Source organism: Perna viridis, chromosome 10 (genome assembly GCF_037379345.1).
Source record: "Perna viridis isolate PV_CMFRI_1.1 ecotype Kerala chromosome 10, ASM3737934v1, whole genome shotgun sequence".
In the NCBI taxonomy this organism is placed as follows: Eukaryota; Metazoa; Mollusca; class Bivalvia; order Mytilida; family Mytilidae; genus Perna; species Perna viridis.
Window position 1 is genome coordinate 30,407,243 of NC_142454.1, and position 137,957 is coordinate 30,545,199.

Below are 137,957 nucleotides of genomic sequence, written 5' to 3' on the forward strand. Positions count from 1 at the left end.
TTAAACTGGTCTGGAGATGGGATGCCAGTTTACTGCTAATAGTCCTTTTGTGTTCATTTGTGTAACGTATTATAAATTTTTTAATTTTTGTTTTAACAAAGGATTCAGACATTTTTGAACTGATTTTAGGTATATTTTATTGTGTAATATGCTTTTCCACAGTGGCAAGATTTTAAACGAAATGGGTTTTGATCACTCCAAAATATTTAACCCCACCACGTGTTTGCGCCTGATGTGTCAGAAATATGTATGTCTTGTTTCGTTTGCACTTTCAGTTAAATTTCATGTTTTTGTTGGAGTCTACAAGAGCAACTATTTCGCTGTACATGTATAACATTGTTTTTGGGACAGCTGTAGCCTGTCTTGTGGTATTTCCACGTCGTTCATTTAAGACCAATGGGTAGCCTTGATCTGACAATTTTTATCCTAGTGGGGGTGTTTTTTTTCACATACTCACCATATCCATTCTCTTTATATATAATATATTTTTGTTACTCAACTGCAGAAACTTTCATTCTAGACTATGCATGTTTAAACAATATTAGATTTACAGAAATTTAATAAAAACAAGAATCATTTTCAGACAATTAACTTGAAATTATCATTGGCTTTTTATATAAATATTCTCGATAAATCTAACTCTTACGCGGGCTTAAGAATTTTGATTCAATTCGAAACGAGAAAAAGTTTCCTCAATTCACATGCGCATCTAATAAAAATATTTGCAGAATCATTGTCAATAATTCAGGCAAATATGGGATTATCAAAATTTATACCTAATTACACGTACTTTGCTTTAATAATTAGTAATAAATACTGCTTGTGACTGCAATGAACTTGTTCATTTATTAGGGTTACCAATGCTTAGCTGACCTTAATCCGGAAGTTTAACACCCACCATATAAAACCCATATTCTGGTAACCTAGTGTAGTTACGGATTGTAGACGAGAGGCTGCTATACTATCGTTGGAAAGGTTTGGAGTTGAATTTTGGGTTTTAAGGTTTTTTTTTCCTCAGGCGTTTTTTTTTAATGAGATTTTAACATAAATTTAATTTATCATACATCATTTCATTTATCATTGTAATACTTCAGATAATGAGTACTTACAATTTCAATTCCTGAAATTGAAAATGAAATTATCAAAAAAGAAATTTTATTTTGAAATCTTAATATATTCATATCGTACTGTAGATGCAGTAATTATAGAAATATACATGAACGTATTATTTTTACCTTAGGACCTTTTTTATTTAACTGAAAACGAACGAGATTCAACTTTTAAAAACAATCGGGATTGCTGTACAAGATATAATTTTAATGATAAATATTTCTAACCATATCTGAACTGTTCGATTTCTTTCCCTCGTGAATCATTAATATTATTTTCTTTTAGAAGAGGTCTAGGATTTTTTTTTGCTGAGGGAGAAAAATTTTTTCAGCAATAGCATAAACATAAATAATGCTTTAGAAATTAAAATACAGTACGTGTCTGACCGAACTTTACTCGAGCCGCGATGTAATTTGTCTACACCTGTAAAGAAGTCTTATTAATGCGTTCAATGCGTATAAACATATTTATTTCGGTTCGATATTTTTTATATGGATACATTAGACTCGCCATATAATGATCATTTTCACATTTTTTGATCTTTTGTGAAATATGTATAATTCCTGTTTTTTTACAGGATACATAAGGCTTCGGCTGAACTTTGTAACCATTACCATGAAGTACGCCTTTGTCTTTGTGCTTCTTACAGGGGTTTGCCAAGGTAAATATAATAAGTTAGCTTCAACATTATTTTGAACAAATTAGTTTTCGCGGATTCTGTCAAGTGAGCATATTCGCGGTTATCTATCTTTGTGGTTTTGAAGAATAATGTTACAATTCAATTTCTTGAATACTTTTTTTCTGCAGTTATCTATCCATCTATGAAATTAGTACACCGCGAAAATTAGTACGTTTACAGATTAATTTATTTTTGAATCGTATTCATATTACTGTGTTTTACTGCATTTTCTGATGAATCATAAGAATATATTTAATCTATTTTAACTACTCATAAATATTTCATTTAATAGTTGTCCTTTCCTCTTTCGTTTACCCCGGACTTGACTTTTTATGAGCAACTCGGCGGGTGTTTCTAGAAAAGCAGAAGACGCTTACCCTACCGGTGCACCTGGCTCATGCTTCAAGTTTTTTTAGTGGAGTCCGACTTGCTCATTTGTTTTGTTACTTTGTATGTATGAATTTAGTTGCTTTATGTTCTTTGTTATGTATGTCTGTTTTCCATGTCTGGTCTTTGTTCCTGGATTACATTCTTTTGATTACCGCTAGAATATTGGTGCCCTTGATTACTCTTTCATATCAATTATTTTCGTATTTTTTTTCTGAAGATTTTCATTAATAAGGTCCTTGTGTTGTTAATAATAAATACAAATTGAAATTATTCGGTAACTTGTATTATTTTCCTAACCGTAAAAACTAAATTTACTTTGCAAAATATTTTATCCATACAGGGGCACCTGATAATCGCGGTACAGAGTTTATTATAGCTTTTATGGACAATTATCTGACCAATTTCAAGCTCGAATTATTCGTCACCACCTCACGAACAACATCAGTCGACGTATCGGTAACATCTCCCGGTTGGACGAATCCATCGGTAAATGAACAGTTTTCGGTTATTGCTGGATCGGTAAAGCAACTGTTTATTAACCTTAATCTCAGGCTTAACGGTTCTGTAAAAGAGAAAAAAGGTATTTTGGTCACTTCAACCGATGAAATTGTTATATACGGTGTAAACAAGCAGGACTATTCAAACGATGCTTTCCTTGGACTTCCAACCGACGTATTGGGTATGGAGTATTACACAGTTACTTACTACCCGCCATACAGAAGAGCGCAAATAATGGTCGTAGGCGTTGAGGACTCGACATCAGTTTCCATCAAGCTAGGAGGTTGCTCTACATGCGGATCAGTTTCATATAATGGCGTTACATACTCTAGAGGTCAAACAATGAATGTTGCCCTAAATCGTTATGACGCAATACAACTTCAAAGTACAGGTGACCTTACTGGAACATACATCACTAGCAACAAGAAAGTATCAGTTTTCAGCGGTAACAGGAAGACAAAAACCGGTTCCGGCGGAAGTCAGGACCATTTGGTTGAACACCTCACTCCTGTTGATACTTGGGGTAAAAAGTTTGCAACTGTCCCGACACCAATGAGAACTGTCGGTGACTATTTCAAAATAATTGCGAGTGAAGACAGCACTACGGTAACATATAAATGTAACAAAAATGGGGCTATCAACACCGGATCTCTTTCATTCAGCAAAGCGGGTGACTTCACACAGATTCTCATTGCCTCTGGAAAATATTGTTATATGATTGCGGACAAAGCCATTCTCTTGATACAAATCGTACTCAGCCAGCAATCATCTTCGGAGCCATCAGATCCTGCAATGCTAATCATACCTCCAATCGAACAGTACGCCGCTGACTACACATTTACCACACCAAAATACTCGAAGGGGTCCTATGACAATTATTTTATGTTTATCGTCAAAAAAGCCGACAAAAATGGTCTGCGGATAGACGGATCAGCGTTTGCAGGTAACACTGTTTACCATGACATCCCAGACACAGATCTCGTTGGTGGGTACATTTCCATTTCCGAAGGCTCTCACACTGTTCGGCATACTTCGGTAATTTCCGTATTTGGAGGATTTTTGTACGGAAGAGCCAATGCTGAAACATATGGTTTTACCACAGGAATGAGAATGGCTGGCGTAAACACCGTAAGTTCATAGCATTAACACCACTTTTTCATAATTATAAAACTATGTATATAGTCTATTTTTTCAACGCCTTTTTTAGCACAAACTTGTTAACTTTTGTAATAGTAAATGAAGGAAATTCTGACACTGAATCTTAGAAGAGTTTTTAACGACAAAGCAAATGTTTCACGTAAAAATTAATTATTTTTATTTTTTTCAAATAAAATATAGTAATTGTAACCAGAAAGCTTCTGCAAATATTACATATTTATATTCTTAATTTTTCATTGATTTTGTTGGAATCTCCCTCCTAATACTGTATAGTTGCGTACACGTTCGTCGATTTTCTTTAATGTCCAGCACTTTCATGTTTTAAAAGCAATATTTTTTCTTGACACGACTTCTAATGAAGAGAAACAAAACAACGGAACATGGTTGAAGGTTGGAGGTTGGAGGTGCCCAATGCCATTTTCAAAATATAAATCTTAAGAATCTATAACTTATTTAAAATTATAGAAAATAAACGTAAGCAATCTTCAGAGAAGTCGTTTACTTGTACTTTGAAGGGTTAACTCAGGTTTGTGGATTCATCAGATAACTCCATTTATTTTACTGCAGGTGTGTGTTCCTAGTACAACCGTTGTAGGTGATGGTATCGACAATGATTGTGACGGTCTCATTGACGAGGAAATTTGCACAACAGAGAATCAGAACAAAGGTTAATTAATAAACCCGTTTGAGTTAAGTCTATGTACGGGCTCAATATACACATCCGCGGCTTGGTTAGAACAAAAGATTTCTTCCGGTGGAAGTGTGTATTGACCTTGTTCTACGCATTCTTATCGACTATCTCACGAAAGGGTCATTTAGATAAAATCAACATATTTAACATAAATGGGCTTCCTTTTAGAGATAAATAAACATATTACATGTACAGTACATATACGAAACGGGTATATGGTTTGAGTTTAATGTTACATATCAGTGGCTCGAAAATCAGTTTACAAGAAAAATAATTTTATCTTAGAACGGTGTTCATTTGCCCTTTTAATACAATGATCGCTACTTTGAATATCAGCAGAATAAATGCCCCATTAGGTTATAGCCAAGGCGTTTTACTCGTTATTTGTAGTACATGTACATGTATTACGAGCAAAAAATATAAAATATAAACTAACATTTACAATATTTTGTTTGAAAACACAATAACCCTTTATTTACATGTACTTCTGGTATGTAAACTAGAAAAAAAATATTACTATTTTACAGATGATGACAACGATGGAACCTCTGACGAAGATTGTGCCACACCCCCTCCAAGTAAGTCAAATATTTCGGGTGGTTATATTTTGATATTACAATACAATGAACCATTACAAATTATATCATCAGGAAGGAATGTTGGATACTGATCAATTTAACATTACGTATATCATTTGTAGGCTAAGTGTTTTTGAAAGATATGAATATTTATATTTTTTGTCGAAAGGTAATATTTTTTTTTCAAAGGTTTGGATTGTTTATATAACATCCGAACATTGGATTTCACTAAATGTTACATACCTTTAGAGTTGCGGAATATTAAATATTATGTGCACTTTTCTGTAATATGAAAAATTAAAAGAAGGTGTAAACGGTATACTTTTGATAATTATGAATAATTTTCGCACCTTTCGGAATTATAGTTGATGGGGAATGGGCCAGCTGGGGATCATATTCTAGCTGTACCTTAACATGCAAGGATTATGGAACCAGCCAAACTGGAACCAAGACCCGAACGAGAACTTGCACTAATCCGGCACCAAAATACGACGGCAAACAGTGTGCAGGAAGTGGAACCGAAACCCAGTCATGCACAACATCAACGTACTGTCCAAGTAAGTAGTTGACATTTTTTTGCCATTGGTTTGATTGTTAATAAATTATTTCAAATATTTCATATTTTATACATGTAAGTTTCAATCGCACAAATGAAGCAAAATATCTTCAGTAAGATTTAAAGTCTTACTAGATTAGCAACCCAACGACCTTGACGCTTTCAAGGTTGTATTCACCTGCAATATGAGAGGTGCCGTTGATGGAGCAGTACATGCTTGCTCTCATGAGGCATCTCATGACATTGCCAAGTTGCTGTGGTACTTCGTGTTGCAAGTGTTCTATTTTGTTTGTGTGTATTTTGTCTTAATTTTTTATATATTATTGTTTTTTTTATTCCGTTGTGTGATTCGTCTTTACTGTTTCATTTTTTTACGCCACGTCTTTAGGGTCCGAAGTCTCTGAATTATTTCATCCTTGAAGAAAAAGACGTATATTTGAACGGATTTCAAATTTAACAACCAACTCGTAGCTATATTTCTCCCGCCGGAAAAAAAATGATGTGCAATTGTAAAATTTGCCGAATCAAAATGACGGCGCACTATGAAATACTAATAGTGACTAACAATTTTACATGCACAAAATTTGAACAAAATTCGCCAAAAGGTAATGCGTACACAACTGTGACCGGACAGACCGACGGATGCATGGGCGGACACTGGTATTTATATGTCTCCTTTCACGTAATGGCGGGGACAAAAATGATAGGTAAAACAGAAAGGACAATATCATATACAAGAGTAATCAAGGGAACCAAGGTTATAGCGGTAATCAAAAGAATGTAATCCAGGGACAAAAACCAGACATGGAAAACAGACATACACAACAAAGTTAAAATTCATCTGATAATTTAATAATATTTCAAGAAATTAAAAAAAATCTAATTAATCAAACTAAATGTCAGGAATTTATTATTCTTTTAGACAGACAGATAACACCTGGAGTTGCCAAAATAATTGCAACTCAATTAGATGTAATGCAATTTGCACGTAAATGCAGCAACATTAATTTTAATGATGTTAATAGTTTATTTACGTACGTTAGCAAATGAAGTATTGAATTGTACTTATAATGCTTGGGCATTGTCTTATTTCTCAATAAAATTGAACTACTCAATAGATTGGCTACTGCTGATAATTCTGTTCAAATAAGCTGTTAAATACTCAGACAAGCAAATCCAATACACTCTTTTGTAATAATAATAATAATAATAATAATAATAATATAGCAATGATAAAATGAAATAAAAATATAATAAAATACATGATTTTGATTTTACAGAGGAGAGTCAAATCGGATGAGGATCTGAATCTTTCCGAATAGCTTAAATCAATTTTAGACCTGTTTATCTTCCCAAGTACATTGTATTTTCTATATATATATGTTCGAAAGCTGTATCATATGCCTATTACAAAGGTAAAACTTTACTTTATAAGGCTTGGACAACCTTGACAGAGAAAAACTCATCTCAATCGCATCTATTATGTTTTATCAAAAAAATTAAATTTCTGTTTTTCAGTTAATGGAGGTTATGGTTCGTGGGGAGCATGGTCGACATGTTCAGTGACATGCGCAAGCGGATCACAGTCACGAACACGACAATGTAACAACCCGACACCTCAATATGGCGGAGCATCCTGCAGCGGTGGATCGTCACAGGTACAGACATGTACTCTGAGTCCATGTCCAAGTAAGTGTTAAGTAAATATAAAATTAACATAATTTTTTTTTCAAACACAACACAAATCCTAAATAAACAAACAAAATAAAGAAACAAACAACAATTGAAACGTACGTTGTGTGCCTTGGCTGCTTTGTCAACATTTTAAAGTTAAGAGAACCTCACAGACACAGAAATGTACTCTGAGTCAATGCCCTAGACAGTATTTAGTCAAAGTGAAATTTTAAAAAAAATTATCAATTTAACAACCGAACTCAAATCCTGAATAAAACAAACTAAACAAAACAAACAAAGCGAAACAAAATATAACAAATCATTTATTAATTTATATAACATACATGTACATTGTCTCTCGACATGTAAACATGTGATTACAGATCATACATAATATTTACCTGAAATCATTATAGGGAATATTTTATTTCTTAAAGACTGTTTTCAAATATTAGTTTTCCTAGGTTATTTGATTTAAACGACTTTGGTGATTTTGTTTTTGTTTTTAACGCGGATCAATTTGTCAACGTCATCAATCGATAGCGCAATTTGTAATTTACATGAATGGTTTTTGTATATTGGGATGCCATTGAAGTAGTTCCATAGACGTGCCAAAAATACCTAGCTAGGTTATAAGAACAGGAAAATGTTGCTCGATAACGCTAAACTATTCAGAATATTTCAAATAAATTAAAATATAACAAAATATAAGGCTTTTTTGTTAATCGCAACACAATCCTCATTTAAAGCCCCCTCACATTCAGTATAGATTATTAGGGTCAAATTGGTAAACAAACCTAATTGTATGTATATAGTTGATGGCGCATGGTCTGCATGGAGTAATTGGGACACATGTACCTACACTTGTGGAGGGGGTTCCCAACAGAGAACCAGATCATGTACAAATCCTGCGCCTGCACATGGTGGAGCAAACTGTGTCGGTTCCGGTTCAGAATCTCAGGCTTGCAATACCCAAGTCTGCATAAGTAAGTAGCTACATGTGTATTCACGTAAACGTACATTTTATAATACTTCTTTGAATTGAGTATTTTAAGTATTAACTTTGGTACACAAGCAATATGATAAAGGTTGTTCCTACGCTTGTTACTTTACACGAGACAAAAGACTAAATGTCATTCCAAATTTCATCATAAATTAAGAGAAAAACGTAAGATTAAAGTACCAAAATAAAAGAAGTAAAGTAAACCACACATGTTTTCGTCACCTCGATTATATATTGAATCTTCACCGTATCGTTGCGTTTTTTTTCAGTTGATGGTGAGTGGGGTAATTGGGGAGCATGGGGAACGTGTTCTGTAACGTGTGGTGGAGGTCAGTCAGCAAGAAGTAGGACATGTGACAACCCTAGACCCCAGAACGGTGGATTAGACTGTTCTGGTGACCAAAGCGAGTACGGAAATTGTAATACACAAAATTGTCCAACTGCAGCACCCGGATCTTATGTACAGGTAACAATTAACACAGTTAAATAAAGGGGGATTCTGTAATCGTGACCAATGTTTTCTTTTCACAAAGCAGGAATGCAATAGAGAGTATTTATTGTCTACATTTGTTAGAAAACAGACGCAATTGCTCAAAAAATTGTCTCTTACCTATTAGATTTATTTAAAGAACCAGCAGTAAGCAATATTCACAATCTTCTGCGCAAAGGGTACATTCGCTACTTCAAAGCATCTGCATCATAGGTACTAAAACAATGCCTCTTTTTTAAATTAAGTAAAACAGTAAAACTGCAGCAGTTACGTTATACTCATGCCTCGTGATTTTGTTACATTATGTGTAGCATGACCTATAAGCTAGTGGAGTGAATGTATTTAATCAAGAAGCAGTTATAGGCCTATGGAAGAGATTGCAATATTACATGTATGTACATACATATTACATGTATGTACATACATGTATGCATTATATGTTATTTTTTCCCTAAAACATATAAAAAGAGTAATCAAGGGAACCAAGGTTATAGCGGTAATCAAAAGAATGCAATCCAGGGACAAAGACCAGACATGGAAAACAGACATACACAGCAAAGAACATAAAGTAACTAAAATCATACATACAAAGTAACAAAAGCAAATGAGCAACTCGGACTCCAATAAAAACTGAGAGCATGGACTAGGTGCACCGGTAGGGTAAGCGTCCTCTGCTTTTCTAGAAACACCCGCCGAGTTGCTCATAAAAGTCAAGTCCGGGGTACTAGACAAACACAGAATTTCGATAATCCTGTATACAAATACACACTCCTTTATACGCTGGCGAAGGGAGCGTTTATGGTTGTATTATCAACTTGGTTCTGTATACTTATGGCAAGAAAAAACATCAATATTCGGTTTGTACCTGCATTTTTAGGAGCTGAAAAACAGCATAATGGCAGCTTCATTTGCATATACTTGTATATGTACGATTGAGAGCCAAACCAGTAAAAAAATAATTTGCTAGTTTCGATAATTAAATACAAATCAAATCATAGATTTTTCAAGATAGGGTTGGCCTTATAGTCTGCAGTATGGCGTCCAGATGTTTACAAAATTTATGTAATCAATATTACCCATACTTCTCGGGTCATAAAAATTGCGAAACGAAAACGAACCAAAACGAAACGAAAATAATCGATAAAAGAAAGAATTGAAACGAATCTATTCGATAAAAAGTATCAAATCGTTATAAAAACATAATTTAACTATACAATATGAACAGAATGAAGCGAAACTAAATGCAACAAAAGAAATCTTTGAAGACGTTTTGCAAATATAAGAACCATAATGTTAACCAGTGCCGGACAATTCGACCCAAAGACATTTCGGACCATGACAACCAATAATTCCTTATGAATGCCGGACATATCGCCCAATAGACATATCAGACCACGACAATCAGTAAAATGCTTTAGGACAAATATATATCATTACAAAATTTGCCATACTTGAAGGTTATAAGTATAAAATATCAAATCAGAGCTGACAAAAATTATCAAAGTTGTTTTTAATTAATGTTTCTTCGGGAGCGTTAAAAGGTTTCACCTTCATCATATTACAGAAAACGCATACATTTATATGCATAAATGTTACTTGGTAAAAAAATATTTGCAGGTGTTTGATGTTTGAAAGTTATCACCTAATAAAAAATCTTTCGTATGTTTATCATAGAAATGTCCCACGGGTTGGTTCACATGCCAAAGCGGAAGTGTTCAGTGTATTGATGGCTCTTTCGTGTGTGACTGCGCATCTGATTGTGACGACGGAAGTGATGAAACAACATCATATGCAACTTGCGACGCTCAGTTGATGACCCAGTGCCCAAATGCTGCTGACAGTAAGTTTATATTTCAAATTTTTGTCCGACGCACTCGGTATAGTTTCGTTTTTTACCCTTTGACCTTAAAGACGCTCTTCCATGGAAACGCAAGTCACCTGATCGCAATTCTGTTTCTCGATTGGCCAAGATAGTACTTGTTTTCTTTTTGAATATGTTTTATTTTACATTTTCATCGAAAAGTCGTATAAAAAGTTGATTCTATCATTTTGGCAATTAAGGTATTTAAATATCATTGGCCATTTACGTGATCCGGAAATCCACAAATTTAAGAATATATAGAAAAAAGGTATAATGCTGCTGTGTTTCGAAGATTTTGATATTCAATAATAATGTAACTGAGGTTAGGTATTTGCAATAAAAGTATATTTTGTTAAGCAATGTATTTATCCTACAAAAGTGTAGAAAAATCATTAAGTTTTGGAAGGTAAGAGACTTATATTTATTTCTTTTATTAATTGATTATAAATAATTTCAAGCTGTTTGGTTCTCCTTTTAGAAATTTCTCACATTTCCATGGTGACAGTGATATGCCTGATTGGAACTCTTCACATGGTTTTAACGACAATATGGTATTAAGGATTACGGATGCAGATCCCCTCGGACTTTGGGCTCAACCTTATTATTGTCTGGCAGAAATTAATTGTTTATTGTTATTTTTTTGTATGTGTTAATGTCTCATTGTTAAAATTTGTATGTTGTTTTTTTGTAAATGATGTCTCCATTTCCAAATATCATGTTGTTAGTAAACTTAGCAAATGCATTGTTTTATCGTTTTCTAAAATATTCATTGATGCTGTATAAAAATTTACACAGGACAAGTGGGTGTAATGTGTTACTCCTTATTTAAGATCGTTGCTAATTGTCGGTGACGAACGCCACGGAACAAATTCTGTGGATGTCCACAGAGTACCATCCAGTACTTAATCTATATTGCAAGCTACAAGAGAAGAAGCTAAAAACAGCTAATTGGAAGGAGAGGCAAAACAGATCAGGATAGGCCAGGCACAAATTGAAAAAAAATGTTGTGGAGGCCATCTGTCACTCTTTGGGGGTGAACATGATACAGGAAAAAATGTGCAAATCTTTGGCCTACTGAGCAAGAGGTTACCTAGTATTGACCGTATTAATCAGATTTATACAATATCAGGATTATTGTATAATTATCATAAAAGCGGACGCTGGTTTGCAATTATTAAGTCATAGGCTGATTATCAATATGTCATATATTGCAATAAAGACATAATAATAGGATCATTTATTGGAAAGAGTGAATAACCAGGATATTATCACAACTGCCGAAGAACGCCTTGATTTAACGAGTGTGCGGAAATTGTTCCGCGTATGAGATAAATCCTTAAGCGTTCTTGGCACAAGTGATCATATTTTGGTTATTCTGGATAACTAATTGATTATCCTGTTTATTATATAGATTTTCTTCATAATCCATCGATATTTCTACATGAATTCTAAATTCTGTGATTGACGGATTGATATTTAAGATGTGACGTTTTGGTGGGAGAAAGTCCGAGAGTGTAATTACCGAATTTATTTCTTCTTTGATTGAAAAAAAACCCCGTTGATTTCACAATATTCTGTAGGTATTATCGACATTTATTGTTTCAATTACATTACTTCAACTTTTTCCAATGAATCAGCAAAATTCAGTAGAATCAAAACTGACCAAATTTGGCAGCTAATGCAGCTTTAAGGTGTATTCAATATATTAAGAAAATAAATGTCAAGGTCACTGGAAAAAATATGTAAGCAATGAAATCGATAATACCATAGGAGTCCGAAAATCTTACAAAAATACTGATGATGAGCAGCGAACATTCTTGTTTCAAACAAGCACGCTATCCAACCAACAAATAAAACATGATAAACTATCGCTATCAGAGCATATATGAACTTCAGATGTACAATAAATTAAAAATACAAAACGCAAGCATGACCATGGCGTTCAATTGCGGAACTGAACGTGTTTAGGAAGGTACATTTGCGATCACTTCTAACTTCTCTTCGATTCTGTCAGGATTTGCTATCATAGAACAGTTCTTAACTGTCAGAAACTGTTCTGACTCGCGACACACCTTGTCAGGGTCTGTCAGGGCTTTGGATAAGCTCTTTCATGCTCTATAATGGGTTCTGACACCCTCCTTTCTGGAACTGTTCTAGGAAGAACAGATACGTGGATTAGAAAAGTTCCGGACAGATTCTAACGGTCATTAGCTCGAGAATACTCGACTGAATTACATACAGTACATGTACGTGATTCCAAAAAAGGCGTAGCACACAAATCTCGATTGGTTGGACGGGAAGGAAGCCTTGCTATGTTTAAACTTGATTTTTTTTTCAAATTTTTACCCGACTTTTATGTATGGCATGCAGTACCAACAAAGAAATGAGATATTTTTAAAGAATTTTAACTCAAATTAATGTGTCACAGCCACCCAGATGATAGTTGTATTGAAAACTTTAGCATTTCAGTCATAAATTTTAGACCCTCATGGAAATTGAAAGTGTGCGCACTCATACATTTTGCAAGAATATGACATTTTTAAAGAATTTTGACTCAAATTAATATGTTACAGTCCCTATATGATAGTTATATTGAAAAATTTAGCACTTTAGTTAATAATTTTATACCCTCAAGCAAATTAAAGGTGTGCGCACTCATACATTTTGAAAGAATAGACCCTCATAAAAATTAAGAATATGGGCAATCATACATATGCTGGAATATGACATTTTTGAAGAATTTTGAGGAATTAGAAAATTACAAAAGAAATCACAAAAGCCAAAGTTTTTCTATACCTTTTTGCTTAAAAACCGCCAAATGTTACATCCGCCAAAATAACCCAACACATATGTACAGTTTATATATTACGTAATATGAGTTCGGGTGTTACTAGAAAAGCAGAGGACGCTTACACTACCGGTGCGCCTGGTCCATGCATTTAGAAGATGATTTGCAATTATTTTCACAAGTTTGAAGAATCTTTTATATATTTGTATCCAGGTACACCATCCTTTCCGGAGAAACAATGACGCACAACGATTCCGAATCGGGACTTCAACTGAGTATTGGGAATTGTATTTGAAAAATCATAGGTTTTAATGCCACGATATTCTGATAACAATCCTGAACCGAGGGACTCCAAAAGATCTTTCGAATTTTTCAGGAACCACACTGAACCAACACCACTACCGTAACGGGAGTAACAAGTGTCGTGGTAAGACTGGAGACCCACTTTGACAGTAGGAGTATAGAAGTTAAAAGTTTTGAAATCCATTCTGAATGTGTAATTTTGAAAATGCGATGTTGAATAGAGTCCATATGTATCGACCTCATAGGTATTGATACCGTTTTTTTTTTCGCGTGTGGTAAATTTTGCGTTATTTTTTTTCTCAAAAACTGGGTGTTTTTTTTTAAGCATAATCTAATTTTCGTGGCAGACAAACAGTTCAAAAAATACCATGTTTTCCCGTGTATTCCGCACATTCGTGTAAACTCTGCACCCCTACGACAAAAAAATAGTTCCCATTGAAGTACTGGTTATCGGGTAAAAGATAAAGTTCAATTAATATAACGCTGATTTCGGAGTAGCGTCCGGTTTCGACAAGCCGTTATAATGTTTACGTCATTAACCTGTTACATGTACGTCATAGCGTTCATGAATGACAAACGGTTCTCAAATATGAATTGCATGCAATTCGACATTTTCAACCTGAATAACATGGAATGCTCAAAAGGAGAAGAAGTGAGGAGAACGCGCCATATCGACTGATCTCTCAACTTTAATCAGTATACGTCGATTCAAGCTCGAGCTGAAATAAGGGCCATTTTGTGGACTCTGTCAGTTCTGTTTATAAATCTCGGTAAGTTAACTGCTTCACTCTTCAAATTGAGAGTTTTAGTTTGTTTATGTTTTGAAGTTCACGGAAAAAATCATTTTTACTTGCAGCCCATTTGGATTAAATTATATTCATAGGTTAAATCACCTTAAACATTTGCAATAATATTACTGTGCACGTAAACTATGAAACGCTAGTTTTGTCTCCGTCCAGGGCAGTGCACAGGTTTATTTTTCTATATAAATTGGGTATGTAAACTACGCAAAACGAATTATCTACATGTATGACAAGCTGGGGTTACTTTTAAAAGCAACAGTTTTGTTAAATGTCGGGCACTTGGTAGTTGGTCGCAATAGGCGGTATGCCAAAGTAACAAGTAAAAGCAAGAAAGCAATGATTAGATCAAGGAGCTAGGTATTGACCTAGAAAAAGGAACACAGTGACTGCAAAATCAGAAATTGAATTAACCCTGACACTTCAGGGAAATAACTGATACCCGTTACAAGGGTTTCCGATACATGGTAAGTTCCTTAACTAAGTTAACCAATTTATATTTAGGAGAGAGAACATTGCAAAGGAGGGGGCAGAAATATTTCGAATACCACGAATTACAATTATTTAAAATCAGATGCATCACGTCAGGCTTAGTGTTAAATCGACTACTTTAAAAATTACGCCCACAAGTTTTCAAAGGGTCAGTTATGCATACCGTTTGGAACAGTACAAAGCCATGTTGTACTTAGGTTGGAGCGTGAGTATGTAGCTCGAAATTATCACTTGAAACCTTAAGTACTGTTGTATTTCATTTGCACGTGCCTAGAGTCAGTGAGTTACTCCTTTTATCCATAGTCAAACAGTTATAAGGTATTGATTATTCTGTTGAGTTCTTTCAAGGCTTGATAGTGTATTGTTCTTGTATGGTCGAATCCTCTTTGTGTAGATGTAATTTTTGACACAAGATGTAAGAAGTTGAGTTGTTGAGTTCTTACAAGGCTTGATAGTGTATTGTTCTTGTATGGTCGAATCCTCTTTCTGTGGATGCAATTTTTGACACAAGATGTAAGAAGTTGAGTTGTTGAGTTCTTACGAGGCTTGATAGTGTATTGTTCTTGTATGGTCGAATCCTCTTTCTGTGGATGTAATTTTTGGCACAAGATGTAAGAAGTTGAGAAACATTATTGCTGTATGATGCGTGAAGAATATTATTAATAGTTTCGCATCTTTAATTGTACACACATTTTACGAGACTGTTTATGGAGGTTATCTAATTAAGAAGAGTTGCGTAATAGAATTTATTAAAATCGATATTACTGTAGGGTTTAGCATCTGCAGATTCAAACAGACTTGTGGTATTCTTAGTTAAGGCATCATTTAAATTACCATTATAAAGTTTATTTTATTTATCTAGATCTTTTATTTTTTTTTAATTTTGGAGCACGACGGTAACTTTGAGCGAGATACTGTCTCAAAGAAATAGTAATACTGCTGCAGCACAAAACATATAGTAGAGAAAACTCGAAAAAAACGAGTAAACTCAGTTGTTAATGAATATCAAACATTAAAGTAGTATAAAAAGTATGAAATATGAAAACAAGCTAAGCTGTATGCTTCGAACAATTAGCCTAGATTTTAATTCTGCACACAAAAAAAAAATATATTTTGTAGCAGTAGAAAAAACTCGAAAAGTGATTAAACTCGTTTGCTAATATATATAAAAACAATCGTATATATCAGCAGTTTACATACATGTTATATAAAAAACATCAAAAAATAAGTTCACTTCGCAAGTGGTGTATCTCGCTCTCTTTCGCCGCGCTTTTGTGGATGGACGTGGTCCTTTTGGCGAATCTGGCAAGATGAGAGGGGATCAGGATCCTATGTTCTGCGTTGGACCATATTGTGTTCGACCTTTCTGTGATACCACGGGAAGATGGCTTTCAATAAGGCTTAATCAGGATGTGCCACCAAAACGATGATGTTTACAGAATCACAAGATGGAATATTATCTTAATGATGCAGGGTTTGTTATTGCATATTTACAGACTAGCAAGATGCCGTATTATCGTTTCTATCTTTTAAAACCCTGATACATAGAATAGCAAGGTGCAACTTTCCCGTTTGAGGTCGGATTTGTCATTCAAAACCTTATAAAGTTAATCGTTATTGCTGTTACTCAGCGAAACGCCTACCTTGGCCAATTTACTTCTTGGCGGTTTGTATCGTCTTGCCAGATCTCGTCTTCCCGCTCTCTGCAGCCGCTTTCCAACACAACATTTTTTTAAAGCGAGGAAAAATAACCAGCAGAACAAATTGAGATGTTGAAAATGCGTTTCCTTTCTTTAATAATCTTTTTAATAAAATATTTTTTCTTTAAGTTTTTCTGCGTCTGATACTGTGGTGTATTTGATCCATTCGTATTATATCTCTATGATTCAACGAGTCAGCGAAAATGTTTACAATTCTTATTCGTATGCAAACCAGGGTCTTCACTAAAAGACGGCCTCAATCCCGACAGTTTATAAAAAATATGTTTAAATTTGCCAAGCTTGTGTATTGATTTTTGAAATCTAGAAACAATTCATCAAGGGGATTAAAGGACTATATGACATTTTTTTTAATTGTAATTTGTAATTATTAATCTTTAAATTTGTTATTTGGGCCCGATGACAGGTTGACAATCCAGTTATTGTGTATTTGACGCTCAACCACACAGTAATTACGACGACGTGTTTTGAGAGAAAAACAAGAGGCTACTCATGCATTTTTTGTTTTTTTTGTTTTGGTACAAACCATGAAATGCAAGCAAGTGGTGTTGATGGACAAAGGAACTATAGAATATCAGTAAAATTTTATTTGTGCAAAAAATACAACTATTCTCAAAAATAGAAAATATTTCGCGTGATTTAATTTTCGCGTTTCAATTTTGACCGCAAATGTAGCGAAAATTAAATCATCGCGAGATAACCACTTATACAGCGGACCATAGAAATACCCAAGAATACCCCAGAATACACAAGATTACCTCAAAAAATACATTTGAAACTCCAAATTGTTTAAAATATGATTTATATGATGAATTTCAAAGATAATGTTTTTATTCAGGTTTTAATTTCGACAAACACCCGGAATTTATCAATGTGACCAGTTACGCAATGCAAATTGTGCAAGCAACTCGATTGTTTTCTATAATGTATGTTGACTTAGATCACAGATCTGTATCAATTAATCGAAGCATTCAAGATAATGTTTGCAATTTAAATCAAAAGTTTAGCGCTTACCACGCGCTGCATTATTCTTGGATGGCATGGTCAGATCTACAGTGTTCGGTCAAGCGAATCTGGACGTGTGACTGAACATTATTGGTTCTTGCATATTAAAGAGAATGCATAATATAAGTACAACGATTAAAAGAAGTTATATTATGCAAATCCATATATTAAAACCTGTAAAATAGAATACAGTTGTGGATCCGTTAATATGGAGGAACAAATGATGGATGCATTTAATCTGTCTGCCGTAATGACAATCTGTCTGTCGTAACTCATCAGTTTTTAATATATAACAAAAATCCATTAAGACTTTCAAGTCTCAAAAGAAAATAATTATATGTTTTCTATAATTAACATAATTATTCTATAATGTTTTGGGGTATTCTGTGGTATTCTTTGGGTATTTCTATCCAGAAATCCTTTGCAAAGGCAGTTTCAATGATTTAGCATTTTGAATTGTTACAACTGGTTAATAAAGCTGCGGATTTTAATAAGCGAAATAACCACTGAATTGCCATGATTACCAAATTTTTGTTCATTTTGTCAAAAATATATTGTATTTCATAAAATTACTGACTTTATTCAAAATAGCTAGTTATTTAGATGGGTAGATAACTTTCATTTCAAATGATTTCCATTTATTTATGAAAAATTTAGAATATTTATCATTCGCTTAATTTACGGCGGGCCAAACTTCTTTTATATAAATAAAAGACTTAAAAATTTTAAAACAATTGTTTGGCATATTTACATTTGCGGTGGCATTCAACATGTCAGATGCTAGAGGTTAATGAAGGCACCAAGTCAGGAAATACCTTGCCAGACAATTTCAATCTCCGACATCGCTGGAGTACCTTCACACTGACGTATTGAGATAAGAATAATAGGTTTATTAATTGGAAAGAGCGAATAACAAATATATAATCTCGGGTGCCGAAGAACGCCTAGATTTAACGAGTGCGCGGAACTTGCTCCGCGCTCGAGTTAAATCCTCAAGCGTTCTTGGCACGAGCGACCATATTTTGGTTATTCACGATGACCAGTTGATTATAATATCCTGTTTATTATATAGATTTTCTTCATAATTTGTTGTAATTTTCAACATTAATTTTGAATTCTGTGACTGGCGAATTGATATCAAAATTATGACTTTTGGCGGAAGAAAGCGCGAGAATGGAATTATCGAATATATTTCACAGTGTGAATTATCAAAATTTATTACACTGAAAACATCCGATAAAATACTGCTATCTATATAATAAATAGAATTAATTCTATTATCCTTTTCAACTGAAAACAGATGTACCTCCTTCGTTCGTAAAATAGATAAAGGAAGACATTGTTTGAATGCGTATGGACTTGCCTTTGAAATAACAAATGATAATTCATAATAGTTTATTTAAAGACTGTTTTTCCGACGCAGTGAGTATAGTTTCGCTTTTTACCCTTTGACCTTAAGGACGCTCTTCTATTGAAACGCAAGTCATTTGATTTTTAATTCTGTTTCCCGATTGGTCAAATACTGATAACTTAGTGGCGTTAAAAAAAAATGATATCGAAAATTTGAAATTGCGTTCGAAAAAACAACCGGAAATTTGAAATTTCGTGCCATGTGTTATTTCCTTGAAGAAATGTAGAAACTTGGAAATAAAATTTTACTGTGTCGGCTATCTTTTTTTTAAAAGATAGTACTTGTAAGTTTTTGTCCAGGTTATGTGAAATAACCAACTTTGGGGTACTTTACGCTTCTCGAACCGATAAGCGGTAAATGAACAAGCGTCAACTATCCCAAAGTTGGTTATACGAGCATGACTCGGTCAAAACTAGAAAAAAAAATATTTGTGATTTAATTTCTAATCAAGTAGAGTCAATTTAAGATTTGCCCCTACATCAAAGCCTTAATCTGTTTAGGATTACTTGAATTGCGGACTGTGGACTGATCGACGTTAATCACGTCGCAATACCAAGTTTATGGAAATTAACCAAGACAAGATAGGATACTTTAGTACCCTCAGATACATACGTGTTCAAGAGACCTCAATCCATGATGCACTGGTAAGAAATAAATGTAATATCATTCGGTCATATTTAAATCGAATATGTACTTGTTCTGATAACCATGCAATGGGAGATTCACCATTAACAGCTGATTTTTTTCGATGTATTTAAATTTTTATTTGTCGCAACTAATTCCATAATTTTAACAGGATAATTGCAATAAATTAAGCAACAATTGATAAAAGTGTACATCATTTCGGACTCTTGTATCTTCTATTTACAGTAACAAGCAATATCTTAGAGAGAATACATTAACTCAAGTACAAATGTATGCCATCCAATGTATGTACATTGTAGTATAATGCTAAATTGGTAATCTTCCACATAATACATACTGAATTAATATTACATTGCAAAATTGTGCATGTTATGTTCATTATATCATTTTGTTAACAATACCTCAAGTGTTTTGGGAGTAAGTATGCGATATAGGTCTAGGTATGTGGTATTGGGTATGCGACATAGGGTAAACTAAATTAGGGTTTAACTATCACATAAAATGCATATACAAAACAATCTAGATATAATTATTTGATATAACATTTATATCATATCTTTAGATTAAAATATTAGTATTACCTTTACAAGTGGTTGTTTAAATATCCAATATCGTGTACCCTATATCGCATACCCTATACCACACCCCAGACCAATATCGCATACCCTTTATCGCATCCCTACACAGCGAACAATTGAAGAATAGTTAAAATATATGATAAATAATGAACATGACATGCCAAAATCTGTACCTTATGCGATATCAACTCTCGACCTATACCACACCACGTACCTGTGGCCCTTGGGTTGAAATAAGACTCTCGTGTTGTGATACAGATTTTGGCAAATGGTATTCAGTAAATAATATCTTTCAAAAGTTCGGATTTTTTAACCAATTAGCGACGATCTTCAGGTTTGCACCAATTTTATTTTTGTATCTGCTTACAACATATTATTAATAGATGCATTACTAGCTTCTAAAAATGAGACTATGAAAAATCCCGAGATTTAAAGTCCTCTGATCATATGCATCATTAAGTTATTTTTAACAATCTATCGATCGCACATTCTAAAAATAATAGGGACTGTAAGTCTCGTTTTAGTTTCATTTTCCTGACCGGAATTTCTGATGTAGAAATCCAAGGACCGCTCTGTATTTTATTGTTTACGTCCAGGATCTTGAAACGCTGTATTACACTTTTATCATGCAGAAATGAATATTTGTCATTTCTGTTAGCATTTCTGCACGAAAATATTTTTTTAGCTTTTAATACGCTATACTGAACTCGACGCTCCGATAATGACAAATCTGCATACATTTGAATTGTAGACTAGGACCCATTCTCGTGAAAGCAAGGGGTCACATGATGAGACTTACTAACCCTATGTCCATGATGTCACTTCCGTATATTTCACTACTATTTCTCGTAGTAATAAAGCGACTGTGAGAAATTAACTAAAACAAGTACTTAAATATAAACCCACATGTAATTGTAGATTCCATTTGATTTTTTAAAATCCGTCATATTGCCGAGATGGGAACGGAATGATGGATTTTTAATAGATGATATATACTTGATTAAAATACTTGAGTAAAATATAATATATCAAAGCAATAATTCAAAATTATATGTATGCACAAGGAGAAGAGTGAATTATATGCACATTTATAAGAATGCATAAACAACAGCTCTCAATTTATCAGTACTTTATATTTCGATATTTAAATAGTTCCAAATATACAACTAGTTTTTTTATTTTGAACTTTTCTTACTAGTATTAACTTCCTAAGCTGCTGATCTGAGGTCACTACTTTAAACACGTCTGCATCACACAGAACATTGAAGTGTCTATATAATTTGCAGATGCAAACTCTTCGATTGCTACGTCTTCGCTTTTATTGACTTCTTCCGTTAGCGTTTTATGTAATAAACCATCAACTGCAGAGTTAGAGTAAGATGTGCAGGTCATTCATAGCAAGCGCAATTATTTTGCTGTACGGTTTTCACTGTAAACAAAACCAATTATGATAATGTTATCTACAAATGCAGCTATCCTCCAAATCCATGTTGATTTTGATTAAAATAGTCTCCTGTCCATCTGTTTTCATATTAAACCATATATTCTGGTCTAATAGGCGAACGGCAAATTGGGCACTTTGCTTGTTCATGGAGTGCTTTTTCAATGCATTTTTCATGAAAACCTGAAATACAAGAAATCCTGATTAATAATTCGTGTACAAAATGATCGACGTTGTTTATTTCAAAATCTGTATTTACCTGAAAACATTGTCCATTACCCCTATGGAACCCCATATAATCGCCGCTCCTCTTGAGTCATCTCCCGTAATAGGATTTCCAAAGGAAGAGGTCACTTTTACCTTTAGCGTGGAAAATGCCTATTTGGATTTTTCTTTAGAATTTCATGACATCGATGGATTTTATTAATATGAAGGATATGTTAAAGTATTGCGTTAAATGTGGAAACAGAGTGAATGTGACTGATTCTCATAATGAATGCTATAGAAATCGAGTTTGCAACGCGTCGTTCCTTGTGATGTGTACAAAAACTTGGATCATGAAAAACGTGCGATCGTTGATCGTAGGCATGATAAAAATAAAAAAAAAGACCGTTAGGTTTTCTGTAAAGGAAGCAGGTCATAAACATTAAGTACATAGACGACACTTTCTTGTCCGACGGACGATCTAGTGTCAGTGACATCTCCAGATGATTTCCAATCTGAAGAATTACATTCATCTATGCAGGTAGGGCAGTTACATACTGTTGATTTAAATCAGTTCATAACTGATCAGGTGCAGATTCTGCTGAAACAGCTAATGTCTTGGGTTCAAAATAATGCTACACCTATTGTAGCTCCTAACATGGCAAACACTTTTTGGCTTGATACTCCACCAAAGGTGGTTCATGACAGGGAAGCATCATCTAGGTCTCATTCAGCAAGTGTTTACCTTCAGATGAACATATTTCTCTTATGTCGCGGGATCAGGAGTAAATTGCAGCATCTGTTTCATCTTATGTTAACAACAATCAGAAGATTCAGTCAGTGTATAATGGGCTTGACAATTCTGTAGTTAGTGAAGGTGCTCCTGGTTCTTCTGATCCTGTTCAGTGACTTAATTGGCTGATAAATTAAATATGGATTGTGCAGCTTCAAGAGGTTGAGATGCCACTGGAAGGTACTACAATTGATATATTCAGAACTATTGAAAGAGAGGCAGTTTCTAGCAAGCTTAAGAACAGATCTGTTCGTTTGCGTGATGATAAAGCCTTTATGGTTTCCAAGTAACACTTTGTTAATTTGTGCTCTCCTTCTAGGCTTGATGACAATATGAAAGAAGGCTTGTCATCAGGGAATGGGAAAAACAGGAATTTTGGTAATAGTAAAAGTATCCTTTACCGCTACCTCCTTTTCATAAAGAAATAGAGAATTAGCTGCGTAAGATAGATAAATCAACTAGGGCGTTGTTTAGAAGCATTTCTTATGATACATTGATAGCTAGTTGTATAGATTCAGTTGATGCTGACGCTGATAAAGTTGAGGCTTGCTCTGATTATATTGTCCGTTTTAAAGGTATGGTAGACTTGACTTCACACATTATTGCCAATTGTCTTAGCAGATGCTCTTTCAAGAGAAAGAAGATGCCTGTAATGAAAATGACTGAATGGTCTTTGGACCAGACAGTTGTCAACACACTTTTTCATCAACTAGGGAAACCTGTGATTTATTTGTTTGCAACGATAAAAAGTAGAAACTGACAGTGTTTTGCTCTCCTTTTTCACAAACAAGTACAGTAGCAATAAATGCATTAACGATGAACTGGACAGAAATTTATGCTTATGCGTTTCCTCTGCCAATTTTGATGAGGCGAGATGCTTTGACAGCAGGTATTAAGATAGGAATGTTAATCCCAGTACATTAACTGGGTCTTCTGGTGCATTTGCATTCAGTCAAGAATTGCAAACCAAAAACTTCACCTGCCTATAGATTTGCTATATCGTTAATACAAAGCTCTAAAAACAAAATTTCAGGGAATAAGGATTTCAGTAATCTTATTACGGGACTGTATAATTTGCACCCGCAAGTGAGACAATTAGCTCCTAATTGGGATATGCCATTAGTGTTGTTAGTATTTACAAAGTCGCCTTTTGAGCCACTGCAAGAAGCAGTGTTAAGATATTCTTAACGATGAAATCCGTTTTTCAATTGCCCGTTGGATAGTTGAAATGGTGAAGTTTGCTTACCAACATGCAGATTCAGAGACCTTACAGTTAGCTCATGCACATTATACTCGTAAATTATCTACCTCTTGGGCTTTAGCAGAAGTAGAAAAATAGGTATTTGTTAATTTTAATGCCTTGTATTCTTCTCCCTCAGCCCCCATCGTTATAGATGCGCTTTAAATTATGGGGCAAATGTTTTCAGGCAGGTAAATACAGATTGTGAATAAACTAAGTTTTTTTTTTTTTGTTTTTATTTGGGGGGGGGGGGGGTAAAAACTTTTTTGTGATAAATCTGTACTTACCTGTCTGATCCAGCCCTCTTCTTTAATTGAGCAAGTTCTTATGATTAATAAATAGGCTTCCACTTCAGGTAAAACTTCTTTCTTTGGATATCGTATAAGGGAAGATTAGTCAAAAGTAGCGGTCCTTAGTGGTAATGGACAAATGTTTTCAGACAGATAGGTACAGATTTATCACAAACAAGGTTTTTACCCCCCCCCCCAAAAAAAAAAAAAAAAAAAAAAACTTATTTTGAATGAAAAACATATGTAAATATACGAATAACCACAACAGAAGTTCAAATATTCTTTTAATATATTTAAAAAATGAATTTTCCTTATATAAGATTTTCAATGATTTCAGTCTATCGTAGTTTTTTAATATATTTGTATTCAATTCGATAAGAAGCGACATTTTAATACATGTACACTAACCCTTTATAATACTTACAGTGAGCACATGGTAATGCTGTTATATTTTTGTCTTTCGTACATAGGCATATTGCGCATTTGGAGGTAACTGACTCTAAAAGTATGAAAATAAAAAAACCAATTAAATTATAATAGAAAATTGTCATTAGAATATTTTATCATTTCATGTGTTGATTGATACACACATGTACCTGTTAAATCATGACAAAAAGATTATAAGAATATATTCATTATTTGGTTACAAAAAGTGACCAAAAAATAAATAATAATAAAAAAAAAAACTAACATGGCACAGTTAGCAGTAAGTAAATTAGAAATACAAACAGATCACCTTTTTCATATTTTACCAAACTAAATCCAACTTATGTTAACAATTGTAATATATTCTAATTAAATCGCTCTGAGAAAAATAATGCCACAAAAAATGGACACTACAAGCAATTTTTTTGTACTTCGTGAAGGTTTCTTTTTCATTAAACATACCTTGCACTTCTTACCTATTTTATCTTTCGACTGAGTTCCCTACTCAGATACCAACAAAATCTGGACATGAACTATATTAGAATCGAAAATGTGTTTGATCGATTCATAAAAGATGAGTTTAAAATCAAATTTGCCAATGAAAATTCGTGTATTTTAATGTAATTGTATATAATCAATATTTTACCTGATCTTGTCAATAGTCTTATGTTGTTTTCACTAGGTTGCTGTAATACAAATAGTAAATACACTTGCAAAGCTATTCATGAAAAAAAAACAAAAAAAAAAAACAATAGCTCTACTTTGGTGGAAATGTCCGTACGAAAATCCCATGACAAGTTATACAAATAAAACAAGCAACATAAGGCACCTCCTGGTCACCACCTTGCAAACAAACGTACGACCCAGATGACCCAAACTAACAGAAAGCTCTTTGTGAAGACTACAGAAAATTTTCTCGGCCTTTACGTATTCATATTTGTGCTTGTGTTCAAGAATTTGGAGATATAATTATAACAGGACACTCCGAAATGTGTATTTACTTCAAATAAAAATTACAAGTAGTCATATTTTAACCTGATTGTATTGGATTTATAAAGCAAATATATAAACTCTAATTTAAATTCACTAAGAGGTTTTTGTAATATAGGGTTATTAAATGGTTATTTTCATATTAATCCTGTATTATGTCCAAGTACAGTCGTATTGGGTTGAGATCACTTGTATTGGACCCAGGCGAAGCCGAGGGCCAATACAAGTGGTCGAAACCCAATACGACTGTACGAGGACATAATACAGGATTAATATGAAAATAACCATTTTATGATCCCTTTATTAACTGATGACTTAAAATAACAGGAGTTATCTGTACAAACCTTTAAATACAGCTCAGTATGACATATTTCCTATAGTCTGTTTCAAACAAAATGGCGGACAAGTTTAACTTTTATACAGGGCCAGAATTAATACAGGGCAATTGCCCTGTATAAATTATGGTTGCTAAAACCTCCTGTTGTATTAAAGGGGCAATTTACATTGTATTTTAAGTCATCAGTTAGTAAAGTTAGGTTACATTTAATTGACACCACAACAGTTTATATTAAATTGTTTAATTATTTTTTTGAAAAATAGTTCTTAATTCTAAAGTGTTTAGACGGGGAACATTCTCTACTAACTTCAAAACAGATCGGACGAATGAAATAAATCTCTTCTATATAAAGCCACGGTAAAAAACTAGTTTATATCGTTGTTGCACACACCTTTCTTTAATGTCATTTAATTACAGATAATTGTAGATACTTACTTTATATACTGAAACTATATCCCTATATCCCTATACGTATTCCCAGGATCGGGAACATGTATTCGTCTTCGATATATATCATTACAATAACCGTATTCCAAATTTGTTCTCCATCTGTTTTTTAATTGCCATACTTGTTCCCAACAAGACCAATCGCACTGACTTATCCAAACGGAACAGTTAACAGTGCATTTGACAATTGAATAACACGTTACACAAGCTACTGCTACTGCAATGACAATTATGCAAACCAATACCATGACATGTCCAGACTGGAAAGTGTAAAGATGATTCACAAGAATAAGAAATAAAGACACGTTTAATCTGATATTGCTTATATAATCAATTTGGTGGGTTCCATTAATGTCTTGAATATTTTAGTTGTCTTTTTATTGCTTATGTATTATAAGGAGAAATTAAATATGATAATGCTTATGAAGTAGAGTAAAAATTTAAAATGTTTTATAACCAATTTTAAAAAAATTTGGTTATTTCGTAATTAAGTACGCACAATAATAGTATTCCAAAAATAGCCTGAATCTGAAATACTGAAATATTTTCGTCTTGTCGACTATACAAGTATTCTTATTCTATCATTTCGTCGAAAAAAACCGTTCGTGATTCAGAAAAATTTCTAAGGTTAAGCGTACGCGTAAAGCGGGTGTTTTAATAGGTCTTGCATATTTACGTTTGTCTAAGCAACACACATGATAACATATCTTAACAAAGCATTAACAAAGAAAGTCTTTATTTGAGTAAAGAAAGCTCCGTCCTTATCGACAAAGCCTAGAAACCATATTACCAAAAACAAATGCTCTTTCGCAATAGAACAGACGAAATCAGAGATATTTTAATGAGAAATAGTATCATTTTAAGAATTCATCAGTTCATCAGTTAAAGTGTTACTTAAAAGCTAGCAACTTACATCCATGTGTACTGGAAATCTTTTGAGAGGTCTTTAAACATTCCTTATATTTAAGAATTTCAAAATATCAAAATACCATGAAATATCAGTCTTTTAATAGATTGAATTTCATAGTTATTTAAATAGCATTTACTTTAAACTATTTATTACATAAGTTTAAGAATAGCACAATGCTCTGCTTTATCAGATAAATATCAGTAACGAATAAGGGATTCTCGATTAAAAACTATTATTAGTTTAACACCAAAATATATTATCTTCATAAATAAAAATAGAAAAAATTTCATGATTCATCGCCCTTTATAGACAAACAAAAAAGTGGAATTTTCTTACAATACAAAGTTGATAAAAATCAAAACTATTTTGGAGAGAAATTATATTATCTTTTAAAGTAATTCAGTTAATTGTCACATTTAAGTGTTACCTATTGTCAGGCAATTGACATTAATGGCATAAGGAAGTCTTGAGATTTCGTAAACAATTTTCTTAGATTTAAGAATTTTAGAATATCAAAATGTAATGAAATATAAGTCTTCAAATAGATTGAATTTAATTTAAGTAATTTAAATAAAATTTAAATAATAACATACATTTAAAAATAGCGCTATTTATAGAATAGTTGTCAATAAACTGTCGCAGTTAATATCACTGTCATACGGGCAGTCTAAATATCACGATGTTGACCAGTTTATAAATAACTATTATGTTTATTTCATTGAAGAACCATATCCTCGATTTATATCAGGAAGCCATGCAAATCGTGTTTCTGCATATTTACACAGACAACTGATTGATCACGAATGCGTTTTAACGGGATGTAGCTCTAAATTCGTAACTGGGCATTATCATGATGTGATAATGCCCGCGGGTATTATCACATTATAGTATTGACTGGTAAAACTTTATACAGCAGGTTATTTATTACTACGTGTGAAACTTTTATCCAATTGAAATTACTGAATTTTTAATGATATGAAATAAATAATTCTAAATAAACTTTACAGAATTTAGGAAAATTTCGGAAAAAAGGAAAACGAAATGTCGTTCGAAAGCATCACAGCAATACACTACAGTTCTGACTTCATACATATATGCATAGATATTAAAAGTACAAACAGTGTCGTCCTTCATAGACACAACCTTAAATCATAGAATATAAAGTGTTTTTCGCAAAAGGGTATTTAAGTCTCGTCATGAGAATGATATCCTCGTCTTCCATTCAAATGAATGGAGATGTGTTTTTAACATAACATTGAGTTCAATATTAAAAGAAAATATTTTATTCGTGTAAAAATACCGATAAAAATGACAAATACAGGGGCGGATGCAGGCGGGGGACGTGCCCCCCCCACCCTAAAATTTGTAAAGCATGGGTAGTCAGGGGTAGATTTAGGCGGTTTTAGGTTGAAAATTTAATTTCTCACTAATTTTACCACAAAAGATACCTACATTGCACCCATTACAAAACAAGTCTTGACACTCCTGTTTCTGACCCCACCTCATCATTATACAGACTTGTTGCCATCGTTTTGGATATTGGTTTCCACAGACTCTTTAAACCAGTTTGTATGAAAAGTCAAGATGAAGAAAAACGATCATTTCTTCCAATACCTTTGTCAACAAAGGTATAGATGCAATTAATTTGGCTAACATCTTCCATCACAAAAACGTTACCAACAAAGTCCCCCATATTTCAAAGACAAATCCATACCAATTATTTCATATTCCTATACTTCACCCATTGCATCCAAAATTTTCAATTATAAAAGGCCGAAAGAGAACCTCGAGATTGAGGACTTCAAGGCTAAACTACCTGACTGTTCTTGCAAAACTCTCCATTCAAATATGGTCCTTCTGGTTACGTCGTTATGGGAGACCATTATCAAAAACGAATCTCTGCGTAATACCCTTTCTAAAAGTCCCAAGTACCGTGAACCACGCTCCATAAATTGAAATTATAACTTTAAAGTTCTTATGGATACCGTCGAGGATTATGCAAGAAAATAGATAAAACGAGAACAAGAAGACATTGATTCTCTGTCAGAGTGGTTAAAAGGCCGTGACGAATGAAAGTTTTAAGTAGGTCAATGAGTGCCAAGGCTACATCGGTTTTCAAAGACTCCAATGTAGCAAAAAAACATTTTTCTACTATACATAACAAATATGTTGTCGTACCAGCAGACAAAGCCCAAAACAACATTTTTTTGTCTGCAAAACGTTTTACATCCAGTGTCTATTATCAGAGGTAGACGTAGAAAATAACAGCATTGATAAGACCTATATCGCTACCACATTCTCCAAAGAAGAGATTGTGGAAAACCATAAATCTGTGTCATCGTCTTTTGGTCTCTCTACCAAGGACGATGATTGTGATTTACCGTCTATGTACTGGATTCCTAAACTCCACAAGAATCCATACAAACCACGTTTCATAGCTGGATCTGCAAAATGTACCACCAAACCTCTTTCAAAACTTTTAACTTCTATACTTAAAACTGTCAGAGGGTCTGCAGTCCTACCACAACATTTGTTACTCTCGTGGTGGTATTAATTCAATATAGATCCTGAAAAATTCGAAAGATCTTTAGGAGGCAATCAGTTCAAGACTATTATCTGAATATAATAGCATTAAAACCTATGATTTTTCAACACTGTATAATTCTATTCCCATTACTCAGTTAAAATCAAGACTTAAAAACATTATACATCGTTGTTTTTCCAAAAAAGATTGTACACCTAGATAGTTCTTGGTAGAGATTCCTCATATCTTGTAAGAAATAATTCCAAATCATATTCCAAGTATTAAGAGGAAGACGTTTACAAAATGCTGGAATTTTTAATCGACAACATATTTGTCCAGTGTGTTGGACGTGTTTTTCAACAAACGGTCGGCATTCCAATGGGAATAAATTGTGTTCCATTACTTGCTGACCTATTCCTTCACTCTTATGAGGCTGACTATATAGCTGATCTGATCCGAACGAAAGAATATCGTTTGGCTAGATCCTTTAACCTCAGTTTCCGCTATATAGATAACGTATTATCTTTAAACAATCATAATTTCGGGGATTTGATACATCGCATCCACTCCAAAGAACTTGAGATAAAGGATACTACAGACACTATGAAGTCAGCCTCATATCTTGACCTACACTTATAAATCGTAACGGAAAACTATTTACCAAACTTTACGACACGCGTGACGACTTTTCATTCAAAATTGTCAACTTTCCTTTCATCAGCACCTGCGTATGGAGTGTTCATATCACAACTCATACTTATGCCAGAGGTTGCCGAAACTACGCAGACTTTTTGTATCGTGCTAAAACTCTAACAAATAGGCTTCTGGAGCAGGGTTATGTTGCAACAAGATTGAAGTCATCACTACAGAAGTTTTTTGGTCGTCATTATGAACTGTTTACAATTGCAGATGGAAAACAAAGGTGGATTGTATACTTTAGTGGGTTTGATCATAGTTTTTTGCTTGTTTATTTTTAGTTTTATCATGATTTAATGTAAAGCAAACTGATAACAATTTCAGCAAATCTAATTAAGGAGTACTAAATTTTGCGTTTCAAGTCTGCTATATACCGTAAACGGTGAAAGTTTTATTTAGTCTACTCATAACTTTGTTCTATATGTTTTTAAGTAGTACTCCAGCTAAGAATCATGCAAAATGTAATATATGGTTGGAAAGCCTACATACTTTTATTTTTGATATTTTGTTTAAAATGCTTTAATAAACAGAAATTAACAATTGGTTTTTCATATCACCCGTGCTCATAGGAGATAAAAATATATAGAATGCACCGTGGATTTCAAAATTAAAGGGAGATAACTCTGTAAATGACACTCAAATACAATAGAAACTACTTGATTTTCAATGTCGATTATCTCCTAAGAGCAGACAGATTGGAATGAATAATTACACATTTCATAATATTCACCCATAAAACAACTTAATTACAAAAATAAAAATATGTAGCCTTTTTTAGGGTGTATCACATTTTTCAGATTTTGCATGATTCTTACAAAGACTGTTACTTAAGTACTAATAGCGGAAACAAAATCAGAAAACAACAAAGCTAAATGTTAGAGGTTTTTGGCATTATAAAACGTATACTAAGCCGATCGGTGAATAGGAAGTTGATGAGCGAGGGACCTTAAAAGGTGAGACACGGTACATGTCAATATGTAAAAGCAATACACATAACATCTAAGAATTTCCTCCAATAGAAGCTGCGAACTTTGTTACGAGAAGTGTAACGTACGTACGTACGGACGGACTGGCGGTCGAACAAGGTGATATTTGGGATTTAATAAATACACTCTGTAGATGCAATGAATGAGTGTGAATTACGATTTAAGTACATGTATAGATAATTTCTAAACGAAATGATAAAATTCAATGAAATCGATTTCGTTTGTCGTATAATTATCTATAAGAAATCCCACAATGTCAATTTGTATTTTTAGGATACAACTTTGTGAGCCTAAAAAAGATATTATGAAAGTTAAATTCATAAAATGGAATAAAATTATAGTAAAAAGTTAAATACTTTATAATATATTGTTATGGGTGAGAGGAAAGAAATTTCAAAGTCTACCATTAGTACTTGCGGGTCGGAAATGTACACCAGTTAAACTTCATTTGGCATGTGACCTCCAACTCTTTAAATGTGTACGGTGCAATGAATTAAAAGGGAGAACTCATTTTAAGTATTTCAAACGAAATGGTGGGTTAAATATAGGTTTTACACCGCGCGCTAAATGAATATTAGGTTTCGACACTGCATAAACCTGCAATATATGATTTAAATCTTTCTTTACAATTAGACAAAAAATGCACACTTTATTTATTGACGTCGTAATTTTATTTTGGTTTAAATTTGTGATATGAACATATATAAAACTTTTAACAATGATTGTCTAGTGCTAGCCATGGTTCATTGATTACTCTTTTCTTGCTTAATTACACAGGCAAATTATTTCATTAACTATTCGCATTTTTTTTTTATTTTTACACGAATTTCCACCTGAATTGAGCAAATAAGTTTATGAAAGAATTAATCTGAAATTCGGGCGAATAGACCCTTCACGTGAAATTCGTGTGAACTTTTCCCATAAAGTTCATGTTATAATTAGCGAATTTCACGTGAAGCTAGAAATTACATGGATTTTACGGGAAAAATATGTGTTTAATATGTATAACTTTTATTTTCAAATTGGTTTCTTTATGCTAACCAACGAGAGTCTCTTTATATCGTTTCCAAATATTATACATAACTAATACTTAAACCTCCAACTAACGACACTGATGGAATATTACTATAGGTACTTACAAGTGGCTATTCACCATTTACATGGGGATATTGTTCGCGTGAAATTCATATATGTAAAGTACTTTCATCATCTTATAAAATACATTTGTAGCAACACCTTGTGCAGTGTTACGTTACCAGGATGATCACTCAAAACATTTCTTTACGATACATTTGACAATTCCGTTATGATTTAAAATACTTGGAAATTCCGTGCGTCAGATGTATTTTAACATGTAAGGAACTTTCCTGTTATCTCCTTTAACAATGTATTTTCAAGATGATCTATTTATTTTAAAAAATGATATGAATGGATACATGTAAAATTAATATAATTTATAAATAACTGTATATGTATCAAAATAATTACAAGACACAAAAATCGGAATAACTCAAGCGGAAATGTACTATTACAATTTTAAGTTTGACGCACGTTTTATTCATTTACATACATCGCAGGTGAAAGTGACCATGAATGGCATTTGGCTAACAAATCCGCTATATATCCGTTCACATTTCATGTTAAAGCGAGTATACACACATGCAAAAAAGTAAATGAAAAACAAATATTCTTGTTTTAAATTAAAATAAATCCCTAAACAAGGAACGTACAATAATTCAAATGATTAAAGTGTACGTACCCGCATACATGTAAGATAATCATATGGATATAATAAAATAATCACATGACGATAATAATTATTATACTTTATGTTCATTTGCTGAATGGTGATTGGTTCAACACAATTAAGGGTAACAAATATATGGCTAATTTAAAAAAAAAGAAAGTAGTGAATTCTGTACCTGTCTACTTTCACTTTATCGTTTTTTCTAAGAAGGCACACAAGGTATGCAAATATTTTTAGAAGGTTAAGGGTAAAGGGTGCCTATCATAATGAAACCCCTCCAGCACCATCTGTACTAATGAAAAATATGCTAAGAGCTTTATAAATGGGTGGATTTAGCATAAAAAGTGATAGAGGCGTGAAATAGTGGTATTACACCTACACTCCCTTATCCATTTAGTTTTGTTTTGATGAGCACGAAACCGGTAAAAGATAATACCAAGTATTACGCAAAACACGGTAACCACAATTTATTTCCGAGCTAAAATAAGAAAAAAAGACTAAAAGGAATATTTACACCTAATAATGGCACTAAAACCTATGATTTTTCAATCCTTTGTACTTTTATCCCCAATACTTAGTTAAAATCCTGACTAAAAAAAAAAACATTATACATCATTATTACTCTAGAAAAGACCTAGCTAGATACAGATGCGTAGTTCTTGTTAGATATTCCCCACAATTTGTAAAAAACGACTGCAAATAATCTACCAAAGATACCGAAGATGCTGCTTTCAAAATGCCAGAAATTGTGATCGACAATATGTTTGTCCAGTGTGGTGGACACATTTTTCGAAAAAACGGTTGACATTCCAATGGGTACAAATTATGCTCCTCTACTCGCTAACTTATTCCTTCACTCTTATGATACTGACTTTATAGCTGATCTGATCCAAAGGAAGGAACATCATTTAGTCAGATCCTTTTATCTCAGTTTCCGCTAAAGAGACAAAATAGATGACGTTTTATCGTTAAGCAATCCTAGTTTCGAGGATTTAATATAACACATCTACCATATCTACCCCAAAGAACTTAAGATAAAGGATACTACAGACACCGTCTGCCTCATATCTAGACCTACACTTAGAGATCGATTCTAGAAAAGCAGAGGACGCTTACCACTACCGATGCATCTTGTCCATGCTCCCAATTTTTTTTTAACGGAGTCCGAGTTGCTCATTTACATTTATTTCTTTGTTCTTATTATTTTGGTTATTTTATGCTCTTTATTCTGTGCGTCTGTTTTTTTCTCTGTATGTTTTTTTCCCTCGATTGTGTTCTTTTGATATCCGATAGAATATAGGTTCCCTTGGTTACTCTTTCAAAATGTGACAGATTTATATGCTATATTCATTTTTGAAATAGATGAACACTGCGTTCGTACAGACTGAGTATAGATTTCCTACTACAAAAAGGGCAGTGAAATTACATGTGCTATATCTGTTTTAAATACAAGATGAGGATCTTACTTTATATTTGTACCATAGAATGGATATACATAGCCGAGGTTTTGTCTTTCTATGAAGCAGTAAAAACAACGGGAAAAATAACTAGAAATTAGAAGTTGTGCTCTTACGTGGTTTTAACATGTAAAACCCTTAATTTGAACTATACACCGTCAGAGTCCATTAACAGTAATCATATTGTTTCATACACATCTATATATAATACCCAACTTTCCTATAAAATTTAATCAAAATCTCTATCGGTTTAGGGGGAGTTGTGCCTACAAGGTTTTGCTATGTAAAACCCTTAATTTGGATTATCTCCCTTAGAAATCCTCTATCAGTAATCGTATTCCATCATGCACGTCTACATATGGTACACAACCTTTCTATAAACTTTAATCAAAAGCCCTTGAGCGGTAGAGGAGGAGTTGCGCTAACAAGAAATGTCGACAGACGGGCGGACTGACAAACGGGGTGATTCCTATATACCCCAAAAGCTTTGTTTGCGGGGTATAATAAATTTAACATACATCCGTTCGGTTGATTAATTAATGAAGTGAGTGAGGTTTTACGTCTGTCTCTCAGTTAATTAATACATGCATATAGTAGTTCATTGCCATGTGACAAACACATCGTATCAGACAAGTGTTTAGTCTTGGTAAAAGAATTAAAACTAAATATATGTGTTATTTTATATGTATAAATATGCTAGGTTGAGATATGTTTCTGGTTTGTTTAGGTTTCGACTAAAAAACAGAGATGTTTACCATTGCAATCTCGAATTTTCAGGTTTATATCTTAATATTTCAGTTGTTAATTGTTTCAAGTACAGTATTCGGACTTTTTGACTTTTACTTTTGACCATTGCCTAGAGTTGATCAAGTCTTTATTTCGTAATTACCCTTCGGGACTTTTCGTTTCCTTGTTTGTTCATAACGTACATACATTGTATATACATATAGTTTAACAATAATTCGATATTTGTCATTGTTTTTTTTTTATCTTAGTTAAGCTGATTTCCAATACGTTACTCAATACTTTGTATCTATCATATGGATCATGCATCCGATCTTGTGTCGAATTGGTCTTTAGCTGAAGTCCTCAATAGACGGATAGTTCGTGAGTTGAAGAGAAACCAGAGTAATTATCCCAAGCCCTACCTCGCGGGAATGTATGTTGCGCATGCTCATCAACTTACAACAAAAGGGTTTGTTTCGCTAGTCAACTATGAAGCGGCGGGTTTAAGTAGAATGCACTTTTATCATTCCCGAGCGTAACTATCTTAATATATAAGTGTTCAACCTTCGAAAATTCTAAAGTGGGAGATCTTTCTCTCAAAACTTCTTCAAAGAGGGAAATTTACCGAGTTTTGGTTTCACGACATGTTTTCATAGGAAATAGATGTATGTTATTACGATTTTTTTATATAGTTAAGCAACCAATCAATTTTGAAATCCATCTTTCCAGTTTCCAGTTGGATCCCCGTTTTTTGTGACGAAAATTTTGATGATCGACGAACGGAATGACAGACGGACCGGCGGGCGAGGTGATTTTAATATATATACATATACCATCCATGCGAAGAGTAGGTGCATAATAAGAAAGAAACATTTTCAAGTGAAATTATTATTGCTAAGGACCATGGACATGATTTCCTTAAACTAGTATCTTTTTTTCATTAAATTGTCTGAACAAATTAAAATAATTCTTCTCGGTTTGTATTGAAAATTGACGTAAATGATGTATGTTGTTGGGGCTAAATCATGTATGATTTCTTTTTTTAAAAGCATATTACATGTACATGTACAAAAATGAACATGTAAACGTGTATGTAGAGATGTCTTCGTAAATATCAGACAGGATGGGATTCACTTTTTATTTGTTATTCGGTTAACGTTCTTTTTACATAACTCATAACAAGGCTTAGTTCTGCACCTTTGGAAAAAAATATAGATATTGTACACAAAACTGGCACTTTGCTAGAGTTATCCGTCCTGATTTGGTTGATTTAACTATGAGTGATATTATCAAATAGAGCTGTATGCAGAATGGATTATTTTTACGTAAAAATAGTGTATGCAGATCGAAATAGCTTGGTTTATTTGGTTGGTTACTCTGCATAAAAAATCACCTCTACCATTGGCAGTGCCTGACTTTAACATTGATCGATCATACTTCATTCAGGACAAAAAATATGTACATGCAATTTATTTCCCTTATCGTTCGGCCCTTTACAATTTAAAGGACAACAACGGGGTAATTTTATATCGTTTTGAAAAGGCAATTTGAAAGGAATAACACATGCCAAATTTTTACGTTTATGTTGAAAAGCAACATTTTCATTAAATAGGGCGATCATGACAAATACATGTAAGATTTCTGAGGTAGGAAAGATACATACATGTAAATGCAGTCAAAAAAAATAATAGTAGACTAATAAGTGTACAAGCATATAAACTAGAAGTGTTTGTAAGAATAATGCAAATTCTGTAATATGTGGTACGCACACAAAAAAAAGGCTGCATATGTTTATATTTATTATTCAGTTGCAGTAAAGTAGATATTATGAAATGTATAGGTTATCTCCCTTAATTCGGAGTGCAACAATACATTTTGCATTTCTTATCTCTTAAGAACAATTGTTTCATAAACTAAGCTACATTTACTTTCTGTTTACTACAGCATTTAAAAAAAATATCAAAAATAAAAATATGTAAGCTTTCCAACCAAAAATCACATTTTGCATGATTCATATATGGAGTGCTACATGCACATTGGCACTGAATGTGTGGTCATTTCTTGAGGTATCTTTTTGTCTACTAATCAGTAAGCTTGAATTAAGAGAAACAAAATTATAATTGTCATGAAGATAAGTTGGGAGCGATTACTGACATTCATACACTATTAGTTTTAAGGTTTTACTTTTTGTCTTCCGGAAGTCTAAAGTATCCTTTTGTTTCTTTTTTAGTTGAAACTTCGGTCACAACGGCTACCAATTCTGTCCCGCTATTATTTACTTTTAGAATCATTTCTTTACTTCCCGTCATACCTTCGGTCAGCTCGAAAGTTAAAGAACCAATATTGCGGCATCCGCTGTCTGAAGTATATTGTGGGGATTTAACAAGGGTATCGAAAAAGCGGAAGCTCACAGTCTTCTGGTCTTTATATAGAGGTACGTATTCTTTCCCAGGTAGGAACTTGTCTTCACCAACTTCTAAAATTTGTCCAATTTCTATGTGTTTGTCAAAGACATCTTTGCACTTCTCTTTACCATCAACCATAATCTTCTGCTTCTCTGGGTCTCTGCCTTTGTGGAAGTTTCTAGTAGTTCCAATACCGTACGTGAACCTAGAAACCCTTGACGTAATTGTTTCCGGTTCAAAGCCAAACAAAACAGCGCCTTTTAGCACAGTAACGCCGGGATCTTTAGGAACAACTACGACCAAATTACGGAAAGACTCCTTCAGTGCATCTATAAGAATTGATGACGCTGAATGACCTCCTACAACCAACAAGGTTTTGACTCCCCTGACTTCTGGCTTATCTATAAGTTTTGCCATCTCACTTGTAACATTCGCAATTGAAAAGTCATAGAAAGTTCTAAAGAATGTATTTTTTATCCTCAACCTGTCTTTATAAACACTGACATTATTTGAGTAGTTTGATTTATCAATCCTTTCGTTCAATGAACATTTTTTAATGGTTTGGAGACTCTCACTCCACTCCACTGGTATTCTTATTGTCGTCTTTCCCTCCTTGTCTTTTTCGTCCTCGGATTTAAATCCCGTTTTTGTGTGCTCGAAATTTCGTAACAAAGTAAAGTACGCTGATGGATTGGTTTCCTTCATATGTTTCATGAACTCGTCTCCAAATAACTGCTCTAAAAATTCTTCAAATTTTTCATTGACAGTGATCCCTCCCCAGCGCCCTCCACATGCTTGATGTATTTCTTTCAGCTTATTTAGGCCTGTAACCTCATGCACGGCAATATCTGTAGTTCCACCTAAAATATCAAGTTGAATTCAACAGTTACAGCAATTCAAAAGATCACACACTCTTTGAAACGTTCACGTTTCCCATTTAAGCGTTCGTGCATCGTTTATCGTGCGTTTTCACATCGTTTTGCGTTCGTTTAAACGCACGATAGGAGCGTTCGTATTGCGTGCGTTTAGGTATCGTGCGTGCCGGAAACCTAAACATCTCAAGGAGTGTAGATGTAGGTGTACATGTAACTAAAAGACAAAGCCCTAAAAATTGATTGACAGCTGTGCTATCAGCTTCTTAAAAGATTCCAAATGGAAAACACTCAAATAACGACTTCGGATCGCAGCTTGATACGACAACAAATGTCCACCCAGGGAAGTTGCACAAGTTTTGACACTATATTCAAGCTAGATTCAATATTCCATGTATATGAATAAGTCCCAAACTGCAAAATTTTGACAAAGCCACAATAAGTAGTCTTTTTAAGAATCATGTAAATTCAACTAAATGTGATACACCCCCAAAAAGGCTACACATTTTTATTTTTGTCATTAGGTTGCTTTATAGGTCTATAAGATAATTCATTCCAATCTGTCTGCCCTTAGGAGATAATCCACATTGGAAATCCAACAGTTTCTATCAAATTTAAGTGTCATTTATAGAGTTATCTATCTTAACTTTAAATCTACAATAGATTCTATATAATGTTTATCGCATACATATAAGAACTAGAGTTATATAGAAAGCCACACGTTAATTTCTGTTTTCTTTCGGGTGTCCAAGTACAATTATATACCACCGAAAGTTGTTTTGTAGTCTTGTAACTTAGAGCGTTTCTATATATGTTAATCCAATGTCACGAATTTGAGGCACTGAGAGGCTGAAGGAAGTGACACGAATTAAAAGCAAGCGAAATGATCGACCGAATACATTGTAGTTTCAAATTTCTAAAAAACAAACTGAAAGTAGAGTAAGCACAATTTTGTTTATACATGTAGCTGGTTTCGTATCTGAACATATTGAACAATTTGGCCTACAAAAAAATTCGTCCTTAGTCTACTAGAATTCTTTGTCATCGGTAAGGTTACTCTAGCCTAAAATTTCATCCTCTTACCTGTCTCATTTTAGCGCATAACGAAAGTTAAATAAAATAAAAGAATTCTTGACATGAAATTCATACCTCCCTGATCAAGAACTATGTATTTCGCTCCAACATTCATTGCAGCAATCACTTTTCTACCATCACCCTGCGTTTCTACTCCAACCGGAACTCGCCTACAGAAAAGGGAGGCAGCTTCCGGTTCCAAAGCGAGCGTTATTTGATCATGTGAAATTCCAGCCTACTCATATAGATAATAATAAAACACAAGATAGCTAGGTTATTTTAGATTTTGTCTATATACATGTGTAGGTAGAAGTTTTCGGGGAGTTGCAAACGGGAGAAGTATCCTTTTTAGTGCAAGAATGTCCAAATTCATGTTTTAATTGTTACTAGATGGAAAGTTCACAATGACACTATGTGATAATGAATGTCAAGCTCCGAATGTGTAAAAGTTGCTCTGACTTTCATTCAGTGGTTTCTGAGAAGTTGCGGATTGAAATTTGGAAAAAAGACACCTACAAATGACCGGGCGGACAACGTTATCATTATTCTTTTCAACAACACCTTAGCATCTCTACGGAATCAACTAGTGCCAGGTGTTACTCTATTTTTTAAGCCGTTGTAACGACTAAGCTGATTGGACGATATATTGTTATAACGATTTTTAAAATAATATAACAACACACGACCCTACAATGGTGAAATTCTTATTGACTTACATGTATATCGTATACTTAGCTTAAAATATATCTTTTTTGTACATGTCTTTTACGTGATTGTTTAAACCCTATATCGCATACCCTATATCACACCTCTAGACCTATATCGCATACCATATATATATATATATAGAAAGGTCTGAAAAATTCCCAACGATGTTAGAACTGTCAAATTTGCGATGCAAATTTTTGGTCGTTCCCTCCGCGGGATTCGAACTCGTACCGCTTTGACATCTATGGCAACACCGCCTGCACAAAGTCCAGCGCCCTAGACCACTCGGCCAGCTAGGCTATATATATATATATATATATTACTCTCCTTCACGGACCGTACATCAAGTATAGTTAAAATATATGATATAATGAACATGACATGTCAAAATCTGTATCACATGTGGTATCAACCCTCGATTTTTTTTCAACCGGGTGATATAGGAGTCTCGGGTTGATACGGCATGTCACCCTTGGGATGATATAGGAGTCTCGTGTTCATACGGCATGTGATACAGATTTTGACATGTAATATTCAGTATATATTTCCTCAAATTTTGCACAAAATTAGCAAACTGTTCGAACAAAAGGAGTAGTTCGGACCTCCTAGATACGCCCTAAATATATGTTGCTAATTTGCTGTATAAAGAAGTGCAGAACAGGCAAAACCAAAAGGGAAAATGAATTTAATGTAAAACACTTGTAGCAGAAACAAACGGGCAACATACAAGGAAATATATAGTTTAACACAAAATGACTTAGCTGCACTGTAATGAACCGCATCAAACTGTTACACTCTGGTGCTTATAAATATGCAAGAGTAATCAAGGGAACCAAGATTCTAGCGGAAATCAAAAGCATGTAATTCAAGGACAAATGCCATACATGGAAAACAAACAAACACAACAAAGAACATAAGTTCCGGTTACTTGCCAGACACCCAAAGTGCAGCTTTTTTTCAGGTCAAGTCCGATAAATATATTACACTGCATTTTTAACATCAAATGCTTTATCAGCCTAATAGACGTTAGACAAAAAATTATGCAGATTTGTTTTGATAACAAAACTTTAAGTATTTTGATGGCAAACCTAAAAAGAAATTTTCATAGACGCCTAACGTAGAAAATGCCCGCGAAATGTTGCTGTATCGTATATTTCCGGTCCATTCTATATATCTCTAAAACATGTTTCTTACATTTTTTCATCAAACATATCTTTAAACATACACGAAATAGTTCTGTCTTTTCACGTCACTTTATCCGTAAAGTAAATTACAACATTTCTTATTTCTTTTCTTACTCAATTGGTTTTGTGTACCTAATTTAAGAGCCATGATCCCTTGCCTTGTGTGTATTCCCACCCATATTTCAGCCAAACCAGCGACTTGACCAATCAGCAACCGTTATTTTCCTAACTGTAATGGGTCCGTGAAAAGCGACTCGTTGCCCACGTTTACATGTAGCTTTTTATTATTCATCCCGTATCGCATGCGCTAGACGGGAATAATTACTGTGTAGTAATTTGTTTATCACATACTTCAAAACTACATGTTAGTCAAATATCTTGGAAAACACAAACGAGAACTTACTCTGTTGTTTTCGTGTTTGTAAACAATTTAAAACAGGAAAAAAAAAACGAAACTTCCGAACAATGACGAAGAGGCTTGCGATAAATTCCCGAGTACACCCTAATCGGCCCGTTGAGGCTATTTATGAGGAAATCAACCCATTTTCGTCGATTTTTGAGAGGTAAAATTTTGCTTTTTTTCATATGAATATGATAAAACACATTTTCCATGTCCTTACTGATGACCTAATTATCTTCTATATCATGCCAACCAATGGTATTAATATACTGTTCCCTACGTCGGCTCTGTTTCTATTTTAATTCAAAGATAAAACGTACCTTTTTGGCAGCGTCTCTCATGAACTGTTTTGCTCGAAGGTCCCAGATAGCAGGAACGGTTATGACCCACTGTAAGTCTGTTTCCAAAAACTCATTTGTTTCTGTGCCCCTTATGTCATTCATAAGAGATTGTTTTATGAAACCCAGTACTGCACCAAATACATCAACTGCTTTTATTTTTTTCTGGTTTCCAGGATTCTCAGTTTGTCTAGACTCATGAAGATATGTATCAGTTGTAAGATCCTAAAACACATATAAGTATGATTGCATTTGTTAACTATGAGAAAAAAAAATAAAATCACTTGGCGATACCCCGCTCCCAGCTCCCCCAAGAAACCAAAATCACAAAGGTCAATTAGATTGAAAAACAAAATAAAAGGTCACCACGACATCGCATGAACTAGAATGTGAGAAAGTTTCATCAAATTACATTCAGTGGTTTGAAATCTTACTAGAGGAATTGCTAGTTAGACGTGAGATCCGGACGAACGACTGCGAAACGGCCGGACGGACGAACGGACGGTATTGTCACTACACATACAAGTATAATCCCCTTCTTCTCAAGCTGGGGATGTCAACTTTTCAGTATTCTTATTAAATTTCAATTTTGTTTCTTTCATTTCTACGGAAACTTTTTTATTCTATTGTAAAGCAATAGTTTCGTTGTTTGTTCATCGTAGTTTTATAGTTACATGTAATAAAATATGAACACCGTCTAATGGGTTTAATATGATCAAGCCCACAGTGTATAAATACATGTATAATAATTAGGGATAATGTATAGTGGTAAAAGAAATTAAAGTATCAATTAGGTCTGGGCAGCAAATTTCTAACAAATGGTGGGTGGTTCGACCCCTGAAACCCCTCCCCGTGTATCCTCCTGATCCATACTAGGAAACCTATCAAGTCTATAAACAGATTCAAATGAATTACATGTAATTTTTTTGAAAAAAAAACGTTTAAAATGTTTGGTTGTTCTGCCTTATAAATAATTACATGAATTTCGCATAAGTTCCAACAATAATTTAAATAACGTTATAATATTAATTCCTTAAAACGTACAGGGTGTATCGGCAGGTACGGCAGATACGACTGCTTCCGGATCAATAATATTTGTTGTTAAATTTACGTCATTTCGTACTAAAAATTCTCACAAAAAATTCAAAAAAGCACTTAAAAAAACAAACAAACAAACAAACAAACAAACAAACAAAAAACAAAAAAAAAACAAACACAAAAAAAAAACAAAAAAAACCAAAAAACAAAACAAAACAAAACAAAAACAAAAAACAAAACACCCTGGGGATTTACTCGGTAACTAGTTAATTAAAAACAAATTCGAACACTTTCGTACATTTGTAACTCCATCCTTTCTAACAGAGAATACTAGGTGTTGACAGTCTTACCACAAATATGATTTCAAACCCGTCCAATGCCAAATTTTGTCTGTATTAAGCCGTTTTTTACAAGTCAACAGTTTTATTTCAAGTCCCCGACGGGTTGAGACAAAACATGTGGGCTTTCTCGTAAACAAATTAGCACTATTGAATAAGAGTTTGAAAATTCTTCTAAAATAATAAATTTATCGAGAATAACGCATTCTCCCACTTTTCTCATGCAAGATTATGATTGGGTAAGATGCAATTATAGTTCTCTAACTCGGCGGAGTCTCGTTAGAGAACGATAAAATCTTACCCTCGGTATCTGAGGTTTCCTTATTTTGCACTCGTACAGGTGTTAGATTCTTAACAATCTATTTTAATATTTTTTTTGGTATTAAACACTTTGTAAGAGTCAGGCCAGGCAGCCGAGTGAAATATAGATGAGAAATACCAAATACTGAGAATGTCACCATTAGTTTGATGAATGCATGCCAGATAAACATACTCTTTTCTAACTAATGTTTTTAGACATACCTTTTCTTGGTATAACATCATTTTGAAATATTCAAAATAGTACCATTTTGTCAAATCTTCTTTTTTAGGATTGTCATGGTAAAAGTTAATAGCCTCGTATCCAAAACTGTGAAACTCCATCTTTGGCGTAAATAACACGCACGTCGGTGCCTTGTTCGTAAGGCTAGCACCACTATTCCATAAGTGACAGTTTATTGAAGGAGTCACCTTGTCTTTGTCATAATCTACCCTTTTGCAGTAGGCGTAGCCAGTGTACGTCGTACCAAAGTCAATGGCTGCGATTACAGCTCTGTTCCGCTACATGTACAAGATAAGAAACAGATAGCCGGTCACAAAATCAGATGAAATTAGCTCATATGTTTGCAAAATTGAGGAATAAAGGACAGAAAAAGAATGAGTACAGTAAATATTAGGTACATGTAGTGTAAAACAATTACACAAGTACGATGTAGTATGACCTTATATAAATAAGACTGACAAAAAACTGACGGACAGACAGGCATACACATGCATGGCCTATAAAATGGCTAAATGATTTGACATTAAATGTATTCACATTATATATTTACTTTAACCATAGAAACAAATGAAGATTTTAAAAGCATTTCTTTTAAGGTGTTCAGCTTTGTTAATTAACCTGCTGTACTGGCTTCCTGCCAATATTTGATGTGTATTTTTAAATGTAGTATAGCGATTTAAAACATACCTTCATTTCTGTTTGTTTTATATTAAACTTCCTTGTCCACAAAGGGTTTCGTTATCTAAATATATCACACATATATTTAAATTTCAAACAGGTGAAGTCTAATCTGTTCGTTCACCGTAAACAGTTTTTTCTTGTATTGCAATGAATAAGCCGTGCTGATTGTCTGTTTCACTCGCTCAGCATTTTAATCATAATGAAATAAAAAAATCAAAATAGTATGCAGACGCGATTTGCTATTAAAACTTTTGAGTTCAACGCGGGAGTACATTGGAAAATGACCGAGTCTCTCGGCGCTCCCTGATTTAAGAAAAAGATCAGTTATACTGTTAATTTCTGTTATAGTGACACAAATCTACTATAATTACTTTTGTTTACCACTGAGCTCTGCCACAGGAGCTTAAATTGCCCAATCCCAGCCGCCTCTCCCTATTTCCAGTAGCATTCAAAATTTGTTGACTCCATTATCTCAAAGTTAGTGTCCTATCCCATTTTTCCTTTTGTCATCATGTCATGTTTATTTTATCATCCATTTCATTTTCATCGCCTGAATATCGCTGAAATATTGCTGCTCGGGCGTTAAACCCCAACTATCAATCAATAATTTTTTTGTTTACTATCCACTGCAAGTTTAGTATGCGCAGCTGATCAGCTGTGGAAAGAAACTTGTAATAAGCAAATATCAGTTATAGTGTATTTGTATCATTGCAATAGGAAATGACATCATGGTAACTGAAATCAGTAGAAAATAATGACAAAAAAATCAGATTATGAAAAGCGGGAGGGGGAGCGGAGAAACTAGGTCCTTTCCCCAATTGCAAGTTCCTATGAGAACTTCACCCAACTATATACAAAATTAATAACACGATCGGATGAAGAATGGCAAAATTACAATGGATAAAAACAGTTTGAGTGAAACATTTGAAGCAAGGTTGTTTCTGAACAGTTTTTTTCTTTCGAAAACCATTATTTCGGTCTTATTCCTTTATTGGGTTACAAATCGTATTTTTGACAGTTTAAACTCGTTGAAAATATACTTATCTATATAAAACAAAAGGCTCATAGGAGGCTGAATCGCTCACCTGGTTCATTTTACGCCTTTAAATGGCGATAACTCCTAACAAAGACTCGTCCTGCAACTTTAACCCATCTGAGAGTTTTGTAGGCTATCTCATTAAGATCATTTCATCAACTGAGAGTTTATTTTTCGTTCTATAATTGTTTTCAAGATCTTGGATAAAAACTGTAAAAACTTTTCCGCATTTTAAGGGAACAACTCTAACAAGGGTCTTACAAGTTTGACCAAACAGAGACTTAGGTAGACTCTCTTAATTAAAGAAGAAAGGTCATATTTTTTTTCGATATCTGTTGGAGTTTTTTTTAGATATATGTTGAAATTTGTTGTAGATTATATATTTTTTTAATCTCCAAAAGAACAAAGGTTACATGAAAAGCCACACGTTAATTTCTGTACAGATGAAAACAACAATAAAGAAAGAATTAATAACAGACTTCAGGTGAAAGAGTTATTTACGAAAATTGTTTACATGGTCTTACCTGTATTGTTACAGAGGACGCTTACCCTACCGGTGCACCTGGTTCATGCTCCCAGTTTTTAGTGGAGTCAGAGTTGCTCATTTACTTTTGTTACTTTGTATGTATGATTTTAGTTACTTTATGTTCTTTGTGGTGTATGCCTGTTTTCCATGTCTGGTCTTTGTCCCTGGATTACATTCTTTTGATTACGACTATAGGCTAAGATCCCTTGATTACTCTTACAATGGATATGTTTCTTTTATTCAATCAAAGATTCAGTAAGTAAATCAGTACCTCATATACATTGTGTATCCTATGCTTTTTTTATCAGAATTTCGTAATTATGTTTGCTGAAATAGAAACAACAAAAACAAACAGCAAACATACACATAAAAGTAACAAATCAGTACTTTCTTCAGAACTCACTTACGAGGGCGGGGTGGGGGTAGGGGGGAGAGAGAGTGTACAACAATAATTTTAAAAGTGTACCATTTATTACGTCAGATTACGCAGGGTAAGGTTTATTTGATGAGTGTATAATCAAAATACCTCAGTATTTGAAGTTAAACGGTCCACCATGACTATTGAGTATTTTTAACGACCATGCCTACTCCTTTTGGTCTTGCATAGTTGGCATAGTTGATAGTGGTAAAACCCAGGAGTCGGGATACCTGACGAAAAACTGGCTCAGAGTATGTGCTACATGTATAACACTGTAACGTCTGGGATGCTGCTTTGACGCTCTGGTATACTTCTTGGCTCCATTTTGGGTTCGGAGCGTTGATCTTATTCTGGGTTCGGTGCGTTTCAACACATTTAACATCTTAAAAGTACTCAATAGAACTGAAGAAATGTTCAAAGCCTTGATCCAATTTTGGGTTCGGAGCGTTTCCACACTCCAAACATCTTGAAAGTTTGCCATAGAACTGAAGAAATATTACATTTAAATATTCTGCCATTTTTGCTCACAAGTTGGTAAATTAAAAAAACTTCCGTTTCACTTGTAAATGTATCTCAAACAACATAATGACAACAAAACTCAGGATTCATTTTCTTGTTTATTAGACAAAAAAAAAAAAAAAATATCCAGTTCCATCTTATTAGATGTCCGCAATGCGCTGATTGTAAATGATGCAAGAGACACACTTAAATTTGCATTATTCTTTCAAATTGCTTTTTAATTTACCTAAATATGACAGACTCGTAGTATTCAATCTCAATGTTCGTTCGCGGGAACGTCTATAAATATTTAAAAAAAACATGTAGCTTTCGATTTATTAATAAACTCGTGACTTTAAATACACTAGCTCTCGAATATTTAAGGTGTATATATATTGCGATCTAAAGATAGAAAGCCGTCAGGTTTTAAAAGGAAGTAGAATAGCCTATGGACTATGAAGGTAAATTTATATATCAAATGTTTTGTTTTGTTTTGTTTTTTTCTTTTTCTACCTGTCGTTTTTGGACATTCCAGGTGATAATTACACAAACGCTTGCAAAAATTAGATTCCAATAGCTTTTAAAAGTATTAAAGAGTAGTAAAGGAAACCAAGATTCTGGCAGAAATCGAAAGAAGGTAATCCAGGGTCAAAGACCAGACATAGAAAACAGACACACACATGGAAAAAATATAATGTAACCAAAATGATACATACAACGTGACTAAAGTACCTCGGACCCCACTAAAAAATGAGAGCAATAAGCGGTCCTTAACTTTCAAATACGCCATTCCTTTGAAACACTGAAACAGTCGTTCGCAGTGCAAGTGTCGGATCAAGAGGGAAAAGAGGGAAAGGGGAGGTGGGGATTCAGAGGGCTTATAGATAAAGAAGTTTCCAGGCTATTATTTACTGATGATGTTTCCAAATCGTGCACATGATTTACACAATGTTTTAACAAAAAGGGGGATCCGACCCCGGAACCCCCTTTGCATCAGCGACTGTATAGAAATCATTTATGGTAAGTTCAAACCAACTGTGTGTATCAAGTCATTTCGACGAGTCTATTCTGTCTATTCTATCACCACATTTTGTTGGAGCATATATTTGTAAGAGTGAGACAGAACGTGAACTATGGAATAGAAATTAATGCCAAACACTCAGAATATTTGGCTATCGGAGCAATCTGGTTTGATAAATGAAGGCGAGATACATGTTTGACATATCTTCTGAAAAAGGGTTTTATGTTGATTAGTGAAAGGTACATGCACCTCGAGAAAAGAAAACGGGGTTGGGCGTTAAATGAGGATCGATATCGGTTCATTTACAAAGCAAAATCGTATAGCCTGCGCGCTTACACACACACACACACACACCCAGAATGCTCCGGGTGAGTGAGCTGTTTAACTGCCGGGGAAGTGTCAACCACAATAACCACAAGCGTGAATCGACATTTTTACCTTTGTCTCACCACGTTTTGCATTTGTTTATTTCTCAATCTAATTCTTATGCTGAAGAAACTACGAATGTATTTATGTATTGAAGTATTTTGTTAAAACACACCATGCTTGTTTGATCAATTTATGAAGGTGTACAAAGTTCGATTTTAGAATATATTGTAGGGTAGTGTTGTTGCTGCTATCGATTTTGGTACAACCCATAGTGGGTTTGCCTACTGTAAAAAAGAAGATTATGAGGCTAAAATACAAGATCCACCAATCCAATGTCATAAATGGGCCACTGCTAGCAGTTCAAAAATACTATACAAAATTCCGACGTGTATTTTATTTACACCGAAGAAGGAGTTCCACAGCTTTGGTTATGATGCTATGAATTTCTACTATGATAAACCTACTGGAAAAGACTTGAGTAATTGGTATTATTTTGAATATTTCAAAATGATGCTGTATAAAGAAGAGGTAAAATATCTTTGAGAGTAATAAAAGCAAATTATTAGAAATATATTTTAAAACGAATGTATTTAGAGTACGTATTATGGTAATGCGATCAACTATGTATAAAAAGTTCATAATAAAAGATAAAAAAACTGATGTTTCAGGAAATTTGACCTCTAACACCAGGTTCTATCAACACAATAGTGTATATACATGTAAGCATGCACAGAAAAGCCAGTCAATCCGTATTTATGGTCTACTCCTAGAATGGGTTTCCAGGGGTTGAAAAAATCGGAACCTCCCCCTTTTTATTTTTTTTCGATTCTCCCCCGAATCAAATCCATAAATTACGAGGTGTAAATCTGAACAAAAAGACAGGGAATGTAGAGTTTGAATTGAATAATCAGTGGTGGTACATGGGCCAAAGGGGTCGGAAACCCTCCTTTGTAGAAAAAAAATTGTTACTTTCGTAATTTTTTTTTGCAAACATGAGCAAATATATGTAATAGCCAGACCCACGCTTTTCTGGAACACCTCTGAAAAACTCTTTTGGAAATTTCTGATTTCACCCCTGATACATGTACTTGTACACATGTAAGTAACAAATCTGTTTGGTATTTTTATAGTTAAATTCATTTTTATATAGGACTTGACCACTGAGACGTACTTAAATGAGTCAGGTAAAACAGAACACTCATCAACACGAAAGAAGATGAAGGCTGTGGATGTATTTGGTGCTGCGATTAAGTTTATGAAAGATACACTCATGGTAAACATCAACAAGTCAACAGGAAATAAAATATCTGAAGCAGACATACACTGGATAATAACAGTTCCGGCCATTTGGGATCTAAAAGCAAAGCAATTCATGAGAGATGCGGCTACGTTAAAGGTAGAACATGTTGTGTAAATAAAAACGATCGTATGTTTCACATTATAATGGAAAAATCTTAATTCCATTACCTTGAACAGGTCATGAGTCAACCGCTTCTAGAGCAGATTCATTTTGCACCATCAAATCTAGGAATTAAAAATAAGGAGTTGTTTTTGAAAAAAAATATTATGAATTCATTGAAATGAAATGCATGAGCAGATACATGTATAAAGATTCTTTTTTAGTAATGATTGTTTTATACTTATAACTCTACTCGAGATGGTAAAATAAAGATTTTCAACTTGCAAGCTTTTACTTACAAATTGAACATTTTATTTTTACCATCTCGAGTGGACAAATTATTTGAGTAAAGGATAAGCTGGAGGAGAGTCGGTTCTTCCCATAAATTCTGTAGAAAACTCACAAAATGTAAAATAGCGTGAAAACTCCAGCGTAGAAATTTAACCACAGTCCGGGGGTTGAAAAGTCACGTGCATTTTTATGTGTATTTTTTGTGTATTAACTCTAATTATCTTTCTAATGTTTTAAAGAAGTAGTAGTAAAGCGTAAGCTAGAAGCGACACCGAATTCCGGTGACAAGAAACCAAATTACAAAACAACAAACAACAAGCAAAACAAAATAATAATATAAAAATAAATAAATAATAATAACAAAAAAGAAACAAATATATTTTTGACGATTCTTTTTTAAATGCCATTTTTAGTACTACACATAAATAAGTTTGCGGTAAGTGTGCATCTTTGTCGGGTTTCTATACTGTAAAATGAGAAACTGAATGACGTTATTGAAATTGTTTGGGGAGGTCGGTATGGAGACACAGATCTGTAAGTGCAAATAAATTCATTTAAATATGTGTATAAAAACTTCGTGAAGTCGAGGATAATAATTACAACACATTTGACATAAACATCTCATTTTTTAATGTACGTACGCTATAACATTGATCGCGGTATAATAAATACTCTACAGTCTACCATTTACAGGCAGAAATTCCAATGGATCAGATCACTCTTGCACTCGAGCCAGAAGCTGCTTCGATTTTCTGCAGAAGAGTTCCAGTTGGTGTTGAAACTATTGGTGACGGAAGGAAAGCAATTGCTGCCATGTGTCCAGGTGCCAAGTACATTGTGTTAGATCAAGGAGGTACACTGTTTTTTTTTTTAACTGCAAGGGTTTTTGATAAAAGAGCCAGCCTTTATACAGTTCTTAAATGGTATAAACTTCTCACTTACACCATACATGTACCATTCCCCATTTTCCATTCTCCCCATCCCCATTCCTCATATAAATGTTCATATTCCTCATAGAATCTCCGTTCCATATTTCTTACTGACTATTTGCATGATCAAATCAAATTTTATATTTTATAATTCTGCAACATTTCTATAAACTGTAAATTTTTAGGATTTAAAATATTTTTATAACAAACACTTAAAAAAATTATTTCCCCATTCTCAGATCCTCTTCCAAAATCCCCCCTCCTATCCGTTTTCCCCATTTCCCACACCCATATACCATAGAATGGAACGTTTTCCCCACACAGGTACTGCAGAATCAAATATTCATTTCTTCGTATTAAGCAATGCACTGAAATAAAAGAAAGATCATTGGTAAATATAAAATTTTGTGCAAAAGGAAGTTTACGCGTTATGGTCAGCACACAAGACGTATATTTTATTCCATGAAACTTTGTTATTGTCGTAATCATGAACTTATGAATCGTTACGGTACATCCTTCTGCACCATGAGAACCGATTTGTTCAACGTGTAATAATTTTCTTTTCCTCTTATTGTCTACCCCGGACTTGACTTTTTATGAGCAATTCTAGAAAAGCAGAGGACGCTTACCGAACCGGTGCACCTGGTCCATGTTCACAGTTTTTATTGGAGTTTCTCACTTATTTTTGTTTCTTTTATTTATTATTCTGGTAAGTTTTAGTTGTGAGTGTCTGTTTTCCATGTCTGGTTTTTGTCCTTATTAGATTACATTCTTTTGATTTCCACTAGAACATTGGTTCCCTTGATAACTCTCCATTAGCAGTGCCTTTTTATACGCTGTGTTAATTGTGTTAATTCCCAACATTAAAATCACACACACACACACACACACACACACACACACACACACACACACATTTTCTCACCCTCTTTATCTCTCTGTACGAGGCTTGATCCGAAATACAACTCAATGTATTATTTTGACTTTTTAGGTGGAACAACGGACATCGCTGTGCATGAAGTAACAGGCTTGTGCAAGCTTAAAGAAATACACCAAGCATGTGGTGGTCATTGGGGTGGAATAACAGTAAATGAAAACTTTGTCGAGTTTTTGGAGCAGTTGTTTGGTGAAGATTTCATTAAACATATGAAAGATAAGTACACCCCGGAATACTTTTCATTTCTTCGCAGGTTCGAAGATGCAAAAACGTGTTTTCGTTCTGAAGAGGAACAAAATCAGCAAGAGTTCACGACTGTCCTTATTCCAATCGTTTGGAAGGACGAACTTAATGCAAGGCAAAATTGCTCATTGGCTGACAAGGTAGCAAACTCGATTTTTGCCGATGAAATCAAAATAAAAAAAGATAAGTTTCGAATGAAGAATAGCTTCTTTAGAAAATTCTACGATTTTTCTTTAAGCAACGTTAAGAGAGAATTGGAAACGCTTTTGCGCAAACCACAAGTCAAAGATGTCAAAACTCTACTAGTCGTCGGTGGGCATTCAGCATCAACTGTCCTCACTAATGCGTTAAAACGCGCTTTTCAAAATTTAGTAGTAGTTGTGCCCAAAGATCCTGAAATTACCATTTTGAAAGGTGCTGTATTATTTGGTTTTGAACCTGAAACGATAACATCTAGAGTTTCAAGATTCACGTATGGAATTGGCACAACTAGAGCCTTTCATAGAGGAGAAGATCCAGAAAACAAGAAGATCATGGTAGATGGTGAAGAAAAATGTACAGATGTCTTTGACAAACATATAGAAATAGAGCAAGTTCTAGAAGTTGGCGAAGACAAATTTTTACCAGGAAAAGAATATCTCCCTCTATATAAAGACCAGAAAACCGTTAGCTTCCGCTTTTTCGATACCCTTTCAAAATCTCCACAATACACAACAGATAAAGGCTGCCGTCATATAGGGTCGTTAGATTTTGAACTTACCGAAGGACTGATGGGAAATAAAAAAATGATTCTTGAAATAAACAACAGTGGAACAGAATTAGTAGCCATTGTGACAGAGGTATCCACTAAGAAAAGAACAAACGGATATTTTAGACTTCCAACGGACGAAAAGTAAAATTATGAGCGTTACAACGCACCACCTTTATTTAAAAAAAATGAATACAAATACAAATAGTTTTCCGTTGTCTACGTTACTAATTAAGAACAATGGTATGGAACCGGTATATTTTGGATTACTGCAATGATATGAAATTGCGTTGCTTATAGCAATTACTATTTTGTTTAGCTATTTTGCATTTTAATTTACATGCACTAACTATTTATTATTATTTATGTTTGACAACAACCATCGGCTCAGACGTAAATTACCTCTTAGGAGGTAATCAACATTGAAAATCCAGTAGATTCTATTGTATTTGAGCGCAATTTACAGAGTTATCTCCCTTAATTTTGAAATCTACAGTGCGTTCTGTGTAATTTTTATCTCCTAAGAGCACTGGTTAAATGAAAAACCACATGTTTATTTCTGTTTACTATGACATTTAAAAAAAATATCAAAAATAAAATATGTAGGCTTTTTACCCATGAATCACATTTTGCATGATCCTTATATGGAGTGCTACTTAAAATATGTCGTTCAATTGAGGATAATTATGTTATAGAAGTTGACAACTCATTTAATTCTTCTTTTATTATTGTCCTCTTTTCTTATGGAAAATCGCTTACTAAAGAGAAAAAATATAAAGAGAAGAAAGTTGAACTAAGCAGTATGCCAAAGAAACAACATACTTTCAAACCTGTGAAAAAAAATATATGCAGCTTATGAACCTTCAATGATTGATGAGAAATTTACCAGTCGCTTCATATAAGTTAAACGTGTGTTTTAAGTATAATGAGAAATACCTTGATTCTTTTTCGTGATCATGTTCATATTCTGCGATTTTCTTCTCCCCGCCTTCCCGATCGTAAAAGTGCTATTATATCTAATAATTATTAAAAAGTTGTGTTTTTAAATGGACATTTACATATTGTAATCTTAAATGGTTGAGTCATATGTTCAGAGCTGATATCCAAAGAGATACCTGTTTCGTTTACATTTTAGAATAAATATTTTTTGTTAACACAGTTTGGGTGTTGGGACATGCAGTGGCACAACGTCCCTTTAAGCGGTATTGTAATAAACTAGGCCGTTTTACACGATGGCTATCATTTTTACGGACACTCTACATTTTTAAATATCATAACTCATAATCTCAATATTGGTACATGTATCACTTTCCTTTCGTTTGAACTTCCGCATAATAGTTGTTCACGATCCTTAACATCCTCCCTTCATGATCAAGCTGTATAACTAGACATGTTATCGATCCGTTCAGGATAATTTTTCTAGCTTGACAGTGTGGCGGGGGTGATAATTACAATGATTTATATAAGCTCATCATGAAATACAAATTTTGGAGTTTTGTTTCTTAACTTCAATTATGTGGCATATTCTCTAGCGCTAAAGCTACAAAGAAAAGGGACTTGCAACGGAACAAGAATTTCCCCCTAAAATCTGCCCATTTTCTGGTTTGTAATATTCAAGCTGAATCTAGATAAACAAGACGTACACATGTAGATATATTTTGTTAACTTTAAAGCGATGAAATTTCATATTAGTTTCACATGATTTAAAAAGACCGTATAACCAATTTTAAGATCAACGTACAAATTGATATTGCTAATAATGTGCAGCGATATACTCCGACAACATCCGAACCTTGAATTTCATCAGCCAGTGACGGCCAATAAGTAGAATTGCCTACCTGGTAACAAAAAAATCCACGCCTTTTTGAAGAATATGTATATATAAAAATGCTACCCTTCATTTCGTATAGAAAATAAATACTGAAATATAATAAATCAGAATATGCCAAATAAGCAACATAATTGAAGCTAAAACAAACACTGAAGGATATTTCTAATTGCTTACATGAATCACGTTTTAAGAAAGTTTACAGTAAATTTTTTTTTGTATTAGTAACGAGTCAAGTTATGGAATGACTTGGGTATCTTGTTAATAACAATAACCAACAATATTCAGGACTGCAACAATAAGTTTAAAACAACTACATGTAATTTTATAAACAGCTATTTCAGAAAAAGAACTTTACCAAATATAATACGTCATAGATCAATGTAAAGACTTTTGAAGTTCACAAGACATCTTCAGAAGGCGAAATAACAACTGGCCGTGGCGAAAGAGTAATCAAGGGAACCAAGATTCTAGCGGAAATCAAAAGAATGTAATTCAGGAACAAGACCAGACATAAAAAATGGACATACATAACAAAGAACATAAAATGACTAGAATAATACAAAGTAACAACATTGAAAACTGGGAACATGGACCAGGTACACCGGTAGGGTAAGCGTCCTCTGATACCCGTTTAGTTGCCCATAAAAGGTCAAGCCAAGGATAGACAAAAAAGGAAAGGAAAACTATGATACGTTGAATAAATTAGTTTTCAGGGCAGATGGATACACCGTAACAATTCACGAATTCATGATGACGACCATAGAACTTCTGTTTTGATGACTTCTATCTTGTAGCAACATAACCCTGTTCCAGAAGCCTAATTGTAAGAAGTCTAGTTTCGGCAGGGATGTAGCACAGATGAAAGGAAAGTTGACAATGTGAAATGAAAAATCATCGCGTTTGTCGTATAGTTTGGTCAATAGTTTTCTCTTACCATAGATCTCTTAGTGTTGGTAAAGATAAGAAACTGACTTCACAGTGTATGTAGTGTATGTAGAATTCTTCATCTCAAGATCTTTGGGGTAGATTCGACCACACTGAACAGATATGATGACAATGAAAAATTCGGTCATTTTGAAAACATCTTCTTCGGTATATTTGGAAGATCATTGGATATATTTTTTAAAAATGTTAGGAATCTCTACCAAAAACCACATGTAGGTGTACCGGAGCAACAACGATGTATAATGTTTTGAGTCGGGATCTGAACTGAATATGGGGAAAAGAAGCATAAAGAGTGCAAAATCACAGGTTTTAATGCTATTGTACATGTACTGTGATAATAATCATGTATTGAGGGTTGTCAGAATGTCTTTAGAATTTTTCAAGACCCACATTCAATTAAAACCACTAAGGAAGTCTAAAGTATTGTTGTTTGACTACAGGCCCTCTTTGACTCCTGTGAGTATAGACGTTAAAAAATTTTGAAAGAGGTTTGATGATACATTTTGCAGATCCAGCTATGTAGCGTTGTTTGTATGGATTCTTGTGGCGTTTAGGAATACAGTACATAGACGGTATATCATGATCATCGTCTTTGGAAGAGAGACCAAAGGACATCACTAATGGATTTATGGTTTTTCCACTATCTCTTCTTTAGAGAGTGTAAAATCAGTACAGGTTTTATTACTTTACTTATTATTTTCTACGTCTACCTTTGATAATAATCATTGGATGTAGTACGTTTTGAAGAAAAGCAACAATGTTGTTTGGGCTTTATCTGCTGGTACAAAAACATATTTATAGTAGACACTGTTTTTGCTACATCGGGGTCTTTGAAAACTGATGGAGCATTGACACTCATTGACTTACTTGAAACTTTCACAAGTTTCAAAATTAAAGACCTCACAGTCTTTACCCACTCCGACAGAGAATGTCAATGTATGTAAGCAATAATACACATTCCTTGGGACAATGGCAGGAAATTCACCATTTACAGCATTTTTATATCATTTAAAAAAAAACATGGCTGCTGGTACCATATGGACCATGGTTCAAAAAATATATATTTTCTATCAAAGTTTGCCATAACAACTTGAAATATCACGGCACAAAAGAAATTCAGAGTTATGTGTGCATGACCCCATTTTACAAGATTTGATGGTTACAGAGAACTGGTATTAAATAGTGTCTAGGTTACATAGGTTATCGTTTTATTTAAGTTCGGTTATCTTAATAATCTAGAAACCCCTCATTTTTTTCTCACCTCTTTAAGACACCTGCTAGAAATATTATTTTTAATTACACTTGTTTCCACTGATACAGACATCAATACAAATTACCAATCGTGCTGATGTGCCAGTTCAATACCTCGATATGAATTATGTGGCTTTATTATTACTGGAGACCTAAACATCGTTGAAGACCGAGAAATTAAAAAGCTTTTGAAAAAATATATTATCTAAATATCATCCTCCTACAAAAATTGATTGGAAAGAGTATCGAAATACTACCAAAGATGCATTAAATGTTAATTGCCAACAATTGATATGATAAAAAGCAGATAGATATCCCTAAACAATTTCATGAATAAATGCATGACCATCGTTGACCATCATGAAAACAACTATAGGTCATTCTACACTTAACTACCAATTTCTATAATAAAAAATAACCAAAAAGAACTTGGGGAAAAATTGGTTTTACCCAGGCAGATAAATCGGCTGATAATGAAGTTATAATATGACGTAGATGTTATACAGAGGAACTTCGTAACGAAGCAACTAACTTGAGGACTTTCTACAGAGCGTAAAGTAACTAAAATAACATCACGTTCAAATCACGTTTTATTTCATCTTCCAGCAAATGGTCTACTACTAATAATTCTAAATCATTACCTTCTACATAAACTATTATTAAAAGCTTCGTTATTATTTATTGAAATAAATGTCATGAAAATAACGGTGTAAACTATTTGTGGAGTTTTGAACATTCATTTGAGGTATTAGATCGACTTCATAACTTTTAGAATTCGTATGATTCTGTTGATAGTTATAACTTTTTTTCTCTATATACAACGCTGCCACATAAACGTAATAAAACAAAATTGCCATATTAAATTAAATTGTCTTTCGATTAATCTGGTTTCGATTCATTTCTTGTAATGGTTACAATGTATTTTTGCAGTGATTCAAGACGGGATAAATATATCAATTTGACATATTTTGTATAAATCATTCTGTTTTTTTTTAATTGACAGTATCTTTATTCGAATAGGAAACACTCTATATATAGACAGATTGTTGGTATTGAATAATGTGCTCCTCTAATATCCGATTTGTCTTTTCACTTTTATAAATCGCAATTCATAGCTTATCTCTTAGAAGATCCTTTAATATATGATATGTTGCATTAATTCAATATTATATATCTACATACCTTGATGAAAGTTTGGCTGGAAATTTCCCAAAACTTCGAAAAGTTTGTTCAATAAATCTACCCAATAGAACTTAAGCTCACTTAGTCTAACAATAATAGTACTCGTAACATTTTAGTGATTTAGATAAGTACTAGAAAAAGGCAACTTTCGAACTAAAATTCATGACGAAAGAGATGATTAGGATTTTCCTATCGTTAATACCGCATTATTCCGCGATATTTATAGAACACCCTTTTATAGTTTTTTATATTTCACAACTTGTCTGTTTTGCCCGTATTTGTAGTAAAGTGCCAGATTTTAAGTTTCCTTCCGAAAAGCTACTGTTCCAGGGATATCGATATCACAAACTTCTAAAAAGCATTTAGGTTTTTCATCGTTAGAACACTTTGATACACCAATATGATAGCACTGGTAGGTTTAAGTTTAAATAGCATTGCTCTCCCAGTTTTTTTTACGAAAATAAAGTCTATAAAGTAAATTTTTTAAGCAAAATCGGATGGGTGTATTGACTGCTCTAAGTGTATGTGTTAGTAAAGGATACGATTTTCAAATTATTGTCTATGCTTTGATCTTTGTTTTCACAAAATAGAGATATTAGACCCCCTATTTACACTCTACGTCATTTTGAGTATATACTACATCAAATATTGCCTATACAGTATATGGGGTAACTACTCTAAATCCAGCCCACTGGCATTATAGTGGCCGAATATTTCTTATGCTGGTAGTTTTGATGGAATTGTCATAGCTAGCTTTCAGTAACTGTGGGCGTTGTTTAATTGGACGTCTCATTTTGTCTACATGGTTAATGAAGATTTGGATGTATTATGTTATGATGGTTTTGTTGTTACTTCAGTTTAATTTTGACCTTACATTAATTGGGGATGGTTAAAGCCTTTTAAACTATTTTTCATCTCACCGCAGATGTCACGTGCCTGTCCACAATCATAAAATGCCTGTCATTAATGTGTCTTTGTGTCATTTCATTACTTTTTAAGTTGATTTAAAAGAATTGTCATCGTTTAGTTACAGTGGAAATTTATTACTTTGTGGTCAGGGCTTACCAGGGCCTACTTACAGGTGTTTTTTTACACATATTGAAGACCTTAAAGTGATCTATGAAAGTAATTACTATTTTGTATTTAGGTTATACGATAGTGCATTTGTTGTGTTTCACTTCTTCTTCTTCTTCGTCTTGTCGTTCGCCATTACACTTAAATGCCAGTCTCCTCAACAAATCTGGCCGTCTTCTGTAGGTCTTCCACAGGTCCATACAGTTTCTCTGTGATGGGGGTTGGTTTATCCCACATATTCTCTCTCTGTGCCTGGTGTAACTTGCAAGTCTGCAGAAAGTGTTCTGTATTCTGCTCTGCTTCTCTACAGGGACACATAGGTGATGGTATGACATTCAAATCTGTGTACAGATGTTGGTTGAGTCTGTTGTGTCCTGTCCTGAGCCTGAAGATTGTAGTTTGCTCAAATTTTTTTAGTTGATGGTAGCTATCTTGCTTCTGATGGGTATTGTGCAGAGACTTGATGATGGTCTTCATCTCTGTGTAGCAGACAGGATTTTCATCTTGCTGTTGTTGAGCGCCTTCCATTGCTAGCTTATCTGCTTTTTCATTTCCATTGATTCCACAATGTGAAGGTATCCACTGTATGGCAGTTTTAAAGCTCTTCATGGAATACATAGCTCTTTCAAGTTGTGGAGGTTTGTTGTTGGTCAGTGCTTGTATTACGGAAAGGGCATCTGTTAGGAATACTACTTGCATATTTTCTGCACTTTCCTTGATGTAATTTGCCGTATGGATGAGTGCTTCTTCTTCAGCCTTGTAGTTGGTATTGCCATTGACTGTTGTACTCCATTGGGTATTCTATGTAGATACCGGCCCCTCCTTTTGTTGTTACATTTGTGGCTGAATCGTTTGTGTAAACTCTTGCCCACAATTCTGATGAATACTCTTCTTCCAGCATGCTCTTTGTTACGGTTTTTCTGACGATGTTTGATTGTTCATCTTTGGCACTGAGTAACGGAACTGTTGTCTGAATGGTTACATTGTCCTGCTTCTCTGCACATTCATTCATTAAAAAATTTTATAGGTTTGACATGCTTAGGTAGATGTTCTTGGTGTTTTCTTTGCAATGCTGTTGTTTCTAGAGTGAAGCTGGATCTTTTGAGTCTGCCCGAGGATAGTTGTTTCAGTCTCTCATGCATTGGGTGGTTTGGTAAGCATTGATATTTGGTGGCCTGTATCATAGCTTTACATTTTCTTCTCTTACTTAATAGTTGTATGTTTGTAATTTCCACCATAGTAGCAATAGGTGTTGATTTCATAGCTCCTCTCCTGTGATGATGCGGAGTGCCTAATTCTGGACTTTATCTAGAGTCTGATGGTATGACTTAGCTGCTGTTATTCAAGCACTAGAGCCATATTCTAGATGTGGGCGTACATTTCCTTCGTAGACAGATTTCAAAACTTTCTCATTAGCACCCCATTGGTACCAGCAAGTTTTCTCATGTTTAGTTTTCGTCTGGCTTTGGCTTCTGCTGTCATTATATGCTGTTTCCATGTAAGTATTTTATGTTTCACCATATCCGTTCTTTTTTCTATAGATATATTTCATTATATTAGGTGGACTTGTACTCAATATGTTATGTTTCTGGCAAACCAAATGCATAGGGTTGTATTTACATCTTCATATAAATTTTGTATAAATATAAATTTTATGCATGTAATATTTTAAACCGACTTTAAAACTATGCAAGGTTCAATCGGTTTTAAGTCCGTCGCTAAATAGTCAGAAATAAATAGTACATGCAATACATTTAATCTGAATAGCAAAATGACAAACAGTTCAGCTATATCTACTGATGAATTTTGGTGCGCAAATGGATGCTGAAACTTGTACGGGAGTGGCAAGATTACATGAAAAAAGAAGCATAAAATCAAAGACATTGACATAAGATCACCTTTGCGGTGTCGTTGTTTCTACCTTTCAGGTCAAATGCGTAAGAGGGTATTATATGTAAGATCCAACGCACAATCTAAAATAATTCAACCATCCATTGCAAAATGTTAAATGGAAATGCCAAAGCAAAATACTTTCAGAATTTCTATAAAACTGCTTTAAAAGAACAAATTCCTCAAGCGTGGAGGTTCGGTTCAAGCTTTTCTGTACGTTTTTAATATTTTTTCTCATTTTCATAACATACCGGCACATCCTCTAGATCTGTCACCCAGTTGAATCTGCTGAGGCATGATAATTTTCGTGAAATAAAGCAATAATAATTTCAGTTAAAGCCAATTCATATGAAATAAATTAAGTATGCTTGACAGAGAAGTAATCCTTAGCAATGATTCTATTTGGTTTTGTTTTTTCCCTTTATTTGCAAAGTGTCGAAACAAATGTTCTTGCTTCTTGGTTGTAGCCATTTTGTAAATATGGTGGCGGTGCAACACTTTTCAAATCTGCAATGCTTCCACTGACTTTTGACCTGAAAGAAATGTAGTTCTATAAAGCAAAATTATATTTGTAATACTGATCCTTTTTCATTGTTTTCTATGAACAATATTGAACCATTTATACAGAAAAAAAATACAACACATATTTTTGACATATTTGACAGACTCAGATAAAAAAACAACACATTTTCACATATTTTTTATATCTTTTTCTTATGGTTTTATGCATGTTAAGGACTACCATGAAAAAAGAAAAAAAAAGCATATGACAAATTCATGTTCAGAGAAAAGCATGTGTTCACCTTGTCCACGATCCTAGTTTTTAGTGAAGTCAGAGTTGCCCATTTACTTTTGTTTCTTTGTACGTTTTATTTTGGTTTTTATGTTCTTTGTTGTTTATTTCTTGTCCGGTCTATGTCACTAGATTGCGTATTTTGTTATTTCCGCTAGAATATTAGTTCCCTTGATTACTCTTTCAGAAAAAAACAAATTAGGTCGGAAAACAACTAGTACATTGAATATATGACTGATTGATGGTTGGGGTTTCACGCCCGAGCAACAATATTTTAGCTATATTCAGGCGGTGAACATGAAATGAATGATAAAACGAACATGAAATGATGATGACATGAAATATGGGATGGGAGACAAGGATAATGAGATCGACAGATTTGATTGCCACTTGAAATATACACAGGTGGGTAAGGTCGGGCAATTTAGCCTCCTGTTGCAGAGCTCTAAGGCTTCTACTCCGGGAGAATACCGAAGAAGGGTTCTTTAACGCGCCAGGAACGTGACATCTTTCCCAACACGTTGCACCACTATGGTTTGCGGGCAGGTTTTCCGTATTATGTTACATGCCAGGGTATCACTTGTAGCAATTGTAAACGATTATTTCAATTATTTACTTATTGCAATGAAATGTGAATTTGATCACCATATAACTTCCCCACATATGGTCCTATACTTTCGCACATCCATTATCTCTGCATCTCGAAGCAATCCCTTTATACTTAATAGTGAAGACGAAGGATGGTGAAGAAAGACAAAAGAATTTAAATTTTTTCCTCCTCCGTAAATAAAAATTCAGATATAACTATACACAAATACAGAAATCCCTATTTAAATATTTAAAAGTACAGGCAACAAAATCCATGTATAGTCTATTACAAAACTGTCGTAAACATAATTTATCTATTAAATGTCAATTAGATTTGTTTGAAAAAGCCGTTTTACCAATTATTTTGTATGGTTCAGAGATTTGGGGTTTTGAAAATCTTGCTATTTTGAAGCGGGTTCAACTTAAATTCTACAAAATTATTTTCAATCTTAAACAATCAGCACCGAACTGTATAGTATATGGCGAGCTAGGGAGATTTCCTATTTCATTATCGGTAAAGATTAGAATGATAAAATGTTGGTGTCGTTTAGTAAATGGAGATGAGAATAAATTTTCTTCTATTCTTTATAAATTACTGCATGTGAATTTTGTAAACTTAGAAAGCAAGTGGTTGGCATTCATTAAACATATTTTTGATGAGTGTGGTTTATCGAATGTTTGGCGTAACTCAGAGTATTTTTCCGCTGAGTGGATTGAAAAATGTGTTGAATTAAGACTAACTGATCAGTTTAAACAGAATTGGTCCTCTGATGTATTTAACTCTTCAAAAACATTAAATTAAAGAATATTCAAGGTAGACTTTGGATTTTACCATCATATCTGATGTTTTATTTATATAAATTTAGGTGTAGCTCCCCAGATTACCAATTGAAGTGGGTAGGTGGACAAATACATCTAGAAATGAGAGATTATGTACGTTCTGTGACTCACACGAAATAGGTGACGAATTTCATTATATTTTTTCTTGCAAGTTTTTAAGGGAGGAAAGGAAAAAATTCCTCCCAATTTATTGTCAAAAACATCAAAATATTATCAAATTTATCACATTATTTAATACTGCTGATGTCGCTATTTTAGAAAATTTGGCAAAGTTTATAACAGTTATTCTTTTTAAGGTCGTCCCTCCTGGTTAGATGACAACAACATTTTTACACAAATATATACCATTCTTGTTACACATGCACTGTAAAATTGTATAATTTTATATTATGTAATTTCTCGATAACATATGTTTATGAGAATAAAGTATTCGTATTCGTATTCCTGTTTCAGCACAAGTTCTTCGTCTGTTATTTAATTCGAGAAGTGCTTAAACATTTAGCCAAAGATTCTAAGTACAAACGCTTAAAACAGCTCCTAATCAGGAAGCGGGTAAAGGTCTGAGGAGGAGATTGATTTTAAGGATCGATACAGAAAATCATCAAAGCTACTTGTCGTTTGTCACAAAGTTACTACAAGTAGGTAAATTTAGTTCTTACCTCCGGTGCTTCTTGAGATAGACGTATGCAAATACCATGGCAATGCCATAGACAAAAGTTGTTGTTATAACAGATATTGATACATAATACCATATTCTTCCACCGTCTACAAACATGGGTTGGGACTCTGCTTCATCTGCAAACATTATCTTGTGAATGTCTTATTTTATATGAACCAATAAATGTCTTAAAAACCCCCGATGAGTAATTAATGATCTGCATATGTACCAACATGCGATTGGAATAAGAATATTTTAATGGTTTGTTTTTAATGACTGTGAAAATGTCTATAAGTTAATGAATTAGTATATGAATACACCTGGTATTCTGATAATATTACATGAATCCACATGAAGTGAAATACAAAAAATCAATTATATATGTACATGTAATGTCTATATTTTTGTTTCGCAAACGCACTTACAAATACGTGTTATATATATAAAGTATATAAATGGGTAGAATTTTAAATTTTCCGTTCTCATGCCCGTACACATTTGATTGCGGGTTTTTAATTTTTTTTCCAATATTGATATAATATAAATTGAAGTTGAGGTTTCTGTACTTAGTAAACTGAGGTTGTATAGCTGAAATGAAAATAACATATCGTATGGCGGGTTGTTTTGTCGGGTGTAAAATGAATTATCTTTATATAGCCCAATGCCTTAACTTCTTGATAAAAGTTGCAATCACACTTACGTCCACGAGTTAAGTGCAAATTATCAAAATAAAAATAAATAAAAACTTCTATTCCTTCGAAAACATACATGTTTTTTCAATGTAAAAACTTCTAGAGGATTTATATTTCAGTCGACAATGAAGTATATTTGGATATTTTTTTCTGTTTAAAGTCTCATGTTCATCCTTGTACGATTTTCATAGTCATATACTTTAACAAACATAAATGGCAAACATTTTATAGTTTTTGGTCGCCTGAATGGTCTTAAAATAGTTGAAAATAGTTCAATATTCATTATTTGGGCCAATGTAAAGACAAAGTATAATGTTCTGTCTTATATGAAAGCTTGTTTGTACTATGGTTTAAAATAAAAACAAGCAAAAAATGTCATTTTCTTAAAATCTTTATGGAAAAATGCATCGGCTAAAATTATGTTTGAGACGTTTTGATTGTGCAATAACTTGTAGACTTAATTTTTTTAGTCATTGTTGAAAATTTGGAAATTCCATTGATAACATTTGACCTTGAAAATCGCAACAAGCCATTAAATTGTGATATTGTAATAGACGGGCGAGTGGGTCTGGTCTTCTTGAACTGGCTTCAAATACAGGGGAATGCAATAATGAAGACTATTGCTGTAAAAAATTGAAATGTGCAATTATAGCGATTTAGGAACTTTTTGCTATAGTACCCCATATAAGTTTAACTTAAAAACATATTTGGTATTGGACTTTGCTCTATCTGAACTACTTTAAATGATTTGTTTTTGTGTGCAAAAGTGACTGATTGGTATGTTTAATTCTCCGCTTACATGCATGTACAAAGATAGGGCTTGTAAGTCTTTGTTTTCGATTTGTTTCATCTGCACCCAAAAGCAGGAGAAACCAAAGATATATTTGTATTCAGTTTGCTACATCTGCGTACAGCAAATGTCAGAAGGTTCAATTTTGTATTATTACCAAAGTTTTCACAGTTTAGACAAAAGTTAAGCGTCATAGTATTTGGTTTTTAATAAAAAGAGTGCAGTCTCTACTAAAACAGTCGTTTTATATTTGAATTCGCAGAGTCCAGGAACTAGACTTACAAGCCCTATTGACTTATCAAGAAAGTTGTTACACGAACGTGGAAATTCGCCCTCTTTACATTTTCCATTTCCTGAAGAAGAAAAAAGAAACATGTACTCAATAAATTTCAGCAGCAAAGAAAGAAGGAACACCCCAATGAATGTAATGCTTTTTTAAAGTGATATCCTTTCAAAAATCATTACGTCGGCTTTGGGAATTCGGGGTATACTTTATTCTTTTAATACCGTTTTGTTAAGGTTAAGTTTAAAAAAGAAGAACAAATTAATAATACAAAAAGAGTCCTAATTTTTTATATAAGGCTACCTCATATTGTTCTTCCATTGATTTTACATTTTAAAAAAACTCCCGTCAAAACATATTATACATACCGAAACAATATGCCCTGCTGCACCCGATATTATACATGTAGTGAGTACATGTGCCAGTAAGGTAGTAAACGTTGAATGCTAGACAGTTCTTCACAAAAATTTCAATTGTCTCCTTACAGCATTCTTTTGGAAATCGACCTCTGACGCATGTTTTGCGTGAAACAACCCTGTCTTCAAACTTTGGTAGACTGCCTGTAAATATTTTAGTTACAAAAGTTTAATAAAGTGTTATTTTTATTTGGGAAACAGATCAGGCAAAAATAATGTAGACGAACCTTTACACAGCGAGTGAGTGTTACATGCGTGAGGTCATGGAATATATATGTAAGGACAATGTATGAAACAAGACATGGAGAACGAAGGAAACTTAGGAAACAGATAATAGAATACATTGGAAAGAATATATGGAATGCTAGGCAAACATTTTCTTTAGATATCGGTCATTCAGTCTACGCAACTTAAGAGCCTGAATCGCTCACTTGGTTCGATAAGTAACATTCTATTTACATATTCCGACCTTTTTTCCTTGGTTAAAATTTCCTAATGCTCATAGTTTAGGAACAATCATATCAGCTCTCATTAAATTATGTCCGAGAAGGAAATTCGTTAAAGTAAAAACATTAACATTTAGAAAAAGATGTCTAAGAAGGGCAATTTCAATCATTGCTTAACTGATTTACATAAAAAATTAACACAAAAAAAAAATTCCATGCTGAACATTTTACTCTATGGCAGTATTTGGGTAAACTTGACAGTTTGGGAGATTATGCAAAAAACTTCTATCTGAACCCCATGTTCTTTTTTAGTAACGCTGGCCATGTTTTTCGATGAATAAAAAATTCCGAAATTAATTCTATGCAAAACACCCTAAGGATAATTCATATCAAGATTGGTTCTAATTGGCCAGGTAGTGGCATAGAAAAATATTTTAAAAAAGAAATAACATTAAGAATAACGGAAAAACGTCGAATAAGGGGAATAATTCCAACATGGCTTAATACATTTACACACAAATTTGAACACTGATATGATTCATCCTGTCAGATTTGTGCTTAATCTAACGGTTTTGGAGATATCTGCGAAATCCACTGTCTAACACCTTTGTTATATTTTAGTATGACTGATGAAACCCCCCATCAATGCTTTGCACTATGCAGAATACGTTAAAGAAATTCATACCAAGTAAAATATTTAACGATTTTAAAGATGCCAAGTGATGACAATGTTTTAGATGGCTCTTTGAGCAAGGTGAGCTAAAAAGCTTATAACAATTTTATGATTATGAGATGAATTATTTAAACATGACTGCAACAAGCAAGAAATAAACTATCCTTTATCAGCTTGAAACAAGACCACATGTTTACCATTTAGCCAAATAGGTTCTGTTATGCCACAATGGGCAGCCTTAACACAGGACGTTGCCATATCAACGAACTTGTTGCTTTGGATCGCCCTGTACCATCCTGGTTTCAGGTTTTGGTCCAATGGCATGCCATAGGCTTGATCTATACCACATTCACTGCCTCTATAACCTACTTTGTCGAGATTTTGTGCAGACAAACATGGGTCCATCGGTGAAATACTAATCGGTGAGTTCGAAGTATCTGTAAAATGAAAATAAATGGATGGTGTCTAATTTATCATGACTCAAAAACATTTTGCTTTTATTTTTGTATAGTACAATTGATGGAGAGCAACTAGTGAAATGAGAATAATCAAATTTTCCTTTTATAGTGAAATCAAATGTAATTTGTATTCATTGAAAATTAAGTACAGTATTGTTTAAAGTTTGATGATGTAGACCTAGGGTACGGGACTCTTGAAATCAGTGATATGTTTGTTTCGTATTTAATTTCACCAAAGCCTTTCATCAGAGTTGTGTCCCTTACCCTAGGCTTACCTCCTTAAATATATATAATCGAGTTTATACATAGGTAAAACTGGTGAAATATGTTACTTGTTGCTTCCATATCCATTTACGTGTCTTACATACCTTGTACATGTGTTGTTTTTGTCATCGTCGTCGTCATCGGGCAGCTATGATTTCCTTAAAATGTTGAAATAGCAGCTTACAATAAAATTATGATTTTCTACAAGTTTTAAATGGACGTTTAAACAAATTTAATAGTTCTCATATCGTTTCTGTACAATGACAACTCTTATCTGTTATTTTCATAATATCTTGACATGCAACGTATTAAAACAAAAACATCAAACGAGAAAGGTAACACTATTTGTGAAGAAGGTGCTATAAACATTTTTGTTTTCATATTACACTGAACAATGCAACATAATTTTTAATTTTAACATTAGAGAGGCTTACCAAAACAGTATCCAAGAAAACACAGTTCAACGAAAGGGAGATGATACACATAGAATGCTGGACACTTCATAATAGTCAGCCTTATAGACGATATGCATGTCTTGTCTGAAAACATTCCACGAACGCACGCATTAACTGTCACATTGGTGCCTATCACTTTCGGATGACTTCCTAAAATCCACGAAATATTCGAATTAAACAAAGCACAAAGAGAGGAAAGCGTCAGTGTTCAAATTATAGATACTAACACACAAAAATATTATTTATTTTGAGGGAAAGAAGAAGTCATTATGTATGTATACTCGCCATGATGAATAGCTGTCATTGGTAATTTAAGGATATACATGTAAAACATTTCCTGGTGGTACTTGATACAGGTAAACTGCAAGCGAAGGGATATCAAATACGTATACATCGGTTAGAACTTTTTCGATATGTACTATGATTGCCGGTCATTTTGCCGAACAAGACTGTTTATTTAAATCTGGGATCGCTTCCAAATAAAATGGACGACGAGAAACTGATATATATATATATATATATATATATATATATATATATATATATATATATATATATATATATATATATATATATATATATATATATATATATATATATATACTTGACAAATAATCAACTATATGCACATCATTCAGATAACCTATCCAAATTTTGTTATCCAAATGAGAAAAATAGGTATAAATGTTAAAGAATGCAAGAACAAATGACAATATTTGAAAGAATGGCCATAAAGAAACAGGCAGATTTTATTATACGTGTCGAAGGGAGAAAAAATAAGTTTATATGTTCCAATTTATTGTTTGACTCATTGTAGTGCATGAGAGAACAAGGTTTCGGTTCTATATCAAAAGCAGATGACTCTTTATAAAAATGATTTTTAGACATTCATTTTTCAGAGTATTTACATTTATAAAAAAAACATCGCTGATGCCTACAATCTTATAACCAAATGGCAGGAAAATAGAATAATCTTTCGAAAAGAATTTATAAAATATGGGTATATACAAAGATTATACCAATATTGTTTTTGAAAGATGCCATCTGCTGTCCGTATTTGATTATGAACATGAGGACCTGTTCATAAACTTAGTACGTTGGCAGCGAACATTTTGATCAGTGCGTTACCTTCAGCAATCATATTAAACTCTTCATATTCAATGATAAATACTATGAAAGATTTTGCAGATCAACTTCGGCCTTGAATTTACATACATCTACATGCATTTACTCTCTTTTAAAGAGAAACCGGTAGACGGAATATTTACAATTAGGAAAATAAAAAATTGGAAATGTAATATTAAGTGTATAAGTATTCAGGTTAATTAAAGAGTAATCAAGAGAACCAAGGTTATAGCGGTAATCAAAAGAATGTTACCCAGGGACAAAGACCAGACATGGGAAACAGACATACACAACAAAGAACATAAAGTATCTAAAAACATACATACAAAGTAACAAAAGCAAATGAGCAACTCGGACTCCACTAAAAACTGGGAGCATGGACCAGCTGCACCGGTAGGGTAAGCGTCCGCTGCTTTTCTAGAAACATCCGCCGTGTTGTTCATACAGAGTCAAGTCCGGGGTAGACAAACAGGGAAAGGAAAACTATAAACCTTTGAATAAACCAGTTTTAATGATGCAGATGGATACACCATAACGATCCATGAGGTCATGATGACGACCATAAAACTTCTGTAGTGATGACTTCAATCTTGTAGCAACATAACCCTGTTTCAGAAGCCTATTTGTTAGAGTTTTAGCGCGATACAAAAAGTCTGCGTAGTTTCGGCATGCTCTTGCATAACGTATGAGTTGTGATATGAACTCATTATGAATGAAAAACGGTATATTAATATCAATAAACTTGCAAAACAATATGTCCAATCAGAGACATTGATGACAACTCCCCCTTCAACCACACAAAGAAACTGATATTGTGAAACCTTTCAAAAATTTGCAGCAATCAATGTTCTAACTCTATAAGGAGGCTCAGTGCTGTGCCTGTTCATCCTAAAATATTTTATTGCTGTTTTTACAAACCATTAATCCAAATCGGTGAATCGGTCCCACATGTTAATGGCTCTGGACTTTTTTCAGGCATTTGAAGGTATTGATTATTATACATTGCAGCATACCACCCAGAAACAAATCCGTTACGGTCACAGATTTTATTTGAAGATGATCTGCATCCTGTTCCTCTTTGACCAGCCTTATTTATAAATTTGTATGACGTGCAAGGGTCTATGGCAGAACCTGAAAAAATAACAATCCATTATATAAAATCAAGCGTTGATAATCTATAATTAAGTATGATTTGTACGATACAGTTTTGTTTCAATCTCCTGCGCAGAGGGTTTCTTCTCTATTTCAAGGTTCTATACATCTAAACACTGCCTCTATCTAATATCCAATGCAGTACAATAGAGACAACTTCGTGGGTTTGTCCTGGGTAGTGCTCAATCCTTGTGAATGTTTGCACACCCAGTATTGCAGAGCATATGAGCTAGAGGAGTGATGTTATAAACAAGGAAACGGTTATAGGTCTGGGGAGGATACTGATGACAAAAAACGCCAAGTTAGAGCAATAATTCACATGACCCGATTAAAATGACCCTTCGGGCAAGGAGAGTTAAATGTCATATACAAAAAATTTGACAAACAACTTTGAACCAAAATAAAATGAACAGTTCAAGTTCTTTTTTGCAATGAATGTTAAAACCTAGCTATGGACTCTTTTATATGATAACTGCTTTAACTTTCAAGTATAACAATTGAATAAATATCATATTGGAACAAGCAATCAGAAATGAAATTTCTTCAAAGTGAGCATACAATACTAACCTTGATTTATACTCAGAAACAAGAAAACAACAACAAATACGTTCATTTTCAGAAGAGCTGATCCATAAGGCTGATATAAATATATAATGTAGAAATATTACATCGAACATGACAAAAAGGATAATTCGCTTTGATTTATACCGAAGGTATGAGAAATAAACTTGAGAACACTGTGAAAAGATTAAGAAACGTAAAATTATCATAAAATTGTTAAAAAATACCAAACTGAAGTACGATGAGAGCTTTTCAATACTGCTAAATAATGGTAATAAAGAAATAAAAGTACGAGAAGGAAGTTCTACGGTACTGTTCAAATTGTGTACACATATCATATTTTTTCATCTAATTGCATATTGAATCATAGAATGTAGTCTTGGTCTGTTGTTCTGAAAAGGAAAACACAGTCCGATATAAAAACTTCCGAATTGTCAACAAGTTTTTAACAGTTTGTAGAACAAAGTATAATTTTCTAAGGAATTCCAAATGCGTATGTAACATTTAATTTAATTGGTCAACATCATGAAAATCAAAACGTTTATTTTTGTATAAACGTATGTGGCGTATCAATGCCTTCAGCGACAAAAAAGGAAAGAGTCCTTATCATTGACGCCAAAGAAGGTGAAAACGTACTTTTCGTTTCATAAGATACGAATAATAAGCAATAAACATTATTTTTATTTTACAAAGTTTATTTATGTGTAATCGCGACTGATGCACTCACAACGAAAAAAAGCCCTTCGTTTGTGAATAATTCGGTCGCGATTACACATCAATAAACTCGTAAAAAATACTTTTCAATTCTTTAATATTTTTATAATGTTCAAGGTATTTTATGAAGATCTCACAATAAATAATACATTGATTATGTACTTTCCTTCTGAAAAGATAAACTTAATGGCTATTTTGTTTTTTATTGTCATAAATTTGTGTTCAGAAATGAGCGTATACCTTGATTTTGAATTAATCAGTATTCAGTGTCTTGAAATAATTCTGTGCTTATCCTTAAATGCTTCAGATACTTTGATAGCTCATTGTACCACAAATTATATTGACAAACGATTGTATTTCTAATGCGACTCTCGATGACTTATTGAAGAAACTTCAGTTGGTTTTCTCACGAATCTTGGTATCAGAACAACCTTTTTTTACACTTAAGTTTTACAATCATCCCCTCGAAATGGTCTGATCTGATAATTTATGGAGTTTTGATAATTAAACATTACTTCCTTGTCAAGAATATGGTCATATATAGATAGCTTTTACCTCTTAAGTTCATTCTGAACTGCGATCATGCGTTATTCGTTGGTGTTACAGTTCATGCTAGTTATTGCTACATTAAACAGTAAGTGGTCTCTGTAATTTTAGGCATTTGTATTAAGATCTATGCTTTAATTTACTTTCCTAAAGACAAAGGAACACTTTGCTAGTGTATGAAATGAATTAATTTTAATGTCCAATAAACTTACAAGATGTTAGAGAAGGCTATGATATGATTGATAATTAATGAATGTTTTTTTTTTTTGGTTTTAGGAATAAGATCACAGGACCCTTGTTTAACTCACGATAAAGTTATTTCCGACACCACTAGAAATGTAAGCTATAAACTGTCAGGATCAGAAACAGACCGCTGCGATCGGACACTATCTGAAGATTGGTATCAGATACAAAACAAGGGAGATATGCCTACAATATGCCCTGCAGTTTTAAGCTGTGGTACTACAGGTTCAATATGGATAAATGGTAAGCATTGTGATACAAATTCCCTAAAGATAAAAAATATAAGATACAATATAATATTAGACATCAACCAGCAAGTTGTGATAATCGAGCTCTTCAAAAAAAATAAATAAATAGATAAATAAACAACAATAAATAAATAAAAAATAGATAAAACAAAATAAAAAAATAAATGTGAATCATACTACTTTGTGTTATCAATCAACTTTATAAGCAAAGCAAGAAAGGAATACAGCATACTAAGCTATATGGTATCATATAGGTATGTAAATATCTTCACTTCACGTTATTCCAAAAGAGAAAAATACATGTATCTTTTTCTACATGACTAAAGTGTCAAGTAAAGCAATATATTGAATAATTTTCATAGTAATGTAGCTTTTCGATATCCGAATTTCAATATAATTTACAACAGACACTCCGGTAAGGAGAATTAAACACTAAAACGAGATCTAATTTTTAATTAAAAAAAATGATCATTGACTTTCTTATTTGTTCTAACTCACAAAAGGGTCACATTTATCTCATGTAATTCAACTATTTACAAACTAGTAACACTAACATATAAAGTATTATGACATCACTTATCTTATCCATCATATCAGTACGCGCATCATGAATCCTAATAGACCAACAGGTTACATCACCTTCTTCTGAATAAATCTAATTGCGTTAATATTTATGTCGTGGCACAAGTACATTGTCTATAATGAATTGTTTTATTCTTTGAAAACTGTCATCTGATCATCAGAGTACGTACACGATTTCCGAAATGGAAGAACGTGTGATAACCTCCATTGCTTATTCACCAAATTTGAGTTAAGTACCTTCCTTTGACTCCAACAGCCTCTTTTAAAATTTTCTGTTTTCACACCCTATATCAACTGCAAACAGGTCTCGTAAATGTCATTAAACCCAGGCGTTAGGCGTTAATGAAACGCATTTTTCGTTTTGTTTGTAAGATTTATGTGAACATCAAACCAACGTAATCATAACATATATTGGTTTTGTTTTATTGATGCACCTTTCTCTTGAAGTGATAATTCTGACATCTATGCACTTACCGCTTTTCTTAACTCATAACACATAGACTCACGATCATAAACAAAAAATTCAAGTGAACGTCATAATCTTAAGAAAGTAAAACACACATTTCTGTTCTTTGTTGTCTATCCCGGACGAGATATTTTATTAGCAACTCTGTGTCTTGAAAAAACAAATTTTGAGGACGCTTACCCTATCAGTGTACCTGATCCTTGGAAATCATATGACGTCACAAGTACATTGTAGAAATACCTGCTTCAGATGATAAATGAAATAATGTCAACCAAACAGAAAAAGCGTTACATCCAAAATTAAATTAGACGTTTATCAATAATGGAAAGGTTGTCTATTCCATGCACTAATTGGCCTCTCCAAACAATAAAGGTCGGTATGCTCCAATTTGAGATTTTTGCGAGAGATTTTGATCTCTGTCGACATTATAAATTATCAATGCATGACTGATAAACGAAAGGAAAAATGTACTTTCAAGTGCCTTATCCAACTGTTATTAGACAATAGCGGTCGTGGGATAACTTCGGTAAGTTGACCGTTTCCTACATGTCAACTATCTTGATCAAACCAGAATCTTTCTATTTCCCAAAGGCCATGTTCCTGTTTTTAATATTCTAACAGATCCGAGATGAAGTTATATCATCGGGAATTTAATTCCAATGGACTTCTAAAATCAATGTCTGATCCAGTATTTCTTCAATTGTGTTTTTGAACACATGAAACAAAAGAAGCTGTGAAATATTTGATAAAACGTGATGCAACTGCACGGTGAATATTGTGACGTCAAACCAACAAAAACATATATGCTATTTACGGTAAAGCCTGTTATTATCAGTGCCTGATCAAGATATCGATGACATCGATGACAAAGAGAAATTTCAATAAACTATATTTGAAAAAAGCAGTATTGACTTTTGCGTCTATGCAATCTATTACAAACACCTCTGCCTGTCAATGACAAATAGGAGAAATGAGCACTAACAGTAAGGTTTTTTGCTCATTTCTCCATCTATATTAGACCCTGCATTTATATGGATATACCGGGACGAAAGATTCTTCGTGAATAAGTACTGCAATTTTAACCAATTGATTTCTATTTTTTATTGAAATCATTGTAATTCTTTTAGGAACTTTGCCAAAATTAAAGGGTCAGGAGGTAATTCTTCCTGTTTGTCAAAGAGGATTTATCGCTTGTTGTGATTTAACGTGGACAATAACAGTACGAAACTGTGGAACTTATAACTTATATCGATTGAGACCTACTCCATCCTGCCCGGGCCGTTACTGCATGGGTAAGCTGTGTATATCTTTCCATAACAAACTCAGAGAAAGACCCTATTCACTTAATCACAAAGTTAAAAAGAGACAAATTTAACATACAAATGCGAGCGCAAATATAATATGCAGTTTGCAAAGACATGACAAATTCAGAATCACAGAAAAAAGTAGCATTGACTTGATAACAGTCTATGTAAAATCAGGCAGATCATATGATAGGGGTGGCACATGGTAAATTTTATCCCACTGAATGTTTTGTTCCAATATATATTGTATATATCACATGTATACATATGGCTCACATTCAAGAATGATCTCCCCTTCTCAATGATTTCCAATGCTTTTTATGCAATTCATTTCTCTTGGACTTTTATAGCTAATCAAAAACCAACTCTCAACTTTGATAAACGGTGCATTTGATGGATGCCTGACTCCCTTTTTATCGTATTAAAAGTAATAGGTGAACTGTACATTGTATGCGGTAATATTAAAGAATGAATAATGATGATTGTGAGTATCGGTATATATATATATATATATATATATATAAATTCCAATAAGTCCGAAGATTTTTTTTAAAGAGAAATTTTGTGTTTAATAATCATGCTACTCATTCTTGAATGCATACATTTTATTATGATGAGAATTATGGAGTGACCCACATTATGATTGCCGATTGTTGTGGATAAAGAAATTAATAAAAGCTATTTTCTTGTAGAAGATCTACGAGCTCCATGCCCACCTGGAACTGGATCCGACTCTGGGTTTGAACCATGCAAATGTATGTTATTTTGTGGTTGTATAGAAAAAGAATTTTAACAACACGCTTTTCTTTAAAAACATATCTAGATTTATATTTAGTTTTTTTTCTATTTGTTACCTAATTCAGGACTGTTCCTGTCAACTTTGAATGTGATATCAGACAGTAATATGATTGTATGTGTTTTCGTTTTAAATTTTAACATAAACTGAAACATCTTGATTAATTCAATGGACAGGTCACGACTTGTCAGACATATTAGAGACTATTACCTAAAGAGATTTGATTGTTAATATTTGATAAAACCGTCTTGCAATGACTCAAAATTTCGAATATTTCGTTGTGATCTGAACTTTAGCTGACACAGTAAAATTTGAAGTTTTTTTTGTTAAATTTGTTCGATAAAATCAATGGCGAATGAGGAAATGCTATGTAGTTTGATTCGTAAATAAGGAGTATCAAAATACCTGAAAATGAGGCCACATATAAAAGTCTTAAAAGTGTAAGTGTTTGTAAGAATCTGGCAGAAGTGGAAAAATCAGAAACATGCATATCAAAACCCAACAAATCAGACAATGGAATATTACTCAAGGGTACTCTCTCTATTTAAAAAGGCCATTCTTTAATCTCTGCATCACTGAATTTTTTTTCAAAAGAATGTTAAAAAAATAGGTGTTTGACAGAGTTATCTGCCCTTGAAATATTTATTTCATATTAACTCAATGCAACAACATGATAAGGGGAAATATTGTCGTTTTTCCTTGAATCTGATGGCGCAGATAGTCAAATTATATACACTGATATTTTTTCATAACACATTTCACCCATTATCTGATTCTTACAAAGACTGGCACTAAAAATACTGTAGATATATTTTGTTTGTTAAATACTACATTGTAGTTGATTGCTGTGATGCTTTTAGCATTTGCTTGAATAAACAAAGGCTCATTTGTTTCATTAGATATAGAAAACACGATGTGTTAAATAAACGCACTGCTCTTGAAACTAGATTACTTGGGGAATCAATATTTGTCCGTTTCATCGAGATGTAATATTTGTAGTTTATGTCAAATGTCAATTGTTTAGATAAATCATTTAACATTTACGCATAATAACACGCTCTTAAAAAGTTTATTTTTACCGTTTTACATTCTTAGTACTTTGATTGTGTGTATTAGGCATTGTTGAATACGCAAGTAGGTTGAATGAAGTTTTATTGATATTTATTCTTTATTCAAGCGTTTTGGTTTGATAAAAGGCCAAAACAAAAGCTTTTATTTTCTTCCTTGACGATTTTAAATTACTATTAATTTTCTTCGTTACGATAATTGATGGTGTTTTTCTACTAATTACCAAAGTGTTGACATATTCAGTTAAAATTTTATAGCTTTCTAACGTATAACAAATACTATAATCGATATTGTTATTCCTTGTGACAATTAGTTTAGTTATTGAAATTATGTTTTGCAGCAACCAATATCACCTTTTCTGTGACCCCCATTGTGGCCCCTTATATACCAACATATGATCCAACTTCTCTACACAACAAGCTGGCGTTTGAATGTAGCGTTCCTAATATGCCTTATTTCTACCGGGAATATATATTTGATATCCAATGGAAAATACCGATATATAATGTTACCATGACAACGAATCAAATAACATATGATTTCCTTAAAGAAAACGGTACGTTACATCAACTTGACTGGGACCCTACAGGCATTCATCGGCTTGGTTTTCGGGTAAAACTTAATTTATACAATTAATCCGAATAACCGCTTTTGGAAATATTGTACTTGAGATAATTCTGAATTCTAATATGTTTACTATTGTTTTGCATAATATACTAAATGTATACGAATAAGTGGATTAGATTTTTGTGGGATCAGGAATGTGCGATTCAATTTGGTGTAAGAGTAACCAAGGGAACCAAGATTCTAGCGAAAATCAAAAGAATGCAATCCAGGGACAAAGACCAGACAAACACATCAAATGACATAAATCGACTAAAATAAAACATACAAAGTAATGAAAGTGAATGATCTTCTCGGACTCCACTTAAAAACTGGGAGCTTGGACCAGGTGCACCGGAAGGTTAAGCGTCCTTTGTGCTTATAGCATCGAATTTGTCTCGTTTCAATAATACTAACGTTGCAATAACTTTCAAAGTAAGGAATGAATTAATAACATTATTAACAAGAATATTATTTACCGTTTGGTTATTACATGTATAAAACAAACTATAACAGCTAATTGTATTGAGTAATTTCGTTTGCTTAGAACAAACTTGGTGAAACGAAGATTACCACGGTCTTTACAAAGTGAAATAATTAGAGGAAATGAAAATAATGTCTATATGTTTAAGGTTTCATGTGCAATACGAGCGCGAGCCTTTGCTTGGTCAGCACCTACAAGTTACAATCACAGTGAAGAGTTTTATGCAGGTGTTACAGTACGTATATATAAAAAAACGGTACTACAGGTTTCAAACATTTAATTTTGATATGATATATTTAATTCTGATCACAGAAAAACTAGGTAATCAAGTTTAGGAATTATTAAGATAAATTGAACCGCTACGTATTTTCAGAGTATATTTAGGCGTTAAAATAAACATTAGATGACAAATGTTTCGGAAACCTGCCAATTACATGATAAATGCCGTGTCGGAAACAACAAATTGGAGATAGTATACACATAAAATGACATCTCTAGTTTCCTCATTATTTCTTTTTTTATTCAAGCTTGAAAAATCAAGTTTACAAGTACTGAGTGGACAAACTGTTAGCATTAGACTAAAGTCAACGGTCCCAATTGCTTGTATAGTATTCCAAAGTATATCAGATTGTACCATAAGGATAGAACTCTTTGATTATAAAGGTCAATTTAGTGGACAACAGCCTCATTGTAACCAGTCATTGGTTGAAGATATTCACTGGTCAGATTGTGGGCTTGATTTTGATGGCTGGCGATGGGATTCATGGCAAACTATCAATGTGTCGGCTTTGGCAGACCAATCATCTCGGCCATCTTACACTGCGCTAGTCAAGTTAAGAGGAATTTCTAATAGAGATACACTGTGGAAATATTATTCTGTTCCTGATATATATGTAAGTTGAAAGATCAATACCTTTATAAAGAAATATTGAGTATACTGCTCTTATTTAAGTAAAATAGTTTAGTCATTAAATTCATTTCGCATTGATGTTTTTTTTGTCACCTAAATAAACCGAAGGAAATGTCGTATTTCATAACTTTTGCTAACATCATTTACAGATATTGGTCAGAAGTCAATCACGGCCATGGCGTTATTGCTCCTCAGCAACAGATCCATATATCAGGACAATCGATGGATAGTGGGTTGTTTTGCTTATAGTTTTACCCTTCTTTATCTCTGTATAAATTGTAAGGTGAACTGAATTGTAAGGAAAGACGCAATCCTTTGTTAATCATCAAAAGAATATTTCTGGAAATTATTTTGATAATTTAATAATTTGCATTCAAAATAGATTTAGAACTTTGGCAGACTAATAAAAAGTCCTTTCACCTAAGAAAAAAAATGGTAAAACACATTAAATTTATTGTACTTGTCAATTTGTTTTAGTGGATTCTCGTCTACGGCGACTGGGGAGTTTGTACTGTATCGTAACAAAAATAAACCAGTTGAGGTGAGTTATGAAGAATATGAATAGTGTCGTACCATATTGAATTTACCTTAAATTTGAAATATTAAAATACACATGTTTTTCTGTAAAAAATAAAAGTAGTGTAAAATAAAAATAATTACTTAATGATTAGGTCTATTGCATTAAGAAAAAATATGTAAGAGAGAGTAATCAAGGGAACCAAGGTTATAGCGGTAATCAAAAGAATGTAATCCAGGGACAAAGACCAGACATGGAAAACAGACACACACAACAAAGAACATAAAGTAACTAAAATCATTCATACAAAGTAACAAAAGTAAATGAGCAACTCGGACTCCACTAAAACCTGGGAGCATGGACCAGGTGCACCGGTAGGGTAAGCGTCCTCTGCAAAAAATTGACAAACGAAACAACAGATTCCATAAAATATTACTACCGATAAGTGGTCACGTGATGTATCACCGGTTTAACGGATCGATGACCAATCGCAATTTTGGTTGCTCGTATCGATTCACGTACTATATATATATTTTCTAAAACACTTGCAATACAGACTCCCATATTAACAGTTATTGACGTTCAGTGCTCCGAAAGAGTAAGGGTTACCTGCTCCGGCAATTACTCCCGTCTCATTGCAAGTGAGTTAAATCCGGTATTTGTTACGGTTAGCCATGGATTACGAAGTATTAAAAGATCAATCCAACCAATAAATCATACGTTCGTTTATTGAGCATTTATATCCTCAGAAAGGGAAATTTGATACGATATTTCAATAATTTGATGTCAAAATATGTAGAGACAGGTCAACAGATTTATTTAAAAAGAAAAGATATTTGTGTAGGATTTATAATAAAACCATGAATCAATTGTTTCGGATGAAAGTAAATACTAAGACAAGAAAACACATATATAATAGAATATACTAGTGGAAGAACACATGAAATGAGACTGCTCATTGCGAGCACTTTATGCCTTGCTCTTGGCTCTTCAGACAGTAAACGGCAACGGTGAAGTAAATTCAAAAACATAAGATCGATAAAAACATTTCAAATAAATGCATCGATCAATTGCAAGTGAGAAAATTTGATTAACTGCGCAAAATTTTAACCATGTTAAGCATTGGTCAGAACGGTGACTATTTGTTTGGTAGAGTTAGGGTCCATAAACAACAAATATGGGAGCCCTCTGCGTGAAACTCTTCCTGCAGTGAATATTTAGACACATGAAGAAGAAAAAAAAATCTGTGAAAGGTATTTTTATTCGTGAATACAAAATGTCGAAAAGGGAAGATATAAACACAAGTTCGTGAAATCTTGAATGCGCGGATTTGAGGTTTTCAGTTCACACATCAGTGAGAATCTCCTTTTCGTTGGGAACCAAATTTTGTGTTCTCAACCACGAAAACCACGAAAATTGATACACCACGAACAATAGTACTATCATAGTACCCCCTTTAAAAAAATATTCCTGGACAGCAAACTAGTGCGTCCATCAAAAGAAGACTTTATGAAAAAGTTCACGCTCGTCTTTAAATCGTACGTAAATGCTATCGTATTTGTATAACGTTACATCACAATCTACAATTGTCACTTCGTTACTGTTAACGACATTCATTACTTTTCTGAAGAGCCAAGCGGCTGAAGCGCTCATAGTGAACAATGTGATTTTAGATGTTACTTGGCTTTTGTTTTACTTTATCATTTAAAATATACAAAGAGCCTGTTTATTTTAATTACATATTCCACTGCTTTACCATAAAAAATAACTATAATATATATTATATTGAATGTGTTGGAAAACTTATAGAAAGTTGAACAATACATTATTATATATATCAATACAAATACATTACTTATACGCCCAGGATGTTTTTTTTTGTATTTGTGACAATAACAAAAATTTTGTCTAGTGAAAAAAATAACATAAATATTGCATGTGTACATTGTTTATTGCGCGACGTGCAATAAACAAAATATGCACATGGAAAATTTATGTTATTGTTCAATAGACAAATTGTTATTATTGCCAATTCTTATAAATTAGTTTTAAAACATATTTTTATCTTTAAACATGGGAAAAGTAGCTCTGAATTTAACTGAATAGGGGCGTGTCAATATTTTTTTTATCCATTGAGATATAACAAAATTATTGTAACCAATCAGATTACAGTATTTATCTCCAATTAATATATATGGTAATATTATTTACAAAGCACATGAATATCTATACTCAACTTATCAATTCATTACTGGGAAATCAAGGGAAGATTCATAAAAAAAAAACAATCAAGGGACAACGACCAGAAAAAAAACCCACAGAAACGAACAAAACTATTATTACCCTTACATAACAAAAAGCAAATTAGCAACCCATTCTCCATTAAAAATATATATGTAAGGTTAGCGTCTTTGGAGTTTCTAGTTTCTAGTTTTCTCATGGCGCAAATAGATACTATAAATTATAACAATTCATGAAATCATGGTGTTGGCCAATTAATTTTGTAGCAACATAACCCTTTTCTTAAAGCCTAATTGTAGGGAGTCTAACACGGTACAAAAGTGTTCATAAGTTTTAAAATTTCATAAGTCCTGGTATAACGTCTGGGTTGTGATATGAATACTCCATCCACAGGCTACGAAAGGGTGATATGACAGATGAAAAGAAAATTGATGATGAAAAAAAACTACATACATGTATAACACCATTGCAAATATATGTATTCTGTACATGTGTTTCAAAGAGTAATCTTTCATAGGTGTAACCTCTCATATCAATATTACAAATTTCGGTTTGCTGTACACGTGTTTCAAGGATGTTTACCTCTTAAAAGAGTAACATCTTATATTAGCATTGCAAATTATGGTATGTTGTACAAGTTTTGCAGTACGTTACCTCTCATATAAATATTTCAAACTTATAGATGCTGTATTACGCGTTTAATGAGTAACCTCTTTTATGAGAACTAACATACTAAGTATACTCGTCCTGTGTTTCAAAGAGAAATCTCTCATTTTGTTATTGCAAACTGTTATACTGTACAAGTGTTTCAATGCGTTATCTTTCAAAAGAGTAACTTCTCATATTAGCATAACATATTTCGGAATGTTGTGCATGGTATTTTTTTAATCTGAGTATTTGAATTTAAGAAAAAAAATGTATTGTGATGCTCATTTGCTGTACCCATTTCTTAAGAGAATGAAAACCTTTATTTATATTTCTCTATATTCATCCCATGACCTATATTTTCTGTTTTTTTATTGCTTGATGGGGATGTTGCCTCTTGAATATTTGCCGGTTCCACTTTCTTCTCTTTCTAAAGTGTATTCAAATGTTGTCATGAACACACCATAAACGCACGATAGAAGCGTTAGTTTAAACGCACGATAGCAGCGTTCGTTTATATTTATACTTTGACTATTTTCTTGATTTAACTGTTATTTTTACATATTTTGGTATTACTAATTTATATAATATCATTAATTTTATTTTCTATTTTTTCTGTCTTTATTATATGTCACTATTATTATTTTTTGTCGTTCGTCTATTCAGCGTTTAAACGCACGATATGAGCGTTCGTCTATCGTACGTTTAAACGCATGATAGGAGTTTTTGTTTATCGTGCGTTTAAGCACACAATAGGAGCGTTCGTTTAAACGCACGATAGAAGCGTTCGTTTATCGTGGGTTTGATGAGCGTTTAGCGTGCGTGTGGGTATCGCGCGTGCCGGAAATCTGAACGTCTGAAGGAGTGTAAGTTATAACAGATTTAGCCAATTAGTCATTTTATTATAACGTTTTAGATACACACAATACAACATAGAAAAGGGACCAACTGTGCAGTCGCCATACGTGCTGCTTCCGATGTTTTTATCGTTTATGGTTGTGATTCAAATAAATGGATAGTGCGCCGGTTATATTGTAATGTGTATTCTGAGTACCTGCAGATTTATGAGAGGTCCCTTGGACGTCTGTATGAGGTAAGCATATGATATATGCGATACGTAGTTGTTATATATTAAGTTAGATTGTTGCCATGATTATTTTGAAAGTTGGTGAATATCCCAGGGAGCCAATTTCCATAAGCAGTAGCATCGATTAAGTGGTTTTTAAAAGCGGAACATAACCAATCTCACAAATGTGACATGCTGTAAATGTTTCATTTAGTAACATATCAGCGGCATTATAATCAAGTACTAAAGAAGTTCAAGATTAAACAAAAGTTGTATAAAACAAAGCTTAAAAACAAATACATATAGGAAGCCTAATCTAGCACCTATTATGAACATGTATTTCAATAGTAACCTCTCATCAGTATGGAAAATGCTAAAAAAAAACTGAGATTTGAAAATAAATAGTATACAAGAATCTCAAAAGTAACAGGTTTGAAAATGTCGACATTTACAGTTAACTAATAAAATAACAAAATGACCAAATTCCAATTAAATTATAGAAGTAATTGAAGTTTTATATGTTAAGAACTGAGTTTAATGTGTGCGTCTTAGTGGTGCCATTAAGTTGGGGAAAATAATCGATTGAGAAAAAAAGAAAAACATTAATGTGGACAAAATTGTAGTTCCTTTTTGATGTAATTATGTTATATTTTCGTCTATTTTCCTTTGTATGATACCTTTATACGGTATATATATGTACATGTTTCTCAACTAGTTGATGTGCCCATGTTTGTATCAATATTCTAAATTTAAATAAACAAAATTGCTGTATTTCGGGAAATTTTTGAGTCAAGCTTTTCGTTACCAGTTGCCCTAAATTACTAAATTCTTCCTTAAACATTAAGATTCGATGTTGAAGTTTGATGGTACCCGTCGTTCGTTAATAAAAATTTGATTTAACATCCCAGTATTTGTTGTAATTGAAAACAAAAGCCCAAAAGTTTGAAGAGAATCCTTTTAGTCAGTAAAAAATTATTTGAATAAACTTATCCTATAAGTTATCATCATCGTACCACTGTTAAATGTTTGAATTATGTTTTTATTGGTTCTAACATTGACTCTCTTGTTGATAAGTTAAATATTAATTAACTCCATTACAATTCTTCCTACTTCCATTACTTTTTGCACAACAATTGTTTTAATGAGACATTAATGATATATTTTCATTAAATCTTGTTGGTGAACATACGGACAACGATATGATCATGGTCTTCACAAAGGAACTATTCTATGCTTTCTAGTCTGCCGGTGCCGTTCAATAGTTCTTTCACAATACTCATGATCAACAAATCCAACGTTAAATTATTTTGTTAATGTGGCATGTGAACGTCATTGTTTTTTTGGCATTTATACGAGGACCTTGTTTCACTTAGACAAATTCTGATATATTTTTACTAAATCCTGTTGAACATATTTCCATTGATACTTTAGTTTCTGTGAACATGGTGTTTTGGATTTTGAACTATATTACAGTAAAGCAAGGACTCTGCAATATTCCAGGTGGGGGGGGGTGTTTTGATTGCTAACAGACATGTTTAACCACGCCACATACTTAATATACCTGTCCCAAACCAGAAACACGTAGTCCATTAGTTGTCGTTGTTTTTAAAGTTCCTTGCTATTCGTTAATGATATTGTCGATTTTCGTCTTTTATGAATAGTTTTACTTAAAACAGACATGTTTAACCACGCCACATATTTAATGTACCTGTCCCAAACCAGAAACACGTAGTCCATTAGTTGTCGTTGTTTTTAATGTTCCTTGCTATTCGTTAATGGTATTGTCGATTTTCGTCTTTTATGAATAGTTTTACTTAATCTATATTTGGGCATGTACAGATTGATTTATGGTATTGGTTTTGTCTATCAATGATGACCGTGTGGAAACCTGTTGAAATTTAATTGCTGGCTGCGTGACTATGTGGATGAATGTATAATGAGTCATAACACACCTCCTTTTAACATTAGAGAGTAAAATACAATATTTGTTTATGACATTTTCGAATGTTGCTAACGCTTGATGAACTATTCAGTTTGTTGTAAACGGTATTTTTGCAGGTATACTTGCCCACTGGTACTCGTGTGCACATAAATGTGAGATCAACAGCGTGGTTAAATATTCACATTTACCCCTCACAGGGGGATTGGAACCAAACAGAAGGTTTATGTGGTACTTACAACGGAAACTATCATGACGACCTTACTGATAGAATCGGGAATATTGTTACAATAAGAAATCATATCAAGAGTTGGGGGTAATATCATACATTTAAAACAACTATGTAATTATTTTAACACTTTTCTTCCCATATATTGCAGAGATATCCACTGAAAACTCCTTTATAATCATGTATTTTATCTGAAACTAATTACCGGTATGAATCAAGAGAAAACTCTCATTTATAGCTAAGGGTAACGAAAAGTACACGTTTGAGAATGTCAAGCTCGAATTATGCTCAAAATATGATTCATTGTTTGTCGAGTAAAATGTGTTCAAATATTTTTGTATATTTGTGTCATTTCAGTTTTTAACACAAAAGCTAGCTTCTTGACATTGGTATTCACAAATGTGTTTATGAATGCCGGAATTCCGCAAATTGTCCCTCTTTTTTGGGACCGTTATTCGATGTATCGGTGGCGGATCTTTTCCCTGCTCACAAATACAAATATTTTTGTTTTTGTTTTTGTGTTTGTTTTTGTGTTTAAGTTTCTTTGTATATAAATATCCAATCCAACTGTTACATATATTTTTTACAGATTTAATAACAACAACAATACACAAACAAACACAAACAAAAATAGTCAAGAATGCAGTCTTCAGACAACAATGACATAAATTCTCATTCGAAAAATAAGTCTTTTCCGATTCCAACCTCAGTCATTTTTTGATTTGGTAATACAATTAGAAATGTTTACTAGGTTCAGTTAATTTATCATCATGAAGAGCAATAAATACATCTGTAGTTCGATGTTATATCAGTTATTGATATGGATGTTGTGCATACTGATTCTTCATCAAACACAAATCTTACTATATTTAACGGGTACCTAATGTTTTACCCACTGAGCCATGTTATGGAGGAGTATATTACCCTCGTATTGAACCAATTACGGCAAATTGACATGAAATTCAATAAAGTATTATGCTATATTTTTATTACAGAGTAAAAACTGAAGAAAGTTATTTATAGCACGAATACGGGATGAAATTATAAAGCGGGAATATTTATACTGTTCCTGTTCTAACGACACTTTGACTAAAGATAATCTTTTACCTACGGCAAATTGTTCTTGGCATGAAGCTTTGCCTTTTTGTCCGCCACTGAATTGAGGATCAAAAGAATGTCTTATTAAAGGTAGAAGATCTGCCTATGATGATCTTGAGATTGACATCCCTGGGGACATGATCGCGTTTGAAGAGTCTAAATTGAATGTAAGTTATTATTAAAACAGTCGACAATCCTCTGCTAAGGGTATATTCGCTGTCAAAGCTTTTACACTTGGGCCGTTTTCAGTCATTTACTCTGCCTCTTAATGTTTATTAGTGAACAACAACGGAAGCAGCTAAAAGTGCTAAAAGTAGTACCTTGTGAAATGTCCTCATCGTGTATATTAGAGCAAATGAGCTAGCGAAGTGATTTGTTGTAAATCAAGTTGCGATTATAAGTCTGCGTAGGAGATTTGCCTCCCCTTACCATGTGGCAAAACAGTTCAATCTTTTAATCGTTCTGTTATTGTAATTCCGCCCATTAACTTCTAGTTCTTGTTCACAATACATACCAGATGTAGCGTTAGAGCAAATAGTCGTCGTTTACATTCTTATAAAGGGCTTGTCTGTAGGGGAAGAAGGTTTGCCTGTTACCATGAGAGTATGTTCAATAAAAAATGTTTAATGAACTATTTCAAGGAATAAGTTTAAAATCAATATTTCAAAATAGAAATGATAAGTCTAACATAACCGCGAAAGTAATGGAAACATTGGCTGTTGTGTTGGTAAAGAAGCACACTCCTTTAGTTCAGTATACAGAACTAATATAAATTTATATAACACATACGTCATCCTTAATATTACTACAAATGTAATTAATTTTATAATGAGTAAAAATATTCGTTGTATGACGAGAACCCTATAGAGTCCAGAGAAACACTAAAATATAATTACGAGAGTAAATTATGATTTCAGACCGATTGGAAGAACGGATGGAACGTTACAACAGCAAGGCTAGCTTGTGAAACAGCACTGCAAACATCTGCAGTATACGAACAATGTAATTCACTAGATGCTGTCGATAACGATATAAGTATAGAATCTTGTGTACGAGATATACAGGTATTAATTTCAATAAGTGGATTTTTATAGTCTTTAAAAAATCATAAGAATATCTCAAGAGCGTATACACCTCATCCATCACGACTTTTTCAATTAAAGGCAATAAGAGAAAATTATCATAAAATGAAATGCTGAATTTATTGTTTTTGTTTTGCTTTGAACCAATAATATTGAATTTAATATTTATATTGATTCAGAAAAAAAATTAAATAAAAAGATCATTTTGCACGATCTTGGTGCTGATAAGGCAAAACAATACCATTGTTTTCACAGTACAAAGTTTAATAGAGTAAATAGATACTGGTAGTTGCATCTACACAATGCCTTGTCATAGGCAATAATACAAATCTTACATTATAAAAAATGATTTCAAACGTTCATAAATAAATGAACAGATGTCGAAATGAACATTTTAAATGAATATCGTATTTGCACGGTTTAGTAGTCTAGTTTGTCAACAGACACGGGGCTTCCGTTGAATTTTGCACTTCTACTTGTGACACATTTAAGCAAAACCTATCTATAGCAAAGGAAACTCTGTTTGTTAGAGCTCTTTAATTTCAACATACACTTCACGGATCGTATTTCACCACAAAAAATAGTAATGTTTTATTTCATTAATTAATCATTACATTAATTAAGTAGTAATTTAAATAGTAATGCATGTTAATTAGATTACAGGGAAAACTGATTTTCTACATGATGTTAAAGAGAGAATGAAAACAGAATGTGTTTCCGAAATACGATTTAATGCTTCCCTTTGGGAAAATAGAACAAGCTCTGGCGAATCATTAGTGGATTCTGTTCTAGATAACGATTGTCCTAATGATTGCTCCTCTGCTGGCATATGCACAAAAGGTTTGCAGTGTTTCAATTTTTCCTTTCCAATCCTAACATTTACGCTGTTTTTGTTTTTTGCATTTTACACACGCGAAATATAGCTACTTCGGTAGAAAATCCCTTTCTAACGTACAGTTTGCATTATGAAAAATATGTCTTAAAAATAGCCGAAAAAACAGTTCTAGTTTTTAAATTTTGTTCCATGAATTAGTGTCAATCTTTTGGTTACTTAATTGAAACCAAAAATGACTAAATGTTATCAAACTATATATTACTCTTTGATAAGTTGAACCGAATTCAATCATTGCTGCTTCATTGACTGTTTTTATCAATTGTAAAGTTTTACATATCTTTTACTTTTTAAATCTAGGTATTTGTGTCTGTAATATATCGTACACTGGAGAAGACTGCTCTGTATGTTTGCTATCTGCCCCAACTCTTTATGGAATAAATAAGGATTCACTGTGTGACCTTTCAAAAAGGGCATGTGATTCCATTTCTCTCTTTGGTGAAGGGTTTTATCCATCAAGAAATATTACTTGCAGAATTGAAGAGGCAGATGTGAGTTTTATTGCATATTTTCCTGATAATTTTGATATATATTGTATGCTTTTTTAAAAGACTACAAGTACCAATGCATAATTCAAAAATGCTATTAATATATACAGATTTTAAAATCATAATAATTAGCTCAATTAATATCTTTAAAAGATACAAATAACGTGGTTTTGAAACATTTTGTGTATCAAGTTTCCCAAGTGGTCAATATGATAAACTTTTAAACAAATTTCAGTAATGTAAGGAGAAACTTCACTCGTTTATTTTGGGATTCATATAAGTATATTTCTAATCGCTTTTTTTCTATTTTAGTTTATTGGAACAGTCATTACAGGTACCGGTAAACATAACTACCAGAAAGGAAACCTGGAAAGTTTTGGAGAGGTTGTTTGTCCTACAATTACTTCGTTTAGAAGGAAACGTTCTTTGGAATTATTTACCAATCCTTATGCTCTCCTAATTAATGTATCAATGGATGGAATGACATATAGCACGTCAATACCAGTTATCATGTATGATTCTGATTGTACTAACTGTACATTGGCAGAAGACATCATTACTTGTGCTGAAAAAGTAAGAAACATAAGTTGCGTAACTTATATATTCCGCTTGTCAGGGCATTTTTTTCTTTTTCTTAATTTTTTTTATAAAATTTTATTGCAAGGTTTCAAACCACGAACTGAAAGTTGGTATTGAATTCGTTGTGATGGCCTAAATTGTTTTACAATTAGGGACCTAAAGGGGCCTGGAATATGCATATTATCGACTTTAACTAAATAAATCTCATGAAAGCAGATATTTTTGAAATTATTCCATAATATTCCATGTCACAATGGACAGACAGATTGATTTTTTGGATTAAACAAAATCGTTTATTGGATTCCACCCAAAAACAAGAGCGATCTTTATACTCAAATTTAATTTCTATATATTGTACACTATTGTGTCTAAATAATATGTGTCCATAATAAACGGTTGGTACTTATGTTTAATACGTCAAAAATAATAATGTGTCCACACTTGCGGTCGTTTCATGCTGTTCTTGGCGAAACGTTTTATTTGTTTTTGTTCTTGTTTTTTTATTTCATGTTTTGTTAATTATATTCGACAGTTATAAAGTCGTCTTGATTACAAATGTTTCCAATATCATTCAATAAAAAAACAAACAAGCTAAAACAAAAAAAAACAAAGAAAAAAAAATAAACATATTAAAAGACACTAAATTTGAATAAGACAAACAAATTAAAGTTCGTTTACAAACTTGTGAAAGTAGGAATTGCGTCTGGTAATGATTGTAAAATAACTGGGCAATAATGCCGAATATTTCGTATGCGTACATATTTGCTAAAATGGATTTGAATTTGAAATTTAGTTTAACTAAATTCCCTTCCAATACAGATGTTGATCAAGAAAATTTGTAATCCTTGGAGTTTGAATTATTACAACCTTTACAGGCTAAAGCTGCATTTATGTTATACTTACAGACTGACATATGTGTAGTAGACGGTAAATGTTATTATATTTCAAGCATTGAGTGTAAAATACAAGATGATGAGACGTCTCCGCAGGTAACAACAACGACTAAAATGACAACATCAGCAACATCACGAACGAGTTTTACAACAACGAAACTGCCAACAAGAGATGCAACCTCTACATTAACTACTGGAGCAAAACAGACAACAACATCTTCAATGGCCGAAATGGCATCTTCACCAACACAACCAGAACAGACAAGAAGTTCAACATCAGACCCGTCAACAACAACGATAAAAATGACAACAAAAACTTCAACAACAAAAACAACAACGAATTTAATGACAATAATGTCATCCACAACTTCAAATTCAAAACCGTTGGTCACTTCAACATTGTCTCCAACAATTCAACCACCAGAAGCACAACAGACAACCGATAATTTGGCAGTGGTAATTGGGCTTCCAATTACTGTCTTAATTATTTTTGTGCTGGTGTTTACTGTATCAATTAAGATTCATTGTCAACGGAAATAAGGTCAATCGAAGTGGCAAAACTTGGATTGATTTATTAACTAAGATAATATTATTTAAAAAAAAACTGATTTTTTTAAGACTATGATAAAATATCGATCAAAATATGATTGCTTTATCTGAAAATACCTATTGTGTTGTTAATATCCTATTATTTGTAATTGTTCGTTCTTTAATCAATGGTTTGTCATTTAAGTTTGCTGTGTGCCTTTTTTCTAATAAGCTAAAAGTGATCTTTTTTTGTTCTAAATATAAAATTTTTCGTTTTTTCGCCCTTGTGTTTTTTTTTGTTTCTGCTACGCGAACCACATTTGTTTGTTTTGTATTTAGATGATAGTTGCATTACGAAACATTTAACATTTATTTAATTTTATATTAAAGCAGAACATGCTTAATTCTCTTTTCATTTAACCCTTGCTTCGACGGTAGTTCGTTAAAGCACAGCAGTTCGTGGGTGGAATAACTTCATGTTTGGTCTTTAGTTAACATATTAAAGAATTTGTGTAGGCGTACTGGGCTAGCGAAGCAGGGTCTGTTCAGTTTGTATGCTATTGTATGCTAAATAACATGACATCTGCGAACTCGATCTGCGCTTGCATTTAAAAGGGTCTATTTCTATACTTTCCCTTGAAATTTCATGATATTCTTACTTTTATTCTAATATACTCGATTTTTTTAACACCAATGTATATCGCACCCCAATCGATAGGTACTCGAGGACTAGATGAACATAATGATAAAATAAACATAACAAAAATATGCCGCAGCACCCTTTGGACGATTGTACACTAGGTACATACAGGAGTCACAGATAGACACTGACATAGCTGTATATCTCTACTTCACCATATTGTCAAATTATATGAACATTATTTACAGCTTTAATGAGGCTTTGTCAACTTTGACCAACGTTAATAGTTTTATTACATGAAATATTTGGAACTACAAAACTGAAGCAAGTCATTTGGGTCAATGTGAATTTCTGACTGTTTACCTTACGCATATATAGCATTTATATATTAAAACCAAACCTAGTGGGCTGCATAATTGATAGTGAGAGCAGTTAATACCCTGTGTGTGGCCAAACTACAGGCTCACGGATAGGGTGGACCGGTCGTATATCCCCTAAAACTGAATTACAAAAAAAAAAACCAATTAGCTTTTTAAAAGGCAAAGCGTATCAAAACCAACATTCTATGATTTCAATTTTCAAACAATCGATTAAATGGTGGTTTATGGTGTATTTAAATTAGAATATACAAAATAAAATAAAATTGTGATTTACATACTGATTGTTGTTTAAGAGTAATCAAGGGAACCAAGCGGTAATCAAAAGACTGTAATCCAGGGACAAAGACCAGACATGGAAAACAGACATACACAATAAAGAACATAAAGTAACTAAAATCATACATACAAAGTAACAAAAGTAAATGAGCAACTCCGACTCCACTAAAAACTGGGAGCATGGACCAGGTACACCGGTAGGGTAAGCGTCCTCTGATTTAAAAGTTGCATTTACGAAAATTTGTTCGTCATAAGCCCTATCTATGTAGCTAGTTCGATGACCCTTATTATTCAGGTTTTATTTTTTTTATGTAAACAACGACCAACTCACAAAGTACGATAAAGCCTGTTCCAACTACGGATCCCATTATAATTACTGCTACTGGTGTCATAGCCATTTAATTATGCTGCAGAATCATAGGATTACAAGACAAAGGATATATTGCGTGATAGATGTAACACCACATTAAAAAAATAATTCTGCTTAAACATACAAGAAAAAAGATCTCTGAAAGATGAAAAATATATTTTCTTGTAAATAAGTACTTAACCCCTGAAGTACTTAAACTTTTAGTGGTCAGTCAATTAAAACTATCAAATGATTCCATAGTTCACCTACTGCCTGAGTCTTACAGATACTGACAGTTAATAGTAAAGGTACTAAATTATAAAGTTTTATCGCTCAAACCGTATCATGTAAAAACGTTTATTATATATATATATTTTTTTTTACTTTTTTTCTTGAGAGATCTAGTTTTCTATTGTCTTTCAGTAATTACATGATGTTTGATTCGGATCGTTGTTATTTATTTTCATAAAGCTAGCACCTCCTAGAAAAAACTATAACGTACGACGAAAGTTCCAAATAAAATATGAGTCTAATACTATGGGCACAAACAATATTGTTTATTTTAAATTCCGACGAACTTCACGTAAATTCACTTAACGGTTACGTCATGAAAAAAGTCACATACATTTCAGGAATGCTTAGATTCACTCGAATTTCATGTGATCTCTATCACATAGTTTGTGTGGATGACTCAGATGAAAATCAGTTAAAACATGTGAAATAACATTGCCTGTGTACAACATATTTGGTAAAGTTAAAATGAGAACAGAGATCAGCTGGCCTCAGGAATTTTAAATGCATGATACAGTGAGATAATTAATTGTGTAAACGTTAATTTAAAACGAAAATAAATATTAACATGAATCTTTTGACGTTGAAATGTGCTTGTATAGATATTGTTACTTATTTTCCCTGAGTACAACAGTATTTATATATCTGTGCATTTTATATAATTGTAGCTCGTCATTAAAGAGACATGCCATTCTTTTAAGTAGCGATAGTTTATGAATATTTTTATCTTATGTTATTCATACACTTGCTGAAAAGGTATCTTTCATATACAAGTTATGTACTTGTCTTAAGTAGAGTCTTTATACAAGTAAAATCAACGAAACTCAATTTTATTTCTTGTTCAGAAACTGGTACGGATCACATAAACATACATTTGACCTGCCATTACAGGTTTATTTTAATAATGGATAACAAAGCGTCATGTTGCCTTAATCTGAGGAGTAAAATACTCGCTGAGGAAATGGATGTCAACTCCGTTTGAAACGCAAAGACATGCCAATTTTTCAGCATTTCAAGACCGTCAAGACCGTATATGAGAGTTTTTCATTCTTCGTGGTTTTGTTTGTTTACAGCGAATACGTCACTGTTTTCATTGCAACCAATGCTACCAGTTCTACATAGAGATCTTAACCTTACTGAAGTACAATTGGCTAATTCGGGTATTGTACTAGTAGCGTCGTCGTATGGAACTGGTCTTATTATTATTAGCTTTTTCATTGGTTTCTTGGAGGAACGTTTGTGCCAAGTCAATTATGGAATACAAGCATGTTTTGTAAAGATATCATAAGACCAATAAATGCAGTAACGGGTGGCCTGGACAACATGGGAATGGGATTTGCCCTTCTTATCATGTCGGAACTGTTTGAACGTATTAAACTATGCGGGGCAAACCAGTATTTAGCTTGGAAATTAACAGTCGTTTTGCCGTCGTTTGTGACGTTATTGACGGGTAAGTAATTATATGAAGTGTACGATGATACATTAGGAGATGCGTATATGTGTTATACATTGTTTTCGTAAGCATAGACCCCTTTATTTTAAACACCTACCACACTGAAGCTTCATTCATTGCAGGAGACGTTGGACAACAGTAAGGTAGCAACTTCGACAGACTATGGTGGAACTTATCGGTACTTCATATGTATTTGTTTTTTAGTTTTTAATGCTGCTGAGAGACTATTGATTTTTTAGTTTAGAAATAAACTAGAAAATACTATGAGCAATAAAAATTCCATCAAAATCCCTTCAGGAGTTTAGAAGGAGTTGCACTTACAAGGTTTTAACATGCAAAACCCTTAATTTGGATTATCTCTCTTTCGAGTCGTCCAAAAGTAATTATATTTCTTATATATTCACATCTACACATGATAGTAAACCTTCCTTTAAAATTTCATAAAAAATCACTTGAGGGCTTACCAAGAACATATGGGTTTTTTGCATTGTTCAGTCCTAAATATCCTTTTTGTATAAAATAGAAGATGTTTTTGTGTTTCTTTAGCTTTTAGTCCTGGTGACCAAAGTTCATTGAATTCAATTCTAACTGAAAATGGCGGTGTCAAACGACCGAAATTATACTGCCGTATTGGCCCATTTAGGTACCCGTTTTGAATTCATATCAATTGGTCAGTCTTTGACATATTTTAACGTATTTTGGGTAGTTGGTTAATAATAAACAGTAACACATGCTTTGATATAGAACCCAAACCAAATATTTTGGTCCCCCAGATATGCGCATATTAATTTTCGTAGAAAATAATTATTATGAGTAGTGAAAATAAATAATCTAGCCAAGGTTATGATGACAGTAGATAATCTGACTTTCACCTCCCTGGACATAAAATTTCTGACCTGAGAAAAAAAAATGCCAGACCCCCACCCTAAGAATCTTATGGTCGTCCCCTTAAGTGCTGTTTTGTTATTGTTTTTGCAAATTTTGAAAATAAATAATCCGGCTCTGATTATTTAGAAAATAGATAAATAGTCTGACTTTGCAAATTGCTGGAAAATAAATATTCTGACACTGGCTTGTGAAATGCGTATAAATATTCTGATCTTGGTTAGTATGTTGAAAACAAATATTCTGACCCCCACAAAACCTTAAAAAAAAATAATTGGCTCGCTACGCTCGCCATAGTCTCATAAATTTGAAAAGTTATGTTTAGATACTCCACAAGTTTTATACAATACCCTTATAGTCTCCAGTGGCAATATTAAATAAATGTTCAAGTACATGAATGACTTTACTGGGGTAGGGTAATGTGTAGTAGTCCATTGACAGGGAAGGTCACCATGCACTTCATCAACTTCATGGTGTTTTTGTAGGTACCTTTTACCTCCCTTTACCTAATCAATTTGTCAACAACGAATATTCTCGGATTCTTTGTGACTCAATTATTTAAGCGTCAAAGTCTTCATGGGTCAGCATGTGCGAACAAACTAAACAAATATAGGTATCATCATGTAGCCCAATGTCTCAACTTTACAATGGTACCAAGAAATTTCGCGGTAACACTTAAGTTTATGGGGTAAAATGTCTCGAATTTGGTATTATTATCTTTAATTATGAATGCATTAAATGTGAGTAATATGGTGTCGGTATGCTGTGAATAAGAATTCTGTTTGACACTGAGCCCAAAATTCTAGGGGCAGGGTTTAATATTTTTAATATTGTTTTGAAAATTAATTCTTGAAAATTAGTTTTTTGTGTTTTTTTTTGTGTAGGAAATTTAATTATCTATCCAATAACACCAAATTTGAGACGTTTTAGTTGAGCAATAACTTGCCGAACTTTCACGGAAAAATCGAAAATCTCATTTTTTGCGTTATTTGATAAAGTATGACTAAAAAAATCGCCAAAATTCACTAAAAGAATCCCAGAAGTATTAATTGTGATAATTGTGATAATACTAAACAGAAAACATCAAATAAAACATACTTTACAGAAGCATATATACTCTAAGGGTTTGACATGGAAAAATATGTCAATTAAAGCGATTTTTCGGTGAGGTAAGGGTTCATTTTTTTTTATTTTACCCCAAAGCCCTAAGTGTAACCGCAATTTTCTTGGTATCATTGTAAATCTGAGACATTGGGCTACGTGGTGATATATATATGTCATTTTATTTCATTTTGTTGAAAGAAGAAGTTCGAAAAATTAAAAAAAACGTCAAAAATAGATTTTTGCCTCAACGAGATATAAAAAGTAGCAAAAATACAAAAAAAAAATGTTTCAGTTTATTTTTCCGCTGACAACAAGATTCTTTAAAGAGAGTTTTAATTTACCCGAAAATCATACTTCGGTTAATGAGTGGGGTGCATGGGAGGTTATCTCACCCACGTATTACAGTTGAATATTGCAACTGTAGATTCCATTCATATACATGTACATAGATATACGAATCTATCCCCTAAAAAGTCCCTTGCAACATTTCCTGCTATATTTGTGAAATATTTCAGGTCAAGATATGCCACCTGTCGAAAATAGTCGAGAATGTGTCTCGTATATTTATAGAGAATGAACTCCATTGAATAATATATGTTAATAAATATGTAATTTAATATTGCCCCTGTTATAGGTTTGAGGCCTGTCATATTGGTCGAGGCGGTCATATTGATTCCGAGGCATCGCCGAGTGCCAATACGGCTGTAGAGGCCAATATGATTGACCGAAACCTATAACAGTGCCGGTATGAAATTACATATTTATTGACAATTTTATTAACCAACTAAACTAGATGAATTGTAGTTCAGCTGTTTTCGTGTTTTACCAAGAACATATGGGTTTATTGCATTGTTCAGTCCTAAATATCTTTTTTGTATAAAATTGTTTTTGTGTTTCTTTAGCTTTTAGTCCTGGTGACCAAAGTTCATTAAATTCAATTCTAACTGAAAATGGCGGTGTCAAACGACCGGAAATTATACTGCCGTATTGGCCCATTTAGGTACCCGTTTTGAATTCATATCAATTGGTCAGTCTTTGACATATTTTAACGTATTTTGGGTAGTTGGTTAATAATAAACAGTAACACATGCTTTGATATAGAACCCAAACCAAACATTTTGGTCCCCCAGATATGCGCATATTAATTTTCGTAGAAAATAATTATTATGAGTAGTGAAAATAAATAATCTAGCCAAGGTTATGATGACAGTAGATAATCTGACTTTCACCTCCCTGGACATAAAATTTCTGACCTGAGAAAAAAAAAATGCCAGACCCCCCACCCTAAGAATCTTATGGTCTTCCCCTTAAGTGCTGTTTTGTTATTGTTTTTGTCATAATGATGTACACTAGAACATTTGTAATGTATTAGTTACCTTGTCAAAGAACAAATATACCAGTTTTACTTTCCTCGAACTTTTGTTTTGTTGAAGGTGTATTAATCCTTTTTACATCTGATGATTGCCCTCAAGGAACATGGAAAGACAGAAAATTTAAATTCAATGAAAAAAATATGAATCAAAACAGCACACTTGATACTACTGTAAAGCAGATGTCAGGTGCGGAATTAGCCATTCTATATATTTTTTGATGTACACTTGCAAAAAAAAAAAATAAAATAAAACAACAAGTTTACATTCATCACTTAAGAGTCTAATCGCCTCCATAATGAAGTCATGGATTGATATTTATATATCTATCTGCACCATAACAACCGGAATCGTTTACTGTGTCACATTTTTCCAGTCTTCAATCCGAAATTGATATGGGCAACGGTGTGTGTGTATCTAGAAAAGCAGATTATCTGCTTTTAGAATTTTTATTTTGGCAATGAAGGGTAATAACAAATTATTGAACTTATCAAATCTAGGCAGTAGTCGAAGGGAGTAGTCTAAAAGAAAAGTCTGTACATCAACTGTCAACACCAGGGCAAAAGTTCGAAAACCACCGCAACGGTCCTGAATTGTATTACTAAAAAAACATATAAAGAAACAAAACTACAAACACAAAACAATATCAAATTTTAGAAAACTATTGCATATATTTGTAAACAACTGTCCAATCCAATTCAGAATTGAAGATTATTTACGTCACTTTGCGAAGTCTGATGATATCAATTTAAGTAGCACTCCGTCTAAGAATCATGCAAAATGTAATTCATGGTTGGGAAGCCCACATAATTTTTTTAAATTTTTATCTTTGATATTATGTAAACAGATAGAAACATATGGTTTTTCATAAACCCTTCTTCATGTTCATGAGAGATATAAAATATATAAAATGTACAATAGAATTCAAAATTAAGGTTAATTACTCCGTAAATGACACTAAAATATAATAGAAACCATTGGATATTTAACGTAAATTATCTTTTAAGAGCAGACAAATAGGAATGAATAATTATACATTTTATCATATAAACCTATAAAGCATCTCATTATCAACAATCAAAACTATGTAGCGTTATTTGGGATGTTTCACATATTCGTAAAAAGACCTTTGTTTTTGTCCATTATTCTCATTGTTGTTTGATTTCGTCATTTTAGGAAAAGATTTCTTGAGAGGTAGAACCGAGGATTGGAATAGAAATAAGAAAACTCCTTTGTTAGTTTGAAAACAATTGGTGCAACTTGTATTTTGTTCCTTCAACTTGGCATGAGCTTTGGTGCTGAACTGTCGATAAATAGTATAATGAATCTTTACTTGCTTTTTCACTTCAAGCGAGAGGGATGTAATGAGACATTCGCTAGGGCTCCCCTTCAAAATGGTTCATTTCCAAATTTCAGGAGCAATCCTATCGACAATGAACTTGGTGATTTTGCTTGCAGTATTCTTGACCAAAATACAGCAAGTCTTATCGCTTCATTGTTTGGACTTCTTAATATAGTTGCCAGACCATGGGGTGGTGTTCTGTCTGACTACTTAGGTTCTAAATGTAATATTTCAGGACGACTTCTTGCCCAATTATTATGCTTAACTTTTGAGGGCGTTGGTTCGGTATGTTTTAGTTTTATTATCACGATACATTTAGCAGTGGTCGTAGTGGTTCTTTTTACCTTTCCATTGAAAATGGCCAAGTAATCTACATATGCGCTATGCCCATTTGTATCCACTGTATGGGTTGGACTTGTCCTTGGGACTGTAGCGGCAGGAGGAAATGTCGGAGCAATTGTATGGAATATCATATGGTCATATGTAGTTGAGCATGATCCGAGTCGATGGTTCTTTATTTTAGGAATAATTGTACTAGGGGAAAGCATGATAACATTTCTTATGGTAATTCGAGATGAGCACATTTTTGGAGTAATTCAAAAGTCAAGAAAAAATAAACCAACACAAACTGTTAACGAATTGATGAATTAACCAAATTTTAATTTTTTACATGTACATATGTTAATCAATAGAACAATATATGGACGTCGAAGTGTATTTTGAATATGTGGCCCAAAACCTCTAATCTACTTTGACCTGAGTCAGTCAGACGAAAATGTAGTACTGGACACTAAATTCCCATCTAACAATTGGATATCTTGCAAGACTATCAGTTACATTAATTACTCGGGGTGAAGTGTATCGGAGACTCTAGAATCTTTGGAATGCTTGATAAAAAGATTGATCAAATAAAATATAAACTGACACAAATTATTTTAGATGCAAACCAAGCGCAAGTTTCAATGATTATTTTGATGTTCCGGAGGACATTTAGATATTACCTTGTGGTTTAAAGATTAACGGAAACATTATTCACAATTTGTCCTCTATATTTCAAATGAAGAGTCCGAGGTGTATACTGGTGGATATGAGTGGTCCATTATGTCCAAGTGCAGTAAAAAGTGTCAGTCGAAAAATGCAAGGAACCCAATGGAATAAATAATTGAAGGTCGGATGCCAGGTATACAATTGTTTCGTAAATCATGTTTTTCGTACACGTATTTCAGTATGCATAGTATTAAAAAAACGTCACAATGTCATTTAAAATTAAATGTTATAAAGAAAATTAACAGGTTTTGAACAATAACAAATAAATAAATGGAATCATCAACGTATTTATATTTTTTTTACATACGCACTTCATAAACTTATTAAAAATTTGAAACAAAATAAAACGTTTTCATACAAATATGTCTTTACATATATTTGAAATGCAACTAATTTGTTAATGTACATTCGAAATAAAAGAAATAAGTACTTTAAACCATGTCTCGACAGAATATTAATATTCCAAAAAAGCGTCTACATCACTTTGCGAAGTCTCTTGATATCAATTTAAGTAGCACTCCGTCTAAGAATCATGCAAAATGTAATTCATGGTTGGGAAGCCCACATCTTTTTTTTAATTTTTATCTTTGATATTATGTAAACAGATAGGAACATGTGGTTTTTTCATAAACTTTTCTTCATGCTCATAAGAGATATAAAGTATATAAAATGTACTGTAGAATTCAAAATTAAGATAAATTACTCCGTAAATGACACTAAAATACAATAGAAACCTTTTATTTTTAATGTTAATTATCTTTTAAGAGCAGACAGATAGGAAAGAATAATTATACATTTCATCATATAAACCTATAGAGCAACTCATTATCAACAATAAAAACTATGTAGCGTTTTTCGGGTGTTTCACATAATACAGAAGTTAGATGATTCTTACAAAGACTGATACTTAAATATGTTTTGAACCTTTGTAAACCGAATATATTTCTAAACCATTCAAAAAAATGTGGTTTGGTTCAGGCAGATTAACAATGCATGGAAGAGTTAATATGGGAACCAAAAGACTGCAATCCAGGGACAAGGACCGGACATGGAAAACAGACAAAAACAACAAAGAACATCAAGTAACTAAAATAATACTAAAAAATAAATGAGGAACTCGGACTCCACTAAACATTGGGAGCATTGATCAGGTGCAGCGGTTGGATAAGCGTTTTCTACTTTTGTAGAAACACCCACCGAGCTGCTCACAAAAAGTCAAGTCCGGGGTAGACGAAAGAGGACAGTAAAACTATGACACGTCGAACAAATCAGCTTTCATGGTGCAGCGATTTGAATACTGTAAGGCATTTATTTGATTATTAAAAAAATTACAGTGAAAGGATTCCACATTTGGTAGGACAAAATACATGTACAAATAAATGTACTAAATCCAGAGTAAATATTTTAAAAGAAAAGTCAAGGTTAAAATAAGATTTTCGTGTTTGGAAAATGATTGAATTTTTACGTTAATCTTATGTTTTTGGTTGGTTAATAAAGTTCTTGCTTTATTACTGAAGTAATAAAGCAAAAAAGTAAATATATATCGTAGTACTTGGTTTAAAAAGAAACAACAGGCAATAAAAGGTAGGCCATTTCTACCCAGATCTTCTTTCGCACCTCAACACAAGACGGAATAATAAAACTTTTTATGATATAGACAATTTGCGAAAAAGTAATCAAGGTAACCAAGGTTATAGCGGTAAACAAAAGAATGCAATCCAGGGACAAAGACCAGACATGGAAAACAGACATACACAAAAAGAACATAAAGTAACTAAAATCATACAAAAAAGTAGCAAAAGCAAATGAGCAACTCGGACTCCACTGAAAACTGGGAGCATGGACCAGGTGCACTGGTAGGGTAGGCATCCTCTGCTTTTCTAGAAACATCCGCCGAGTTGTTCATAAAAAGTCAAGTCCGGGGTAGACAAACGAGGAAAGGAAATCTATTACCCGTTGAATAAATCAGTTTTTATGGTGCAGATGGATACCCCATAACGTTCCACGAGTTCATGATGACCACCATAAAACTTCTGAAGTGATGACTTCAATTGTGTAGTAACATAGCCCTGTTCCAGAAGCCTTTTTGTCAGAGTTCTAGTCCGATACAAAAAGTTTGCGTAGTTTCGGCGAAGTTCGTGCGCTAGTAAACAAATTAAATAATAATAATCAATAAAACAAAACTTCTTGTATTTTTCCAAACATATTAGTTTTAGATAAACTTTGACAATATACAATCCTTTAAACTTTCACGTTTCACATGTTTGCGTTCGAGCATCGTTTATCGTGTTTACACATCGTTCTGCGTTCGTTGAAAACGTACGGTAGGCGCGTTCCTTTGAACGCACACTGGGAACGTTCGTTTAAGGTTACATGGGAACGTTCGTTTAAGGTTACAGACCACCAATTTCAACCAATGAGAAATGTTATCATCTTATTTTAAAGATTTAAACAGTTACTGAAAGGAAAAACATTTCTGTACATTTTATAGGTGATTTTGCTTCTTGTCATGTGAAGCCTTATCTCCATAATGATTTCTAAATATATCCCTATCATGTGAAAAAAAATAGGATTTACCATGCTATTTGTAAATTCTTCACTTATGGTGACCAGTACTGCACTTTAAGTCTGCTAACCCCACATGCCATTCTGAGGATTGTGAGCTGACATATGTAGAATCATGCTGATATATAGTCCTCCACAGGTTAAAGTCCAGAGAAGCCGTTGAATATTGTGAAATTAGCATAGAAGCCTATGGGGTTTATAGCCTTAAATGCACAATACGAGCGTTCGTATACACACACGATAGAGGCCTTCGTTTTTTTTTGTACTTCCATTATCTCCTTTATTCAACTTTAATTTTAATATCTTTTGCTTTTACTATTTTTTTGTATTTTCATTAGTTCTATATCCTGTTTTTACCTTCGTCATTGGTTGATATTGATATTTTTCATCATACGTCTATCTATTAGTATATGACCTTTTCCATATTGGCCCTGCAACATACCCTAGGTACTAATAGCCATTCGAGGCCATTATTAATACCAAGGGCTGTTATAGGGCCAATATGGAAAAGGCCATGCATTGATACTTTTATTAACCAACTTTATTTCAGGATATAGTCTGAGTCCAATATTAAAACATATGATTTCATCATAATTTAAAGTAAAATAAGTTCAATGAATCAAATACAACGTGTTGAGGAAAAATAGTCATGAATGTTATGTTGTCTTTTCCAATAATCAAAACAATATTAAATTTATAGCACTAGATTAAACATACCAAATAATTCAATATATTCAATAAGTTGTCACTTTTTGATAGAAATGTACGCCATTTTGATTTAGTCCATAACCATCCCGTATCAATGGTCCGTTTTTAGAGTCGTAATGCATGGCTGTGATCTGGTAATGATTGGCTGTAGGAATTACCGGTTCATAATGACCAGTTGTCGTAATTTTCGGTTCATAAAGAATAGACATTTCTATACATATTGTGGTAATTTGGATAACAGTGCGTTTTAATAGAGATAATCGGCTAATTAATATACATACATAACTTTCTTACCAAACGAAAGAGTCTCAAAAGAGTCAGTATTTTAAATTATGTTTATCTCCCTTATCTCAATTTTTGTGATACACTGTTACAGTAAAGATTCAAATAAGGAATACTTAAAGTTTGAATAAGAAATTAAACAATTTGTTGTTTAGCATTGTATAGCAAACCTGATTTCTGTGCGTATTTTCGGCCTAGAGAATGTATTTTCATTTGTGTAAAGCTCAGAACCCACCATTTGTTTGACTTACTCTTAATCATAAGCATGATCTGTTGTTGGCCATAAAAATAATGGTTTTATAGTTTATAATGGATTTACAGTTTATTTTCAAATATTTAAGTCTTAGCTTATTTTGACGAAATGTACAGCAGACAAAACATTTAGATAAATGTAGATACAAGTTAGACTGAAAAAATGCATCACAGTACAGTATGTACACAGTACAAGAAAAGTTGCACTTTGATTCTAATTATGTTTTTCTTTTACTTTTTTCACAAGTTTGTCCGATTTTTTTTCAGTATAGTAGGGGTTTCAATGTAGTGTTCAGCTTTCGATAGATTATCTTTAATGATTTATTATTTTAATCGTATTTACATGTTTTATGAAGATGGAAAAAAAAACTATTGTACTGGTGACATTTTCATTTCTTTCTGCTTAAAAGTATCTCCCTTTGCAAACAGCATATTCAGTGACATCGCTAGACAAACGACGAAAACAATACAGGGATTGTATTGCATTATCCAAGTATACTTCATAACCCCCAGAAGTGTAAAGTTTGTCTTTGTAAGATATTTAGGACCAATTCAGTTGAAATGCACCATGACGGAAAAGTTTTCGGAAAGTTTTCCCACGTATATTCCCTATAAACAGGCAGACAATCTGAATAACAGCTGCTTCATGATTTTTTGTATTGAATATATTTAAGTTTAAAAAGACCAAGTTGAGTATAATGATGTACCACCCATTGCCTGATTCTTAAGCAGAATGGTACATTTGTCTAACGATGTCAAGATTGAAATAATTTCACTTTCGTTCCAATTAGATTCATAATTTTATCTAGTGATTTCTGAGCAGTAAATAGCGATATATTAGATTTCACTTTAAATTGTATAGGTTGTATACTAGTGGTGCTGCATATTTGATAGTGAGAGCAAGCCCTAGTGGTGCTGCATATTTGATAGTGGGAGCAAGTCTGTACATGTACATGTATGCCCAATGATATTTATATCTCAAATTTTAATCCGTACTATACAACCGCACTAGTCTTTTATTCTTGTGTACAGTGTAACTCTAGTTTTGTTTTATATAGCATAACATACGTGTATCACTTTGATGATGGTTTGGTTTATATTTTCCAAAAAATGTTATTATTTTTTATAATTTCTTTTAAAATAAATCCCAAACCTAACCACTGCAAATCATTCGTGAGTTTTGTAGTAATGTAATTAGAAATTGGGGCAGTATCCAAGCCTAAATAGTTGGTGTTGCGTTTTAATTACTCCTCCCCTTCTGAAAAGCTGTTTCCCGTACACAAATTTCTGAGAAAAATCAAACTCATTCAAGATTTCAACCCTTCTAATCATTCGCCAAAGTGTGAACCGTACCATTGCATGCAAATCACATATCATTCGTGTGTTTTGGATTGTACTTGAAATTAACGCAATCTGCAAACTTGTTTTTTGAAGAAACTAACGAAAAGGGAATAAATCGAATGTAAATTTGGGACTTGTAGCGTCAAGAAGGTTCATATTCATATCTAGAACTTGTCTATTTCAGGATATTTCTGTGAAAAGAAAGATAACTGGAATGTATATTTATTACTTTTCACATTTCGTCCCTTCGTTAAGTTAGTTATCCGATTATCTCTAATGCATGCTATGCGCATTCGTTGGTCGTGCGTGAAAAAAGCACAATAAAAGTGCTGGTTTATCGCGCGCGTTTAAACGCCCGCTGAGAGCGTTTGTTTATCATGCGTTTAAACGCACGATAGAATCGTTCTTTTATCGACCAATTAGTAAGCGTTTAAATTGTGTTTAGTTATCGTGATTCAAGCGGAAATCAAACGAACATTCTCAAAATATAAAGACTAGTCAGATGAAACATTCACACAAAGCAATAAACATAAATTTTACAAGTTACATGTACAATAAAACACATATTATATCGAATTGAAAGCATAATTGTTTGTTTGTAGCATAATTGAATTATGAAAATGTGATCGTTTATTTTTCGGGAACAGGGAATTTTTATGGGTTAGGAAGGATGTAGTTGGATGTACATTCGAACATTTTAGGCAACCCATGACTAACAAAGATACTTTTATTCTGGAAGGAAGCATTTTATTTTACTAATCATTCCAGTGAAACCTTTCTTAAGAGTAGACCTAGGGAAAGGGTTATAACTCTTTAAATCAGCGATATGTTTGTATCATATTCAATTTCAACAAAGTCTTTTAAGCTTTCCCTTGAAACATAATGAAATCAGTCCAAGTTACTTTGATGCCTGCATGAGTTGGTTGTAAAATGGTAAATACAAACGTCCAAATGATTTATAAGAGCAGTGTCCCTTACCCTAGGTCTACCTCCGTAAACTACCCTAACAGACTGACAATTTGTTGCGTTTAAAGATGTTCGCTGCATTGTATTAAAATATTAAGGATTTCAAAGGGTTGTGATTTAAAAAAAAATCTTCAACGCAAAAGCAATATGAATTAAAAAAAAATGAGAGGTCAGTGTGTTCGTAAGCATTTGAAATTTTGGCGAAAAAAACGAATGTCTCTCTTTTTTTCCAGGTTTCATTAGGTTCTACCTATTAAAGCCCAGACGAAATAACTGATTCTGATGGTGCAAATGTCAAGTTTGAAATTCACTATAAAAATGAAGTTTTTGTTCATATCATGTTTTGCCCACTGCCTGTTTCTTACAGAGATTACACTTAAATAATTGTTTTTTAAGACGTTTAAGAGCTGTCCATGAAAAACCAGACAGATCCTATGATGGCACAGGGTGAATCTTGTCCCACTGATGTTTTTGTTTAAATATAATGTATATATATCATATGTATTTCAAATATTATAAAGTTTGTTTTAAACTGACAATGGAGAGCTCGGGAAATGGTTTTTAAAGGAGGTAGACCTAGGGTAAGGGACACAACTCTTAAAAATCATTGGAACGTTTGTTTTTACCATTTTACAACAATCTTATGTAAGCGCCTAATCAACTTCGATTAATTTTATTCTGCTTCAAACGAAAGCTTGAGAGGCTTTGGTGAAATTGAATATGATGCAAACATATCACTGAATTTGTTTTGAAGGATCCTGTAATCGAAGCATACAAACATTTTTGTGAAATTTATGTCCAATAGTTTTATGTTTCAGTGGGGGATCCAGGGAATAAGGGATAAGAAGCATTCTTTTGTTAGAATTCGATAGAATTAATTTTAACGCAAATGTTTTACAAAGCAATGTAAATGTTTTTTTCCATATGATTCCGGCTGCTTTTTACACAAATAACTTCAAATGTCAACACTTTCTGGGGAGATTTCGGGAGTTGGACCCCCACCCCCTAATCATGAAATTGGAATTTGTCGTGCACAAATTGTCAGAAGTAAGCAAATGATAGCCCAAAGTATTCTTTGTATCACCTTTTCAAAATGTCTTGACTCCCCCACCCGCTTTGAAGAGTTCTCAACAATTATATTTATCTGTTTAATTCACAGAATGGGATAATGAAGTTGAAGATATCATCAGGAATAACCAAAACTCATTGATGAAAAGAAGCCTGATCTGTGCTTTTGTTAAATGTCTATTTTGTCCATCATCTCATAGATCAAATTTTGTTATGTGACTGTGACGTCATGAACATTTTTTGCTGATCGATTAATTCGTAAATTGTTAACTTAGAATTAAATTATAAGGAATGGCTATCATATTTTTTTCCGGTCTATTTGGGATAATCTAAATACTTGTGGTGCACATTAAAAATCCAATAGATTCTATTGTATTTGAGTGTCATATACAAAGTTATTTCCCTTACTTTCGAATTCTACAGTGCATTGTATACATCCTACGAGCACGGGTTATTTGAAAAACCAAATGTTAATTTCTGTTTACTAAAGCATTTTAAACAAGATATCAAAAATAACATATGTAGGCTTTCCAACCATGTATCACATTTTGCATGATTCGTAGCTGGAGTGCTACTTAAATCTTAAAAATGCAACAACTGTAAGAAACTGCGAGTGATTATAAGATTCTGCTTCTGAAAGTCTTACATTGTATTAAATGAGAATTCTCTCTATGTTTTGCATGTATGTCCACACATTATTTATAGAGATAGCAGTGATTTAGCGAATGTTAAATGTGTACAAAAATTCGGTAATTCACTTTCTGACATAATTTTGGTAATTTCACTCTCGTACTTTCTCCTACCAAATATGCACTATTTAATATGTTTATATATTTTGTAACAGTTTGAAAATGGCGAAAGATAGAAGTAAGTCACAAATATCAATAAGCTTTTCTCTGATCTACTCACTAAGCCCTCTGTATAGCTGTTGAACTATGAAAGAATAATCGAGAAAACCATGGTTATAGTGTAATCAAAAGAATGTAATCCAGGGACAAAGACCGGACATGGAAAACAGACATACAAAACAAAGAACATGAAGTAACTAAAATCATACATACAAAGTAACAAGAACAAAAAAACTAAAAACTGGGAACATGGACCAGGTGCACCGGTAAGGTAAGCATCCTCTGCTTTTCTAGAAACACCAGTCGAGTTGCTCATAAAAATGTCAAGTCTGCAGTAGACAAAAGAGGAAATGAAAACTATGACACAAGCTATATAGGTCTTAAAATGTCCCATTGTCAAAGTTATATTTATATCAACAGGAACTTACTGCAGACTCATATTTAGACTGGCAAAACAAAACGAAAAAAGATCAAAATGGTAAACGAATGAAAGCAGTGGTTGTTTGTCGAACAGTTATACATTACATGAAAAAAAAAACACTAAAAGAAGACCTCAAAAACACGAATTTCGAAAGGTTTAATGATAGCGAGATAGAGTGGGTTATCACACTTCCTCCAATTTTGGATTTTTGGATTTTAGAGCTAAGCAATTCATGAGCGAAACAGCATGAGAAGTAGGTTCTTTCGTTGTGTTGATGCTCTTTTGGTAAAAGTGCTAGCTTAATAGCTCAGTATGTTGAACAAGGAATGAAAAATGTTGAATACATCTACATTATTATAGATTTGTATGCACCAAAGGAAAATTTAAAAATATGTTATGCCAACAAGAACGTAAACGTTTAACTACCAGTCCACATAAAATACAGATACTACCAATGGTGACTCGATTCATGGTGCAGAAAAAAACCACTAATATTAACCAAATGAAACCAAATCAAGAACGATAACTCTTGCAAAGTGCCATATACAATTTATATAATGTTTATCACAAAAGCGCGAAAACTAAAACTGGAAATGTGATCGTACAGGATAAAACTGAATTTGGTGGGTTTTTGATATGCATGAATGACCTTCTGTCTGATTTTTATAAAGACTGAAACTTAAACATACAGTCGAACCTCTTTATATGCGACCACCTGCCATATTGTGACCAAGATTATATTTATTTCAATTCTAATAGGACTAGTTTCTTTATATTATTGAATAGACGCAGTGTCGATCATGTGTTTATCACCCTTTTTACCATGGCTGTGTCTTCAAGAGCTTTGAATCGCGTGATATAAAACAAGAAAAAAGTAAACGATATATGTTTCAAAACAGAACCAACACAAACGTATAACCCAAATCTAAAATAAATTAAATAGTAAATACTTTTAGAACAACCAACTGGTCTTAACACATTAGCTAAGATTTCAAATGTAGAAAAAACAAAACGAAAACAGGTCTTCAAAATCAAAAATCAAATTAAGAGACAAAAGCATATTATTGCAAAACATCTCCTGACAATCGCATGTTTTCTGCAGTGGTGTTTAATTACTTTCATAAGGCTACAAGGCTTTAACTAACTTCCTTTCATGTAATTTCAAAATTGAAATGAAAGAGACTTCCATGTAGCTGATACATATAATTTTAAGCTGTGTGAGAACGTTGTGTACTGTAATTATTAGGTGGCTTGAATATCACGTGCTTTCAGGTATGTATTTTTTATTAAAACACGTAGTGCATGTATATAAGTTAAATATTTTGTGTACTTGAAGATAATGTTGTTTCCAAGCCCTTAAACGAGCAAATCGGCACCAAAATGTCCGTCTTCTCTCTATATTAAGTCTTTAATACTCTTATTCCGTGAAAACGCTATGTGGGCTATTACAAAATTGTGACAACAGCTTCCTTGTTGTATCAACGTTTAAATGTTTTTTTTTTTTCATGCAGTTCAAGCATGAATCATCACCATTGTACCCAAAGTTTTACCTTTGAAGTGAAGTCACCAAAGTCTACATTTAATTTAAAACTAAAGAATAGAGATACCGGAAAAAATGTGACAGACCATCAGTAGCTTGACGAGCTATACTAAATGCCGATTTTATATATATTGTACAATTTGATTGACGACCTTATATTGCAGTTATTGTCTTTGAAAATATCCCTAAAATGTGATTTTGTGGGTTTTTAGCTTATAACTTGATAACCGTTATAGATAGAATACACCTTTCAATTGTTAAAATGGTCTGCACATTAAGGCCTGCAAAAGTTTTTTTTAAGGTTAAAGTTATACTTTATCTTAATGTAAAGAAAACACGCTGCTAGTAGATATAATATGATTCATTAAATTAAAAAGCAAACGGTGCATGCTTTTATATATAAAAGTAAAATTTAAGTATGAATTATTATATCGATATTTTTTTTCAGGCCGAGATAAACACAGTAAAACATATGTTTGTTTTAGAACCAGAGGCCGCATCACTGTATTGTCGAAAAGTTCCAGTTAGTGTACAATCTCATAGCGATGGACAACGTGGTATTGAAACCATGGGTACGGGTTCAGGATATTTAGTTTTAGACCAGGGTGATAGAAGGGTTCAATTATTTTTGTACTTTGATTATTTCCTTGATTTAACTGTTATTTTTATATTTTTTGCTATAATTAATTAACATAATTTCATTAATTTTATTTTTTTATTTTTTTTTCTGTCTTCGTTATATGTCAATATTATTATTTTTTCGTCGTTCGTTTATCGAGCGTTGAAACGCACGCTAGGAGCGTTCGTTTATCGTGCATTTGTGTATCGTGCGTGCTTGAAACCTAAACGTCTCGAAGAGTGTACATGAAATTTGCACTTTGCAAGAGTTATCGTTCTTGATTTTGTTTGATTTGGTAGATTTTAGTTGGAGATAAATGTATGTTTTTTCCAAAGGGCTTATCTGAATACAGAAATAATTATCGTTATGCGAAATTATAGGATATATAGACTGAAAAAAGCTTTGTTATTTTTTTATACACCATGAATCACTTTACCATAGGCAGTGTCAGAAGTTTGTGTGGACTGGTACTTAGATAGTTCTGACTTAACATTTCATCTTAGAATTCATTTTATTTGAACAATATTCGTTAATGCAAAGTCAATAATCTAGCTAATTGATATGTTGATGATATGGATGTTGTTATTTGGTATATGGAGAAGAGTATATTGGAAAGCTGGCTGTAAAAATAATTACAACTTAAGAAAATTAATCACAAATGCTGAAATCACCGACCTTCGTAAAGGCAAAGGTAAATAGTTGAATACATAAGCATCCTAGTTTTTATGTTATTGTAATAAATAATGCTAGAAAGTTTAAACAGAATCCTTTTAGCCTAGAAAAAATATTTGAATAAACCTATCCGTAAGGAATTTCTTTCACCGTATCATTGTTAAATCTTTGAATTATGTTTTTTTTCTAACATTAAATCTCTTGTTAATAAACTAAATATTAATGAACTATATTACATTTCGTCATTCTTTCAGCTATTATTTTTATCACGAATCATTGTTTATTTGGACATTTTATCATAAGTTTTCAACAAATCAGACAACTGTATGATCAATTAAACTGGTACTTTATTCCATGTTTGCTGTATGATCAATTAAACTGGTACTCTTTTCCATGTTTGCTAATACGTGCTGGCGTTAAATAGTTCTTTTACAAGAAAGCGGTTTAACGAATAAGAAAATGGATCATGTTAAGATGATTTATTTTTCATTTTAAACCGTTCTCTTCTTGTAAAATCTAATTGTTTTCTGTTTAAATAGCAGGTGGTCCCACCAACATTGCTGTTCAGGAAATCGTGAGTGATGAAGGCGCCAGAATGACGGAAATACACTACGCTTGTGGAGGAGATTGGAGGGGTGGAGTGAATGTTAATAAAGAATTTAGGGAAGTCATTGAACAACTTTTTGGCGTTGATTTCGTGAATGAGGAATATCATCATTTTTTTATTTTTGCATAGATTTGAGCCAGCGAAAATATCTTATACGTGTACCATGACAGGAATTTGACATTTTAAACTAGTTGGTTGGAAGAGGATAGAAAATTTTATCATAATATGGATTTGGAGGAAAGATGCAAAAATTATCAAATGATATAACAATAAAAAGAAATGTCCACATGTAAATAAAGAATGAACGTTTCCGGGAATTCTTTGAATCTTCTGTTGATAATGTAGTTAAGGAAATTAAAACACTGCGCAAAATTGAATTAACTATTTATCACACCGAAGCATATTGCCTCGCTACGTTTCAGAAAAAAAAGCATGTATGAAGGATTGACGAGAGGAAACCAGAAAATGACATTGAAAATGAATTATAGCGGAACGGAACTGAACTCCTTGCACTAGTGAGAGAAATAGAAAATTGAAAGACAAACCAAGGGATATTTTCAACTTTCTAACTTGAAGGAGAACATTCAGTCTTAGTTTGCAACCAGCATTAAACATTGGTGAAATTCTCGAGAAGTCCATATTAGCTTGGTGTGTACAAAGACCAAAGAAAATTGACATACAATCATACAATGAATATTATTCAAGAATATCTTGTACACAGTGACATATATTTATCATTAAAATCATTGAATACTTAGGAAATTTCAAACATTAAAAAGAAATAAAATTTTGGCTAAGGTTAAGATATAAAACAAACCTCAACAAAAAGAAAAGTCCTAAAATCTTAGCCAGGGCTTTAAATTGTTGTAATTTCTGAACAGGGGTTAAAGTTGTAAGCATGGGTCAGTCTGTCACTATTGCAATCAAAAGTCACGGAAATTGGTATACTAGGTTCGCAGCAGTGATCAACTAGCTCGTCCTGACTTTTATATTATAATGTGACAACTAGCTCGTCCTGACTTTTATATTATAATGTGACAGAGGGGATTCCGGTTTACATTTTGTACATGAAGCTTCAACAGGTTGTTTTTATTTTCAACTTCCATTCATTTCGGATTCACAACCAAGTGAAGTCTTAAGGCATGCATAACTAGATAAGACTCGGAATTTATAACAATCGTAAAAAAACAAACTTTGTATAACACATTTTTCAGTTAATTGGGAGGTTTTGTTTTGGAATGAAATACAACATGTCATAGATCGGTGTAACCAGATGTTGTATCTAAGGATGAATCTTAGATTTATCATGGCTACGGTTTACAAATTGACTATCATTTGAGCTCTTAGATTGAATTTTCAATGGATTATATCCTAAGAGCAGACGGATTGGAATGAATAAATATTCATTTCGTCATATAGACCTATAAAGCAACTTAATGACAAAAATACAAATGTGTAGCATTTTTTGTTTTTGTTTTTGTTTTTTGTTTTTTTTTTGTTTTTTTTTTTTTTTGGGGGGGGGTATGTATCACATTTTACAGAAGTTGCACGATTCGTACAAAGACAGTTACATAAAAGTTTTGGCTAAATTCCACTTTTATATGAACATACACAATGTATTTTTGATGTATTTAGCCAAATTGCTTCATATTCAAATACAAACATACCAGTCGTTTAAGTACCATTATGTGCAAGAATCAATGGGTGGCACCTCATATGTTTCAATCTGATCAATTTTCCTTAAATATATTCAATACATCTAGAATACAACTGAAAAGTTATTTAAATTTATCCAGAAGCTTCTGTGACGTAGATATGTTTTTACTCCTTATATACGGAAAAAGTTCAGGAACATTTTTCCGCCATTTTTCCCTAGTGTATTTCAACTCAATTGGAACTATCAATATCTTAAAAAGGCAAATTTTACAAACATTTTGATTGTTATTTCTGTAGGTTATTAGGTATAAATACTTGGTTAATGCAATCACCTCTGCGTTTTTTCCGTCATATGCCACACTATATACACATGTTGCCGGATTCTTAGACAGCGAAGTACTTAAATATTGCAAATTCTGATGTGCTGTAAACGTTTGACAGAAAACATATACTGTAACAGTCATTCCATAAATACACAATACATAAATATAAACAATATCAAGCTTTCAACCATAAGTTGTAAGTGATTGCATTGAAAATCTCTACATTCAACTTTGCACAGAAACAACTTCAGATAATTCAATTCTTACATGAACATTAGATGTTTCTTTTTATGAGAATTTACAAATTACGCCAAATAAAACCAGAACAAAAACAAAGAAAAACAATTGCATAGATCAAGGAAACAATAGCGTACAGAACCGGATATAATATTTAATAATATCCCTATACACATGATTTCAAAATCAATATTCAATTACTGTTACTGCAAATCCTATTGCAGTGAAGCAGGGTGCCCGCGACGTACACCAAGAAATTGATGAAATTTATACTAGTCTTATTGAACTGGTTCTCAATGAAATGAGTGAAAACTACACAATAAATCAACTGATATAAATAGAAATAGAACAATGGACGACAAGAAAAACAATGGTGGAATAATAAATTATCAGAAAATACAAAAAGAAGTACAATGATAACTTATACTTAAGGAGTAAAGGTAGCTCTAAGGAAGGAAACAGTTTGAGACAAAAGATCAAAGAAAGTAGACAATTATTTGATAAAAAGGTACACCCAGCAGAACACCAATACACAGAAAAACTACGAGACAATATCACAAGCATGATAACCAGTACTCCAAATTCTGGGAAGAAATAAATTAACTTGGTCCAACATCTAAGAAACAAAGAATTGATTGTGTAAAGCTTAATGACGGTATACTATCTTATGATCAAGATGTCATGTTGAAGAAGGGAAGAGTAATCAAGGGAACTGAGGTTATAGCGGTAATCAAAAGAATGTAATCAAGGGTCAAAGACCAGACATGGAAAACAGACATACACAACAAAGAACATAAAGTAACTAAAATCATAAATACAAAGTAACATAAGTAAATGAGCAACTAGGACTCCAGTAAAAACTGAGAGCATGCACCAGGTGCACCGGTAGGGTAAGCGTCTCTAGAAACACCCACCGAGTTGCTAATAAAATGTCGTCAAGTCCGGGGTAGACAAAAGAGGAGAGGAAAACTATGACACGTCGAACAAATCAGTTTTCATGGCGCAGATGGATACTCCGTAACGATTCACGAGTTCATGATGAAGACCATCCATAAAACGTTTGCAGTGATGACTTTAATCTTGTAGCAATATAACCCTGTTCCAGAAGATGACTTCTCAGGTAGGTTCAATGACGCAGAATAAAATCAGGTTATTGATGTGTTTCTTGAAAACATGCGAAAACTTTGTCAGGTAAAGGGAAAGAACAAATTGAAACTGAGAATGTTGAGGCAGAAAACCCATTACACTAGCAGTTGCGAAATTAGACTGATTTGTTACTTGACTCAGACATTGCATTTAAGGAGGTAAAACGCTCTAAAAGAGGCAAAATGTAACAAACCAACTGACAAAAAAAATTCATTTCGTATTCTATAGATTTATAGAATTTCTGACACACCCATGTTTTGTGATATTACATATGGTGTAACATTCTTCTTTTTTTTATCATGTTTATCATGATCACGTGATTCAAAGGATATTCGACTTACCTGAAGCATTGTTTCTACTTTTAAGCATATTGACGCTATGTTACTATTTATATATGTATTGGCGCTATACTGCTAAATTTAGGTCTAGATATAAGTCATTCAGATTTCAAATTTCAATTTCAACATTAACCGTTAAAATCGCCTGTATAAAGACGAACATCGAAACATATTAGTTCCATATAAATTCGTACTTGATCAAAACAGAAAATCTTGCAAAATACAAAATTTAAGGCCATTCCCATATATATTACACTATTTAAATATGTAATATATAGATTTAGGACTTCGTCTCGTAAATAATTTATATATGCACATGTTAGATTATATTGACCTCGGTCTTCATATTTTAATATTGCACGCTTTGCGTTCTGATTAACAGTGATATTGCACTCCTGATTTCTCCTGTTTGTTTTCAGTGTAAAATTTTTTTCTGTGGCAAAACTACCAGAATCAGAGTCAATATTAATATTCTGATTGTAGATACTTGCCTAAATTTGTTTAATGCTTTTAACAAGACATCCAAAAATAAATACATACAGATCACTGTAATGAGATATCGACCTTGGTCACAGACCTAGGTCAATATCTCTTTTAAGTGTTCCATAAAATATGATATTGAGCTGCCCTAAATGTATAATATACCAGATGAAATGCTAAAAGTGAAAAACTTAATGACTTCCTAGAGAATCTTTGCTACTATCTTTGGATCTATACCTTCTTCAGAGGACGCTTACCCTGCCGGTGTACGTGGTCCATATTCCCAATTATCAGTGGAGTCCGAGTTGCTCATTTACTTTTGTTACTTAGTATATATGTTAGTTACGTAATGTTCGTTGCTGTGTTTGTATGTTATTCATGTCTGGTCTTTGTCACTGAATAACATTCTTTTGATTTCCGCAGAATCTTGGTTCCCTTGATTACTCCTCCAAGCAAAATTGGACTATACCATTATTTATCATATACTGAAAGAGTAATCAAAGAAACCAAAATTGCAGAGAAAAAAAGGTACAAAAAACTCCTGGGAATCGGAAATGAGATGAATTCCTGCAAGTGTGACTTGTCAGATAAATAGTCTCTTTGGAATGAATACCAAAGTTTTTCTAGAAGTGATTAGACAAAGATCTACATAGATGTCCGCAGATAAATGGCGATCAGATCAGATTAAGAAGAAATGCCAAAATTAAGAACATATGTAAAACTGAACAATTAATATCTTAATTAGAACACTGTAAACAAAGCATCCAAAACAAAATGATATCCCACTCTCCCCATTGAAATTCTGAAAGAATGATACCGACAAGTTGCATTGTAGAATATGCAAATTTTGTGAAGACCAATCAGTTGAAGATACACTTTTTAATGAAATGACTAACCCAAACATATGAAATGCAAGCTATGCAAGGTCGTAAAATCTTAACTTAAACCTAGGTCATATGAGTGTTGAAGAACCATTCAAAATCCTCTTATGCACAGGGATTTTAGCAATAGTTGGAAACTTTCTAGTTATAACAATGAACATAAGATCAACAAATATCTAAGAGTAATCAAGGGAACCAAAGTTATAGCGGTAATCAAAAGAATGTAACCCAGGGACAATGAAGACAAGACAATGAAAAAATGTATTTCATTACCAACCCTTCCCAGATATTGCATAAAGAAATGTTATGGTTTTTCTATTAAACATACTGGTATATTGTCTATACCATGTATTTAGTGTGGTATAATTTTAAGTACAATTCTGTGTAAGAATCAGGCAATGGGTAACACATCATTTTCCCCAATTGAGTCATTTCAACTAAATTTGACCTATCAATATCTTAAAAAGACAAATTTTACAAACACTGTGAAGGTTATTTCTGGTGGTTATCAGATAAAATTAATTGGTTAATGCAATAAAGTCTCTGCGTTTTTCCCTTCATGTGCCACACCTTATATACATTTTGCCCGATTCTTAGACGGTGATGTACATAATAGACAATAAGGTTAATCGGGTATTTTAGAACATTGTAAACTAATCATTTCGACTTTTACATTATCATCATCTTATGACAAAATTTAAAGTTTTAAAAAGTTTGAATTATTATTGAATAATTCCAAATACGGAATTAATTGGGAAAAGTTCTTTCACTCAAATGTATACAGTTGGATAAAAGTTAATTTTATCTAAAATTACATCATAAGGAACATTTGAAATAATTTGTGTAAATGTTATTTTTTATCATTACAAGGAAAGTCGTACATTGATTCTTGAATGTATATTATCATTGTGTTTTAAAACCTGTAATGGAAACTTCTTGCATAGAACAAAATTCAGACAAATACATTTCTACAATATTTTTGAATTAGAATAAAATTCAGAGAGATAAAGTTGTATAATAGATTTTATTCACTTTTTAAAAAAGGTCAAACTGAATATTTCTAAACATTTTATTTATTAGTTTTCTCTTGAAGTTAAAACTTATTTGAAGATTTTTTTACCTTCATATGAAATACTTTTATTAGAATATCAAAACATTGTTCTGACTCATAATTGGAGTAATCAAGGGAACCAAGGTTATACCGGTAATCAAAGATTGTAATCCAGGGACAAAGACCAGACATGGAAAACAGACATACACAACAAAGAACATAAAGTAACTAAACTCATACATACAAAGTAACAAAAGCAAATGAGCAACTAGGACTCCACTAAAAACTGGGAGCATGGACCAGGTGCACCGATTGGGTAAACGTCCTCTGCTTATCTAGAAATACCCGCCGGGTTGCTCATGAAAAGTCAAGTCCGGGGTAGACAAACGAGGAAAGGAAAACTATGACCCGTTGAATAAATCAGTTTTCATTGTGCTGATGGATACACCATAACGATCCATGAGTTCATGATGACGACCATAAAACTTCTGTAGTGATGACTTCAATCTTGTAGCAACATAACCTTGTTCCAGAAGCCTATTTGTTAGACTTCTAGCAAAAACTTGGATTGTATTTTTTTTAATTATAATTAATTATAATATCGCGCCAATTTTTCTTTATATAAATACTGAATCATCAAAATTTGTTATTGGATTACACCCTAGTAAACGTTGAAACTTGGTTTTCCACTCTGGTTTTCCGTAAATAAGAGCTAATGTCTCTGGATTATTGAAATGTTTTGTAGAATGAAAGGTGAGACAAAATCACTTTAAGGGCGAAATTTGTTGTGCTAGGACATTGAAATTTTATAATTCTGGGACATTGAAAGCGTAATCATGGGAACCAAGATTCTAGCGGAAACCAAACGAATGTTATCCCGGAACAAAGACCAATAATACATACTAAGTAACAAAACTGAATTGGCAACTCAGATTCCATTGGAAACTGGGGGCAAGGACCAGCTGTACCAGTTGTTCATCAAAAGTCATGTCCTGGGTAGACGAAAGAGGAAAGGAAAACTATGACACCCTGAACAAACCAGTTTTCATGTTGCAGATGGATACACCATAACGATCCATTAACTTTCTGTAGTGAAACATATGGAAAAAATTGTTACTTTGGGGGGAGGGTTCACTTAAACCTACATTACCATATCTAATATTATAAGTTGATCAACCATTTAGACGGTCAGTTACACGTGATAGAAGAGAAAAAGGGAACATTTATTACTCGGCAATCTGAATAAAACATTACATTCACAGAACTGTCAATAAATACTACAGTAACTAAACCGATTCGTGCAACAAAAATCGCGATCGGTCACCGATCACCGATCAGTTTCCGGTCAGTCATCGATCCGTCAAACCGATCCATTTAACTGATGATCGCATTACGTGACCATAGAGCGGTCAATGTATTTTATAGTTTTTGTTGTGTTCATTGTCAATTTTACACATATTTATATAATGTTATAAGTTTAACATCAATTTATACTTTTATTTTACATTTTTTTATTTAACATATTACTTCATCTTACATAATAAAACTGCAATCAGATCGGTCATCGATCCGTCAGGGATCAATCACCCAACGATCATCGATTCGTCAAATCGTTGCGTGGATCGGTTCAAGGACTGTAATAGCTCTGTACAGCGCCGAGCTGCAGAATACGCATCTGTCTCCCTACACAAGGCATGGTGATTAAAGTCTCCATAACTCAACAATTGTTTTGGCACTCAATCGCCGACCTCTGTATATTTGTAACAAACAACATAAACACGATTCACGATCCTTGAGCTTTAAAACAACTACATGTTTCAAATAAAAATATCATTAAACAAATTAAGAAATTTTCAATTACAGATTTTATCCATGACAACAAAAATAATAAATTTCATATATAAACAGAATTGTTGGGCTATGTCGTCTATTAGTTATTTATTTTATGACACCATTTCTAAGGGTAATTCTTCAAGGAAGCCATTGGGAAAAAGTACAGTTACCTATTTTTTAATAATCATATTTTTGTACCGCTATAAAAAAAAAACTTTAATTCATCGAAAAATGGTCAAACCTCGGAAGTAAATATCTTTGAAAAGAATTCATGATGTTTTGCTTTTTGTGCACATTTCGGAAGAAAATGTTAAAAAGGACTTATTCACGTTTCTGAAAAAATCCATCATAAATCTTGTCTGTATCGTACTCCTATGAATTAAGTCTAGACCATACACGGATTCTTACGCATTCTACCTCATTCAATGGTAATTTAGAATGATGTATGTCAATAAAACAATACAAGTTAGCAACAAGAAACCAAACGTAAAGGCAATAATCATGGTAGATCCAGATGTTCACAATGATATATTAGACCAAAATGTCATTTGAATATAAAAATGCAAAACAATCGTTGGCTTGACGCAGTATATAAAGCTTGCTAAAACCTTATTTTGTTGCAACTGGATAGTTTCAGAGTTATGAGTAAGGTGAGTATGTTGTTGCAATCTAAAAAAACTGAATAATAGGATAATTAATTGGAAGGAGTGATTAACCAAAATATGATTACGAGTGCCGACGAACGCCTAGATTTATCGCGTGTGCGGAACCTGTTCCGCGCACGAGTTAAATATTACGGCGTTTTTGGCATGAGTGATCACATTTTGGTTATTCACGATAACCAATTTATTATTCAATTTATTATATAGATTTCCTCTATTATTCTTTGCTATTTTCAAAATAAATTTCAAATTTTGTGGACAGTGGCTTTTTTACAAAGTTGTGACGTTTTGGCGGGAGAAAGTACGAGAGTGAAATTACCGAATTTATTTCACAGTGAGAATTATCGAAATGTATTGCACTGGGAACATTGGATAAAACATTGCTATCTATATAATACATATCTGTTCATTTTGCCGTGATATTTTTTTGTACATAGAATATATTTATTGTGTTTCATAAATCAAAAAAATCATTCCAACATTCAACTACAGTGGTGTTTACTTTAACTTTAAAAATTTACTTATTCCAGATAAGGAATGAAAAGGAATTTAAATTTCGTCTTTCATCTCATGAACAAATTTTGTTAATTGACTGTGACGATTTCCATGATTTACTTGTTCTGTGTTGATGCCAAAATTATATAATGAGGAATAATTGCTATATATATATATATATATATATTTTTAATTTGTAATTCTTTTTTTTCAAAATCGCCATTAGTAAAGATACAATATCATATCATGCACCACAACTAAGTGCATTTAACGAGCTTGTGATGAAAGTGAAAATGCTTTTTTAAATTAAAAAGAAAACAACATAAAATGGAATTTTTTTTCAAAAGGAATTTTTTTCTCTATTGAAATATCGATTTGTTTCAATACCCGTTGGAACAGATACTTCCGATTGGTGGAAATTACATGTGAGTGGTGAAGTTTCCATTTCCAATGGGAATGTATGGTCAGCGCTACATATTTTCACCTTTGTAATTAAGTTGTTTTATTGGTAATTTTTTTATTAAAATCAGCCTGCTCTTAAAAGATAAACAACATTGAAAATCCAATAGATTATATTGTATTTGAGTGTCATTTACAGAATTATCTCTCTTAATGTTGAAATCTACAGTGCATTCTATATAATCTGTATCTCCTGAGAACACGGGCTATACGAAAAAGTGATGTTTATTCCTGTTTACTATGACAATTCATACAAAATATCAAAAATAAAAATATAAATCATATGTCACAAAATTTTTAGCATGATGCTTTAATTATACAAAATTGAAACGTTCAATAAAAAAATATATATAATGTTTTCCATTGAACTTTTGAAGAAAACAATAGGTACGTACAATGTAGGTTGGGAATTCTTGTTATTTCATTATTTACAGTGAGTATATGGGAGTGCGTTTTTACTTTAACAATGCTTATTGGAAGATGAAAAAAAAAAGAATTAGCTGAACAAATATGATGAGTAGTTACACACATCTTTTATCTTGTTTTTAAATTTGGCACAAGGGAATAATTAATTAGAATTTAAGGTGAATTACTGAAAAGATGATGCAAGAGTAATCAAGGGAACCAAGGTAATAGCGGTAATCAAAAGATTGTAATCCAGGGACAAAGACCAGACATGGAAAACTGATATACTCAACAAAGAACATAAAGTAACTAAAATCATACATATAAAGTAACAAAAGTAAATGAGCAACTCGGACTCCACTAAAAACTGGGAGCATGGACCAGGTGCACCGGTAGAGTAAGCGTAATAACATTTCCAAGTAAAGATTTCTTGTAAGATTTGCCACACATGAAAACATTAAGTGCTCAACCTTATTACTTTCTCTCACAGAAAAGCTTATCAAAAGTGCATGATGTGAACCTAGTTACAAATGATACCAATAGCTACTGTACATTTGTAATATGATTTTAGGCTATGCCTATGATGGATGGAGATCATTCTTTGTTTATCGTTCACCGCCGTGTTGCTATGGGCGAAATCTCATTCGGTGAGGAGAATCTGTGAGACTTTGTATTAGGAAAACTTAATACACTTGTACACAGCCAATAATTTTCATATTATTTTTTAATAAATAAATAACTATGAAATCGTATTCAACGATGTATTAAAAGACAAAACAGCGCCTCTGAACTTGCGCAATCGTCTACTTCTGTGTTGACATATTTTGAAAATTCCGTTAGAATATATTTTAGTCATTCATAGTTCTGGTCTTACATTCTACATATATAGGACGTCGCTCACGTGTGAACCTTCCAAAAAGATTATCCTTTCAAAGGAACATCCACAATGTAAGAAAATCATCTCAATTTCTAAAATTAAAGTACAAGAAGTTTCTTGACAATTTAAGAAGCCTTATCTATAATATGAGCTTTGATTGAAATCATATATCATTGAAGTCACCTTCAAATGTATTTGATGAATAAGCTGCCAATGGAAGATTTTACCACTGCCATAGTAACAACTCTGGGGTTGTTCCAGGTATTGCACTCTAGATTGCTGCTTGTGAGTTAATCTAGCCAGTGCTCATAAAATTAAAATACAAGAGTGTCTGCAGCCTATATGTTAATATGTTTAAATGGAGGGTCTGGAAAAAATGTGTGAGAACTGTTCTATCAGACATTTGACCTTTTTTCAAACATATGCATTACATACTTTAATTATACGATATTGAAACGTTCAAGACTTTGCTTGCAATGTAATGGAGTCTTTTCAGAAGGTATTCTGGTGAACAATTTTGTGATTTTATCCATAGATGGCCACATCAGCCATTTTCCATCAATAATTTTATGAATGCGTATTATATTTAGGTCAACTATATTGACAAAACCGTTTAAATGTAATTACATGCATATACGTACATGTTTTTTTTCAAGTATGATAGCCAGGGTGTTGAATGTGTATCTAGGTCCCTCTATGTGTACATATACAACTTACTATTATTGATTTTATAGGTAAGTTTTTTGTTTTACCATTTTGTTTTACATCTTTAATCTTGGAAGTTCACTTTCCTCAACAGTATAAGTCATACAGCTCAACAGCTCAAGCATATACACGATTCTGAGTTTCAATCCCAAATTTCCTTCCGTTTACACAAATTTGTACACATTTAAAGAAATCATCAGTAAAGAAATGAATGGAGTATGTATGATATAAAGTCGCTTATGGTTTGTACCGTTATTTGTCTACACATGTTCCACTGTGTTTAGAATATATGAAATTGTGGGGTTTTTGTTTTGTTTTGTTTTTTTTCGCAAAAAAAATTTGTAATTCCTTAATTCTATAATTGATTTGCACTTCCACTTTCCAAAAAGCTTATTTTTTTTAGATTATCTTGGAGGTGTTTTTGTTCTTTTCTGAAAAGATCCCTGGTTGGTTAAAAAAAACCTCAATTGCCGAAAAATAAAACTGTAGAATTCCATATGTAAAAATTTATATTCTTGTACTGAAAATAAAACCTTTCCGCGAGTTTTTGTGAGTTGATGAAGGTAACCAGGATTCGAAAGGTAATGCAATAGACCCTTTTGTGCTTACTGTGCGACAGGTGATGAGCATTCTTAGAACATGTATAACATACATTTCCGCGGAGAAAATATTTATGATTTAGGAGCGTTTTATGAATTATCTCTTAAGGTTTCGTTTTGTCAATTATTTTCAGTTTTGTACGTTTTGATTCATGAAAAAGGAGAAAATTGTGCTATGTTTATATAGAATCAAGTACCAGTCCACATAAAATTCAGTCACTGCTAATGGTAAACTGATTCATGGTGTAGAAAACCCACCAAAGGAACGATGCTTTTTCAGTCTACATCATATGCTATATTTTCAAATAACAATAATTATTTCTGTAATCAGGACTGCACATTTGAGAAAATCATACCTTTATCTCCCATCAAAACCAACCAAATTAAACAAAATCAAGAAAGATAACTCTTGCAAAGTGCCACTTTCATGTACAATACATAAATTACATCTCAAAAGTGAAACCCCCAAATGAAAAACTAAGACAGGTTATGTGATCAGTAACTGTTTCTCAGCAAGAAATAAATTGAAATCGGTGGGTTTTTCACATGCATGAACCACCTCCTGTCTGATTTTTATGAAAACTGCTACTTACTACATGCATAAAATGTGGCATCATTAGATGTGTATTTATTATACTAATACTAGCAATGCTAAAGCTAAATAGACGCAATGCTCAATTCAAACTTTAAACCTGCACTTTTTAAAGAAAAATAATATTTGGCATACTTCGTCCAACGGGAGAAATTACTCATTGTAATAATACAAGGTTCCAATAGGACCACAATAGCTAGGTAAAATATTTCTTTACAATGGGAAAATTGTTTTTTTAATAAAAGTTTGTTTTCAATTGGGAAAACATATCTTTCGGTTTTCATTTGGAAAACAAGTTTCATATTCTGATAAAATTCCTGTTTGTCTTCCTAAACATTTCAAGATTATATTTACTTTCATCACAATGAAAATTTGTTACTTGTTTTAATTATCCAATCTCAATGCGCAGTTTGGTGTACACTATATAATTTTATCTCTGACAATTTGGGAGTATGCACAAATTAGAATCCCAAAAAAATAGACAGTCAATTAAGTATCAGTCCCTGTAAGAATCCGGAAGAAGGTGAAAAACGGTATAAAAAACCCATTATTTTGATCATGTCATTTGACTATTTGCACCATTAGAATCAAGGAAAAGGAAAACATACAAGATATCATGATGGACCATTTAGTTACAATTTCATTGCAATTGACTGAAAATAAATATTTCAAGGGCGGATAACTCTGTCAAAAAACCTCATTTTTCTAAGATTCAATAGGTAAATTTCTGAGCAAAGCCAGTGATGCAGGGAACAAATAATGGTCTTTTCAAATAGAGAACATATCCTTAAGTGATATCACATTGTCGGATTGATGGGTTTTTGACATGCCTGTTTCTAATTATTCCCATTTTGCCCGATTCTTACAAACAATTTCACTTAATTAATCTCGAACAAGTGACATGCCTCTTTTGACCGAAGTGCATCTTGTAGTATCATACAAGCCAAAACTTTTGAACTAAAATATATATTGCACAAGGGGCCCATCTAAGGAATAAGTTTGTTGAACAAAAACTTTACATTCAGTTTGAAATTATAATAACTTGACCGTTTGGGACCTTCCAATAATAGCATATTTGTATTATTTTGAACAGTTTACACATGGAAAAAAATGTGGTTGCTATAAAAATAATTCAAAAACCAAATTTGCTATGGAAATACATTTAAAAACCAGTTTATAGCAATTCCTTTTTCAATTTATATAATGTTGAATATACACCCATGCATGTGTGAGGTAAAATGATACCTAAGCCAAGATTAAATTTCATGGTCATCTAAGACTTTTAACTTTTGGAATTTTTAAACATAAATATATCAGACAATGGTAAAGATTCCAAGTTTTTTTTGTCGATTAAAAAGTTAAAGTGATCAATTGACTTCGTTCCATCTTAACCTGGGAGATCACGAATCTTTTCGACACATTGTCAAAAAGAACTACAAATAGTATTTGTAACAAAGTGCAACTTCCGAATTTTATCTACTTTTATCGGTTTTGAGAGATTTTTTAATAGACCAAAATAAATAATCAGCGAATAATACGTCTGAAACCTTAATAATCAGAAGAAATACAAAAACGCCGTTCCGTCTGTATCAAAATAATAAAGAGACCAGGTTGTCTTTATTTTTTTTTAATTTTCAAGTTAAAATAAAAGCTGCAATCATCGTTGATTCTTTCAATTTTTGAAATCTAAGAAAATGAAAAGAGTCTGGTAATATTCGAGAGACGCGAATCCTTATTTTTTCCTTATGCTATCAGGTTTTCTGTTCCAAAATTGATGCGGAACTTTTACAAAAGTATTTGGTGTGGTCTCGCTCATAACTTCTCAATTAAGGAAAATGTTACCTTGATCAAATGCTGCCTGCAAAGCATACCACACCATTACGTTAATGAGTTCGATTTTTTCATGTGTTTTAATATTATTATACTTGTACTTTTACAAGTGTATGTTGTTATTTTGTTCTCTGAACAATTTCATTGTATACCTATTTTTGTAAACAATTATGGTCATTAGACAACTGAAACAAAGTTAATTTACCGTGAAGGGGTGTTGGGTCAATGGACACAAATACTGTTGGACGTGAAAAAAATAATCTTCCGAATTCACCCGTCTAACAACTAAGGCCTTAAACCACCATCTACCACTAGGAGCAATAACATCTGCGTCACAAAAATAAAATAAAATAAAATAAAATGATTGCTTCTTTTTGTTGTGAAATTCATATAAATAAGAAGCATTCCATCTAATTTCGACAATTTATTAATCAGAAGACTACATTTTAACCGACTTTGAAAAGTCGAAGTATGATTTAAGGTAGTGGGTGATAATAGGCGTCCACACAAAAGGAGTCAACAGATGTTCAGTACTTTTCTATAGTCGATCATGTAAGTGACGTCGGACGAAACAAATAGTTTGGGTAGAAGAGTGGAAAGACATAAAAGTTCAATGACATGTCAATAAAAGTTTTTCTCTGTCTAAGATTTAAGCAAAATATGTTTGCACATGGTGAAAACAATCGCAGGGATTGTATTATTCAAATACCTATACCTCGTAACATTCATAAATAACTATCAATCTTATTTCAGATATTGATATGTCAAATTTGATAGGTGAAATGCTTTATGGTGAATTGGCTGAAAGATTATCTCGCACTGTATCCTCTATATAAGCAAAAAAAAACTTACCTATCTCTCAGATGTTTCAGAGCACATTGTATATCTCAAAAGCTTTTCAGTTATTTTCTAGATGCATTGCATATATATTTGAGGCAAAAAGGACCAAATTAAGAAATATACAATATGCCTCCCATTGCCTTATTGTTGCGCAAAATGGTCTAAGCAGACGTCAGAAAAAAGCAATCGTGACTCATTTGTACGTACTCTGGATGACAATTGCTTTTATTTTCATGTCTTTTTCGCTTATGTTTCAGGAACATGTAAGTTAATTGAAGAGCTCTTTGATGTTAAAGGAATTCAACGAGAAAACATATGCTGTTGGTGTGCATTGTTGAAATTGACCAATAGAATGACAGGGTGAATGTATACATTCTACGTTACATAATATACTCGTGAATGCTTCCATTTGCTCTGATATTTCATTGCAGTGGCAACTAATATTAATAGATAAAAAAGGTAACTTTACTTCATAAGTACTATTACAGAAAATTGAAAAGTGTTTTCCATATTTTCGTTAAACACGATGATTCTTGGATTCTACTATTGGGTTTTAATTCAGTGTAAGTCTGTTGTAGAACCAGGCAGGGATGATTAATCATATCTGAAAATTATCGTTGAAACTGTCAAATAACTTTATTACTCCTTAAAACAATTCTTACTGTTTTCATTTTCCCGGATCTGCTTTATCTCGTGAAACATATTTTGACTGGTTATAGTGTAATAACTTTTGATGGGAAAATGTTACCGTACTCTTCTATAGTAAAATTCACCATGTTTTACCCTTTCATTACTCTCCTTGATTTTTTTCGTGGAATACACTTTCGAGAAGGCCTAATGAAGGATTTCCAATCAACCAAATTATGGGATTATAAAATGCATCTTAAGGGTGAAGTGATTGATTAGCACAAAATCGCTAAAATCATTTTGATTGTCGGTTTTCGCACTTAAAGCGTCTTCAAAACTGTCCAAACTCTATATCAAGATCCTGTGTGTTACTATTTTCAAGAAAATTTGTAAGTAAGACAAGGTCAAATTTCAAGGTCATATGTGACCTTTGTCTTTGTTAAATCTAAACATATAACATTTAATTAAAGATCGATGGTTAAGGTCACAAGTTTCCATGACGGTTTAAAAGTTAGAGAAAAATTCACATAGTCGAATTGTAGATAGCATACTGGCGTAGACAAGAAGACCACGATTTTTTTCAAAGTATTCTAAAAAACTACGAACTGTTTTTTTTTGTTTTTGTTTTGTTTTTTTTTTTTTTTGCTTTTGTTTTTTTTTTAAATGCAGTTTCTGAATCTTTTGTACTTATTTCTGTTTTTAGAGATTTCTTAAAGACCTAACAATAACCAATAATAATACAAGAAAGGTCCAGCTCTCGAAAACGGGAAAGACCTTAATAGTCACAGAAATACAAAAACGTGGTTCCGTCTGAAACGGGAAAGACCAGAGATGGAAAAAATACAAGAAGGTTTTTTTCGTCCGAAACAAAGAAGACCTTTATTTATAGGTCAATAGCCCCTCAACTATATAGTCTGTAGGTTGCTAGAAATGATTGATCAGTTTGATTTAGTTGAATTGACGGTTTACAATACTGTCAAAATTTGAAATTTGAATGGATTAGTTCATTCATAATAATTAGATGATAATCCCAAATATATGCAAGATCCGGGGACTACTGTTTCACTACGGTTCGGGTATGAAAGTGTCAACATTCATTTTCTTACCTAACAGTCAGGTCACAAATGATAACTTACCGGTGCTGACCAGGTATAAGTAAACGGTAATTTTGAGAAGAAAAGAGACCAGCTTGTTTTTTTCAATTTTTAAAGTATTAAGAAAAAAAGAAAGATTTAACCACCGTTGATTCTTCCAAAACGAATAGAACCTTGTAATTTTCAAGAAAGGAATCCCATTTTTTATGCTATCAGGTGTTCTATTCCAAAATGGAGGCAAAAGTTTTACAAAAGTATTTGAAATGGTTTTGTTAATAAATTCTTAATTCAATGAAAATGTTACCCTGATCAAATATTGTCTGCAAAGCAAACCACACTATTACATAGATTTATGAAAACAATTTCGATCTTGTCATGTCATTTTAAGAGTAGGAAACAGGCAGTAGGTGAAACATGGTATGTAAAAAACATCATTTTGATAGAGTAATTTAACTGCAAATGAACATCAAATAATGGTCTTTTCAAATAAAGAAAGTATCCTTGTGTGATATTATATTGCCAGATCGGTGGTTTTCTTTTATATGCACGTTTCTTATTTTTCCCATTTTGCCTGATTCTTACAAATTCTTACACTTAAGATTTGTTTTTTTTTAAATTCGTGAATTATTCCTTTATCAAATATTAAATATGTTTGGAGGTAATAGTCAGTAACTTGTTTATTCACTGTTTAATTTAAACATTTCATGTTAAATATATAAGCGGTGAAATGGATTTCCATAAGCCAAGTTTTAACACTATTATATATGTATCTTTACTAGTTAACATATAATTTTGTTCTCTAAAAAATCTCAATATATAGCTATATTGTAAATTGTTTACCTCATTACACCACTGTAACAAAGGTAATTTCCCGTGAAGAGGTGTTCGGTCAATGTAAATATGAAGTATTCCATATAATTTCTGAATTTCATCGACCAAAGAATACACTTTAATGGACTTCAAAGTCGAAGTATGATTTAAGGATATTTTATTGTAATATGCATATATCTATACCTCGTAACATTCAGAAGTAACAATAAAGAAATGTCAAATTTTCATTTTTAGATATTGATAGGCCAAATTTAGTTGAAATGCATTATGGGAAATTGGCTGAAAAATATTCCCGCACTGTTTTACCAAATAAGCAGTCAAAACATACCTACCTCGCAGATGTTTCAGAGTACATCTAACAATCTTTTCAGTTGTTTTCTAGATGCATTGAATATATTTTAAGAAAAAAGGTCCAAATTTTGGAAAAGACATTGTTCAAGTAGTGCCTTATTCTTTTACAAAATGGTCTATGAAGACGTCAGAAAAAAAGACATCCGCAACTTGCAAGGCCTTCCTGTTATTTTTAGGTACTCTAGATAAGAATTGTTATGTCCATGTTTTTTTTTTGTCTTCACGTACGTTCCAGGAACATGTAAACTTAATTGAAAAGCTTTTGGGTGTTAATTGAATTTAACGAGAAATGCTGTTGGTGTACATGTTTGAATTGACCAGTTGATTAACAGGGTAAATGTATCCATTCTACGTTATATAATATAATCGTAAATGCTTTCATTTCCACTATTATTTCATTGCAATGTCAACTAATCAATAGAGAAAAAAGTTTTATTTTATATGTATTATTTATTACAGGTAATTGAAAAGAATTTTCCTTAAGCACGATTATTCTTGGATTCTACCATTGGGGTTTTATTTACTTATGAGTTTGTTTAAGAACCAGGCAGGGGTGATTGATCATATCTGAAGATAATCGTTGAAACTGTCAAATGCATCTTTTACGTCCTAAAAACTTATTTCTGTGTTCATTTCCTTATAACTGCTCCATATCGTGAAATATGTTTCGACTGGTTATAGTTTAAAACGCTTTTGATGGGAATTTTCCCGTACTTTTCTGTAGTAAAACTCTCCAAATTTTATGTCTTCATATCTCTAGTTACCAACTTTCCTTTGCGCTTTTTTGTCGAGTAAGGTTTCGAGAATTCCTAATGAAGGATTTCAAATCAACAAAATTTTAGAATTATGAAAGAGTAATCAAGGGAACCAATATTATAGCGATAATAAAAAGAATACAATCGAGGGACAAAGACCAGACATGGAAAACAGACACACACAACAAAGAACATAAAGTAACTAAAATCATACACACAGCGTAACAAAAGCAAATGAGGAACACGGACTACTAAAAACTGGGAGCATGGAGCAGGTGCACCGGTAGGGTAAGCGTCCTCTGATTTTCTAAAAAACACCCGCCGGGTTGCTCATAAAAAGTCAAGTCCGGGGTAGACAAACGAGGAAAGGAAAACTATGACCCTTTGAATAAATCAGTTTTCATGGTGCAGATCGATACACAATAACTATCCACGAGTTCAAGATGACGGCCATAAAACTTCTGTAGTGATGACTTCAATCTTGTAGCAACATAATTCTGTTCCACAAGCCTATTTGTTAGATTTCTAGGGCGATACAAAAAGTCTGCGCAGTTTCGGCAAGCTCTGGCATAAGGTATGAGTTGTGATATGAACAATCCATACGCAGGTGCTGAAGGGATGTTGCCACAGATGAAAGGAAAGTTGACAATTCTGAATGAAAAGTCATCACGTTTGTCGTAAAGTTTGGTCAATAGTTTTCTTTTACCATCGACTTCTAAGTGTAGGTCAAGATATGAGGCTGACCTTACTGTGTCTGTAGTATCCTTTATCTCAAGTTCTTTGGGGTAGATGCGATGTATCGAATCCCCGAAATTAGGATTGTTTAAAGATAATACGTCATCTATATAGCGAAAACAGATATTAAAGGATCTAGCCAAACGATATTCTTTCGGATCAAATCAGCTATAACGTCAACCTTATAAGAGTGAAGGAATAGGTCAGCAAGTAAAGGAGCACAATTTGTTCCCATTGGAATGCCGACTGTTTGTTGAAAAACACGTCCACCACACTGGACAAATATGTTGTCGATTAAAAATTCCAGCATTTTGTAAACATCTTTCTCTGTATATATGGAAGATGATTTCGAATTTTATTACAAAGTATGAGGAATCTCTACCAAGAACTATATATTTGTATCTAGGTGTACCATCTGTTTTGGAGAAAACAACGATGTATAATGTTTTTAAGTGAGTATGGGGAATAGAAGTATACAGTGTTGAAAAGTCATAGGTTTTAATGCTATTATATTCAGATAATAGTCTTGAACTGATTGCCTCCAAAAGATCTTTCGAATTTTTCAGGATCCACATTGAATTAAAACCACTACGGAAGTAACAAGTGTTGTGGTAAGACTGCAGACCCTCTTTGACAGTTGTGAGTATAGAAAGTTTTGAAAGAGGTTTGTTGGTACATTTTGCAGATCCAGCTATGAAACGTTGTTTGTATGGATTCTTGTGGAGTTTGGGAATCCGGTACATAGACGGTAAAACACAATCATCGTCCTTGGTAGAGAGACCAAAAGAGGATAGCACAGATTTATGGTTTTCCACAATCTCTTCTTTGGAGAGTGTGGTAGCCGTATATGTCTTATCACTGCTGTTATTTTCTACGTCTAATATTGTTTTGGGCTTGTCTGCTGGTACGGCAACATATTTGTCATGTATAGTAGACAATGTTTTTGCTACATCGGGGTCTTTGAAAACTGATGTAGCTTTGGCACTCTTTGACCTACTTAAAACTTTCATTCGTTTCAAAATTAAAGACCTCACAGCCTTTAACCAGTCTGACAAAGAATCAATGTCTTCTTCTTCTCGTTTTATCCATTTTCTTGCATAGTCCTCGACGGCATCCAGACGAACTTTAAAGTTGTAATTCCAATTTATGGAGCGTGGTTCACGGTACTAGGGACCTTTAGAAAGGATTTTACGCAGAGATTCGTTTTAGATGATGGCTGAATCTCCCGTAACGACGTGACCAGAACGACCATATTTGAATGGAGAGGTGTAGAATAAAGTTTGGTTTAATGTGACGAAGTCCAAGAGGTTTTTGTGTGAAAGGAAGGAGACCATCTGTGGTGACATCATGTAACGGGAAAGTTCATCTAGGTGTTATTATGTAGGATAGAGGATCAAATTAATGATGCATGTCACAACAAATCAATATTATACAGCACCTAGATGAGCTGTCCCGTACTACCATACATCGTGTACTAAGTTAGAGCCCTAGATTGATCCTACGAAGAGGAATGAACCGACCAGCGAAAGCTATATTTTTATATAGCCTAGCTGACCAAGTGGTCTAGGGCGCTGGACTTTGTGCAGGTGGTGTTGCCATAGATGTCACAGAGGTACGAGTTCGAGTCCCGCGGAGGGAACGACTGAAAATTTGCATCGCAAATTTGACAGTTCTAACAACATCGTCCGGAATTTTTAAGACCCATCTATAAGTTTACGTTATCCTCCCAGTATCAATTTGATCCGACGGAGCTGTGTAGCGTATAGAGTCGTCACATCCTGAGACGTTTGTATAATATTGATTTGTTGTAGCGAAAGCTATATTTTTATATAGCCTAGCTGACCTTGTGCAGGCGGTGTTGCCATAGATGTCACAGCTATATATATATATATATATATATATATATATATATATATATATATATATCGTTTGGTATTTGTATTAAAATTTTGCATCCTTGCTATATGTGTTACTTTCCCTGAATGCCAATGGAACCATAAATTATTATCTTCAAAAGGCACTTTTCCAAACCTTGAACTATAAAATATCTACATTTTGAATTCGCAATGATAATATTGTGTTTATTTGTATTTCGATTTGAAGTTATGAATATAATGTCATCTTTAAAGTTTTGCATTTTATTCATTTTAACCATTAAAGTATTGGAAATTAAATCGTAAAGTAAGATACTTTAAACTGTTACGTAACAAGAAATTTTCACTAGATTTATTTTTGTTCATTTTAGAATCAATCATCAGAAAATGATGATAATTCAGGTTCTTTGCGAGTTTTACTAATTGATATTGAGTAACTGATGATTTGATTCGCTTACTGCTTTTTATAAGGCGGATAATCGCAGTTATTTTCAGGTTTTTGCGCTCGCCCATCATTCAGGAGAACAAAACTTATGCTTTATGATCTTAAGAAGATTTTTATCAAATATGTGCGCATTTCAATCGGACAAATGAAATGCCATAGCGAATTTAATAATCTACTTTAAGTTATATACAGGGGAATGGTTACATTCAAGATGACATTTTGTTGTTTTGTCATTAAAACAGTCGGGAGAAAGAGCAATAATGTCAACTTATTTGTTATCTCGTGTGTTAACCTGGAAACCCGGGTAATATTTTCGTTCCCAAACTAGTTTCTCTCAAAAACAACCCCGGGCCACAAGTTACGTCTTCTGTCTTTTAATTGGCTGAGCGGATAAGACGATATTTTATTTATTTTTATACGTTCTAATGTTCAAATTTAAAAAATGAAACGTTTAAATATTTCTTTCAAAGAACTTACATTTCATTTCGATACAAATGCACAAAATTAAGTTAATTTAGATAATTCGTCTTATTTCATAAGCGGTAATTTACTCATATATTGTGCATAAACATCGCTGAGGGTCGCTTACGATATTGACCAGGTAACCAGATCATCTCTGGGATATGCAATATTACAGGTTCATCGTATATGGTAATATGAAAGAGCAATCTTTGTTTTCAATCTTGGATTTGCAACTTTAATACAGCTTATATAAAAGATTTGTACTCGGCGTCACATAAATAAGATACTGTTAAAATTTGAATAAAAATATTGTCTACGACTTTATTGGCACCTACCGTCGTTTAAATTGTAATAAATGACTTACTCATTCGTTCTGCCAAACGGCTTCTCCCTAAACAATGAATCGTTAAATTCCGGTTAGAATTTAATTCTCGGTCCTAATATTTACATTGTCAAAAGTCGGCCGTGCTTACAGTGATTGGCTTGCTAGGAGATGTTTACGTTTAAATGGTTTGTCCAACAACCGAAGAACCCGGAATGCATTTCGGCGTTAGTTCGGAAATTTCTTCTACGCAAACAACGTACAATGTCGAGAAGTTGATCAAGCAGACAAACTCCACTGTTTTGGTTATCCAGATTGAGAAGAAGATCATAGTGTGTGAAAATAGTTAAAAGGAGGAGAAAGGTTGAGGTAGAGAATCTCCAAATTAATACAATACTGATGATATTCCGGTAACTGAATGACTGGCAATACAGCCTTTAAAAATCAAGCATTATTATGTCCCTGGATTACATTCTTTTGATTACCACTATAACCTTGGTTCCCTTGATTACTCTATCAAAACAATGAATCAAAACTGAGAGCCTTATCAGAAGCAAATGATCACTCCATAACTCATGAAGTAAGTATTGATACATACCTGTAATTCAAAATGATATGTAGTGATTGAATCTTAGCTTGCAAATATCATTCTAAAAACTAACCTTTTTGTTTTGTCCAATGATCAAACTGTCTTCTTACTCTGATAGATAATAAATTAAGAGCAAGCATAGGTTTAAAAGATAATCTGATAAGCATGCCCTATATCATAAATGCTGCTCATGTCAAATATTGAGCCAGGCACTTTCTTTCTTTTTGTTTGGAATATGAATTCTTTTAGTTATTATAACTTTACACATTCCTGTAATGATAGAGTATAGCAACTCATTTTATGTTTCTTTTTTGCATAATAAAATTTCCAATGAATATTAATAAAAAATGTACCTAGTTTCAATTTCAATTCTAATTCTTAAATGTCAGACCCCTTATACTAGAAAAGTTAGGTTAACTAAAAATGGTGAAAATCACTAGACTCCCACCCCAGGCCAGCCAACATACACCATTTTTCTTGAACAACCATGGTTAATTTGTAGACCAACAATTCTCAGAAACAAAAAAGTCCGTAAATTTCTTGCAACGTCAAAAACATGTTTGAATTTCTCACTAAGAGTCAAATTTCACCACCAAATATCTTCATGTAACATACATAATAAAAAACTAAAACTGTGGGTCTATAATTAACATTTCAATGTTTATTCCATGTGGTGATTACAGAAACAATCATTTCATATTTTAATCAAAGAAAGCCATATAAATCCTTGAAAAGAGAAGTTTCACATGGTGCAGTTTGACCACATACATGTAGTAACAATTCAATTAAAATGTGGCTAAGATCGAATTTTCTATCTTGTGTTTTTTTTTTTTGGAAAACTATATGTCTTGCTCTAAAAATATAAATACAACATATATTCAAGATATAGTAAGACAATGATAAATACTACCTTTTTATTTCTTGCAAACTTAAATTCTTCTTGTTCATTTCAAATTTGATCCTAACTGCCCTCTTTTATAAACCAAAATGTATAAAATTTACTTCCTATTCATACCTTTTTGTAAAACCAAGGGAAGGCTAGGATTTATAATTATTATTATTTAATTATTATTTCTTGTCATAAAGGGGTGGTGAATTGACCAATATTGGGAATAAAAGGCCAGAGAAACAATCATTTTCCTTATATCTATATGATAAGAGTGGGCTGGGATCACATTTTCTACTTTTTTTGTAACTATCTGTTGTAAAATTTTGGAGAAAATCTGTTGACCCGTGTTGTAGTTATTGACTTTTTTTTTTTATATTTTTTTCA

General features: G+C 33.0%; 7 protein-coding genes and 2 long non-coding RNA genes across 12 annotated transcripts; 5 read left to right on the forward strand and 4 right to left on the reverse strand.

Annotated features, from left to right (window-relative positions):
* Positions 1–2,527: 2,527 nt before the first annotated feature.
* On the forward strand, positions 2,528–11,473 carry LOC148605329 (uncharacterized). The gene is made up of 9 exons (XM_088549140.1): positions 2,528–3,805; positions 4,403–4,502; positions 5,054–5,104; positions 5,470–5,661; positions 7,179–7,349; positions 8,150–8,320; positions 8,607–8,803; positions 10,502–10,667; positions 11,167–11,473. The coding sequence occupies exons 1-9, from the start codon at positions 2,561–2,563 to the stop codon at positions 11,244–11,246; spliced, it is 2,373 nt and encodes a 790-aa protein (XP_088405266.1). The 5' UTR covers positions 2,528–2,560; the 3' UTR covers positions 11,247–11,473.
* Positions 11,474–14,364: 2,891 nt separating this feature from the next.
* On the forward strand, positions 14,365–45,270 carry LOC148605330 (uncharacterized). Its single transcript, XR_015915755.1, has 3 exons — positions 14,365–14,549; positions 19,706–19,849; positions 44,590–45,270. It is a non-coding gene; the product is annotated as an uncharacterized LOC148605330 (long non-coding RNA).
* LOC148605331 (uncharacterized) lies at positions 19,890–32,972 on the reverse strand. Of its 2 annotated transcripts, none has more exons than XR_015915754.1 (5): positions 32,852–32,972; positions 26,585–26,856; positions 25,469–25,508; positions 24,821–24,895; positions 19,890–22,052 (listed from the first exon to the last, which is right to left on the reverse strand). It is a non-coding gene; the product is annotated as an uncharacterized LOC148605331 (long non-coding RNA). The 2 variants fall into 2 exon arrangements; XR_015915753.1 differs by lacking the exon at positions 32,852–32,972 and adding an exon at positions 27,510–27,598 and having other exon boundaries at positions 19,891–22,052.
* On the reverse strand, positions 37,210–45,664 carry LOC148605332 (heat shock 70 kDa protein 12A-like). The gene is made up of 6 exons (XM_088547482.1): positions 45,593–45,664; positions 45,228–45,282; positions 44,522–44,818; positions 42,606–42,848; positions 40,069–40,228; positions 37,210–38,907 (listed from the first exon to the last, which is right to left on the reverse strand). Exons 2-6 carry the CDS (start codon positions 45,231–45,233, stop codon positions 37,823–37,825), a joined length of 1,791 nt encoding a protein of 596 aa, XP_088403608.1. The 5' UTR covers positions 45,234–45,282; positions 45,593–45,664; the 3' UTR covers positions 37,210–37,822.
* Positions 45,665–48,053: 2,389 nt separating this feature from the next.
* Positions 48,054–54,793, forward strand: LOC148605333 (heat shock 70 kDa protein 12A-like). Of its 2 annotated transcripts, XM_088547479.1 has the most exons (5): positions 48,054–48,160; positions 49,321–49,617; positions 50,240–50,485; positions 51,473–51,632; positions 52,700–54,793. In XM_088547479.1, the coding sequence occupies exons 1-5, from the start codon at positions 48,155–48,157 to the stop codon at positions 53,782–53,784; spliced, it is 1,794 nt and encodes a 597-aa protein (XP_088403605.1). In that variant the 5' UTR covers positions 48,054–48,154; the 3' UTR covers positions 53,785–54,793. The 2 variants fall into 2 exon arrangements, with proteins under 2 accessions (XP_088403605.1, XP_088403607.1); XM_088547481.1 differs by lacking the exon at positions 49,321–49,617 and having other exon boundaries at positions 48,087–48,160.
* Positions 54,794–60,060: 5,267 nt separating this feature from the next.
* LOC148605334 (uncharacterized) lies at positions 60,061–60,618 on the reverse strand. The gene has a single exon (XM_088547575.1). The coding sequence runs from the start codon at positions 60,616–60,618 to the stop codon at positions 60,061–60,063; it is 558 nt and encodes a 185-aa protein (XP_088403701.1).
* Positions 60,619–61,659: 1,041 nt separating this feature from the next.
* LOC148605335 (uncharacterized) lies at positions 61,660–72,161 on the reverse strand. 2 transcript variants are annotated; one of them, XM_088547483.1, is made up of 9 exons: positions 72,010–72,160; positions 71,209–71,421; positions 69,145–69,315; positions 68,815–68,868; positions 68,186–68,425; positions 66,822–67,013; positions 66,491–66,523; positions 64,690–64,825; positions 61,660–62,342 (listed from the first exon to the last, which is right to left on the reverse strand). In XM_088547483.1, exons 1-9 carry the CDS (start codon positions 72,053–72,055, stop codon positions 62,231–62,233), a joined length of 1,197 nt encoding a protein of 398 aa, XP_088403609.1. In that variant the 5' UTR covers positions 72,056–72,160; the 3' UTR covers positions 61,660–62,230. The 2 variants fall into 2 exon arrangements, with proteins under 2 accessions (XP_088403609.1, XP_088403610.1); XM_088547484.1 differs by lacking the exon at positions 66,491–66,523 and having other exon boundaries at positions 72,010–72,161.
* A 999-nt stretch (positions 72,162–73,160) lies between these two features.
* Positions 73,161–87,739, forward strand: LOC148605336 (von Willebrand factor D and EGF domain-containing protein-like). Its single transcript, XM_088550147.1, has 12 exons — positions 73,161–73,351; positions 73,540–73,749; positions 75,930–76,094; positions 76,799–76,861; positions 78,311–78,582; positions 79,206–79,292; positions 79,585–79,950; positions 80,117–80,196; positions 80,445–80,508; positions 84,287–84,463; positions 86,495–86,691; positions 87,600–87,739. The coding sequence occupies exons 1-12, from the start codon at positions 73,300–73,302 to the stop codon at positions 87,625–87,627; spliced, it is 1,761 nt and encodes a 586-aa protein (XP_088406273.1). The 5' UTR covers positions 73,161–73,299; the 3' UTR covers positions 87,628–87,739.
* Positions 87,732–93,066, forward strand: LOC148605337 (von Willebrand factor D and EGF domain-containing protein-like). Its single transcript, XM_088550149.1, has 6 exons — positions 87,732–87,869; positions 88,620–88,766; positions 89,441–89,624; positions 89,977–90,167; positions 90,477–90,737; positions 91,649–93,066. Exons 1-6 carry the CDS (start codon positions 87,840–87,842, stop codon positions 92,174–92,176), a joined length of 1,341 nt encoding a protein of 446 aa, XP_088406275.1. The 5' UTR covers positions 87,732–87,839; the 3' UTR covers positions 92,177–93,066.
* Positions 93,067–137,957: the final 44,891 nt, after the last annotated feature.

What these genes read in the sequence shown, in the direction of transcription:
- LOC148605329 (XM_088549140.1), top strand. Translation starts at nt 2,561, where the DNA reads ATGGACAATTATCTGACCAATTTCAAGCTCGAATTATTCGTCACCACC. An exon ending in AACAGAGAATCAGAACAAAG is followed by an intron (nt 4,503 to 5,053) that starts GTTAATTAATAA and finishes ACTATTTTACAG; the next exon opens with ATGATGACAACGATGGAACC. An exon ending in CACCCGGATCTTATGTACAG is followed by an intron (nt 8,804 to 10,501) that starts GTAACAATTAAC and finishes TGTTTATCATAG; the next exon opens with AAATGTCCCACGGGTTGGTT.
- LOC148605332 (XM_088547482.1), bottom strand. An exon ending in TGATGTTATACCAAGAAAAG is followed by an intron (nt 42,849 to 44,521) that starts GTATGTCTAAAA and finishes TATGTGTTTTAG; the next exon opens with GATCTTACAACTGATACATA. An exon ending in TGAGAGACGCTGCCAAAAAG is followed by an intron (nt 40,229 to 42,605) that starts GTACGTTTTATC and finishes CTATATGAGTAG; the next exon opens with GCTGGAATTTCACATGATCA.
- LOC148605333 (XM_088547479.1), top strand. An exon ending in TGATGCTGTATAAAGAAGAG is followed by an intron (nt 49,618 to 50,239) that starts GTAAAATATCTT and finishes ATTTTTATATAG; the next exon opens with GACTTGACCACTGAGACGTA. An exon ending in CATTGTGTTAGATCAAGGAG is followed by an intron (nt 51,633 to 52,699) that starts GTACACTGTTTT and finishes TTGACTTTTTAG; the next exon opens with GTGGAACAACGGACATCGCT.
- LOC148605334 (XM_088547575.1), bottom strand. Translation starts at nt 60,618, where the DNA reads ATGCAAGTAGTATTCCTAACAGATGCCCTTTCCGTAATACAAGCACTG.
- LOC148605335 (XM_088547483.1), bottom strand. Translation starts at nt 72,055, where the DNA reads ATGAACGTATTTGTTGTTGTTTTCTTGTTTCTGAGTATAAATCAAG. An exon ending in TTCACCGATTTGGATTAATG is followed by an intron (nt 69,316 to 71,208) that starts GTTTGTAAAAAC and finishes CGTGGATTTTAG; the next exon opens with GAAGTCATCCGAAAGTGATA. An exon ending in AGAACCTATTTGGCTAAATG is followed by an intron (nt 67,014 to 68,185) that starts GTAAACATGTGG and finishes AAATATTTACAG; the next exon opens with GCAGTCTACCAAAGTTTGAA.
- LOC148605336 (XM_088550147.1), top strand. Translation starts at nt 73,300, where the DNA reads ATGCGTTATTCGTTGGTGTTACAGTTCATGCTAGTTATTGCTACATTA. An exon ending in TTCATCGGCTTGGTTTTCGG is followed by an intron (nt 78,583 to 79,205) that starts GTAAAACTTAAT and finishes TATATGTTTAAG; the next exon opens with GTTTCATGTGCAATACGAGC. An exon ending in ATCAGGACAATCGATGGATA is followed by an intron (nt 80,197 to 80,444) that starts GTGGGTTGTTTT and finishes AATTTGTTTTAG; the next exon opens with TGGATTCTCGTCTACGGCGA.
- LOC148605337 (XM_088550149.1), top strand. Translation starts at nt 87,840, where the DNA reads ATGATCGCGTTTGAAGAGTCTAAATTGAAT. An exon ending in GCAGAATTGAAGAGGCAGAT is followed by an intron (nt 90,168 to 90,476) that starts GTGAGTTTTATT and finishes TTTCTATTTTAG; the next exon opens with TTTATTGGAACAGTCATTAC. An exon ending in TCATTACTTGTGCTGAAAAA is followed by an intron (nt 90,738 to 91,648) that starts GTAAGAAACATA and finishes TTATACTTACAG; the next exon opens with ACTGACATATGTGTAGTAGA.